Raw genomic sequence first — 144179 nt, 5'->3', positions numbered from 1 at the left:
GAAATTTTCAAATATATAATTTGGTACTATTAACTATAGTCACCATGTTATATCCAGCATTTATTCATCTTATCACTGGAAGTTTGCACAATTTGACCAACATCTTCCCATTTTTCCTCTCCCCAGCCTCTGGCAACCACCATTCTATATTTCTGAGTTCAGCTTTTTTAGAGTCCACATATAAGTGAAATCTTACAGTGTTTGTCTTCCTTTCTCTGACTTATTTCAGTTGGCATAACGTCCTCAAGGTACACCCACATTATTGCAAAGGGCTGATTTCCTTCCTTTTTTTGGCTAAATAGCATTCCATTTTATTTATATAGATAGACATATATTATAATAATATACATATTTTTATGATGATATAAATTCATTATATATTCATTGTATACATTCATTGTATATACATTGACATTTATCTGTCAATAGACACTTAGGTTGTTTCCATGTCTTAGCTATTGCAAGTAATGGGAACATGGGGGGCATATATCTATTTGAATTATTTCAATTAATTCAGGTATGTATCCAAAAGTGGGATGCTGGATCATATGGTAGTTTAATTTTTAACTTTTGGTGGAACCTTGATACTGTTTTCCATAGTAGCTATACCAATTAACATTCTCACCAATAGTGCACAAAGGTTTTCTTTTTTGCACATCCTTACCATCAGCTGTTACTCTTGTCTTTTCAGTGATAGCCATTCTACCAGGTGTGAATATCAATGTAGTTTTGATTGCATTGATTTGCATTTTTCTGATCATTAGTGATGTTGGGCATCTTTTCATGTACCTATTAGCCATCTGTATATCTTCTTAGGAAAAATGACTATTCAGTTCCTCTGCCCATTTTAGTTTTAATTTAATTTATTTTATCTAAGTTGTAAGTATTAACATACAGTGCAATATTGGTTTCCGGAGTAGAATTCACTGTTTCACCACTTACATACAACACCCAGAATTCAGTTTACAACACTTACTTACATCACTTACATACAACACCAACTTACCTTCAACACCCATACAACACTTACTTATAGCATCATCATAACATGTGTCCTCCTTAATGCTCATTACCCAACTAGCCCATACCCCTACAATCTCCCTCCATCAACTCTCAGTTTGTTCTCTATCATTAAGAGTCTCTTATGGCTTGTTTGCCTCTCTCTCTTTTTTTTTTCCCTCCCTTCCCTTATGTTCATCTGTTTTCTTTCTTAAATCCCACATACAAGTGAGATCATATGGTATTTGTCTTACTCTGACTTATTTCACTTAGCATAATATACTCTAGACCCATCCATGTCATTACAAATAGGAAGATTTCATTCTTTTGATGGCTGAGTAATACTCCATTGCGTGCACGCACGTGTGTGTGTGTGTGTGTGTATGACACATCTTCACATCTTCTTTATACATTCATCAGTTGATGGACAGTTGGGCTCTCTCCGTAGTTTGGCTATTGTTGATAATGCTGTTATTAACACTGGGGTGAGTGTGTCCCTTAGAACCTGTATTTTTGTAAATACCTAGTAATACAATTGCTGGATCAGAGAGTAGTTCTATTTTTAACATTTTGAGGAACATCCATATTCTTTTCCAGAGTGGCTGCACTAGTTTGCATTCCCACTAACAGTGCAAGAGGGTTCCCCTTTTTCAACATCCCTGCCAACACCTGTCATTTCTTGTGTTGTTAATTTTAGCCATCCTGACAGGTGTGGCATGGTATTTCCTTGTGGTGTATTTTCCTGATGTTGAATGATGTTGAGCATCTTTTCATGTGTCTACTAGCCATCTGGACATCTTTTTTCCTTTGCCCATTTTTAAACTGGATTATTTGGGGGGGTTCTATTAAGTTGTATAAGTTCCTTATGTATTTTGAATATCAACTCTTTATCAAATAGTTTGCAAAATATTTTCTCCCATTCCATAAGAATCTTTTCATTTCACTTATTGTTTTTTATCTTTTTTTTTTTTAAGTAAGCTCTAGGTCCAAAGTGGGGCTTGAACTTATGACCCTGAGAGTCACATGCTCTACTGACTGAGCCATGCAGGAGCCTCTGTTGGCTGTTTTTTTCAGCTGTGACAAAGCTTTTAGTTTGATGTAGTCCCACTTGTCTAGTTTTGCTTTTGTTGCTTGTGCTTTTGGTGTCATATCCAAAAAATGTTACGAAGGCTCATGTTAAGGATATTTTCCCCAAAATTGCACTATTGGGTATTTACCCCAAAGATACAAATGTGATCCCAAGGGGCACCTGGACCCCAATGTTTCTAGCAGCAATGTCCACAATAGCCAAACTATGGAAAGAGCCTAGATGCCTATCAACAAATGAATGGATAAAGAAGATGTGGTATATACACACAATGGAATACTATTCAGCCATCAAAAAAAAAGAAACCTTGCCATTTGCTATGACATGGATGGAACTAGGGGGTATTATGTTAAATGAAATAAGTCAACCAGAGAAAGATGGTCATCATATGATCACACTGATATGTGGAACTTGAGAAACAAGGCAGATCATAGGGGAAGACAGGAAAAAATAAAACAAGATGTAATCAGAGAGAGAGAGACAAATTGCAAGAGTCTCCTAAACATAAGAAACAAACAGCGTTGCTGGAGGAGAGAAGGGTAGGGGGATGGGGTAATTGGGTGATGGACATTAAAGAAAGCACGTGATGAAATGACCACTGGGTATTATAAAAGACTGACGAATCACTGACATCTACCTCTGAAACCAATAATACATTATATGTTAGCTGAATTTAAATAAAAATAAGTACATCAAAAAAAAAAAAGAATGTTTTCCCCTAGGAGTTTTTCAGTTCTTATATTTAACTATAATTCATTTTGAGTTAATTTTTTTGAATGACATAAGATAAGGGTCCAATTTCATTATTTTGCATGTGATTATCCAGTTTTTCCAGCATCCCAGCATTATTTATTATTGAATAGAAACACAGCTGATTTCCAAAAAGTTACTGGATCTGTTTATTCTAATAGTTTTTTGGTGGAATCATTAGGATTTTATCTATCTAAAATCATGTCATCTGCAAAAAGACAATCTTCCTTCTTCCTTTCTAATTCGGATGCCCTTTATTTCTTTTATTTCTTTTTCTTATCCAATTGTTCTGGCTTGGCCTTCCAGTACTGTTAAATAGGAGTGGTGCTAGTTGGCACCCTTGTATTGCTCCAGATCTTAGAGGAAAAGTTTTCAACCTTTCACCACTGAGCATGTTAGCCATGGGTTTGTCATACATGGCCTTTATAATGTTGTGTTCCTTCTATATCCAATTTTTTTGGTAGCTTTTAACAAAAAAAAATCATCAAAGGATATAGAATTTTGCCAAATGCTATTTCTGTACCTACTGAATTGATTATATGATTTTTATATTTCGTTCTATTAAAATGGTACATTCCATTTATTGGTTTGCATATGGTGATTCCATCCTTGATTCCCAGAGATAATTTCCACTTGATTGAAAGGGTGTATGATTCTTATAATGTACTACTAAACTTAGTTTCCAGCATTTTGATGAGAAATTTGCATTTATATTTATCAGGGATATTGGCCAGTAGTTTTTCCTTGTAGTGTCCTTATCTGATTTGGTATGAAAGTAATGCTGCCCTTATAAAATGAGTTTGAGTGTGTTCTCTCCTCTGAAATTTTTGGAACTTTGAGGACTGGCATTAAATTTAAGTGTTTGGTAGAAGTCTTCAACTGGTCCTGGGCTTTTCTCTGTTGGGAGGTTTTTGATTACCAAACAAATCTCCTTACTCATTATTGGTCAATTCAGATTTTCTATTACTTCATGGTCCAGTCTTGGTAGCTTGTATGGTTGTAATAATTTATCAATTTTATTCTAGGTTATTCAATTTTTTGGAGTATAATTACTCATATAAGTCTAATAATCTTTTGTATATCTGTGTTATCATTGCAATGTCTCTTTCATTTCTGATTTTTTAAGAATTCTCTTTTCTTTTTAGTCTAGCTAAATATCTGTCAATTTTGCTTGTCTCTTTAAAAAAACCAGCTCTTAGTTTCAGTGATATTACTATTCTTTTCCTGGCCTCTATTTCATCCCATTCTGCTCTGATCTTCCTTATTTCCTTCCTTCTGTTAGCTTTGGACTTAGTTTCGTCTTCTTTTTCCAGTTCTTTAAGATATAAAATTAGGTTGTTTATTTGAAGTATTTCCTTTTGTCTTCACAGAGGCATTTATCACAACTGGACTGCCTGGGTGGTTCAGTCGGTTAAAGATACAACTCTTGGATTTTAGCTCAGATTATAATCTCATGGGCTGTGGGATTTAGTCCCACAATGTGCTCTACACTCAGTGGGGAATCTGCTTCTCTTCCTCCCCCCTCTCCCTCTGCCCTTCCATGTGTGCATTCTCTCTCTCTCAAATAAATAAATCTTTAAAAAATTTAGTGCATTTATTACTATAAACTGCACCCATTTGGTATGTCATGTTCCATTTTCACTTGTTTCAAGATATTTTTTGGCTTCTCTTTTGATTTCATCTTGACCCACTGGTGTTAAGGAGTGTGTTGTTTAATTTCCATATAGTTATGAATTTTCTGTGTTTCTCCTGTTATTGATTTCTAGTTTCATACCATTGTGGTTGGAAAAGACGCTTGGTAGGAATTCATTCTCCTTAAATTTACTAAGACTTGTTTTGTTGAACTAACAAATGATTGATTTTGGAGAATGTTCCATGTGGTCTTGAGAAGAATATGTATTCTGTTGCTGTTGAATGGAAAATTCTGTATATGTCTGTTAAGTACATCTAGCCTAAAGTATAGTTCAAATCCAATGTTTCCTTACCAATTTTGGATGATCTATCCACTGTTGAAAGTGGGGTCTTCAATACTAATACAATACTATTATTGTATTATTTATTTCTCCCTTCATATTTGTTAACATTTGTTAACATTTGTTTAATATAACTCATCAAAAGCTCACAGCATTACTTCTCTCAGAGTACATGCGTGCTTTAGTCTTTAGAAGAGCTATCATTACTAAAAATGCTTAATCTTTCTGGAGCTAAGTTTTCTCATCAGTCAGTTAGGAACAACAGAGCCTGTGCTGATCTTCTTTGGGGGTTGTAAAGGTCAAATGAAATGATAGCTGTGCATACTGACCTCTGTGCTGTTCCCAGGTCCCTCTCTAGGCAGGCTCAACCTTCCTGAGATTAAGGGGTGCAGGCTACTGAAATTGCTATGATCCTAAAATTCTGCTTGTTGTTCCAACGTGTGGGTTTCTCCCCACACCACCAACCACCATGTCTAATGGTTCAACTCAATTCTGACCCTATCCACCCGAAGATAGCATCAGATCTCACAGGTTCAAGGCTCAGCCTCACCAGTACCCTTCACTTCAGATGCCAATCATCAAGTCAGCTTGTCACCTTGGGCTTCCGGCCAGCAGACTGTATATACATCAGAGCTTCCTACTATTCCCTCCTTAGGTTTAATTTGCTAAAGAAGCTTTCAGAATTCAGTAAAGCAGTTTACTTACTAAATTACTGGTTTATTACAAAGAACATGAAAGGATATGGATCCACAGCCAGATGAAGAAATACATATGGCAAGGTATGGGGTTGGAGGGAGAGCTTCCTTACTCTTCCAGCGTCCCCCTCTCCCCAAATCTCCATTCTTTTTGTTTCTATGGAGGTTTTACTACATAGGCAAGGCAGACTAAATCTTGGGCCTTTGGCAACTGAACTCCTGGGGCACCCCGTCTCTTCCAGGTCAGGGTGGGGCTGGGGGGTGGGGAGGACTGAAAGTGCCAACACTCTAATCACATGGTGAGTTTCCCTGGCAACCAGCCCCCAGCCTTAGGTGACCTAAAGGGTTTTAAGGAGTCATTCATTTATGTAGCAAAAGATGCTTAGGAAATCCCAAGGGTTTTAGGAGCTCTGCTCCTGGAGTGGAGGACTAAGACTAAATGAATAAGTATTTTATATTATACACACATCCTAGATCCTAAGCCAGGCTTCTCAGGAGGGAGGAATAAGCCTGTCATTTCTCAGCTTACAGTTCCTTGCATGTAGCAATGCCAGTAGGAAAACAGTCAAAACTATATGGATATAACATCACGTGATTTATTACAGACTGACATTGACCAAGGTCAAAAAGGAAAATATCACAGGGGCCCAGAATCTCTCAAATAGGTTTAATTTAGCCTCTTTATAAATAAGAAGAGTGTTTTCCTCTTCTCCTTCATCCTCTGTCACCTAAAACCCAAGGGGAGAGCTACGGAAGCTATTGGTATCTCCACCTCTAGTTGAAACCACAACAGAAATGCAAAGATGGATGGAAACTAAGACACACTAATGCTTCCACAAGGCTTGACTTTATTTCTTTTTTTTTTTTTTTTTTTTTTTTTTTTTTAAGATCTTGTTTATTTATTTGACACAGAGAGAGAGAGCACCAGCAGGGGAACAGGGGAGCGAGAAGCAGGCTCCCTGGGAGCCCGATGCAGGACTCTATTCCAGGACCCTGGAATCATGACCTGAGCAGAAGGCAGACACTTAGCTGACTGAGAGAGCCACCCAGGCACCCCCCACCCCTGACTTTTTTTAAAGCTTAACATTAAACTGAACACATTTTTCTCTTCCTCATTCCTTTTTTTTTTTTTTTTTAAGATTTTATTTATTTATTTGACAGACAGAGATCACAAGTAGGCAGAGAGGCAGGCGGGGGGAGAGGGGAGTGAAGCAGGCTCCCTGAGGAGCAGAGAGCCTGATGCAGGGCTCGATCCCAGGACCCTGAGATCATGACCTGAGCAGATGGCAGAGGCTTAATCCACTGAGCCACCCAGGCGCCCCTCTCTTCCTCATTCTTGAAGCCTCTCATTCCCTTGACTTGTATTTCTGTAGAGTTCTTTGTTCTAGGAACTCAATATTGATACTTAGTAATGAGGCTCAGACAGCCCGTGTCAGTGCTGGTCATGGGAATCGCCTGGAAGACATGATGAAGGCAGCTGGCAGAACTGACTGGATTCCAGAGCCAGTCTTTTACCCCAGGGGCAGATCTGCAGTGTTTTTTGTTTTGAACTAAGATCCACATCCAGAGTGGGGCTTGAACTCAGGACCCTGAAATGAAGGGCCACACACTTTCCCGGCAGAGCCAGCCAGGCACCCCTTAGGTCTGGAGTTTTGAAGGTACTGGCCTGCTGCAGCCTCCTTGCCTGGCACAGCAATCAACTGTCCTCCTTCTTTATACCCAAACTCTGTCTTTGAGTTACGTGTTTCAGTTCTGGAGCATAGAGGTTAGCTTTTGACACCACAATTACTATTAACTTCATTTAGGTTATTTTTTTTCTCATTAGCAGATGGGGGGAAGGCAGGTCCTCACCAAGAAACCCCAAGTGGGGGTGTGTTCAGGCTCCATGGCCTCTCTTTCCCATTAGGTTACATTCCCATTGGCTCAATGCACTTTTGTGATTTCAAGAATATAAATAATTCACACTTTTCTCCTCATTTTTACTTCTCCATAAAGTCTTGGTGACCTGACTACATTCCCTTGAATTCACTGACTTCATACATTCCATTTCTACAACTGACTTCAATAGATTTCCCTCTTGGATAAAATAAACTCCCTGACAGATCTACACAGACTCCTCCTAGTGAAAAGTTCATGAATAGACATGAGACCCTTTATAAGCCTGATATTGCTGTTGTTAGATTTGTGTTGCTTGTTTCAAACCCAAAACACCGGTAAGGGTATGCTAATTGCCCGAACAATAGTTAGGACTACATTTCATCTTTCTTGTCTCTAGGATTTTGCTATTGCTCTTCTGCCTCTTTCCATGCCCTCCTAGCATCTTACCCCAAAAGGCTGAAATTCTACCAACCCTGGTATTGAAACTTACTTGTAAACAGTTCTTCAATCTCCTAAACCTGGAATCATTATTCACTGGCATTTGTTAGTGAAACACAGTTAGCGATCTGCTCAAGAACTACTCTGCAATATTACTTTGCTTGCTCTCTTTACTGTGTACCTATCTTCCAGTTCAATTTCATGTTAATGTCACTTCTCCCCACCTAGAATTTTAACTCCTTACAGCAAGCACCTGTTAACTTCTAGGTAATCCCACGCTATTCTATCTGATGTCTTCGTTTAGGAGGCCCAACCGAGAATGATTGGTTATATTTGTTGCCTTAAACATATGATTCCTACATTTTGCCAAAGGAAATTAAATTAAGCTGCTGGTTCTTTAACTATTACCACCTCTTTTACCCTGAAAATTTTTTTTAGATTTACTTTATCTGAAAAGCTAATAGAGCAGAGTTTTGTTGTTGTTGTTCAACACAGAGAGAGAACACAAGTAGGCAAAGAAGCAGACAGAGAAAGAAGGGGAAGCAGGCTCCCCGCTGAGCAGAGAGCCCAATGCGGGACTTGATCCCAGGGCCCTGAGACCATGATCTGAGCTGAAGGCAGAGGCCTATCCCACGGAGCCACCCAGGTGCCCCCAGAGCAGAGTTTTTATGGGGGATTAGACAGCTTCAGGGTGAGGGCCTGGTGGCCTGAAAAACCAACCATGTGATTGGACGGTTGAAACTTTCAGCCTCACCCCCCAACCACTGAGGCCAGGAGAGGGGCTAGAGACCAAGTTCAATCCCCTGGCCTACTGACTTAATCAACCATACATACAAAATGAAACCTCAGTAAGAACTCTGAAGAACTAGGCTCAGGAAGCTTCCTGTGAGGGAACATGATGTACTGGGAGTAGGGGAATCTGAGTCCATGGGAACAAAAGCTCCTGTGCTCAGAATGCCTCCACATCTCACATCCTATGTATCTCTTCACCTGGCTTTTCATTCGTATCCTTTCTCATAAAATGGCAATGTATATATAGTGTTTTCCTGAGTTCTGGGAGTTGTTCTAGTGAATGAATCAACTTGCAGGAATGGGAGAGGCCCTGAATTTGTCGCTTGCCAGGCAGAAGTGGGTGGCTTGCATTCACCCAGGACTTGTCGCTGGCATTGGAAGTGAGGGGCAGTCCTGTGGGACTAAGCAGTTAACCTTGGAGTCTGTGCTAACTCCAGGAATTAGTGTCAGAATTGAGTCGAACCAGTTCTGGTTCTGGTGTCAGAAGACTGGTATCAGAATGTACACCGACCGGGCCATGCACTTTCTATATATTATCTCATCTTGGCCTCACAGTAAGCCCTAAAGGTCAGAGTGGCTATCATTATCCTTTGTGCAGCTCAGAAGGTTGAAGCACACAGAGAGTGATTTCTCCAAGATCAGAAGCATGGTATTTTGATGTCAAAATCCAATGTTGTAACTTATTAAGTTATACCGCCCCCAAGTCTGCCAGGTCTCATAAGCTAAAGAGAACTCCCTTGGCAGTGGGGGAGTGAAAATATACTGGGCACCTTTTTTGCTCATCTACTAATCTTTCTGGACCCTCCTCTTACTGCACCTACTTACTGTGGTAACTGGTTCAGGACATGCCTTGACCAGCTTTATGGGGCTACATCTCATTCAGACTAGCCATGCTCCTTTTGTGCAAACACCCTTGGCTTCCCTCAGCCTCTGCACATGTGCTCCCAGATGAGCGGCAGTGCAGACCACTGACCAATGGGCAAAGGAAGCCAACAGGTGGGTAAACACTTTCCTCTTTTGTCTCTGAGACATGTATTATAAAACTCTTCAAACAACAGTTGTCACACAGTGGAGGCTCACTTGGCAGCGTAATCCTGTACTGTTTCTCTCTCGCGCCCTGATGTCCTCCCCCTGTCCTACAACTTCTGCTTCCTCACATTATTTCCTAAATAAACTATCAACATTTTTGTAGGCTTGCTTTCTGTGGAAACAGATGAAGACAAAATATGGTTAACTTCAGCCAAAGGTATGTTGATGATACCCTAATGACAAAATGACACAAAGAAATGGCCTCTCCCTGAATTGAAAGCCGCTGCACAACTCTGGTTTGTGGCAAGACAAAATATGTTGAAACTAATTAAAAGTGTTTCACATCATGGAATTTTTTGAACGGGTTGACTGAACTAATAACATCTGAAATGATGAATAGTATGGTAAATGAAAAACTAACATCAATGAAGAGTGTTCATTAGAATTTATGGAAAAATTAACATGAAGAGATTTCAGAGTAGATATCTGTTTACATGAGTTTAAAATTTATTTTTTAAAAAAATTTCAATTTTGTTTTGAATCTGAGGGATTTAGAATAAAAATTTTTATAAGTTACTATCTGCCTCAGAAACTCAGGGGTCATAGCATACTGTTTGTATCCTCACTGTTTAGTGTCAGCACATAATCAAGACTTAGTAAACATGTGTTGGATGGATAGAATCTGGAAACAGAATCAGAGATTGTAGTGGGTTGAACTGTCGCCACTAAGGAGATGTGTCTTCATTCTAACCTTGGTACCCATGAATGTTAACTTACTTGGAAATAGGGTCTTCATGGATATGATTAAGTGAAGGATCTTGAGATGAGCTCATCTGGGATTGACAGGGTAGGCCTTAAGTCCGGGGATAAATGTCCTTAGAAGAGAAGAAGAAACAGACACAGGGGGAAGGCCATGTGACTACAGAGGCAGAAATTGGACTGATGCTGCCAGAAACCAAGGAAGACTTGGAGCCATCAGAAACTAAAAGAGGCAAAAAGGGTTTCTCTCCTAAAGGCTTTGGAGTGATAGCCAACATAGAATTTTGTCCTCAAGTATTATTTTTATGATTGGAATAAAACATACTTCATCATATTCTGCAAAATGTACTTTGATTTCCAAGTGCTCTAATATTTAACAATTCTGAGTCCTGCTGGGTTAGCATCAGTCAACAAGCAGAGCAAAGTTCTGAAATGCTAGAAGGATAAAGCATAAGGTGAGCAATCAAATCCTATAAAACAAATAATTTGGTGCTTACAGATGAACTGGAAAACTTCTTTACATTTCAATGTCAGTACTAAACTTAAATGTATTGAACTTAAACAAATTCCATTTGGCAACACACACACACACAAGGCACCCGAGGTCTCAGGAAGCTAGCTGAGGAACAAAGATTCTCATCTCAGACTGACCATGACACTCACCCTCAGTCAGCGGAATGGCAGGCACCAATATATTTTTGTTCCCTTGACTTCCTAAATTCTAGAATGCCTTGTGTCTATGTGAGTTTCTATAATTCTTGTGTTTAAAGGTATGTAACTTTTCATTCAGTATGTCCTCTGATTCTAAGCCAATTAATGTTAATAGCCATTAACCAGACCTTTGATTTCATTACATTTCTCGTAAGCGATACAGACATTAGAGGTAATTTGAAGGGTTTTTCAAAAGTAATTTTATCTCATATAGAACCTAAACTCAAAAAAAAAAAAAAAGTGACAAAGAGAGAAAGAGAATCTGTTAAACATTATATTGAACAAAGACAACAATATGAGAAATGGATGGCTGTAGCCCCAGCAAACAGCTTGACTCCAATCTCATGAGAGATCCTGAGCTAGAACCACGCAGGCTATGCCACTTCTGGAGCAATCTGAGAAAATAAATATTAGTTGTTGTAAGCTGCCTAATTTCAGGATAACTTGTTATGCAAAGCAACAGATTACTAATACATCTAGGCATCATAGATTTGAAGAAGAAAAGGTAGGGCTGTTGTTTTTGACTATTTTGAATCGGAGAGGGGAGAGATATGTGCAAAAAGCAACTATGTTTTTAAAACAATGTGAGAAATGCCTTAATTGGAGAAGGTCATTAGTGAGCTAAATAATTTCCAGCAACAAAAATGGGACATTGCATTCCAGATTACTAGGGGACTAGTATTAGATCAAGAATCATCCACCACCCCCCCAAATTTCCCTACTTGAAGTCCAAGGCAACAAAAGGAAGAATGGGGGGGTTGGGGTAGGGAGGGAAGCACAAAGGAGAGCTGCTTTTATTAATGACCTACTATGCCTTGTGTACTTTATATAAATGATCTTACTCAGTCTTCACACCAATTGCATGAGGTAGGTATAATTCTCTTCATCTTATAGGTGGACACCTGTTATGCCCCAATAGTGGGTCCATGATTAAAGGAGCGAGACTGATATAAAGCGAAGGTCAAGCAAAGCTTTATTTCCTGCCAAGCATCAAGAATCTAACCGAATGTTCGGGGACGCATCTCTTACAAGAGAGGGCGACCCTTCTGTTTCACAGACTAGCTTTTAAGGGCAAAGGCCATGGGTCGGGCTGGCCATGCACAGGTGACTGATGAGATTGTAACACACACAGGAAACTGCACAATGGTGCTAGGTGACCAAATGAATTACAATTTACCCTAGTAGACATTTGAACCAGCCTATTACACCTTGATTAGGACTGGCACCAAAAAGGCTCCCAAAGGGTGGGGGCCCATACTCCTTGGTAGCTAGGGAGACAGTATGCAACCCCCCAGTGATCATGTCTCCACCTGGCCTGACCCACCCTTGTATCCGGGCTTTGTTACCTGGAGCTGGTTTCTGGGACTTGTTTTTAAGTGAATCCCCTGGGGGAAGGGGAGCAGGGACAGTTTAAGGGTTAAACAACAAGGTTTTTGTTTAACCTCAATGAAAGCCTCTTGCTAAAATATAAAAATATAAAATAGGTCCTTACACACCTAAGGCCCAGTAAGTGGTAGAGCTGAAATGTGAACGCATGCGCTGCTGGCTCCCAAAGCTTATTTTTGTTCTATTGCATCAGATTGTTCTCCCTTCCCCCTCAAGCTCTTGTGATGCCCCAGGGAATATCAAAGCATATAAAGCCTTTCTTTTTGGAATATTCCACAGCATTTGGCAAAGTTGAACACGAAGGCTATGCTGAAAGTCAGACTCTCTGGCCTATCATAGACGGTGACCTAGATCTCCTTATTAGTCAACTGCCATCAGACCTCTGTTAAAATTTCATAGGGTTTGGCAGACAGTTCAGGAAAGGGGAGAATTAAACAGTAAGTAAAAGTAACCTAACCTAAGATAGATCGTCTTCTCCTCAGTTCCCTAACTTTATAGACAACTACTATTTTCTAATCTTTTTTTTAAAGATTTTATTTATTTGAGAGAAAGAGAGCACATGAGTGGGGGAGGGGCACTCTGCTCTGCTGAGCAGAGAGCCCAACGTGGGGCTTGCTCCCAGGACCCTGAGATCATAACCAGGGCCAAAGGCAAATGCTTAACCGACTGATCCACCCAGGCACCCCACTACTTTCTAATCTTATTTAACTTTCCCAAAACACTTCAAGTAGAAATGTTCACCAAATGTCATCTTTACCTTGAGAGTTATGATTATGCCTAAATTTTTAAAATCTTTTGAATAATCAAGAATAAGCACAAGACATTTATCTCCCAAGAAATCTATACTGATGGCTGAAATTTCTTTGAGAATATAAACTTCAGCATCACTCTTACTGCTAATGATCTATAATTCTGTGAAATCAGATTTATAAAACTGAGCAGGATTGAAAATCGTGATTACTAAATGAGACATGGTTAGAAGCTGGCCCAGATAATTATCTAGCCAAAGTGGAGAGCCATCTACCTCTGTATTTGGAGAGGTGATGAAAAGGTGACCCTGCCAGTGATTAGTTAATTGTTTTGTTAAAACACCTACAATTCCTGTGGTTAGCTTCACTCCTTTTGTGTTCTGCAAAGCTTAATAAATGTGCATGGATAAGAGTTACAGGATCAACAAAACAACAATAAAACAGGGGCCTTCAATATAAACAAACCTTTATAAATCAGCCTTCCTTCTTCAATCCTCAAAACTATGCCAAATCTTCAAGGAAAATGAAAAAGCACCTTCTCGCAGATTTCATCTATGTGAAAGGAGGCGGCAAATATGATCCATAAACTGTAAAATAAATAAAGCAGTGGAGCGGAGCAGCAGAAAGGGAAGGAAAAGAAAGGGAAGGAAAAAAGCAAGAGATTCGTAGAAGAATCCAGGAGAAAAACAGAGCTAAGAAAGCACTGTAAGAAGGCACTTGCTGAAGGTTACAGGCTGGCCTTGAAGTGACCAGGGACAATATAGAAATGTTACAACTTACGCACTGGAGTGAAGAAGGTAAGTTAGAAAAGATATGTTGATTATCTCATCTACAATAACTCTGATATAAATGACATCATTAACTAACGACTAATCAAGGAACAGACATGTACATAATTCTTAACAGAATAAAAACATTAATAAAGGCGCTATTAATGATTTAAATTGGGTGGTGGAGAAAAAGGGAATGGGGAAGAAAGAGGAAATGTTATTTTTATTATTTCTCACAGCAGAGGACTATAATGCACTGACTGAATGCATTAATTAAGGTAATAACCAGGACAGAACTACAAAGCTTCCTAAAACTCAGAGCAAAATATAGAAAACAAACCAAATGAAATAGACCACATAGAAAAAGGACTTAAAATATATAGACAGAAAATGTGCAACAATATGACAGAACCAAGATCAAACATATATATCATTTTAGTAAATACAAATGAGTTTAACCTCCATATTTAAAGGATTTTGGATTAGACAGGAATATAAAGAAAATGAAAACTATGCCATATCTAAGGATCACACTGAAGTAATTGAGGATAGTCAAAAATAGAAAGATGGGCAAAGTCTACTAGGAAAAAATATATTTTGAAAAAAATTCTTTTTTAGATTATTTTTTTTAAGTGATCTCTACTTGCAATGTGGGGCTCAAATTTACAATCCTGAGATCAAGAGTTGCACGCTCCACCAACTGAGCCATCCGGGCGCCGTGGAAAAGGTACATTTTTAAACAACCAGGAATTATTAACATAATATCCACAAAGGAATAATTCAGCCCAAAGAGCAGTAGGCATTTCATGTTTTTTAAAGGTGCAATGCATGCAGAAATATATCCCTTACCATTATCTATGCATCGAATTACATAGCAACAACAACCAGAAAGCAGAAATTACAGAAGATAAAAAGAGAAAGAGAAGCACTCTGGTAATAGAGGACTTCAAATCAACTCTTTCAGTCTGTGATAGTTTGAGCGAATGAATAGTCAGAAAGCATATGAAAGGTCTATATGACATAATTTAAAAGCAGAACTGATCAATATACACCCGGCTCCACCCTGAAAACAGTATATGCATTCTTCCCAACTGCCCATGAAATACTCATGAAAATTGGCCATATTGAAAAAATTAGGGTGCACAAAAAAGCCTCAATAAATTTCAAAAAGTAGACATATTTAAAAGCTTAGATGAGTGAAAGAATGTTTCTGGAACACCTACTGTGTTTTGGGGTGTACTCCTAGGAAACAGATCCCAAGACAATGATTTGACTATAATTTGGGAGGTGCAGGAAACATACGGGGCAGGGAGGGTGGTGGTGGGGATGATCTAAGTGAGACAGGGGAAGGGAGAGGAGCCAGGGATTATGTGCCTTATTGAGCCAGCTACTATTATGGATGACTGGAGCCCAATTTTGCTGGGAAACTCTGAAAGCTAATGTAGAATATGTCAGGCTTATCCTACCTGAGGATCAAAGGAACTGGGACATTTTACACCAAAGAGGGTAAAAAACCCTCAGGGAAAAAAATGTAGAGGCTGGCTGCTGAAGTTGAGCCCTTGTACACTGTACTATAAAGAGGAGTGAAAGGGTGCATATGGGACACCAGCAGGATCTGATCTTCAGTGTGAGAGCATAGCTTTTAATAATCGGGGAGAGCTAAAACCAGAAGGGATGAGTTTTTCTGGGCACACAAGTTGGACAGAGCAGAAGTATGAAATCAGAGCTTTTCCTAAAGCTCCCTTGTGTTTTCTATTGTCTTTGTTCTTTCCTACAAGATCCACCTGCCAATGGGTGTATAAATGCCCCAGTTCTTTCCCCTGGGCTAGGCTGTACAGTTCTTCCATACTGTCTTGTCTTGATTATGCCTAGAGCCCACTGTTAGAATGGTTTGCACAACCTTTCCTCATTCAGGTAACAGTGATGTCCCATTCTAGGTTTGTTCCTCCTGTTTTTCCTTCTAGTTTGCCCCTGCTGCTTTTAAAGAGATTTGCATTGATTTTGTGTGGTGGCTGGTGGGTGTTGGTAGAAACTGGAAAGGGACTGTAAACAATTTGGTAAGATGGAAAACATTACATGGGGTGTGAAATGTAAAATGTTTAGCATACAACATGGTGAGGACACCAGCCAACTGTCCTGAACTCTTGACTGAATGTTGGCTCTCCACTCTGTGCTAGAGTTAACCCTTCAGTAGCTGGTTGATTCTAGGACTTTAAGGGGGAGATGCTGGGGATGACTGAGATAACCAGGGGATTCCCTAAGGGTACTGGCTAAAATTCAGCCCTAAATGCAATCTAGGTTAAATTTTTGTCAATATTTACTTTTTTTTGAGTTAGATTTAAGATGGCATTTTTCCCTCACCTGCTTTGCAGATGGGGACCAGAGAGTCTATAAAATCTCCCAGATTTCTGTAATTCACAATGGTTGTGGTCTAATGATATAGGAAGACCTCTAAAGAGGCCACATAAACTTGATTAGTCTAGACACATATCTTAAAATCCTTGCTCCAGTACCATTTCCAAACAACAATCAATTATGTGAGTGTATTTATTTTTAAAATAAGGTTACCAAGGTGAAATCAGAAGCTACTTTTTTTTGAAAGGGCAGTCCCCTTATGTGGGCCACATATAACAAATTCCTGAAGGAAAACCAGGATATGGATGAGTTGGCTAGAAAGATCTGGGTTGATTTTTTTTTAATCAAAGAGAAGTGAGTAATTTGAAACACTGAGGACTTACATGGGTCATGGCTTTCTTCTTAGAAATAAAAAACGCAGTATTTCTCTGCTTTCGATGTGTGTAATTGATTCTGAAGGAGTTTTTGAGAATCTATAATGCTGTCAAGCAGAATTCATTGTGCAGTGTAGCTGCAAAGCATGCAATTTTCAGGCATATGTCCATGATCAGAAGGCACATACTTTTCTGATGTGATTTTGCCCTGAAGAAGGTTTTCTGATTTCACTCTCATGCTTCCTTTTTTTTTTTTTTTTTAAGATGTTATTTATTTATTTGACAGAGAGAGAGATTACAAGGAGGTAGGCAGGCAGGCAGAGAGAGAGGTGGAAGTAGGCTCCCCGCTGAGCAGAGAGCCCAATGCGGGGCTTGATTCCAGGACCCTGAGATCATGACCCAAGCTGAAGGCAGAGGCTTAATCCACTGAGCCACCCAAGTGCTGCTTGCTCTCATGCTTTTTTATTAACACGATTGCAATGAAAAAAAAATCCAAAACCTAAAGGGGGAATAAAATGATTGTGCCACTCTTGTTTCTGTTGTTAGAAAATGCCTTGTTCCTCGTGTTCCTAAATGAAAGTTTAGCAAGTTGTTTTGTTTTGTTTTCTGCAAAGGGCTTGATGGTAAATATTTTAGATTGTCCGACTATCTAGTGTCTGTTGCAACTATTCAACTCTGCTTGTAGAGAGACCATCTAATACATAAGCAAATGGCTGTGGCAGTGTTCCTATAAAACTTTATTTACAAAAACATGTGGTAAGCTAGGCCTAGCTATAATTTGTTGACTCCTGCTTTAGAGTCACATGATATACAAATTTGTTTGATTTACCATTACTGTTGATTAGGGCTCATACAATTGTCAACTCTGTAAAGCTGGATGTTCCTTCATTATTAACTGATAAGATCTAAATTATTTTTGCCCAATATTATGCAAATAATTTTGTCCAGGAACAGTGAAAATTATTTTTGTCTGATAGTAATACAGTGATTTTCCTTGTGTCAAAAAGTTAACTCCAAAGGCTATGGTCATATTATTGATACAACAATAGGACAATAACCAGTTTTGCATCTAACCTTGTGACTTATTGCTGCATTCTTCCTTTCTTTCACTGACAATATAATCATTAATTACATGTATTCTTTCTTGAACTAACTTCCTTCATGGATGAGTTTAATAAAACTTCAGAGCAACCATTCAATCTAAATGCCAGGATGTAGCTACAGGCTTCACAACAGAAAGTGCAGGAGACCAGAATGTACCACCCCCCAAAAAATGCCTTTTTGGTATAAGTACTATTTAGAGCTGGTTGTTATGTTGTTATTTAGAGCTGATTATTTTAAGAAACAGCAGATGCAGAAAAAGTTCTGCAGACAGAGTAGAAGTTACTCTTTTGTAAGAGAAATTTGCATTTATAAAGGAAATCTTCATTTGTAAAGGTGTCTCTCTCTTTGTACCAAAAGTGAAGTATGACTCCAAATCCCAAGAGTCTCTTATCAGCAGAGAAGGCACAGACTCAGATCTGCATAACAGACCTTACCCTTCTTTCCTGTACTTTTTCTGTTCACCTTCCCATCCTTCTTCATTTGTTTTAGCTAAAAAGACAGTGTTTAGGCTCAAGTTCTAACCACCTCTTTGAGTTACTCATCCCTGAGTTCTTCCCATGTGATGGAAGATATACCTTTTAATAAACATCTGTTTCCCTTGTTATTCTCTGTTGTTACAGGGGCCCCAGTGGAGAACCTGGAAGAGTAGAAGGAATTGTATTCCTCCCCTCTGAAAATATGGCATGTGCTTCTAATTCTGACAGGTTAAGGTGCACAGGGTAGACCTCTTGCATCATTTTCTATTTTCCAGTAACATTTGTCTCAGTTGGCAGATACTTTACCCACTGGAAGTTGTCAGCACACTTTTCTAATACTATTTTTACTTTCATACATAAAAATGAAGCAAAACTGAAGTAACGTTTCAGTGTAAGCTAAAACCATTTGCCAAATATATTCTCCCCCAGCAACCCAAAAACAATCCCCAGGGGAATCTGAGAATTTTAATTCTTGTTCTCCCTTTGGCTCACAGCAATGACTGAATCTGTGTACAAGAGGATGAAACTTTGAAGGACAGCTGAGTTCATGCCAATCAGCAGGCAGTGGCAAAATGAAATGGATTTTCTTTCACATTAGACTAGATGGTATAGTGGAAAGCTGAAAACTATTCTGTTTCATTTGGGATTCAGGGTTTTGCTTTTTGTTTTTTTCCCTACTCTGTGATACTTGAAAGTCAAACTGAATGTCAGAAATAAAAATGTCATGCAGATCATGGCTCAGTTCCCCTGGGTTCACTGGAGATGTATGCAATCGAGACTTTTGACAGAGGTATAGAGAGGCCAGTTCAGCTACACTGCTTCCCAGCCATCCCCTGCTATTCCTCACTCCAAAAGAGTAATTCAGTATTGTGTCCAGTTGAAACTCAGGTAAGACTAATATTCAGCTGGGCTTCTAGAGGCTGAAAGACAGTCAATTTATGAAATTATTAAAGAATAATTTCTTTAGAAAAGATAAATCCACATCTCTCATACATATATAAAATGTCATGTCAAAGATTTTACTTAACTCAGAAAACACATATTAGAAATTTTGCAATGAATTTGAATTTGCTTAATTTGTGCCATAATGGCTTCTTCCACAGAGAGGGAGGTAAATTAATCAGACCTCCTCCAAATTCATTTGCAGATTTTTAGACAAGAATCATTTGTATCTCTTTCAGTTATTTACAACTCACAGATTTGTGAAAAACAACAATATAATGAAAACTGCAAAGATGCCATAGAACCAGGTAACCTGAAGAGGGATATTAGACAATGTCTAGCTTTCCTTTGAAAGCATCCAGTAATTTTTTTTTTTCTGATGTATTTCAGTACTTTTCAATTTTTCCCTACAAAAGAAAACCTGACTAACGTTTTGTTTTTATCGCTAGGGTTATATAAAACACAAAAATGCAATAGTGTTCTCCTCCTGCATCTGTTTGCCAAAAACAATCAAAATAGGACAACAGATGGGCTGAGTAGCAAATACTTGAAAGCTGGAGAAATCAAGTGGAAAGAAAAGTAAACTTTAAAATATCCTTTGCTTAATCATGTCTTTATAGCACATTACTTTGTGTTTCACAAAGGGGAAAATTTTAAGAGAAACATACTAAATGGATGAGCTATCTTTTAAGTTACCCTGTTTTCATTTCACAATTTTTTCAACATTTTGGAATGTTAGGAAAAGCCCCATGAATTTTGGGGCCTTGAATCAAAAGCCCTGGAGAATAATGTGAAAGTCTTATGACAATTGTTCTTTGAAGAACAAGGAGACACAGCTCTTCTCCCACCCAAATCTCCTCTTTCTTGCTTGTTCTTCCAGAGTGCCCACTTGTGCTAGGTTTCCTCCCTATCTCCCCTATCTTCTCTTTTTAGTTTTCATGAAAAATAATTTCATCATCTCAACTCTTCAGGTCTTCTTTCCTTCCACTTCTCAGCATAAAGTTCTGAAAACCTAAGCAAATACTATGTCCTTTATTCTTTGAATGGAGTGGAGAGAGCTATCACAAAAGCATAATTTGATACATTCCTCCATGCCACAGTTTATTTTAAACTTAAAAGGAAAATATTGGGGGCGCCTGGGTGGCTCAGTGGGTTAAAGCCTCTGCCTTCGGCTCAGGTTATGATCCCAGGATCCTGGGATCGAGCTCCGCATCGGGCTCCCTGCTCAGTGGTGAGCCTTCTTCCCCCCTACCCTGCCTGCCTCTATGCCTACTTGTGATCTCTGTCTGTCAAATAAATAAATAAATAAAATCTTTAAAAAAAAAAAAGGAAAATATTGTTGCTATATATCTTGGAATATAAGTAGCTGCCATGTCATAATTTTAAGTATAGGTACACCATGAATGATAATAATTTTATCAGATCTTTGTAAAAAAAGATTTCAAAGCTTTTTTTACATGTCATTCAGTTCCTTCCAACACCTGAAATTCAGACAGGCAAAAAGACTGTATTTGTTTGCTAGGGCTGCCATAATAGAGTACTCTAGATTGGATAGTTTAAACAACAGAAATTTATTTTCTCACAATTCTGGAGTCTGGTGTCCAAGGTCAAAGTGTCAGTAGGGTTGGTTTCTTCTAAAGTTTCTCTCTTTGACTTGCAGGTGGCCATCTTCTCCCCATGACTCACATGGTCTTCCCTTTGTTTATGTTTATGTCCTAGTCTCTCTCCCTCTCTCTCTCTCTCTTTATATTTTATTTATTTATTTGACACAGAGAGAGAGATCACAAGTAGGCAGAGAGGCAGGCAGAGAGAGAGGTGGAAGCAGGCTCCCTATTGAGCAGAGAGCCTGAGGTGGGGCTCCATCCCAGGACCCTGAGACCACGACCCGAGCCGAAGGCAGAGTCTTAACCCACTGAGCCACGCAGGTGCCCCTCTTTTTTTTTTTTTTTTTTTTTTTTAAATAAGGATACCAATCACATTGGTTTAGGGCCCACTCTAATGACCTCATTTTAAGTTAATTACCTCGTTAAAGACCCTATCTCTAAATAACAGTCACATTCTAAGGTCCTGAGGGTTAAGATTTCAACATGTAAATTCAGGGAGGGGCAGATATAATTCGTTTCATAATAAGGGCCATTCTTTTCATTTTAGTAGCAGAAAAATGTCAGGTGTTCAGGGATAAAGTGATCTCTGAAAAATCCATCAAGGAACAGAGCCAGCACCTATAATTGATAGCCTATACTATTGATTTCTTTAAGTCATTCTTAGAAGAAAGAATTGTTAGAATGCAGATCTTGGGATGTCTGAGTGGCTCAGTGGATTAAGTGTCTGCCTTTATCCCAGGTGGTGATCTCAGGGTTCTGAGATCGAGCCCTCATCAGGCTCCTTGCTCAGCAGGAAGCCTGCATCTCCCTCTGCCTGCTTTTCTCTATCTCTTTCTCTCTGACAAAAAAAAAAAAAAAAAAAAAAAAAAAAGAATGCAGATCTTCTTGGAATTTCAGTTGGCATTATGGAACAAGCTTGAAGAAAGTAAAGCTTTCTTTTTATTTTTTCTTTTTCTAAAGATTTTATTTATTTATTTGAGAGAGAGCGCACATGAGAGCAGGGTGAGGGACAGAGGGAGTAGCCCATGGATCCTGTCCCTGTGCTTTAATAAAACCACCTTTTTTTGCACCAGAAATAAATAAAAATTTTAAAAAATAGAGTGCACAATTATCATAAGTATCTAAGTGTGTAATTACGTGGCAAACTACTCTGCACTCTTTATGTAGATTAATTATAATCTCTATAACTCTACGAAGTTGACATGATTGGCACTTACAGATAAAGACATAAGGCTTAGAAATGTAAATGACTTTCTCAAATTCACCCATCAAATAAGTAGAAGTGCTAGTAATTCACACCCCGGTCGATGTGCATCTAACACCCAGGTCTATAGAGCATACCACTTTAATCTCTCCTTCTCCATTTTCCCACAGGTAATATGTTCTCATTGCATGGAAATTAAAGAGCACAGGTAAATAAAAAGAAAATAAGAATCACTTATAATCCCATCACTCAGAATTCACCACCTGTCCTTATTTTGGCATGTATTCTTTAGTTGTTTTCCATTTATATGTATCAAAAATATGTATGACTTTCTACACATAAACTCAGTTTTCTAAGGAATGTCACACTTCTACATTTTCTTCAAATCAAATTAAATTTGTCTCTGACCTTCGTCCCCCCAGGTTACCAGAAGTCTCTTATAAGTACTGGGGCTTCTGATCTTTCTTGGGGTCAAAGAGAAAAATGGGAGGCTTATACACTGCTAGTAAAGTGGGGCGATGCCTTTGATTTTCAACCCAACGTGGCAGGCTTTATCACTATCTAATGTCCAGCAGTTTGGGAGGGAAAGGACTCCACAGCTTCAGGGCCCAGAAGAGCCGAATCTTGCTCTGGATCGGAGGCTAAGTAGCAGACCGAGATTCCCTCTCAGGACTCACCACCACCTACAGGTACTAAGAGGCATGAGTCCTGGGACCTCCAGCTCTTGTGCACCTCCCCACAACCCCTGGAACCTTAAGGAATGCTTCCTTCTATCTGCCTGTCCATCTCTCCTGCAATTCCTTCTCCCACTATATGTATAATCCCTTTTGTTCAGTTAACAAAACTAAGAGCTGAAAAAGGAAATGTTTATATTTAACAACTCCCTTTCCAAAAAAGGGAGAATAAAATATGTGACTATTGAGGAATTATTTATTCATTCATTTATTATGATTACTGCTTACCAAATCAAAGTCACATTCTACCTGCTGTTTTTTTAATCTAATTTGACAATCTTTACCATTTTTTTTAGCTCATTTTTGTCTTACTATTGAGTTTTAAGAATTCTTTGTATATTTTGGATACAAGTCCTTTATCAAATACATGTTTTGCAATTAGTTCCTCCTGTTCTCTCATTTTCTTAACTGTCTTTTGCAGGGAAGATGTTTGAAATTTTAACAAAACCCAATATAACAATTTTTCCTTCTTTAGACTGTGTTTTTGGTATCGTATCTAAAAATTCATCTCTCAATCCAAGGTTATATTGATTTTCTCCTATATTTTCTTCTACAGCTTTTATAGTTTTACACTTTACATTTAGGTCTATGATTCATTTTGGGTTAATTTTTGTGAAAAGTATACGGTATGTATCCCAAGGTCCAGGACCATTTATTAAAAAAATTGTCTTTTCTCCACTGAATTGCCTTTGAGTCTTTGTCAAAGATAAATTGACTATATTTGTGTGGGTCTATTTCTAGGTTCTCTATTCTGTTCCACTGTTCTTCTCCACTTCCCTCCCCATTCTATGCGGTCTTGATCATTGCTGCTTTATAATAAAACTTGACATTGGGTAGTATAAGTCTCCCAACTCCATTCTTTATTTTAATATTGTGCTAGTTTTCTAGGTCTTCTGCTTTTCAATATACACATTAGAATCAGTTTGTTGGTATCTACAAAATGACTGCTGGGATTTTGGTTGGGATTGCACTGAGTCTGTAGGGGAAGCTGGAAAGAAATGACATCTCTCCTCAGGACTGTCAAGCAATGACAGATGAGAGGGAGTTGGTTGATAATACCCAAGTTTTCCCAACTTTCAGGTAGACATGTCTGTGCACGTTCTGCAGCATTTCCCAGAGTCCTCAGTAGGATCAAGCACCAGTTGCCCACCATGGCAACTTCTCATTAAAACACCTTTTATGGGCTTTTTCTCTCCTCTGCTGACTTCCACATCCTCTCAATGTCACCAGCTAGACCCTAAGACCCAACCTTTACTTCTGTCTTGCTTGTACTCACTAACCTTTGCCTTATATTCTTCCTTAAGCTCTTCTTTCCAGGGTTTACCTTTTAACTCAGGCAACTGAAACCCGAAACTACCCCTCAGTGGTGGCAACAGCCCTGACAAGACCTTCCACTGGCCCAGACCTCCCAGAGCATCTAAAAATCTCACCCCTACACAGGTGGACCATGGTGTGACCTCCTGGAAGGCCTGGTAATTGTCTGTACCTCATTATAACACTAAAACCCAAAGAGAAGCCTCAGCCTCATTTACATAACATACAACTTATGTAGAGGAGGTTTCCCTAAGGCACACGGGCGAGATTATGTCCACCTCTACATATGATGACATGGTTCCCTATCTGAATAGTCATCATAAACCTAAACAAAAGGAACCCATTAACCCTCTCTTGGGGAGTCCTGGCTTTGGAAGCCATTTTTCCGCGATCTCCTTATTTGCTACAAATACAGTTTTCTTTGTGTGACTCACCTGGTGCAGTTTTCGAGACTAACCAGGGGACGAACTCACACTGGTTCAGTTACATGACCAGTGGTTCCTGGAATCACTTACCGGGGAAACTATGTTCCCTCAAAACCTCATCTGAGGGTTTGCTTCTGGAGAGATCCAAACTAACAGCTGTGACAACACAGGATACTAAACGGCAGGCTCAAGTAGGACAACTCCCATTTCCTAAATGCATGCAGGTTCCAAAGTAGTACCAGCTTTATCCGATCTAGACAGAAAATGCACAGATTTAGGTAACTTAATACCTAACTCCGGTTATTCAAATTTAGTCTTTAATTTAAGATGCAGAAAGCAAGCGCCTCTCAAGCCTGCTATCTCTGCAGAAGGAAAAAAAGATACAAATGAAACACATTTAATTTCAACAAGCATGCCCGTGCATGAAAATCTACCTTAAAATAGCTAAAATGGTAAAAGATGTGTTGCTATTTTAAAGCCAGATTTGGATTTGCCTCAGGCAGCTTTTAGCTTCTAGAGTTTTATGGCTCGCTACTTTCAGGTTAGAAAAGTGGAGTTGCAAAGGCCTGCTGTGGTTTGTCTCCGCCATTCTTTCACAATGTCGTGGCACAAGGGTTTTTCCAGGGAAGGAGAGAAGGATGGGGTGGAGAGGTACCAAGAGAATGGATCCAACTATTTCTCTTTATTTTTAACAGTCTTCAAAGCAAGTCATGCACGATGAGCACTGCAGAAGCACCAGACATTTGTTGGGGGGAAAAAAAAAATCCTCTGCGGATGCACTCCTTGATGGGAGAAAATGGCTTCATAAAGAAAGGATACAAACCCTGGGCTCTCTTTATTTGCAATTGCAGAAGGAAATAGCCACTATACCAAATCCTCTGTCAGCTGCAAAAACAATGTGTTGTAATCGGATATTTATTTTTGCTGAAATGGAGCTGCAGCTCTGCCATTCTCTATCCTGCAGCCTTGCAGAGCCCCCAGAGAGCCTTTGTGGACCTTGGGGAGTGAAGAGAATGAAACATCCTCACTTCTGCAATGTGATTTTTCTTTTCCCTCAAGAACCCAAGGCAGAGTTAGATGAGTTTCTCTACAGCTTCTGGAGTGAAAAACAAAAATGAATTAATTAAGCTTATCAGACGGTCTTTAGCAAATGTAGTATCAGCCCACTATTATGATACACTATCTGCCAATATTTGCTTCATTTTTCCTGGGAGGAACTGGATTGGGGCTGGTGATCATGAAAGAAGCCCTTCATTGTCTCAGTCCACATACTCGAGCGATTTCAATCTGGTCTCCAGGAGACTTGACATCATAAAGGGAAATTGTGTTCAGACCTTCAAATCTATGAAACATTACCTCAACGCTGCTTGATTTCTGTCACTACCACTGTTTCTCCCCCCATATCTCCAAACTTCATGGGAGAGAAATCATTGCCCTATTACTTCACCATCTATTACTTCCTTAACTCTAAGATCTGTTGCCATAGAACCCTTGAATGATGCTATTCTTTTAAAGGTCACCAAGGACTTTACCTTCTCCAATCCCATAAGCGTGTTTCAGTCTTCATGGCTGTACCATTGGACACTGCCCACCCACTTCTCCTTCCATTCCAAGCCTTGTGTTTCCTTGCCTTTTGTTGACATGGTCCTTCCCTCTTCCCTATGCCTCCTCCGGGCCCTTCCTTGTGGTCTTTCTCCAAGTTTCTTTCTTGCAGCCTCCTATTCTTTACATTTACTCTCTCAAAAAGCATCCATTCCCATACTTTCAAACATCACCTCCTTGATGGCTGGAGCTTCAGCAGAAATCTTGAATGATGAAGTACCCGGAAGAAGGAATTCCCCAGGGGAGGATGCTAAAGCAGGACATTAGAAGGAATCTGGTCCCCTGATGATTTTGCTGAAACCACCATATTTATCCTGCCCTGCCTACTTCCTGATTCCTTCTACATGCTAGAATAAATCCTGTGTGTTTAAGCCATTGTTATTTTGTATTTTCTATTATATGCAACAGAATATAATTTTTTTTTAAGTTTTTTTTTTTTTTTTTTTTTCTTTTGGACAGAGGGAGACATCACAAGTAGGCACAGAGGCAGGCAGAGAGATTAGGGGAAGCAGGCTTCCTGATGAGCAGAGAGCCTGATGTGGGGCTTGATCCCAGGACCCTGACATCATGACCACAGCTGAAGGCAAAGCCACCCAGGCACCCAACAGAATCTAATTTAAATAATAAAAATGGGTATAACGATGCCATCTCATAAAGGTAGTGTAAACTTTACATGATATAAGGCATGTGCATAGCTCATGTCCCTAGCCAGGCATGGCCTCTGTGGTCAAATATTATAGATATTGTTATAAACTCTATGCTTGTGTTCCCAACTTCATGGTGCATCATATCACAGAATGTCAACTATGCGGAAAACAAATCCCTCCCCAAGCCAACTCTTCCTCTGATTGTCTTATTCTTTGGTTTATGACATGACTAATGTCTTATTAATCAAAGTTTTGATTCTTTTATTTTTTTTGCTCCAAATATTGAGTCAGTCACTGAATGCTATTGATCTATTCCTTCAAATTTTCTCCAAATAATTCCCTGTAAACTCCCTAGCTGAAACTTTCATTACCTACTCAAACTACTGTAGTCACCGACTCAATTGATTCCCCACTTCCTGTATATCTTCCTACTCCAAGTTATCCTACTGAAACACTGAGATAGTCTTCCAAAAGCACGGCTCTAATTTCCTTATTCCTCTGATTAAAAACCTTAGTGGCTTGTTGCTGCCCACAGAGTTAGACAACATGCTCTTCAACTTGGTGCCTGAGACCCCAGTCTGTATCTTCTGATCCTCATCTCTTATCTCCTTCCATGTCCATCAGTCTAGACTCTTTGATTTGCCCTCTGCTTTCTTAATTCTGCTGCCTGGCTCACACTTCACTCACCTAGAGTGTCCTCTTATTACTCCGCTCCCTACATTTCAATATTTCAGCTAACATTCAAAGCTTCGTGGAAAAACTATCACTCCTAGAAGGAAATTCAACTTTCCAAAAAAATGTGATTTTCCCTTTACACAAAGCACTTTGTATCTCTCCCATGGTGCTTGTGCTCAATTGCTTTAGCACAGTGGTGTTCAAATTTTAGGGAGAATCTTAATTATCTGGAAGAACTGTGAAAATACAGATTGCTGACTCCTAGAGACCTTGGTTCAGAGAGTCTGGGGAGGGGTCTGATATCTGCATTTCTTCCTTCCTTCCTTTTCTTTTTCTTTCTTTTCTTCAGATTTTTGTTTATTTATTTGACAGTGAGAGAGCATAAGCAGGGAGAGCAGAAGAGAGGGAGAGGGAGAAGCAGGCTCCCCATTGAGCAGGGAGCCCGATGTGGGTGTCTGTCCAAGGACCCCAGACTCATGACCTGAGCTGAAGGCAGACACCTAACTGACCTCCCAGAGGTCAGGCAGGCACCTCCCAGAGATCTGCATTTCTAACAAAGCCCCCGGTGATGTTGATGCTGCTGGTCTGGGAATCACATATTGAACACTGCTTTCTAGTTATCTGGATCTCATTCTCTCATTTATAGTATAAACTTCTTGAGATCAGACAACATGGCTCATTCCAATCTTTGTATTTCCTGATGCTCCCAGCACACAGTAGATACTTAATAAGTATGTATTATAATGGAACTGGGGCACCTGAGTGGCTCAGTGGGTTAAAGCTTCTGCCTTCAGCTCAGGTCATGATCCCAGGTCCTGGGATTGTGCTCTCTGCTCAGCCGGGAGCCTGCTTCCTCCCCTCTCTCTCTGCCTGCCTCTCTGCCTACTTGTGATCTCTGTCTGTCAAATAAATAAATAAAATCTTTAAAATGAAATAAAATGGAACTGAATAGAACAAGAGGCCAAACAAAGTGGGCAAGGACCCTTTGAAGCTATGTTCAGTTGTTGATTTCCATCATATAGAAAGAAAGCATTTAAGTGCTTTTGCTAAGAGCATAACCAAATTCTTCCTGGTCTTAGTTGTTGTTCTTGGTCCGGGGAAGTGAGCTCACAGCATGTGCTTAGAGGAATGTTATATATTAAAGGCAAGAACACGACATGAATTCAGGGAAAGCAGGAGCCGAAGGGCTCCCCCAAGGAATAGGACAACAAAAGTTCAACATTTGGGAAATTAAGTATGAAGGTTGCCATGGTAAGGTGACAACAGATTTCAAATTTGTAATTGTACCTGGCGAGAGGCATGTAAGAGTCCCTTCCATATACCTTTGTTTCCTTCTTATGCTTTTAATGCTTCAGAAACAAGTCACTCTGAATTCAAGTTGTGCTCCTAATTGCCCTTATTATTATTCTCAGAATGTTCTTCAGAACCAACGTGATTTTTGGAAAAGCGAATTAATTGCAGCTTTTCTTGATTTGGAAATGTGGGCAACTGGGTATTCTGGTGGCTCCGTGTCCTGTTTTCCTTCTGTGTGTAGATAACAGACTGATACTCACCTTCTGCCTGTCTATCCAGTTCTCACCTCGCGGCTTTTTTTCCACGGGGGTGAGAGGATATTTTGCATATGGAAAGTGTTTTTGAAATGACGAGAAAATGAAGAACAAGTCAGCCAAGGAAATAAAACGCGCCGTAGTCATCCCCCAAAGACCTTTGTTCTTAGCTTTTTTTGTATTTCATGTCATACCTCTCACGAAATAAATCCTACAGAAATAATAAAAGATAGATGGAGACCATTACAAGAAAGGATGTATATCCAGTATAGATATTTTTTATTTTAAAGAGGCAATTCAATTAGACCCAGATGGAACATTAAAAAAGTCACATCTATGCATCATCGTCTCTCAGCAGCGGCACAGATGGTCCCTCTCCATTTGCACCACATGCCAACACAGTCCGTGTGTTCAGCTGTCTGCCCCACCCCCATCGCGATTCCAAGTTTATATGTAAGAGGACATGTTGCTTGAGTTAACTCAGAGACCCTTGGGAAACTGCCTTGCCTGGAGCCCTGACATTACTATTTTATAATATTTCCTTCTTCAAGGAAGCAGATGGGATTGCCAGACCGTGACTTTTATCTACTGTTCTTGAGTAAGGCGCCCTAAGGCTTCCTGCCCCTTCCCAGAGACAGGCCACAGATCTCCAGTGATGAAGAGAAGCAGGCAACATCTGCGGACCTTCTGTTAAAAGCCCTTATTTGTTTAAACATCCTGTTTCCTCGCTGTTTATGTTTCTAGAAATTAGGGAGATGCTTATCCCTTCTTGTCCCAATACCGTTAAAAATTACAACCAGTGTCATCAAGGGCCCACAGTTTCTATCCTGGGTGAAGACACAAAACAAAACAAAAAACCAGAAAAACAAAAACAGAGTGAAAATACACCACCACTCTCACCTCCACCATCATCACCCCCATCTGAGTGCTGGAATGGTTTGCCTGGGGACGGTAGCAGATTTCTGCCTTCTCTCGGGAAATGACTATGGTGTTCTAGGGGAATATACCAGCTCAGGGCTTCTAGGAGAAACCCACTCAGGGAAGATCCTGCATCACTAATGGCTGAGAAGAACTTAAAATTAAACTAACAGGAGAGTGAAATTGTCTGTCAGTCTATCTCAAGCTGTCCCACAATGTCAGCTTCACTGCGATAAAACAGAACCGGCCAGAGAGCAGAGAACCCCTCATCTGGGCATATATTGAGGCCCTAGCACATTTCACAGTCTAGCATTTATTTATCACTTGAATTCTTAGCTTTCTGAGCTCACTGATTTCACAGACAGTGAAAGGCATTTCTCATTTTCAACATTTCACAACTGTGTTAACTTCTGCTGTCTCCAGTCCCCTGTTGGCAATGGAGAGCTGCCCGTCCTTCTGCAAAGTCCTGTCTTCCCGTTCTTCAGCCCCTCCTGTATCTGTGCCCTTTGCCACGTGGCCTTAGAGTGTTCCGTTGTCCTGGGTAAAGACAGTCTGGATCAACCAACAGTCAACTGACTCCTGTACCAGTCCTCTAACATTCAATTCACTGTTGAATTCTGGTTTTATGTTTTCTCATATCTCTCCACCTCCACTGTCATTGCCCTAGTCCGTATACACCTGTACCATATTTCACCAGGATTCTGTAACATCCTCTTAGATGGGGCCCCGGCGTTCCCTCTCGTTCACCTGGAAGCTTATTCCCACACAGCAGTCAAGGGACCTTTTAAATCGGATGGTGTTAGTCTTATGCATAAACCTTTCGATGGGTTCTCTTTGCTCTTGGAATAAAATCCAGTATGTCCGGGGCACCTGGGTGGCTCAGTGGGTTAAAGCCTCTGCCTTCGGCTCGGGTCATGATCTCAGGTCCTGGGATCGAGCCCCGCTTCAGGCTCTCTGCTCAGAGGGAGCCTTTAAAAAAGAAAAAAAAAAAAAATCCAGTATGTCCGCACAGTTCTCAAGGTTCGCATACCGGGCTTCCTCACTGGAACTGATACAAGTCTTCCTAGTCTCCTACTGCACCGGTCTGCTCCTTTGTCTCCTCAGATAAGCCAAGCCCACTCCTGTCTTAGAGCTTTCATCCCAGTTACTCCCTCTGCTTGGGGACCCCCTTTCCCCAGTGATGTGAATCATCAGCTCTATGTCCTCTGTCAGTGGTTGCTTCAGTTTCACCTCCTCCTGGAGCTCCTTTCAGAGCTCCTCCCTGTCCTCTGCCAACAGGTCTCTTCCAAGTTGCAATCAGAGCAGCTAGATGGTTTCTTCCCTAACATTAATCACGATCTGTAATTATCCTATTTATTTCCTTTTTTGTTGGCGGCCTTCCTAGTTAGAATATAAGTTTCCCATAGACGAGATCTTATTTTCTTATTTTCACCGATCTTTCTAGTACCTCACCCATAGTCAGTGCCCTGTGTATGTGTATAAGAGATTAAAACCAGAGGACTCTTACATACACACACACACATATATGTATATATACTATAATATATATACACATATTTGTTTCCTATGGGAAACTCATATGTTATACATACATATGTAATGACTACTTGCACATTTATGTTAATGGGCCCTTTATCTATAAGTTCACAGACATACTAATGCATATGTGAAACACATGTGTTTACAATCTATGTATACGTATAATGTACACATATATGTAATGAGTCCTTTATTTTTAACCTGACACACAAATCTATGCAATTTACTCTTTAGAGTCCTGCATTACAGACAAAACTGGAACATTTTTTATAACAGCAGATACAAGCCTACCTCATTAAATTTTCAGAGTATTCCTTTGTATGAATGTACCATAATTTATTTAGTCAATATGAGCTAGTGCTAAGACTGTTCCCATTCTAGGGATGATGAAACAAAGGCTGAGGGAGAGAAATCCTTGGCCCAAGCCAGCCAGGGCTGGACCTGGTGGCTGAGTCCCAGTGGTGGGATGGGGTAGTATGGGCCTGACCTTGCACTTGCAAGGCACATGCATGAATGGAGGCAAGTCTGTGGGGGTTCGGTTTCTGTTGATGTTGCATTTCGTCTGTGGCTTTCTGTCAACCATCCTCCCTCCCGTGAATCCTTCTTCCAACAAGATGAATGAGATGACATACATTAGTGGTTTTCAAATATTAGTGCCCATAAAATCACCCAGGTATCTTGTTAAAACACAGATTTCTGGGCCCTGCCCCCAGAGATTCTCACTCAGCAGATCTGGGCTGGGGGCTGAAATTCTGCATTTCTAACAAATTCTTAAATGATGCATCTCAGTCCACTGAGCCCGCTGTAAGTAGGCGAGGTGCTCCATAAACAGTGAAGCCCATGCAAACTCCGGACAACATGAATTTTAAGTTTTTAGTAAGCCCCTACTGAATGCCAGCTATGGTGACAGACATTTTGGCGAAAAACCCCGTAACGCGAGGCCTCGTCCGTGAAGATTTAAGAATTCAGTTGGTGAAAACAAAATATGTGTCACAAAAACATAAACTTTCAGTGCCTTAAAGAGTGAGATAAGTGACAAAGGAATGGTCTTTAATTAGAAACCAGCTCTCGGCGTACAAAACACTCAGCGCTGACCACTGGGTTTGGCCATGTACTTATCAGCCATTCTGCTGATAAGCCTTCTTCCCTCATTTTAGCTGTGTGCCAAATTAGCTTCCTCACAGAACTCATCGATTACTGGTTTGAACCTCTGCTTGCTGCCCCCTAGCTTAGCTAAGCCGGTCCTAAGAGCTGCAGCATCAGAAAGGGCAACTGTGTTCGGTTGGGTTCCCTAGAGCAGAGCCTGAGATGAGGGTTCTTGTGCACGTGAGTTATTTACGGAGAACTCTGGGGACGACCCTGTGACCAGTTGAGCTGGGTAGGGCAGGGTGGAAAAGGGATGTGGTCTCGCCTGCAGCCTCACCAGATTCCACAGGGCACCCGACTCCAAGGCACCAAGAACTGTCTCACCTTAGGGGGCTGGCCTTTGTACCCCAGTATTAGTCACTGTCAGTGGGTGGCCTGGGGCTCTGTGGCATCATCTCCCATGTGCTGTGCCTCCCATCAGCACTGGCACGTTCAGTAAGCCTTTGCAGGCCAAGGGCTCCTTCTCCGGGGGTTCATAGAACCCCAGCCTTTCCCCCATTTCCACACAGATGCCCATAATCTTTGTAGAAATTCACTTTTCTTATTTTATTTAACAAGCATGCATGGCCCACGTATTCTAGGCACCAGGTGTTTGTAAGGTCAGGGCCTTCACAGGTAGGGCCTGTGAGTGATGCCCACAGTGATGTCATTTAATACCGAAATCTGACCTTATGGCTGCAGAGAGAGCTCAGGCGCACTCTCACTCGGGGCTGCACTTAGTAACTCACCCGGCAGAAAAGGGAATGGCCTGCCTTTAATGTAGTCCTCTTCTACCCTGCTTCCTACTGCAGCCCGGGGAGCTTCCAGGAAAGCCAGTCTGTTACTGCCCTCTCACAGAAAATCTTGAACGGGTGCCCTATTGCCCTCAGAGTAAAATCCAGACTCCCTGTTCTGGTCTGCAAGGTCCTCCATGCTCTCGTAACTGCCAACCTCACCTCTCATCGCTCAGTTAAACCTGAGGCATGCTGAAATACCTGCTCACCAGGATGTCCACCATCCAGGTCTTAGGCTGTGGTAATACAAAGAGTATCCCAAAGATATCAGTTCCTAATCCCTGGAAACTATTGATCTTACTTTATATGGAGGGGCGCCTGGGTGGCTCAATCGGGTGAGCATCTGCCTTTGCCTCAGGTCATGGTCCCGGCGTCCTGGGATCGAGTCCCGCATTAGGCTCCCTGCTCAGGGGGGAGATCCGTGCTCATGCTCTGTCTTTCATGGTCTCCCTCTCTTTCTTGCTCAAATAAATAAATATATAAAATCTTTGAAAAAAAAATCTTACTTTATACAAAAAAATCTTTGCAGATCGGATTAAGAATCTTGAGAAGGAGAGATTATTCTAGACTATCTAAATGGGCCTTAAATGCAATCACAAGTGCCTTATAAGACAAAAGCAGAGGAAAATCTGACAGGGCAGTAGGTGATATGAAGACAGAGGCAGAGACGGAGTGATGTAGCCGCACCAAAGCATGCCAGCGGACCCCAGAAGCTGGAAGAGGCAAGAACAGATGCTCCCCTTGAGTCTCCACAGGGAGAATGGCTCAGTCGGCACCTTGATTTCAGACTTCTAACCCCCAGAGCCGCGAGAGAATAAAACTCTGCTGTTTTAAGACACCCAGTTGTGGTAATTTGTGGGAGTGGCCCTAGAAAACAAGTACAATTATGACATTACCCTTTTCTGGAATTACCTGGGCACCCTACTCTCTCCCACAAGACATACTTCATCACGGTGACTATTTCTGCAGCTCACGGGTTGCCTCTCCAGGCAGCCTGCTAGGTCTTTCCTCCTACCACCTCCAGGCTCTGGTCTGAGTAGACACCCCTCCTCTGTCTCCCACGTTCCAGTGAACAATCCTCTCTCCTTGCTTTTGCCTCATTCTTTTATATGACCTTCCAGGGTCAATCTCCCTGTGAAATGCTAAATCCCTGGGAACTTATTCCTTTTTATAGTTCCTAGACCTGACACAGTGCTGAGGGCAAAGTGGCTTTTTGGTATTTGTTTCTTTGACAGGAAGAGGGGGTGGATGCTGCTGTTCAGTGGCTGAAGGGGGAGACTCAGGGGTCCTCCAGGTCTCACATCACTGGCTAAATCTCACTGGATATGGGTAGATGGTGGCTCCATGCACAGGCTTCTCCCTTGTGAAGCCCTGTCACTGCAGCCTTCCAGGTTCCCCACCCCCCCCAACGCGGAAGCTTTCTGAGGCCTCAGGCCTGGGTGCTCCCTTCAGCTTTGCAGCTGCAGAGCTCTTGTTTACTTTCTGCTTGGCTCTTCCCTTGTTCTTTTCCTCTCTCTGCTCTCACTCTCCTGGCTCCCAGCCGTGACTCACCACCTCAGACACTGCTCCCTTTTGTCATTATTTTGAGGAGTAGCAAGATTTCGCTCATTATCGCCTTTGGGCTAGAACAGGAGCTGGCCTGTAGTGTTTTAATTCCCAGGGCCAAGCTGGGGGGCGTAAAGCAACTGACAAGTTCAATAAGCTGGGGGTCACGTCAGTGTTCTAGCAATCTAGTTGCTCCAAGGAGGTGGCGGCTAAACCTGGACTCAGAAAATCAGCGACTGGGCTTCAGTCAAGGGGACGATGTTAGAGTCTTTTGAATCCTTCATCTATAAGTTTGCTTTCCAACTCAGACTTCCTGGACAACATTTATAGTCGAATTTTAGTCTCTCCCAAAACCTGACAGTTTTCTCTCTATTAGCCTCCAAGGAAGATAGATAATGATTTTGTCTTTTTTTTTTTTTTTTTTAAACATTAGGTAAGGGGACTCCCAAATACGGGGGTGGTGTGTGTGTGGTTTTATTCTCTCTTTTTTATGCTGTTGAGAAGCTACTATGGTGTTGTAACTAAGGAACCTGGGCTCTGGGGGAGGTCTTAATAACTTATTCAAAAAATGGCTCAATTATTTATTTATTGCTGCCTAACAAAATATCCCAAAACTTAGATGCTTAACACAACAAGCATGTGTTAATTCACAGAGTTTCTGAGAATTAGGATAAAGCAGCAGCATATTCTGGCTCAGGGTGTCTCATGAAGTTGTAGTCACAATGTTGGTTGAGGCTCCTACAATTTTCAGAAGGGCCTGGAGTAGTGGCTTCCAGAAAGCCTTATTCATACACCAGTTGGCTGGAGACCTCAGTTCCTTGTCACACAGACCTCTCTACAGGGTTGTTTGAGTGCCTTTATGATAGCATAGCTCGTTTCTCCTAGAGCAAGTGATCCCAGAGAAAGAAAGGAAGAAGGCAGAAGGCCTTTGATTACCTTGTCTCAGAAGTTACACACTGTCTTTCTACCTTATTCTATTCCTTAGAAGTGAGTCACTGTGCCCACACTTAAGAGGAAGAGAATTAGGCTTCACCTGTTGGAGGAAGTGTTAAAGAATCTGCAGATATGTTTTAAACCACTTGGAGTGCCTTTCCTTCGAATAGCTCCAGAGAATGCAAACAAATCATTGTTACCACCTGGTATTTGAATGTTTTGCTGGGGAGGTTGCAAGAAAGATAATCATCTTACATTATAATCATTAGAATAGGGAAAAAATAATAGCATATAATAGTGAAAAAATAATGCTTATTAGGATCTGTGAGAGGATACTGTACTATCTTATCTTAGATCTGGATAGGTGATAGGATTTGAGAAGAATAGTGGATTCCACTGGCTTCGATCTCAAACTTTCTGTTTAATATATACAATATTAACTACCTATCTCATTGTGTTCTTTGATTCAATAATTCAATACCAAGTACCATGATAAATGAGCCAAAATCCTTGCTTTCAAGGCTGAGAGATGGAAGAGAACTATCCTAGAAACAGCCAAGCCCAGCACCGATAGAGAACCCCACCTGACCACAGATGAGCCTAGCAGAGACCAGGAGAACCACCAGGCTCAGATATGTTGAACTCTACAGAAACACGAGACATTGATATTTATTGTTGTATACCTCTGAGCTTATGTGACTATTTGTTACACAGCAGTAGTAACCGATACAAGTTCTCTGTCTAGTGGAAAAGACAAACAGAAAGGCAGATTTTATAATGTAATATGATATATCTCATACTCTAAGACTGGATAGGGTCTTCTGACAAGAGTGAGAGGGGAGGGCCTATATCTACCTCAGTGTGATCAGGGAAGCTGAAGACTTCTGGTGTGCCTGAATGAAGTCCTAAGGATGATTGCCAGCGTGGGCTAGAAGACTAAGGCTGGAGTGTGGGCCCCATCCTTTTCAGGTAAGTGCAAGGTCTTAGTAAGCTAGTGAGTAGTTGTGAAGGATGGGTCCGAACTTCTGGCAGCCACTGGATCATGAATCACTTCATATGTCCTGCTGAAGAGTTTGCCCTTCATCCCAAAGGTAACCACTGAAGGACTAAAGAGGCATAACATAATCAGACTGATGGTTTATTAAGCCCACCCTGGGAGTTGTGTGGACCCAGGCGGGAACTGGGGTGGCTGGTCTTGAATCTGTTCTCCTCCAGATATGGCCATGGGAAAGAAGGGGGCAGAGGAGGGAAATATTAGGAGGTAGTTCAGACAAGGCTTGGCAACCGGCAGAGTGAGGGGGTGGTACTTGGCTTCAGCTCCAAGGCAGAGAAGTTTGGAAGGGGGCGGTGGTAAGCATTTCCATGTGGGTCATGATGTGTTTGAAATGCCTGTGGGTGAGCTGAAAGGAGGTGTTTCGTAGGCAGGGGAAAAGCAGTTCTGTGCCTCGGAAGAGGTGCCTGCACCAGGCAGCAGGCATAGACTCTGGAGCATCAGCCACAGGGAGGCAGTAACTGAAGCTATTATAGGCAAGGTTGGGTTTACATAGCATGAGAAGCAAACCAAATTTAATACCTTAGGGAAACACCGACACCTAAATGATGGGCAGAGGAAGAGAAACCAAAGGAGACTGAGAAAGAGAAGCCAGAGAGTGCGAGAAAACACAGAGGAAAGTGGTTGCACATAAGACAAAGGGCTTCAAAGTTGGAGGTTAACAGTATTACATATCACCATATCATGGGGAGGTAGGAGCATGGAGGACTGAAAAGTGTTTTGTTTGTTTGTTTTGTACCCAGAAACTATGATGAGTTTCATGGAGACTTGAGCAAGGAGTGAATCAAAGGTCAAGAGGGATGAGAGATGTATCGCCACAAGTACACAAGGACATGCAGACAACAATGGATATTAACTACTGCTCAATAGGAAAACCATCCGTGGTCTCTTGGCTGCAGCTCTAACTTCAGCCATGGATAGGGAGAGAGTTCTGTGCAGGCAGGCTTTGACTCACTTCGAGCAGACAACATCTTGCCTCTGGTATGTCCTCTCAATTTTCCTTTCTGTCCAGGGCTTTTCCAATATCATGGGCACTAGTGAGAGCTGGCTCAGCCCCATATATCTAAGCTTGGAAGTATGGGGGAATTAACACTTCTGTGGGAGAATTAATACTTACCAACCCATGGGGATGCAAGCTAGGGAATAAACTCTTCTACCTTGCATTTATTGACAACAGTCAGATATGGAAATAACCTAAATGTCCACTGACGGACAAAAGGATAAAGAAAATGTGGTATATGTATGCAATGAAATATTATTCAGCCACAAAAAAGGAAATTCTGCCCATTTGTGACAACAGGCAAGGAGCTTGAGAACATTATGTCAAATGAAATAAATCAGACAGAGGAAAACAAATACTGTATGATTTCATTTATACGTAGAATCTGAAAAAAGCCAAATTCAGAGTAATAGGGAGGAGTAAAATGATGGTTGCCAGGGGGTGGGGGAAATGGGGAGATCTGGTCAAGGGTACAAATTTCCAGTTATAAGATGGATAAGTTCTGTGGATCTAACATTCAGCCTATAGTTAATGATTCCTCATTTTCTATCTGAAAGTTGCTAAAGAAGCAAATCCTAAACGTTCTTACTGTAACAGCACTCCAACCGGTCTTAAGGGTTAACTTGCTTTAAGCTATGGACTCCTTGCATTAAGTCACTAAGACTGAAATTCCTTGATCTATGTCAGAACTGACCTTCTTTCCTCAAAGCTTCATTCCCTGAAGGCTAGAGGAGTGAAGAACCAAGTTTCCCAGAAGATGAGGTCTGACCATATTCAGAAACAGCTGCCCCAGAGGCCAGCAGGTCTGTGTGGAGTCTGATCAACATACGACTAATGACCTGGGCACCTGTTTCTCTTACATGTAGCTCCCCTCTCTTTTCCTGTGCCTTCCCCCTTTAAAATCCTTGGTCTTTTGAGATGTTGGTCCACCGTCTTCCCAGGTGGCCACCTTCCTGAATCAAACAACCTCTCCTTTCCCACCCTCACTAGTCTTTCGAGTGCTGATTTTTAAGCATTGAGCAGCAGAACCTGAGTTCGAAGCCAGTTCTCTGGTAACATTACCACACACACAAAAACTGTATTTATGTGAGGGGACAATGTTAACTAACCTTATTGTGGTAATCATTCTGCAATATAAATATGCAGCAAATCATCTCTTTGTATGCTTTAACACAGTGTTTTATGTTAATTATGATTCAATAAAGCTGGGGGGAAAAATGCCTGCCTCTCATCTTTAGAGTGGACAGTTCTGAGAGGGATTCTGTAAACTTCTCACAGCTCACATAGAACTGAGCTCAATCACGAAGAGCAGTGCTGTTGACAACACATGCTCATATTGGCCTTTCTTCCTCAGGTCCCTCACTTGGGATCCCTGGGATCACCACTCAAATATACTACTTGAATCTAAGCTCATATCTCAGGCTCTGTTTGGGGGGCAATCTAAATTAAGAATAAAATTTTTTATACTAAAGATGTAAAATAAATACATAGGTATCAACAGGTACTCAGCCACTGCACTCCCTCTCCTTTGTTGCTTTAGGTGGCCATGTTTTGCATCACATGACCTTACTCTCCAAAAATAGCTAATTAAACCAGGAACACGTGACTCAGCCCAGCCAATCCAAACACACTCTGGTCAGTAACCTATGATGTTGCTGTTGTGAACACGGGGGAGGAGCTATTGACTAAAAAAAAAAAAAAAAAAAAATATCTCCAGCATGAAGATGTAAGCAATGAGAGCAGAAGCTGAAAGGTGGAGATGGTTAGAGGGAATGGAGGAAATACCATAGCCACGTTATGAGAGAACAAAAGCAGTGAGTTAGGGCTGCTTCAGTGGCTCAGTCGACTAAAGGTCCGTCTCCTGGTTTTGGCTCAGGTCATGAAATTAGGGTCATGTGGTGGAGCCCCGCTCTCTGGGGAGTTTGCTTGTCTCCGTCTCTCTCTGACCCTTCCCCACCTCCTTTTCAATGCTCACTCTATCTCTAAAATAAGTAAGTAAATAAATAAACCTATCTTAAAAAAAAAAAAAAGGCAGTGAGTGAGTTACCAAAAGAATGTAAAGAGACAGGGTGCCTGGTATATATATGCAATGAAATATTATTTCATTGACTGTGGCTCAGTCCCTAAGCCTCTGCTTTCAGTTCAGGTCATGATCTCAGGGTCCTGGGGTGGAGCCCCACATCAGGCTCACTGCTCTTTGGAGAGCCTGCTTCTCCCTTTCCCTCTGCTATTCCCCCTGCTCTGCTCTTTCTCACTGTCTCTATCAAAGAAATTAATTAATTAAATTTTTTAAAAAAAGAATATAAAGAGACAGAAGTGGAATTTCCATGGGGCTCATAAACAAGAAGAAGAGAGGAGTCCTGCATGCTCCTTGCCTTTTTTTTTTTTTAAGATTTATTTATTGATTTGAGACAGAGAGCAATAGTGAGTGCGTGTGCAAGTGCAAGGACAGAGGGAGAAGGAGAAGAGGACTCCCCACTGAGCAGACATGAGGCTTGATCCCAGGACCCCAAGACTGTGACCTAAGCTGAAGGTCGATGATTAACAGAGCCACCCAGGAACCCCTGTCTCCTTGACTTTTAATTCCATTTCCAGCCTTGTGACTCTTTCTGTGAGCCCCTTCCCCCCTGCTTTTTTCCACAGGACTGTTAATGAGACCATTCCTTGCCCCCACAACAGCCTCCATAGTCAGAGTGGCCAGAGGGAGGTGCCTGAGGGGAGAAAGGTGATGTCATCATTTCCCCCTCCAAACCAATGCCCTTCCTTTCTCCGCCCTGTCTGCATCTGGCAGGCCAACTTGTGTTTCATGGGGGCTTTTGGTACCGAAAGGGGGTTTTATTAAAGCACAGGGACAAGACCCCTGGACAGAAAGAGCTGTCTCGAAGGGCAGCTTGTGTGAACTTCACCTCCTCCCTTCCCCTGGCTTCTGGTGGGGTTCAGCATATGGGAAACATCAGAAAGGCCAGGGATCAGAAGGTGGGAGGGGAGGGAAACTGTGGTGTTTTATCTCCAGTTTCCTTCTACCACGTTGATGTAAGTTAGCGCCATCTTCACCCCGGCAGTCTTCTCTATGTAATCCAGCCACCCTTTCCAGATTCAGGGAACTGGTCCTTTCCCTCCTGTATTTGGAACTATGGTTGGGAAGGGCCCCTCACTGATGCTAGCCCCAGGGGGCTGCACGCTCCCTCCTCGTTTCCTTAAACCTGCTCACACCTTCATAAATAGTCCCTATTATTAATAGTCCCTCTAGGAGCCTGACTGTTGTGGGAAGACAGTACACCAGAAGAGAGGGACGATCTTGAACCTGGAACTGGAAGGACAGGAACTGCAAATTTGTGCCTGATAATTATAGACTGCCAAGCTGCACTACTGCCGGAAACATTTTTCACATCGGGATGGAATTGTGTGAACTATGCTCCCACTGACAACTGCACTTTTCCCCTTAAAATATAAGGTAAAGTCATGCTAAGAGAGAAGGAGATAAAAGGGTGGTGCAGGAGGGGTTCTTTTAGATCTGAAAGACCCAAGCAGTGAAAGGGAGAGCCTGAAATGAAGTTGGGGACTATAGCTGGTTGTTTTTACAACCATTTCAAAACTTCTTGTTGTGGTACAACGTATATGCCGTAAAGTGCACACATATCCTATTACATAGTTCAGTGAATTTTTGCAAACTGAACATACTCGTGTAGTCAGTACGCATGTCAAGAAACAGGATATTTCCCATGCCCCAGAAGCTTCCCTTGTGTCCTGGTTAACTCACTAACCCTTAACCCCAATGTTAAGGTAACCACTATCCTAAATTCCAACACTATGGATTAATTTATCCTGTCCTTAAATTTTATATTCATGGAATCAAATAATACGTTCTTCTTATTTCGCTTCTTGCATTCTACATTGAATTGGTAAGGTTTACACATGTCATTTCAGCATGTGGTTGTGGTTTCCTCTTTCTTTCTTTTTTTTTTTTTTTAAGGATTTTATTCATTTATTTGACAGAGAGACACAGCGAGAGAGGGGACAGAAGCAGGGGGAGTGGGAGAGGGATATGCATGCTTCCCTCCGAGCAGGAAGCCCGATGTGAGGCTCGATCCCAGGACCCTGGGATCATAACCTGAGCCGAAGGCAGATGCTTAATGACTGAGCCACCTGGGGGCCCCAGTTTCCTCCTGCTTGTTGCTGTATGTACTACATGTGTAAGCAACCATAATAGATTTCTCCATTCTATTGTTAATGGGGATTTACATAAATTTCAGTTTGGGACTATAATGAATATTTCCACTGTGAACATTCTAGTATGTATATGTCTTTTGGTGAACAAAAATGCACATTTCTGTTAGGTAGATACTTAGGAACAGAACTGTAAGTCTGTACACATTGAGTTTTGTAGATGCTGCCAAATGGTTTTCCAGAGTGGTAGTACCAATATACGTTGCCACCTGCTGGGCATGAGAGTTCCAATGGGACCATACGTTTTTATTGGTGACAGTCCAAGTAATTGTGTGATTTTTTTAAGCTGTGTTCCCAAGAATCCCAGGTACGGGGGTAATCAGGCAGAGTTTGGGGTTTGTAGTCCAAGGCTGAAAGGCAGAAAATTGAAGCTGCCAACATGAGAGTGGAAAGTGTTGTGCCCTGGGGCTCTTGCCAATCTTGGAAGCTGGAGTTATCTCTAGATAGCTTGGAAGAAGGAACTAGAAGTTTAGATGAGTTTGAAGGACACAGAGAGAGATGTAAGCCCGTGAGAGAAGAGAGGTGTGAAATATTCTGTTCAAAGAATGAGTTTAGAGAAATGTTGGATGAGTTGAGACTGAAGATGAACAGCTTGAAAGAGAGTAGCCTCAAGCTGGAGGAACTTGTAATCAAGGTCACCTTGATGCCAGCCATGAAAGAAGAGAGGAGGGCCAAGGAACACAGGTAGGGTTATTTCGAGAAGATGAAAGAGAAGGAGACTGCAAGTGGCTTGCCCCATGTTCTCCAGTCTTTTCAGTCACTATTTCTATTTAAAAGTTTCCTTTTATATTTCTTTCTTGTTCCCTTTTAACTAGTTATGTCAGTTCCGCCTGCATTTTCTTCTGTTATGGCTTTGCTGGAATTGTTCAACCTTATCTTCTTTGGTGTTCCTTTTTCCCTTTCTTCCTCCTCATGCCTCTGGGTCTTCAGGATTCAAAACGACAACAACAAAAAATAAAAACAAGTCTTCCTTATTACTTTTCTGCTATCATCTGAAACCTTGGCTCTACCACCAGTATTTAGAACTTTATCTTTGCCATCTATTCTACAGTTGGCCTTAGCTATTTGTCCTCCAAGTTATTCTGAAATGGTGGCTTTTAAAGGTTTTATTTTATTTTTTGTTGTTTTGTTTTGTATTTTCTTTTTTATCATTGGAAGGTCTTTCAAACAAAATCTCAGTTGAAACCCTATATAGGGAGCAGGAGAATGTGGAACTGTTGTAATGATGTGAATGATGCCCCCTAGGGTTGAGCAGTATGCAACCTGTACAACTGTATGCAGTGCATGTAAGACATTTCTTTCTTTCTTTCTTTTTTTTTAAAGATTTTATTTATTTATTTTTCAGACAGAGATCACAAGTAGGCACAGAGGCAAGCAGAGAGAGAGAGGAGGAAGCAGGCTCCCCACGGAGCAGAAAGCCTGATGTGGGGCTCGATCCCAGGACCCTGGGATCGTGACCCGAGCCAAAGGCAGAGGCTTTAACCCACTGAGCCACCCAGGTGCCCCTGTAAGACGTTTCTTAAATACACATTCAGATTCTCTTGTCCCTGTCTCTTATTCCTGCTATAGAAGTAGGAACCAGTTTTATGCAGACTTCAACCAACCTCATACAAGTGTGAACTGATGGTGCCTTACCTCAGCCCCACCTCTCACTTCTGCCCTAGAACTTCTTTTTCCTTGAGAAGAACCCCTTGATATATGTGTGCACAACCCAGAAATACAGGCCTGTCCCATGACTGAGCTTGACCAAAGGGAGATGAAAGTGGCTGGGTAAATCTCCCTTTCTTGCCCCAAGAAAATTGTCCTGATGTGCATTTCTCAAGATTTTTCAGTTGCTTCATGGGAATTAAACACCCAGGTGCCTATACCATTGGCTAACTCATGCATTCTTGCATTAGCTCTCCCTCTTTCGGCATTTCCCTCTCCCGCCACTCATTCCTGCTCCCTGAAATCACACTCTCAAATTAACTACTTTGACTTCTTCCTCTGACTGAGGCTTTGTTTTCTGAGGAACCAGCTGGTAACACCTCCTAACTCAACCTGCTGGGGGAGGAGAAAAGTACTTCCAAGGCACTCTGGTGATTCTTCTTCGTTTGAAATGAATGTTCTGGAAGAAAGTTATATTGAGACAGTTAGTAGGGATATCTTGACTGAAGAACTGCTCATTATTCTTGGAGCTGGACACATTATTTGTATTTAGGTGCATACATGAAAGTTCAGCAGGCAGAAATGGAAATGGGCCATTGTCATGGTCAGATCAATATGTGTGGAAAACAAAGTGGATTTTTAGTGGGGAGGTATAAAAGCTCTAGTCCCTTAGAGAATCTGCTTGGCCTAGATTGGAATTTTGCCTTTAATAACAGATGAGAATAAGGGTTTAGGTCTCTAGGGCTTTCTATCTGCACAGCCTCTGAAAGTTTAAAAACACACACCATTAGCACTTGCCTCATCTTTCCTAAACTGGCGGTTGTCACAGTTCCTTTAAAGAAGTAAGACAGTGCCTCAGAAGACAGCAGTCACCTCCCACACCCCCACTCCCCCAGACACCCAGGATACATCTTGTGTATACTTAAGCTGTCTCTGACACACATAATTTCTTTTTCATCCCTGAGTAATCAGTCTTCTTTATCCTCTTAGCAAAGAGAATGGTGTATTTTTGTACAGAAAAGATTGGGAGGAAAGGAAAATAAAAGAAAGCCCTCTCCCCCAAGAAATACCAGTATAAATTCCCACAAGGTAGCAACAAATAAAAGATGGCAAGGAAAAGCCACAGAAGCTTCTCGAATGAGGGTGTTTGTCAAGTGCTGGTTGAGGATCCAGTTCTATTTTGAACATTTTGAAATTGTTTTTTTTTCAAATTCTGTTGTTTAGGGGTTAATGACGGTACTGAAACCCTGCTGCTGTGAATAGGAAGGGATTAGTTTCTCTATTTTGGGATTAAGGTCAGTCTTATCATCCACAGGCTGCCACATCCTGTCAGCAATCCTCAGTCCTACGATCATTCTGCTCATAGTTCTCAAATCCTCCCTTGGGCTGCTGGCCTCGCAGAGCCCTAGACTTTTTCTTTTGAATATTACTAAAAAGGAAGATTATTGGCATGAGTCCACTCTAAGACACATGGAGGGCTCACCCTAACCTTTCATTTCCATGAGATTCTTTTTTTTTTTAATATTTATTTATTTATTTCAGAGAGAGTAAGAGAAAGAGAGCACACAAGCAGGAGGGGCAGAGGGAGAGGGAGTCTCCAGCAGACTCTGCACTGAGAGCAGAGGCTGATGTGGTGCTCGATCTCATGACCCTGAGATCACGACCTGAAAGGAAACCAAAAGTCTGATGTTTAACTGACAGCCCCACTCAGACGCCCCATTTCCATGAGATTCTAAAGACACAGAGGAGAGTAGAACTTCACAGGCCTCTTTGAGGTAGCGGTAGATTGACCGTGAAGATAGCCATATTATTCACCCTTCTCTTTGCACTAGGACTTTGAAGATTTCCCCAATAAGAAGTGGAGTATATTTCCCTATATCTTGAATTTGAACTGGTCCTGTCACCAGCTTTGGCCGATAGACTGTGGTAGAAGCAATAACCATTTCCACTCTTTCTGACTTTGTCATGAGAAAAAGTCCCAGCTGACCTCCTGGAGAACATGATACTACACCATCTGCCAACTTCCAGAGGCTAAGCTGCCCAGGTGACCTGTAGTTGACCGTAGTCATGTGTGGAACCCAGCCAAGACCAGAAGAACTCCCAGCCAAACCTAGCTCAAAATGCCAAAATGCAGAACTGCAAACTAAATAAATATTTCTTGTTCTAAGTCACCATGTTTTGGGGGCAGTCAGTTACAAAGCAGTAGAAAACTACTACGGAGGGGTCCACCATATTTTTTGGATCCTTTGTCCAGTTTGCCTTATTATCATTAAGGGTATTGGCAGCCATGAAAACAATACATAATATGAGGAGTAGAACTGTAGAGTGTACAACTCATTTGGGAATAATTCCCATTCTGGACATGAGCAATGGCAAAAGCAGTATTAATGTTCTTGACTTTAATGACCTACTAGATGTCAGAAAGACTGGTTGAACTTCAGTGATGAAAAATTTAAAGCACGTTTCTCTACAGCAGCATCTTGGGGGAGACACTCAGAAGCTGGCATGTATCTAATGAGAATATATTGCCTGAGGTAGGGCTTCCCCAGGAGCAGACCCAAGACAAGGATTTCAGGGGAAGTAGTTTATTTGAGAAGAGATTCCAGGAAACATAAATGGTGAGGTGGGAAAGAGAGAAGAAAAGACAGCCAATAAATAGTGATAAGTACCAGGCAAGATATCACATGAACTGGAGATTGATTCTGCTGGGGAACTCTGGCAGATAGGGTAGAACACACAGCTCAAGGCTACCCCAATCTGGGGCCAAGGAAACTGGGCATCTATCTATTCACCAATCATCATCCACCCTTGGTTAAGGACTGCTTCCCAGGGCATTAAAACTTTAGCAGTTCTGGTGTTCTCTGTCCCAAGACAGAGAATTTGCAGTGTTCTTCACTGCAAACAACCTTTTGTGAGTAGAAGTAAGTGCTCAAGAAGATATGGGCAAGGCACAAGCAGTGTCTAGTAGAAGGATGATGGGCCACATTTTTCTGAATTGCTTGTGGAGAGAGGATCATGAACTTAAGGCAGGAAGCCCACTGAACAGAGTGGTCTTGAAGCTGTGTTATGGCAAGAAGCTGCAGGAGCTAAGGACGGTGAGATGGTGAGATGGTGGGTGGGAAACATCAGCTGGGGGCTCCCCACCTGAGATTGGGACTCCTGAGTAGATAGCTGGAGCTTTGGCAACTCATCCTGGAAGTAGCTGTGGGCATTGGAGTTCATTGACTTGTTAATGGTTTACTTTTCTTTAGTTTCCTTGTTTCCCAAAGTCTCCTACATTCTAGGAGATGGATTTGAGTTTCCAAATCCTAGATGGACAACTTGAGATATATGACTAACTTGATTGAAGGTAAACTAGTATGTCAATTGTCAATGACTGTATGAAGAGCACCCAGAGCAAGGACCTTGAAGTCAACAATTTCTCCTCTCCTAAGAGAATTTAACGTGATGTTCATCCCTTGCACACTGTTTGCTACATCCTCTGGTTTGCATCCTTCCTCTCTGAGCCAAGGATTTTGCAAGTTTCTTCCAGACAGTGTGGGAAATAGTTAAAACTGGTGTTGAATGAGTTGCAGAGGAGGAACTCCAGGATTATTAAATGACAAGATATAGTTTTTATGTTTGTTTTCTCACTCCCAACCCCTGCCTCTCAAATGAGTTCACTCTGGACATATCGCTCTAGTTACTCCAAACCTTGAAGAATTCTCTACTTAAACTTCACTTCTCTGTGAGGTCTTCCCCAATCATTCTATCTTAAAATAACACCCTGTCCACCTTCTGCCCTCTTTTTACCCTTCACTGCTTAAATTTCTGTGTGACACCTACCATCTGATACACTTCATACTCGATTTGTTGGTTTATCTATCTCCCTCAGCTTGAATATAAATTCAATGAATGCTTGAGAATTTTCCCTGTTCCTTCTGCTGCCTCTTCCCCTCCCCCTGCCCTGTGTACTCCCAATACTCAGAACAGGATCTGGCCTAAAATCTCAATAAATATTACATGAATGAATGAAGGAATGAATCAAAGGTGTTCACTACGACTTTTGACAAAGAAATCCAGCACATTTGTCTTTGCTGCTCTTTGTGAAGCCAAATAACTCCTGAAGTTTCCTGGCTGGTTGAACTGAGAGAGGCACAATCCTGGATTTCTCTTCCAAGCTTCCCTATAGCTTTGGAAGTACACATCTGGTTCGAGTCACATCTACATCACTTATTAGCTGAAAGGTCTTGTTCAAATAAACTATTAATTTCTTCTTCCACACAATGGGCTAATAATCCCCACTTTGTAACATTTTTAGGAGTGTTTAATTAAATTGACACAAATAAGGCACTTAACACAGTACCTGGGATGTAGTAGATGACCACAAGTATGAATCTTTTTCATTTTCTCTTAATTTCAAGGGCAGTCATCAATTGGCTGCCCAATCAGTGACACAAAGATTGGTAAAGTTGGTCAAAGGAGAGGATGGGGGAGGGTGTGAAAGAAGGAAAACAAACTAGAAATGGAGAGGCTCCATCCTAGGCTGCTCCTAGGATCTGGGACCACTTTTCACCTTTCGGTTGTTTGTAGAAGGGCCATGGATGAGGAGGGCAGAAGATTTAGTCTTTCCCTAATCATTATGTTTCTAATGTACTTCCTGAGTTGGTTCCTACCCAGAGCTGATTCATTCCCAGGGAGTATGTCCTCTTTTAGCCAAAAGGAACTGACTGCATAAGAGTTGAGGCTAGACAAACACAATTATCCAAAGAAATGGTTTTCAGAATGAATTATGTGATGGGCCTTAAAGCAAAATGCTTATATCCCGACTTTCATGTATCCAGTATGGTGTTTTAATTACTCATACAATGTGGGAAGACACCTGAGAGGAGAAGAAATTTGGGACAGGATTTTCTAATATTACTCATACATTGACCCCTTAGCAGCTCTGACATATGTAAAGAATACTTATCTACTTTCTCTATCTTCTAGCAGCCTCTCTATGACTTTAATTTTCAACAAGAAATGTATTGTTATAGTCGTTCCTCAGAATAATTTCCCTGAGCATCTGGTTATGTCTAGAACTTCTTCTGAGGCTTGAGAAGAGGGTGAGGAACTGCAAACAGTTATTGAGAGTGATGAGTTTGTCATCACTGTTTTCACTAACTTTTCTAGCAATCCCCCAGAATTGCTTTCAGGGGTGAAATTATCTGGTGGCTGATCAAGGCAACCAGGACAAATTCATCTGTATCACTATTATGGGGGTAAAAGAGGAAGGCAGAGGAGGAGATGGAGGTGAGGGAGATGATGGTGGTGATGGTGAAGGTGGTGGAGAAGGCGGAGGTGAGGGCATTGGTGGTGGTGGCAGGTGACGATGCTGGTGACTGGGGAGATGGCAGTGATAAAGATGGAGATGCTGAAGATATTAGGTAAGATGAGGGAGAGGTGGTAGAGGAAGTGGAGAGGGGAAGGTGGTTGTAATCGAGGCAGTAGTGGCAGTGGTGTTGGTAGGGCTGGTACAGGCACTGGTGGCGATGATGGTGGGGGAAACAGTGACAGAGGCAGTGATGGAAAAAATGGTGATGTCAAAAGAATTGAAAACATGTCTGCACAAAAACTTGCACATGAATGTTCACAGCAGCATAACTCATAATAGCTAAAGAGTGGAAACCATCCAAATGTCCATCAGTGGATGAATAGATAAATAAAATATGGACATTATTTTGCCATAAAAGGGAATGAAGCTCTGTTACATGCTACAACATGGATGGACCTTGAAAACATGCTAAGTAAAAGAAGCCAGACACAAATCCATCACATACTGTATAATTCCATTTATATGAAGTGCTCAAGAAGACAAATCTATAGACAGACATAAATCAGTGGTTGCCTATGGCTGGAGGAAGTGGGATGGGAGTGACTGCTAATTGGTATGGGGTTTCTTCTGGGGATATTAGAAATATTCTAAAATTTGATCGCACAACTCTGCCAGTATACTAACAACCATTTAAGTGGGTGAATTGTATGGTACATCAATAAAGCTGTCAAACAAGTGGGGGCAGCAGTGGTGTTGTTGTGAAGGGTTCACTTTTGGTGCTGGGATTGGATTTTGGAGAGAAGAAGGAAGAGTTGATCAATACCTGATAAACCTAAATCTATGTAGGGTCAAGCCTGAGTACCACAGATTTTTTTCATAGATGTTTTCTTCTATCTTCTGGAAAACTATATTTTCTCCCATAGCCAACACTGAATCCACACACAGATATTTCTGAATAAAGCCAAGTGTCACCTGCCATTGGAATTGTGTCTAAAAGAGACATCTTTTGTTTTTTCCACACATGTTCTTAGTACACAGAACTGGCTTCTCAGGAGCAATGGGAGGGAGTGGCCAGACTTCCTCTTTTCACGTGAATGCAAAATCAGATGGAGTCCATGAAGAAATTAAAGCAGACATCTGGGGTCTATAATTTTTAATAATTTTAAACTAGCTACAAAATGTCAATCACTTCACAAACCGACAGAGGAGACAGGAGGAATTTAATATTACATGCTGTAATGATATTTATCTCACAGTTTATCTATATTTCATTCATTTATATTATTTTTTTAAAGATTTCTTTATCAGCTACTAAATATCTCAGCAATTTGGTGTGCATAGCTCTAGATTAAGCAACAGAGAATTGTACTGATAACAAACCACAGGGGGAAATGGTGATTAGTAAGAGTCAGCCTTATAAAATTTACATCTCCACACGGTTTCACAGCAAGATTGCTTTCTCCGAAACATAGCCATCAAAAGCAGCAAACAAACCCTATATTACATTCATTTGACATAGTTCAGCCAAACGTCTACTTTGCTGGAAATTATTAAATGGTGAGTGTGTCAAATCCATCTTTTTTTAAAATTCTTTTTTTTAAAAAAAGGATGATCATGATTAGTAAGTCTATATATTGACAGAAAGAAAGTGACACTACTTCAGTTTTGCTGGTAGAACTTAATCTTGACAGTGTCTCAATACTGAGCATGCTTTGTTGTTGTTTTGTTGTTTCTGTTGTTGTTGTTGTTGTTGTTGTGTGTGTGTGTATGTGTTTTCTCATCAGTATGCTACTGTCATGGAAAGATTTTGTTTAAGTAGGAATCTAAAAATCTATTTAGTTCTCATGCATAAATGCATAAATCACATCACTTTTAGTGCAATGCCTGTAATGTATTTCCACATTGTCTAATCATGAATTCATAAAGACAGATGACAGCCATGAGGAACCAAGGACAGCAAATTTTGGGAGTTTCAGAGCCTGACACCCAAAGAAAGGACAGTGGCAGTAGCTCTGTGGAATGTCACAGTTTTACAAGAAAAATACTGTGTATTGAAAGAATAACAGCACGTTGAGCATTCCTAAATTGTTGTCATTCAGCAAACACCACTGAGGAGAGAAAAGGAAAAATGAAACCCAAGACATCTTATGTAGGGAGTTAGAACCACCAAATGACTATTATATACAACCTTTGGAAAGAAAGAGACTCAGAAAGAACAAAAGACACATAATAGTTTGGGGAAGCTGATGAATGACACAAGACAACATTCACAATGGGGGTGAACTGATGTGTGTATGTGTGCAGACCTACTAGGTAATACGATGAGAAAAGCCTGAAGGTGCTATCTTGCCCAACAGCATTTGGAAGAGAACACAGGTGGACACATTTAACCACTCCCCAGCATCTTTGTTGCACGTTGGTTGGCCTCATCAATTCTGGTTTTGTTGGAATCAGCCTAGAAAAAAGGGAAGAAAACAGAACTCAGGTTACCTTTGGACATTCTGTTCTTCCTTCTGGGTCTGTTCTAATGCCCCCTTCTTGAGTGAAGGCATCTTTAAACTTCTGCCAGAATTGACCCTCTCTTCTTCTGTGATCCCAGAACATTGCTTGTGGTTCTATTTGGACATGGTCCTACATCTCAGTACTCATGACTGTTTCACCCTACCAGAGAGCACCCTTTTGAGGACAGGGTTATATCATTTATCCTTCTGTCCTGGAATGACACCCAGTGACATCTCTGGAAGGCATTCATATCTGTGGATTGAGTTGAATTACCACCATTTATGCAGTTGGGTTTGAATCATGGCTAACTTATTACCAGTGTCATGTTGGGTCATTTACATAACAAACATCTTGGGGCCTTGGCTTGCTTGTCTCATGGCTGGGACAAAAAAAGAATCCTGCTAACAAGCACGAATGTCTATTATATCCCATTCATTCAACCTTGACATCAAGATTGATACTAACTATGATGTGTATATTATTATTAATTCCTTTGTCCAAATGAGGAAACCAGGCAGCATGGAGTCAGAGTCCACCTAGTAATCACAATGTTAATTATTATAGTACTTAGGTCTGCTCTGAAAATGAAATGAGTCTGTACATATAATGTGCTTGGAATAATTTTTTGCAAAGATTAAGTGCTCAGTATATTTTAAGTTGCAATTACTGTTATTGAGTGAAAACTCGACTTGTTTTCAGGATGTTTAATAATTTTAAGCTCCATTTCTAAAGACTCACTCCCATGAGTTTGACAATTGGCTTGTTTACTTACTTACTTACTTGCTTATTTATTTTTAAGGAGGCTCCATAACCAACTGGGGGCTTGAACTCACAAATCCAAGATCAAGAGCCACATGCCCTACTGACAGAGCCAGCCAGGTATCACTTACCATTTGCTTGTTTAACAAGAGCACTTTTACCATAATTTTGTGCCTTGACTGATCTCACTCTTTCAGTCACCTTTTTCTGTATATGCAGCATGAAACCCAGAGCTGCTACCAGGATAGATTTTAAACCCCAGAAAATGAACTTTTCCCAACACCACTGAGAAAGGTATGAGTGAGCAAGCAAAGACAAAGATGAAGATTCTGTTTATGCTGTTGTTTTTGTCTTATCAAGACTCATAATGGTGTTTGCCCCTCTCTAGCCTGGAAAGAGGAACATGAAGCTGAGAGCCAGGATAGGGAAACTGAATTGCTTTTTTACCCACCTGCATTTGTTAATGATTACTGATTTTGCATTTACTAGGGTGCTTGGTGCTTTCCAATCTCCACCAAGCTGGATATACTTTATTTAGTTTAATTGTGAATTCCTAGCACATTTAGAGTTACCTATATTCAACTAGAAATTGCCAAGTTAAAATAGAAATATTGCTATATTATTCATTATTCTGAATTATCTGGCAATGGTTTCCTACCATCTGTTTGGGTAATCAAAAGTTGACTTTCAAAACAAGTTAAGATAGAGTATTAATTTTCCTTGATTGTTTTGATCTATGGATTCATATTTTGGACTCTAGGTTCCTGATTTGGAAAATAAGTATTCTCTCCAATTTTACGTGGTTCTTAAATCTTCCCTCTTTAGCTATAAATTCCATCAGAAATAATGATACTTTGGTGCAAAGGAAAATTCTAGGCTCAGACCAATGTGAAATATTTCTGCAGATTGAATTATGCTATTTTTCCAGGCTGAATACTAAGGAAAGTTCAAATGGGGGGAAATCATTAATTTTAAAATGGATGGCACATCTAGAAATGAGAATTCTAGAAACTTCTGCATTAAGAATACACTGGTGAGCATTCACCTGGTGGCAGAAGGGGATATTTTGAAGTAGAGCATGAGATTATTCTCTGGACATCGTTAAAGGATCTAAAACAGACCTATGTTAACTGAAGATCTGTGATTTCCACCAAAATTTTCTCTGAAGCATATAAAAATTCAAGCCCATATACCTTATGCAATAGGTACTACATCTTTATTATGTAACAGAAATCACATCTTTTAGGAAAGAATCCTGAGGTAAGCTCCTTTTAGATGTCTCCCTGGTATTTGGAGAATGCCTCTGTGTTCTTTCTTTTTATATGCTTTCGGACTGTATTTATGGAATATACCCCACCCCAGTTTCCATATTTCTATTTGGAGAATCTTAAGCTCATTGGCATACCCAAGATATGCCACATGATTTGCCCTTGTGAGAAAGCAAGGATGATCCCCACAGAGCCACTAAGAGAGTTAGAAGGAGATCATTAGCCCATCCTTCTGAACACTCTGGAAATCTCAACTTCAGACCATGGCAGGTAGCTTTTAGGCCCCTGCTCAGAATTCCAGAACTGGCTGCTTGTTACCCTACATAGTAGCCCAGTTCTCATCTGAGGTTTGAATTGTTCCCTTATTGTCTTTCAGATGAAGAAATGAGGTCACGAAGCTGGTAAGCAGGAGGAAATGCCACTGGAACTGAAGACCTTAGTTTTCAGATGCTGGGTTTCCTCATTGACAGAATTCAAAGGAAGGCTAAATCATCAGCCTCACTGTATTTCAACATGTGTGTGGCATCTACCACTGACAACTTTAAATTGAAGTTTGAACATGACTACTTCCTGAACAACATAAAGCAGCTAATACAACTTTCCCCATTTTAGTTTTCTGAAATTATACCATTTCAACCTTAGAAGACTGTACATATATACACCTTAAAGCAGAAAGCAAGACTTTTAAATAGACAAAGTAATTTCTGGACAGTCCATGGGTATGTATTAAAAATTACATTGTTTTGGACTTACAAAACTTTACTATCAATCCAAGTGATGAGAGAGGACAATGATTGATGAGGTAGGTTGAAGATTATTATTGGGGGCCATGAGAGAATATGGGAGAAACATCAGAACATTTGCTTTCTTAGGTTTTGTTTTTTTAAGTTTTTCATCATGTATTTATTTTAGAGAGAGAGAGAGAGAGACAGAGACAGAGACAGAGAGCATGAGCAGGGGAAGGGGCGGAGAGAGAGAATCCCAAGCAGCCTCTGCACGGAGCATGGCGTCTGATGAGGGCTCAATCCCACAACCCTGAGATGATGGCCTGAGCTGAAACCAAGAGTTGGATACTCAACTGACTGAGCCACCCAGGTGCCCCAAGATTCTTTTTATTCTTAGACTGTGAGCCTAATTTACTGTTAGAGATGCAAGAGAAGTTTGATCACTGTTTCCTATTATCACAAGTGAGAACCTACATGAGAAGTTCGAAATCTATTAAAAACTGGGCAGCTTATAGGACATGTATCATTTGTGCCAATGCTGGGTTGAAATTGACTCTATCCAATCATGTTCAGATTCTGATTTTGGAGCTACGACAAAGGCTAGTTATTCAAAGGCAACTAGACCCCTCTCTCACTTCTTAAACAATTCAGCACTTAAAGAATGACACAAACCATAACGGCTATTTCCCATCCACTCGCCTGACTTCCAATTACACATCATAGCTGCATACGTTTTTACCCTTGTCATAAATTGAGCCCCCCTGAAAGTTCTCTTCCCCAGAGAAGAGAACTAGAAATGCGAAGTGGCAGAATTAAGATGCCACTTGCCTTTCCAGGAATACTTTTTTGTGCTGAAAGTCCTACTCTATCAATAAAGATTTGACCCCTCTCTCTTAGTAAAAGTACTCCTTCTGGAACTCTAATTGAGTTAGAGGTACATTATCTCCCTACATCTGTGAGTAAATTGGATCCATTGACAGAAAGTAAGTACTTCTTGTTTTTTCAGATCATTTTCCTGATGGAAGATGGTTCTCCAATTGTTTCTTAGCTGATTTTTTTGGGCCATAATGGGTTAGGTCAGCTTGTGTTGGCTCCAGCGCTTTTTGAAACTCTCAATATTGTCCTACAATCTATTGATTTGTGCAGCTTTAAAAGCTTTAGCATATCAAAGGCTCTTAACAATGATAAGTGTGTCATGACTTGTAAAAGTAGGCAAAGTACAAGCTTTTTGCCAGCAAACACTGACATTTGTGTAACTCAGTATCAATCAGGCAAAATATTATGCGATCAGATATTTTTAATAGGGAGCACATAGAATACAATAGGGCATCTATGTTTGCTCTTTCCTTTTTCAAGTCAGTGGAGGATTCTTGGGTACCAAGAAACTCAATGTTTACCCTTAGGATTCAAAGCATCCTTCTCTGCTCACTAAAGTGGAATGAATTGTTAAAAAGAAACTCAGGGTTTTAGGCTCAAAACTTCAGTATCTCCCAGGGCATAAACTTATACAATGTAAGATTAGCCAACTAGAATTGATTATAGATGCACAATTACCAATAAAGCTATAATGTATCTATTTCTTCCTGTTGACATTTTGACATCTTAGATTATAAGCAATATTCAGGACTCTACTGATTGGGGAGGCGGCAGAATACAAGATCATAGAAAGTATGTCAGATTTACGTAATGTGGAATATCAGGTTTTGGTGTCCCAAATCTTTTTATAAAGGCTATCCAGTGTTTCTTTCGGTTCCCTTCCAGTCTCAAGTCCCTAAACCCACCCCTTCCCATTCTATCCTCTTCACTTTTCCTTATGCCTCTTATTGACACCAGGGGGTTTTGTCTTAGAGCCACATCTGGTGTCCTTGTGTGAACTCAACTTCATCAGACTACACTTTCTATTTTGAGATCTGGACATGTGAACTGTTGAACTGGAAATGGAATCTGGGCCTTTTTGAACTATCATTAAAGCGCTGGCATTTATAAAATCAAAGCTTATATTCATCTTCTGGTTAAACTAAATAAGTATTCTTTCCCTTATTTCCTGATTCTATTCCTACATCATCTCTTGACAAGCTCCTAACTGATCTTCAAGACTGGATTTGATTTTTTTTTGGAGATTTTCCCATTGCTTAACTCTTGAAATCTTTCCTCCTCTAACCCTACTTAGCATTTTACGTGTGGCTCTCTTGGCAAATTATCTTTTGCGTGGTAGTGAATTCAGCTGGAGGCTCACTGCCTCCTGTAGGCTGTGAGTTTCTTAGCAGTGGGGATGATGTCTTTCTCATCTTCATGTCCTTTGGAGCCTAGCACAAATCCCGAAACAGAGGTGCCTCTGAAGAAAACCTGCTAGATTAAATTCTACCTTCTTATGTACTTATATATTGTGAATTTTTGTCTAGGAAAATTAAGGGGGAAATTTCCACCTATCAGGATGCCTGAATCCCATGTCACAGTTTGAGGGACTTACTATGCTGTTTATCCCGTTGGTATTTCAGAAGAAGTAAGGAACAATGGAAGCTTACTGACTGCCACAAGCTCACCTTCTCCATGATCCTGTCGATCTGGCGATTCTGTGTATCGATCTCATTGCCCATGTCCAGGGCCATGTGACGGAGGTTTCCAATGATACCGCTCACCTGCTCCAGGTTCTCATCCATTTCATTTTCTCGGGCATCATTTGTTACCCTGGTAGTCAAAATGCAATTTTTTAGCAGATAGAAAATGTGAAAAAAATTCAAATACTATGGACCCAAAGCTCAGGGAAACTCTGGAGACCCGTAGGTATCAATCCCATGCACCTTTAATTTCTGTTCAAAATGAGTACATTTTGGCTTTTATACATTAGAAAATAATTTTCATTTATTTAATCATTTATTTAGTAGGCTCTAACACAGGGCTTGAAGTCATGACCCTAAGATCAAGACCTGAACTGAGATCAAGTCAAACCCTTAACTGACTGAGCCAACTAGGTGCCAACTAGATTATAATTTTAATATCTATCTATCTATCCATTTATTAATTTATTTTTGGTGGGCAGCGAAGCAAAATTTATTGAGAGATAGCAAAACAATAGTACAGAGTTCCCAGGGAGGAATGGGGCCTGAAGGGGTTTGCCCTTGGAAAATAATTTTTAAATATCATTTCTGAACCCTTGACTTTCTATTTTTAAAGAAGGCACATTAAATAGATTAATTTATCTATTTCTCTCACTTGCACCATCATGTTGTTTCCTCTCTATGATCATATGTTTATCCCAATTTTCATTTTTTAAGAAAAAAATTATTTTAGTTGAGAGGATTGGGTCAGAGAATGAAGATAGAACTACTTAGAAACTGTATTTTTCTTTCTGAAATGTCAACCAAAGTCTCCAAGAGTTAAATTGAGACTCAAAGAAAAGGCTTGTGGTGTTAAGTCAGAGAATTTCTCTGCTCATCTTTTTTCCCATTTGAGACCAAAATCGCTGGGAAGAGTAAGGATAATTACAGTCTGCCCCTTAATCCTGCTTGCTCCCAAGAACCCCAAACGGAGCTATTTATTCAAGATGATTTCTACTTGCTCCAATTTCATTGCAGTGGGGGTGGGTTGGTGGCATTGTGAATAGGTGATTTTGTAGGAAAAAAAAGTGACAAAAGATTATTTTTCCAGTTTGGGAAGGAAGGGGTTGGCTTTCGAAGTGCCTTACCACCTTGCCATTTTTTTCACAGCTCAGCTTAAAAGTTAAGAAGGTAGTGACTCTTTATTGCAAATGGTAAGTACTCATTCTAGGATGTTCTGGCTAAGTAACATTTCCCACTGCAGATGGTGATAGGCTAAAAATGTTCAGAAGGGTTAAATCCCATCCCCCATGGTAACTCCCAGTGTAGACTGGCCCACAAAGGTTTTAAAGCAGCCTAAACCAGGAGGAATTAAACGGGAACTTCCTAGCTTTCTTACCTACAAAATAAGCTTATTTAAATGACTATCAACAGCTAAGGCATACTTCTGGTTCCATGATTCTCAATGCTGATTATATATTAGAATCACCTGAGAAGCTTAAAGAGCCCAGATGCTTGGGTCTCACTTTTTTTTTTTTAAGATTTTATTTTTTATTTAAGAGAGGGAGAGAGAGCGAGCAAGCGAGCATGTGAGTGGGAGGAGGAACAGAGGGAGAGGGAGAAGCAGACTCCCCACTGAGCAGGGAGTCCAATGCGGGATTGGGGGGCACGCCAGGATCCCCGGATCCCAGGATTATGACCTGAGCCAAAGGCAGACATTTAATTGACTGAGCCTCCCAGGTGTCCCTCAGTACTGATGTTTTTAAAAAACAGCCTCAGGTCATTCTAATGTGCATCCAGAATTGAGAACCCTTGGTCTAGTTTCCCTGGGAGCAGATAGAAACAAGAATAGAATTGTCATCTGTGAGGCTTTATGTAGCTATCTGGACTTAATACCTAAGTGACCATGACCTGTTACTTGAATCTGGGTTATTGGCTGGTAACATCAGCTACAATGGTCCAGGCATAGATAGATATACATCTCTGTACTACTCAAGCCACTAGGCACCTTAATCACTGCTGAGTCATAGTAGTAGCCTTGAAAAAAAGAGGTTTTTTTAAATTTTCTTTGTAACAGGAATATTTGTCATTATTTCCTCTGTTTTCTAGTTTCCCGAAAGCTGATTTCTGGATAGGCAGATTTGTGTAATTTGAGATTTTTAAATAGGTCCCTAAGTTGGCTTTTGCTTCCAGGTGCCACAGGAAATCAGAAGTCAGGGATGCTTGTTATTCTGTATTTGTCTTCCCAGGTCCATTCTCTGACCTGTTTTGCTCTCTGCCAAGAGATGCTGAACCTCTCTCAACTGCATCACCCAGATTCTCTTAATGCTCAGGCTTCCAGTAGGCTTTGGCAGATGTCCAGTGAGATATTGGAGGGCAAGAGGAAAGAGGAATGGGGGCATTTATTTCCCTTTCTCATTTCCTGCTATTTTGCAACAGCTGCATTTCTCTGTAGCCCCTCCCCCACAGTGGTAACTACTGTTGGGTTCTGATAACAGAAACTTCAAGAGTCTTCCTGCTATTGCTAGTCCCCCAATGATTTACCATCGCTTGTTATCAACCTGGCCCACACCTCTGTAAACAATGTCTTTAATAAGTTCTGTTCAATTCCATCTATGGAACGAGACACCTGTTTACTGCCACATCGATGCTGGTCACGGTCATGTGACTCCCTTTGTCTGATGAAACTGGCAAACCCGACAAGGCTTGATTAAGTGCTTGTACGTTGGAGCCTGCCCCTTTGGAAAGCTGCCACCAACATGGGAGAAGCCAGGGCTCTGCTGGAGGAACCACACCAGGGAGAGTGGAGGCGCCCTGCCCTAGCCAACCCTGAGACGAGTGCCTGAGACCATCTAGGGCCATTGTGCATCCACCTGCATGGAATGAGGGAGCCCAGGAGGGGCTCTTGGCAGAACTGCCCATCCAACATACACATGCATAAGTGGCCAGTAAAATGGTTGTTGCTTTAAGAACCACCCAGCTAGGGGTGATTTGTTACTTAACCATGGACAACGGCTACAGGGCTGGCTGCATGCGGCTCACCTCCGAATGAAGCCACCACTGATGGCCATCTGCTCCCGTTCATCCACCACACGAGCAGGCTGGCTGGCCACCACGCCGTCCTGATTATTGCCCCAGGCTTTTTTGTAAGCATCACTTGATTTAAGCCTATGCAAAAAAAGAGGGTGAGTGACAAGGCAAGGGAGTGGAGCATCAAGCTCACAACAATGGTCACCTCTTCAAGCGAAGAACTGAACCAAGCAAATGGGTTTTAATTCGAGGCATTAGAGAATACCGATATATCATAATCTGGACCCAAACAGTTGGCCACCACCATGCCTCAGCTACTCAGCATTTCATTTCCAATTGAGCCAATTGCAATTGTCAAGACTGCAACCTTTGCCCAAAGGTTGTTCTTGTTTTGGTCTGTTTTTGCAGTTTAGTTGGATTTAAGACAAGGATTAAGGTAGCTGGAGGACATTCAGTTCTATTTCAGTGACATGGTTATATTTTGAGACACAAAACACACAGAAAAACATACTGGCAGACAGACACATAACAAGACTGCCAAGTAGAGTGTGTACATCACACCACAGCAACACACTGTTACCAAGAAAAACATACTCGACCAAGTTTTGACACACCATCATGCAAAGATTCCCTGTTTTAATTTTTCCCCCAACGCATGTGCGGGACTAACTTCCAACTCTGCATGAAGGACATAAAGGATTGGCGGTTGGCCAAGGGTGGTGGTCTTTGAGTTGCCTCGAGAGTGATTTGAATTAGATAATATATCGGTACTTCCAAACAGTCACCATACATCTAGTTGATGTACAAACCTTTGTCCACAGAGACAAAAAGTAAAAGAGGCATAGTGAAATGAATGCAGGAAAATAGAAGAGAGAACAAGCCATCTAGCACCAGAAAAGGAAATCCCTCTACGTCTTCTTCATGCACCAGCTACAGGCATGAGTAGAAAGTGAAGCATTCTCATTTAAGCCAAACTACTCCAGAAGTTGGCCATTCTCGAGAAAGGCACTAGCAGGACAGTAATAGCCTTCATGTGGATTTGAAACGCAGTTCAATAGCTTCTTTGTCAGGCTGGGGGATGGGGTGGGAGTGTTTACCAACTCCTATTTCAAGCTATCCTGGGATGTGGCAGGGGAGAGTGGTCTGGAACTGCTGTGGTCTCCATGGGCCATATTTCACTGAGCTGCCTTGGAGACAAACTTAAAATCCAGGCATACCTGTTGTGCCCAATAGAAACATGTGCAGCATATTATGGTGGGTGTGTTGTAATTTAAGGCAATCAAAGATGTTTTTAGGTTCTTGGCATAGTAGAAACCACATGCTTTTCAGTCCAAAAACAAGAGAACTTCCTGTGGTCCCATTTTCCTATTTTCTCTTATAAGACACCAGAATTTATGCCCACCCCCCTTTTTTTTCTTACACTGGAGGATCACAGCCATCTATTATAAACTGGCTCTAATACTAATATTTGCAGATTGGGGACCAAGTAACCCTGGAATAAGCTGGAAAATTGTACAAATGGAATTTCAGCAACTCCCACAATCTAGTGTATAATGCCATAGCCCTCGGAGCTGTCAGAATTGACTGCTAAAGAGCCACAGGGCCACTCCGTGGGACAGGATCCCAAAACTAATTTAATAGAGCTTAGAGTCTGGCTTTGTTTTCTTTCCGACTCCCCATTCCCTCCCTTCTCACATTACAAGAAGTTATATGGACCTCGTGAGGTTTTCTGCTATGTAAGATATCTGGTATACCATCTTTGGCAAAGTCAAGGGGGTGGGAAAGTTTGCGTTTCTGAAAGAAGGCGAATCACTGCACCCACAATGCTGCACATAGACTCACAGAACTGCCGTACATCTACCATAATCCTTTGAAACATGCCGAGACAGGGCGAAGCCCTCACAGAGTCTGGGTCACCACCAGCCACTGCATTGTGACACATGGTTTTTAAAGCGTTATTTACACACAATAGGGAACACTTCACTCAAGCTTTGAAGCTCAGATAGGGTCTCTTGTGCCAACTACTATGTGGAATGCATCGGGGCCATGATTTCATCTGAACTTTAGAATCCATCCTGGGCGGGGCCTGCCTCCATGCCTTCTCCACACAGTAGATGAATGGGGAAATCGTGTCTGCGGGAATTCATCACAAGACAGGTGGAAATCTCACCTGGGGGGCAAGCGGCCATGGAAAAGGATATACAGTTAAGTCTTGACTAACTGGAATGCGTAGCCATGAGTCATTTTGGTGAATGGCACGACTTTCTTAACAGTGGGCCATGGAAGAAAATTAGGTTTCAGGGGTGATTGCTGAACATCTGTTAGATTCTCAAGACACTTTCCTGCCTTAGAGTCTTAGGGTAGTGAACATGACCGAATTTTTCCTTGGTTATGGTTTCACTTGATGTGCCCGATGGCCTTTCCTCTGAGGATCAACCCTTATTGTTTGGTCTCTGTAGGTGTGGAAGTTACAGGATGTAGACTGAGTGATAGCGAACTGCCTAGATTGCCCTTCAAGAGAAACCATTTTAAGTCCCCGACATGATCCCCCAGCCCTTTGTTCAACTGTCTCTTTTTACTAACAGTGGAAGGAAGCAAACGTATAAATACATTTGAGAGTTCCAGTCAGCTGGATTCCAGTTAATCAGGCTTTACTGTAGATCATTCTTTTAAAACAGTTTTAAATTTATTTGTACATCGAGCCCCTCCCCCTCCTAAACAGGAAGTGGGATATTTTAAATCAGCCTCAAAGTTTAAAGGATGTGAACGGTCGTATAATCAGCTAGAAATGACATCAGTTGCTGTTCTAAAAGCTAGGATCAGGAGAGCTTTTAGGAAAAAGGCTTCTGTTCAAAGGGAAGTGGGAGGGGTGAGGGAGCTGGGTAAAGGGTTTAATTTTCCAAATGCATGTTGGACAATCCACTCATGCATTTTTTTTTCCACTGCTAGTCAAATAAGACTATCTTCCAGAACCCTCATTTTCGGGTTCCTTCTGTTGTAAACCTTTATAACCACATGTCACATTTCTGCTACATTCCAAAAAAGCGTTGCAGAACCTTGAGAACAGTTGAATGTTTTGTGATGTTTGTGCATGCAAAATCTACACATTTCAACATTTTGGTCAGTGTACGGGTAGATCTTCCAAGAGGAAGAATTTCAGAGGGATGGGTCCAATTTGAGTAAGGCTTGAGCACCTCTTGCTGAAGGGCTCATGGGCCTCTGTGCTGGGTACAGCTGGGGCATCTACAGTCTAATTGCTGGGCAGATTTGGCAACTGGTGGGGCAATCTCTGTCATACTCTCTGTCTTATGGATGCTTGCTTAGGCCAAATTACCTCTTTTGCTTCTGGAAAAATCAAATCTTGAACATAGGTATTTCTCAACTTCCAAACTTACTCCCACAATCTTTTCTAGCTCTGCAATTTTGGCTTTTGGGGTGGTGGGAAAATAAAATTTCCTGGGTGCCTCTTTCTTGAGGCTCATCTCTGTCTCAAGGTACACTTTCTGGAAAATGTTGAAACGTTCGTCAATAAAAGTTGCTGACAGTGAAGCTTTCACTGTAGTATGCCTGATTTTTAATGCATCAACAGTAACTCCCACTAATATCATCTATGCTATGAGATGAATGCATTGGATACGGTATTGATCTGTTGTTCTGCATGCCACATGCTCATCCTGCCTTTGTGCTTGGCAGGAATGAGCTTGTCAAGGCTTGGAGATGGGCCTTGGGAAACCAAAGCTTCAGGCAGGCAGGCAGCACCTACTTGTTACAGGGACACACACAAAGCCCGCAGAATTTTCCTAGGTCCGTCAAATTCTTTTCTGCTTCTTTCATGTCCTTATTGATTTGGTCCATCCCTTCCTCAATGCGTTCCAGTTGTTCTGATTAAACACAAGTATTTTATCCCCACAGAATGAAGCAGATGGAAAAGGACAAAGAAAAAAAAGACAAAACTTCAGACATTCACTTTGACATTAAAAAAGAAAAAAATCAAAAGAAAGAAGAAAAGAAAGAAAACTGGACGCCACAGATTAGAGCTGGTACCCAGTACCTACTTGTTACAAGGACATATGAAAAGGCCACAGCATTTCCCTAAATCTTTTAAATTTTTCTCGGCCTCCTTCATGTCTTGGTTGATATGGTTCATGCCTTCTTCGACACGATCGAGTTGTTCTGGTTAGGACAAAGGGATGACAGTGTGGAATGAATTTTTTGGGGGTTTCCAACAGAACATGAGAAATGACTATGTGGAGCAGAATTTGAAAGAGAAAGATTTTACAATGCATGGTCCCAGAGGATGCATTGCTCGAACCTGCTGCCGCCCTACCAGGCACAGGTGGAAGGAAATGAACAAAAACAATGCTTGAAATAGTTTGTAATTCAGACATGATGGGATGGGGTACGTGGGCCTGTTGGATTCTGAGTGTCCAGGAAAGCAACACAACCTATTCACTTATTCAGACACCAGCGAAACCCAGGAGAAAGAAAAACATGGTGTTAATGTTTTAGGAATTCAAGATGTCATGTTACTAGAGAAGGTACCTGCTTCAACTTTAAATATCTCTATCTTTTGTTTTTAAGTATCCTCCACCAGGTCAGGGTAGCAAATAGATTCAATCTTCTTTGGGGAAAATAACAACAATTAAGGTGATAATTAGCAATGGGTACCAGATCTTTTTTTTTTTTTTTTTCCCTAGCAGTGGGCTGTTCCCTAGCCCAGGGACAGTTCTTGGTTTTGAATCCTTAACTCATAGACACTGTTTAAAAAAAAAAAAAAAAAAAAAAAGGCAACATCAGCAGAGTCATGTTACAAGCACTGGGATATTTAAATTCCTCTCTTCATCTTATGATTTACTTGCTATGAAAGTTCTGGAAGGCATTTCACTTCTCTGCTCCCTGGTTTCCCAGGCTCTACAGTGGAGGAGGGGGGCATCTTAGATCCCAACCCCAGGCAGACAGCAGGGAGAACAAACACATGGGTGTCTGGAGGAGGGGTGACAGGCTGGAACACAGAACAGTTACCGAGTCATCTCTTCCAGTAAAGCAGACCTGAGTGCATCTGAGACGTACATCGATTGCCATAAACCCAGCTCATGCTTCTACGTTGCTACGGTTACGTTCACTAACTTGATTAATTTTTCAAAAGTTATGGCATCACATTGAGTAAATTACAAGTTCAATGAAGGGATTTTTGGAATAGCTTTTAAGACCCTTAAAGGAAAGTAGCAATGTGATGTGTTGGCTGTCAAGTTACAGAACCTAATTACACTTCCATTCCTCTTTTCATCTACATTTCTATGCACACCTGCCTGTGCCTCCGGGAATAAAGTCTTGATTGGAATAAAACTGATAAATCCATTTCCAGTCTAAGGGCAGACATAATCACTTAGAAGAATTTCACATTAAATTGTCCATTGGAAATTATCATTACAAACTAAGATAGGTTCCTTATTGACCTAAACTGGGGAGACTGTCCATTTGGAAAACAAGAGCCCACTGTGTTTCTCTCTAATGGGGCTAAAGAATAGAATCCAGCTTAGAGAATCTGCTACCAGTGCTGTGCTCTTCAAATGATGGATGAAGGCAAGATTTAAGTGTCTCTCCAGCATTGGATAGCTGGGGAGAAAAACGGTGTTGCGCCGGTGAACTTCTGCTGGGTAAGCATAGGTCTAGTAATGTCTTTAAGAAAATCTTTAAAAGGACAAAATAAAATAAAATAGGAAGGATGGCAAGTCTTCACATTCCAGATTTTGTGCCTTTATGAAGACTTCTTTCCAGTTCCCTTTAAAGAATGTAATAAATTAGCCTGCAGATAAAATTAACTACTGACTAGGGGGACTGATAGAGAGAGAAGGAGCTCAACATCGTCAAAAGGAAGAACCATGTTAAGTACAGACCAAAATCCCAATGGAATAATTGCTAATAGCTTCCTGGAGTGCTGGGTGGAGCATCTGGACTCAGGGAAAACATGTCGCACTCCACTAATGACCACTGAAATACACAGAATATGGCATGGGGGTACATATTCAGGCCTCTGTCCTTCCTGAGGGATTTTTCTGACAACATTTCAGGAGCACCACCCACTGTAGGCCCAGGGATTAGGAGGTAATAAAAGTAAAATGTAATAAAATAAAAAAACGTAAATTGATCCACAAGTGCTGTGTTTCTGAACCAGTGAATTCAAATTAAAATATAAAAACAAACAAGCTGGTTGCAGTCGGAATTTCTGTGAGCTGGGTTCTATCACAGGTTGATAGACTATTAAGCAAAGGTCATAGCTAAGACAGGGATGCTGAAGCTCTTTCAGAAAACAATTTTATAGCTACCAATATTGGTTGAATTTATCACTTCAACACAATTATGAGCCAAGCCCTTAATTTAAAAACTATTGTGGTGCCATTTTGTCATTGGTATTCTCACTATTCATCTTTAGAGGATACCGTGTTAGGTTTGTGGGTGTTTGGTACATTGAGACTTCATGGCTTTTCAATGGAATTCTGTGAGGACATCTCTCAGGAAATGCTTGAAAATAACCAATATCTTCATTCCATCCTGATGTGACCAGCAGCATCTCACCGGCTGATGCAATGTACTGTCCATGGTTGACCGCTCCTTAACTCCCTAGGGTGGTTTCTGGCTGTTTTCTGTCTATTCTTGGAGACTCAGGAGGACAATAATATTTTGAGTTAGGAGAGGCATTCCAGTATGATGACACTATATGTTGAGGCAAGAGGTTGTACTTTCTTTTGCCGTGTTTGGATGACTGGTTATTTATGAGAGATCCACCAATGTGAGGATACTCAGGGATCTAAGTTTAGACATTTTTTTTTCTACTAATCTTACTTAAGCAAGGCAACATGAGGTCCTTAGAATCCCCAATCTGGTTAAAAAACCAACAGTAGAAGAGTAGCAAGATGTCAAAGTTATTGACCCAGTGTACAAGACTTCATGAGTATAGTCAGTTACCAGATGCCACCTATGTGATTGCCATTATACTTAGCATTGGTGAACATTTGGAAATTCATTACCTAAATTTAAATAGTCACATGTGGCTAGTGGCTATCACACTGGACAGTGCAGCTTTTGTCTTTCGTAACAAATATTAGTGTGTAGACTTTAGCAAGAAGAATGTTTTCTCAAATGCTACCTTGTAGTGCCATGAACCTTTTAAGAAAGTCAGCAGGCACTCTGGAAGAGGCCTTACTTTGCCCTTCCTCTGTCAGGTAGAGGTAAAAGATTTCACTGTTTAGCTTGGAGTAGATCCCATGGGATTTTCCCAAGGGCTGCATCTTCAGCATTGAAACAAACACATAACGCAGTAAAGACCAAAAGGAACAAGAGATATGGAGATGAAAGATTAAATCATCCCACATTAGTGATAAGGTGGTTTCGTGGTGATTTCACTTCGAAACAAATTTTCTAGAAGGAATAAAAGTCCCAGGACTCAGTACATTTCCAGGGCCATCTGTCATGCTCAGTGCTCCTTGGTGTCTCCTGATACCTGGGTATAAAACAAGAATCCCATAAAGAATTTCTGAATGCAACCATTTAGCTGGACAACCTGGAATGGTTCTTTGGAAGGATGTCTGTTTCTTGAAACTCCTGTGCAGCTGCAGGAGAGAAGCAATCAACATTTTTGGTGCTGAGGCATAGACAAAATTAGGAGAGCATAACTGGAGAGAAATTTTAAAGCATCTAAACACAGCATATGCAGAATGAAAATGCATTTGTCATGACAATGAAGACAGTTGTTGACCTAGGCTCATCCATCATTTTAAAAGGTCCTAATCACCTTATAGTATAAATGGAACATGTACCACTTACGACCAGGCAGAAGCCGCTCACTTTGTGGGGTTTTACAGTTGTGTGTTTTTTCTCAGTATCATTGGGATCACCATGAATCTGGTAAAACCAAGGCTAGCCTACGAAATACGTTTACTGAGGGATTCAGCATTTACCGTGGTGTGGCCACAAATGAAATGTTTTAGCTGAGAATATTAACTATCTTGTGGGGGAAATCTATTCTTCTGCTTCCTTTCCCAGAAAAATAATATATAGATGTTCCTGAGAATCATTTGTGCTTAAGAATATATTTTTGTATGGAGATTCTGGCAAATTTTATCTCGAGATTCTCTTCATCAAAGTGCAATGAAATTTGCAATTCAATTTAAGCATATTATACACTTTCTCTCTTTTTCATTCCAGATTTGTATATATTATTTTCCAAGTCTTTATGTCAACGTTTTATAGTATTGGGAAGAAAGCATTACTTTGAATCTTTCTCAGAACTTTCCTCCAATACCCTTCTCCCTTTTCTATCCCCTTCACATGCAAATTAATAGGGTGGAACTCCTAATTATTTGAGTGTATATGTATCAGTTTAACTCTGGAAATGAGGTACCACTCTTCCACACGGGCACCTGTGGGTTAATTTTTAAAAGTTATTTGCTATGTCCAGAGCTTCAAAATCTGGGACATTGTTACATGGATCAAACCAGCAACTATTACAACATAGCAAATTTATTTGGGGAGTTCTGAAGACTGTCACTGCTATTGTAATTCCTTCAAAACACAACTACGTCACTAGGCTCAGTTATTTGTGTCTAAATTGTTAACAATTTGTATTTTAAAAATTGTGGGGAAGTGTTGGGGTTGATGTTCAATTATTTAAAAAAAAACTTTTTTCTCTTGATTTTTTAATTGGTTGGCATATATTTATGGACAAAGCTCAATACAAATAAATAATACAGAAACAAAAGTCTATATATGACAGCCATGATGATGTGCCCCTCAGATCTCCCTTTAAGAGGGAATTTGTAGTTACCTCACATGTCCAGTTGCTACACCTAAGGGAGCCAACAAAGTATTTTCATGGAGACCATGTTGTCACTGGGTTGCTTCTAGCCATGAGCTCAGCCATAGCCATAAGCACAATGGCATCACTACATTCCTTCCTACGGTGGGGCTGCTCCATTGGGTTTTCTTAGCCCCTGGACTCCCCATCAGCCTGGCTGACATTTTCTCAGAGCAGGACTGGAGTCTGAGACTCTTCCTCCCAAATCATCTCTGCTCTGTTCCTCTTAACAAGTTGTCAGACCTGCATCAGTCAACAGCTTTCCCCACCTACTCCTACTCCTCTTCCCTTAACCCAACACGGGCATCCATAAGAGATCTCATACACTTCTGACTCAGCATTTACTCCCAGAGGACCCCAAATGATACCTTTTCCCAGTTCCTCCCTGCCCTGCCCTAACTCATCAGAAGGTGGTAAAGATTTATCTCATTTAGTGTAATGGTTGAAGAATATTTCTTTTATGGCTAGTCCATAATTCATTTGGTTGGTCTCCCCACTGACAGATATTTAGGCTGTTTCCAGTTTTACACTCTTAAACATAATAGCTGTCAATGTATTTCTGCAGCATATAATTCCAGGAGTAGAATGTCTTGGTTAAAGATGGGTGTACATCATAATTTGAAAATATTATCCAATCATTCTTCAAACATACATATCAGTCTAAAGTGCCTATCTGTACATTGAAGATCTCTGTTTTCCCAAAATACTCACAGCATTGGTGATTATCAATTTTAAAAATTTGTATCGGTCTGCTAAAGAGAGGCATCTCATTATTTTCAGTTGAAACATGGTTTCATATGTTTGTTTATAAACTGATGATTTATATCTTACATCAATCTGCTTGTAGATTGTTGCCCTTTTCTCTGATCACTTGCTCTCTCTGTATTTTAGGAAAATGCCTTATGTCTATTATCTGTATGGAAATTCCCATGCCCCCACTCCGTTTGAGGTGTCTTTATTTTTGAAGTTTGTTTGTGGTGTCCTATGTTGTGAATACATTTTACATTTTCATCTTTGACATTAAAAAATCTCTCATGACTTCTAAGAATTTTCTAATGTTTTCAACAACAGAAATAAAGAGAAAAAATTCTCAGCAATTTGCTTGTTATGATAAGAATTCAGAATAGAATCAGCTAGCTAACTTGTGGCTAGAATTAAATAAGCATCACCATACCACAAGATATACTGAGACAGAAAATATTATCCTTCTAGATTCCACTTTAGAGTACAAAGATGCTTTTCATGGGTTTTCTGATTTTTGTTGCTTTTAGCATTTCCATAATAATTACAAAACAATTTAAATATTTTAAATGGTTCAATTCCCCATTTTCCAATGATCTTTCCTCAGCTTATATCCTGTTGAAGACCTAAAAGGACCTAGTTTGGTTGCTTAAGGGATCCTCATGATGACTTAGAAATCAAAACTGTCAGATACTGAATTAGAATGGTCACAAGAAATGGAAGTGATATATTATTCTCTCATTCTATCTAGGGATTACTATAAGAAAACTAAGTTTATGGGGAAAATTGGGGAAAAGGAGGATCAGAGAATTCTCAAACTGTCCAAAATACTATCATTAAAAGAAAAAAAATGACTTTTGCCTTAAAAATTCTGTTACTCCAACATATTTAACAGGGAGAGTAGTGACATTCAATCAGTCATGAAGGCTTTAACATTCCCATACATCTACCAATCTTTTTCAACAGAGAAAGGGAAAAAGCAAGATGGTGAAAACTCTAGTACCCTTATACTCATACTCATATATGCATATAAATATATTCAAAGGACTACCTGTGTATACACAAATAATTTTTTTAAATGCACTTTATTCAGATGAGGAATTGTTCTTACTGAAGAAATCTCAACTTACCTCCTTGTTCATCCAACATAACCAAAGTCCTGATACCAGCATCTTTACTCTACATTCCAATAATGGTAGCAAAGTTGAATAAAGAGTTAGAGAGAGAAAAGAGAGAAAGAGAAATCAGTAAGGGGACAATTAGCCCTAGAAATGGAAAATGAAGAAGGACCAAAGGAAAAAGAGGGAGGAAATAGGGCAAGCGTACTAAGGGTGGAGGAGGGACTCAGAGGAAGTGGTCATCTGTGGACTTGCCCTATCAGTGAATCGTAGGATAGATGAGGGGGATGTAGCTCAATTTCCATGGGGGTAGGGCTGGGGTTGGGGCTTGGCATGGAATTGGAACACACAACTTAATATTATAGTGTGGTTTTATATTTGCAAAACAAAAATGCCCTGTAGTTTCTATAACACCAACTATAAAAAGCAAACCTTTCAAAATCTTCTAAACTAAATCTTTGCTGGCATGATGGATCAGGAAGTTTCCCTCAGTGAATTGGGACTGGATGCCCCACTGGTAAGTAAGAAACTTTGGGGGTGAGTTTTTTAGGTTCATCAAAAGAAATGACTGCCTCACAATGGTTGAGAAATACAGCCCCAAACAGAACTCACCCTCCTATTTTCCCTCTACGGGGAAAAGTTCTGTGAGATTTAGAAAACCCATGGACAGATGAGAACTAAAGGCTCTCTATTCTGAAATCTAAAATTCTGCACAATAATAGAGTATGAGAAAACAAGCTTTACTGCACTTCTTTTGTGCAGAAGTCTGGAAAAGGCAATCCTCATCTCACTCCACATGATCTAAACAAACCAAACACCACCTGAAATATTTGGTGATCGGAGTAGGATGCGGTGGGTAGGGGAAAAGATATTTGAATGGCTCAATCTTAAAAATCATCATTGCTGGGAGCTCAAACTGGTGAAGGAAAGACTTTTCATTTTATAGGGTGATTGTTAATAAGTATAAATTGGTATTGCTAACAGTTTGGATTAATTGGTTTTTCAAGGAATACTCATGGTGGTCCCTAGAATAAACTTGAATGGAAGACATTTCTCATGGCCCCATGTATTTTCCACTGACTTATTTTAAACTGAGAAAGAAAGAGAGAGATGTTAGTGGAAGTCCCCAGAAAGTTTTTGCTTTGTTTTGTTCTGTTTTGAAATAGTATTTTAACAACTCAATAGGGCTTCTAAAATACAGAACACTGAAAATGTTTTCTGTGAGTTTTATAAACTCACTATTTCAGAGAATGGTCCAGAAAGGAAAAGCCAAGTTTCCTCTGAACACATTTTGATAGGCTTCAGTTAGTGAAGTTAGGAAGTCATTTGGAGAGCTTATGTTGGCTTCCAGAGTCACCAACAGCACAAATTCTGGAGCCTGACTCTGCCCTGGGATCCTGGTGATTTCATTTCCTAGCTGTGGAACCCCAGGTAAATGTCTTAATTATTCTGTGCCTCAGTTCCCTCATTTGTAAAACAGCAATAATAATAGTTAATACCTCATGAGTTGTCATGGGAATTAAATGAATTAGTATGTGGCACATGCTAGAATGGTGCCTGGCCTAGAGTTAGAATGACATAAGGGTTTATAAAATAAATACCTTCAGAAAATGCATCTATTGCAGAATATTTGGCAAATGAAAAATATCGTCATTACCTACTATGGTCAGAAGCTTCCAGAACACTACCTCCCAAACCTTAATGTGCAGGCAAATCCCCTGCACAGGAAACATCTTGTTAAAATGTGGGTCCTGATTCAGTAGGATTGAGATAGAGCCCGAGATTTTGCTTTCTGAATAAGCTCTACCATCTAATGATATTGCTGGTGCCGGGATACCTCTGGAGCAGCAAGATTCCAGACCCCAGGACACATTTCAAAATCTTTTCTTTATGTGTGCTGTAAATGGACATCTGTCTACACTGGCCTGTGTTTTAACCATTTCTGTGCCCAGACAGGAACAGAAACAGCTCCCTTACTTCCCAGATTATGTACAAGAACAAAACAAGCTACAGAATGTGAAGACTTCTAAAAGTTCAACTCCAAGGGAAGCTGTGGTTCCAAAAAGCAATTAAGATAAAGAATTTAATTTGTATAAAATCTCGATCAGTTTGGAATGGGCTGCTGTGTTTGCTTTCTCAGATCCTTCTGCTTCTTGCAGAATTCTCAAAGTAAAAAGAAAATATGGTAGGAGTTGCTGGGGGAAGGGAAGTGTTACGCATAAGTTCACACTCTGGGATCAGGAACACCTGGGTTTTAATTTCATCTCTGCCATTTGTAGCTGGGAGTTTCAAGCAAGTTCCTTAATCACTGTGTACTTCAATTTCCTCCTTGGTAAGACGGAGATCAGAATAGTAGTAAAAGGTGGCTACCTACAAGGGTTAAGTTAGGTTATATATGTTTGATGAAGATAGCTCTGGGTATAGTAGCCAGCATATAGTAGGTTCTTGACAAATATTAGAACTTATATTCGATTCCACTGTGTTGCTGACAGTTTTTATCAAAATAACTGGATTGATCTTTGGGGAAACTAGAAATGTAAGGGAGGAGAAGGGTAGGGATGAGGATAGTATTTCAGGGAAGGCAGAATATTACTTTCTCTTATTCTTAAGTATTATGTTTTAATAGCTGGAAATGAGAGGAGGTGGTTCCATTTTTGTCTTAGCTTAATTGTTTGAGATATTTAATTCAGTTTGAGATTGCTGGGAAAACTGTCACCTAAAAACCAGAGGATTGGTTTCATTTCTTTCTGTTTTCTTTTCATTTCTCTCTTTTTATTTTTCCTTCCTTGCAGATGAATCAAGACCATGTCTAGAACATTTTTAAGTCTTTCTTTTGTCATTCTGAGATGCTTTCCCCAAAGTCCAACACATTTGAACTAAAACCGGGACTCTTCCAGCATTTCCTTAACTGAGAGAATCCCCAAAGACCCTACATCTACCTATATGAAAAGAACTACCCTGCTTCAATTTTCCAGTTTTAGTGTAAAGGTGGCATAACAAAGGCATGGCTTTAGAATGCTTATTCTCTTCTCATCACCAAGGTGTCTTGAAAGATAAGTTGGGATGAAAAGAAAATATGCTTAAAAAATCCATGCAATGTTGAAGAACCTCAGTAACTATTACTCTGTGAAAGCTCTAGGTGGTGCTTCTGCTCTGGCCTGCCCTCAAGCAGTGAGGCTTTCTGAGGTGACTTTTTATAGCCCAAGACTTTCATGTGTAGACTTCATTCCCAGTATGTAGTGTCCACAAAGTCAATTCTTTTGCCTGGACCAAATATTCCCTTCTTGAGGAAACATTCATGACTCTGTTACCAGAATTAATTACATGCTCCAAAGACAGGACTTAACTTTGGAGAGCTATTTTCATTCCTGTTTTCCCACATGATACCAATTTATATCTTCCCTCTTGCCCCCAAAGGGAGGCCTTCCATACACATTTGTTGAAGTGCAGCCATCAAAAGAGCCAATGGGCAACTCGAAACTGGGAACCAAGTACTATATGATTTCTAATCGTTTTGCCTATGTGTGGTATCCAGTTTTTCTGATCTTTCCCAACTAACTTCTGTAAAACTTTACATTATCCTTGAGATGCCAATAATGGCACCTATTAAAAAGCAAGTTTCTATACCTGCCACTCTGTTACACCCTCATGTCTGTGAGGACTGGCACAAAGTCCTATACTGAGCTGAAATTGGCGTTGTCTGCCTTAGGGAGACTCTACAAATTTAGTATACTTTCCCGTCTTTGAGACTAAATTTCAGTAAGAATTCAGCTCAATTCAAATTACATAGCACTGATACAGCACTTGGGATCCTGGGCAAGATCCTGGTATTTCAGTGCTCATATTTGCCAAATGATTTCTGCCCTTAATGAATATTTAATGCTGATTCCTTTAAAGAGAATTTCTTTTTTGATTGAAAAGCAGACTACCTTCTGAATAACCAATGCCCTAGACCTAAGGGGTATTTGACCATCAATATAAAATAACCCAGGAGGAAGTAAAAGCAATCAACCTATGCTAATAATGCCTTGCTCATAAGTTCCTAAGGCTACAAAGTCTAATAGTGTCTTCCCATTTATGAGAGGTAGGAACTAGCTTCCATCTGTTTCACCCCTTGTTCTAAGATGCGACCTCATGCTTGATCAAGAAATCCTTCAGGAGAAACAAAAATGTATGATTCAAGTATCCTACTTCAATCAATAGAGCTTTTGAGAGTTTCTCCTCCCACAGAATAGATTAGAACAAACACCGCTTACTCAAGACTGGTTGACACTGTCTGCCATTTAAGAAGAGGCAAAAAAGAAGTTCATTGGCCCAAAGACTCTGATGGATGAGGGACCAGTTCAAAGTAATGCATCCTAATGCATTTGCTCCACCACTTTCCACATTCTAAGCAGCGTTTCAACACTGCACGGGTGGACCTAATGGTGATAGTTCTGATATTTTAGAAATTTACTTCATGTGGGCACGCACGTAAATGAAAATGAAAAATGAGCCTGGAGTCTATGGTTGAAGGTCATAAAGAAATATAATTATGTCAGCTGACACATGGGTTCCCTTCAGGTCAATGTGAGAACTCATGTGGGAATGTTAAGAAGATTTGCTCCTTTTGTTTGCTCTCATTATGGGCTGAGGGACAATAAGCCAACTCTGAAAGCCTTGCCAGCACTCAGATTTTGAATACCTGCCTCCTTCTTGGGGGTCCTCAAGTATTTCTGCATGAGTGTTCCCGGAATAGAGCAACAACAACATTTCTCTTCATTTAGAGAAGGAAAGCTGCTTTCTGTGCTGCCAAGGGCTGCTGTGTTGGCCTGCCTTCCTGTGGGAGCCAATTTGTGATACATGGCAGGCTCAAATACTCATTTTTTGTGATAACAGGTTTCATTAAGTGTACCTCCCATCCTTCCCTTGTGTCCTGGGGAGCTCATGGTGCCCCCTTCTCCCCACTACTCTTATGGCAAGTCACGTTTAGCCAATATTTCATTTCTGGATATGAAGCTGAAGCTGCAGAAATAAAGGAAGATGTTGACTTCCCTCGCTTGAGGGACAGCCGAACTTCCAGTTAGCCTTATAACATTGATCTTTCTTTCCTTTCATGTCATTGCATAGCAATTTACAGTAGCATGAGGCAAGTAGGCTCATTTAATCATTCTGCTCGAGAACACGCAAGATCTCTAAAAATGATAACCACACATGAATTGATAAGCAGTTTTAAAGCATAGCTAAAATAGCATTTCACTGAATAAAAACTATTAGGCTTGTTTTATTCAGTTAAGATAAATATAGCCCATCCCATTCTTTTTCCACTTAATCTCTCCCAATGGGCAAGTTCAATTAATCCACTTATTCCTCCTGGTTGACTACTGCTCTCCCCAACTGGAATGAGCAAGGTTTATTGTAAATGCCCTTTTGATTCCATTATTGCTATCTGCCCTATTTTACCCATTTGAATGTAGTTTGGGATTCATTAACGATGCCTCGCAAATGGATGTTCAATCCAGAGTTGGGAATATAAAAGAGCTTCTATATTTGTGTTATGGCCTTGAAATTCCTCTTATCAAAGTATTTTCCTATTACCTCATGAATTTTAGTGCCTGACTCTCAATATTACAATTTCTGAAAACATTGTGTCTATGGGGATATATATTTTTAAAGTCATATGTGTGGCTAAGTCAAAACAGAATGTCAAGATTAGATGTGACTTAGAGGCATCAAAATCATTACAAATGAAGTTTTTATGTAAGTAATGACTTTATATTTGCTTAAAGTGATTCAATGTTCTATGATTTCTTAGGAGCATTTACTTGGAAATACCATCCTTCTCTACTTCCCAGACTATAAATGTAGCCAGGGATGGGAGGGAGAGAGGATCCTTTGATGGCTTCCTGACCTCTCCTTCATTAATGTGAATTCCAGGTAGGCTATAATGGAATCAATGGAATCAATGGGATGATGGCCTAGGAAAAGGCAGTAGGGTCTAGGAAAAGAATATGCCAGCAAAAGGGATTAGTTTATTTTGAAATATGGCCACTCCTTACCTCTTCAACCAGTTGCAGCATACGACGGGTGCTTTCCAGTGACTGAGATTAAAAAAAAAAATACATTATGAATGCAGGAATCAGAGGTCTTGGAAAATCTAAACTATTCTCTTCACTTGAGACACACACACAAAGGGTTACTATCACATATTCTTTTAAGTTTGTAACTGAACACATTTTCAATCTATTTCCTATCAGTCTTTCTACATAATAAGATTCCCTAAAGCAATTACATTAAAGCTGATCTTCTAAAATCAAAACCATATGATGAAGCTGATCTTGATATCAAAGACAAACTAATCTGGAAAAGATATTTTTGCATGTGCAGGATGCATGAAAAATTATCTCAAATACTCAGAGGATTAATTTGGTCTCCTTGGACCAGGAATATTGAATTTTAAACACAAACATAATTTCTCATGAATGGAGATGAATCTAACATCAAGTTTCTTATAAAGCTCCTAGAAACACAATTGGAAGTTCTTATCAATACAAATTAAGCTGTCGCCTTAGGGTGAAAAGAAAATCAAGCATGTTTGAAATAACCAGCCTATAGGAGACAGCTACAATAATTATCTTTAGCCTTAGATAAGACAAAGTGAGATGGAAAGTCTGAAGTAAGCACTGGTCCCTCAGGCACATCATTGTCACTTTTTTCTCAGTTCCTTTGAAACTAACTACTAGACTCCAGAACGAGTGTGATTTCTCAAGGCTTTGCTTTTAAGTGACAAACTTATTTTGGACAAGATTCTGCAGGAGCAGGAAGAATGTTAAGTTTCCTGGAAGAGCTGTCAGAAGGCTGCTTGTTGAAATAAAATGGCTATAAGCAGTGGTATGTTGGTAAATGCTAAAATATATGAATATGAATATGTGAATATGAAATAGACATGAATATACATATATGCATAGTTGTTATTTAAACTTATTATTTTCCTGATAGAAGGGATGGAGAGCATAAAATTTATAGATAATACAATACACAAAGCCCTTTATTATAAATTTCATGTAGCGAATTGATTTTCACAGAAAGCTTTTGTCAAGTTTTGCTGAACTCTTGTGTCCATTGCTAAGCATGCAAAGAACAAGTGTAGTTCTGACATGAATGTCGGTTGATATTTTCATTTGCATTAATGAGTAAGAGAAAAGTGAGACAATGAAGAAATGTTGGGACTTTGCTAGTTTGTCAATGATGCAAGTGACTTCTTTGCTGAAGAGAAAAAAATTTTCAAATACTGGATTTTCTCCATTTTTTTGAGTTAATTAAAGAATAATGGCTAGAGACATGCACACTTTGAAGTTCAATCTATGTTATTAATATTTTCTCCACTTAAGTCTAGACAGTCAACAAAACAGTTAATCAAATCCTGATTTGGAGCATTTGCAGATTCCTGTGCTATAAACATCCTTAACCTGATTTTTGACTACAGCATGGCATCCCTGAAGGTGAATTTGGGAAGATGTACAGTAACACACTGTTATATGGTATTCCTGCACTATAGGTCTAACACAAGTCAAGAACTTTGAGAACATAGGTAATAGGGAAATATTTAAAAACTGATTGAGTTTTGAGTATTTATGACCCTTGGTTTTTAATTTAATCTACTTAATTATCAATTTGTATAAGTCAATTTTAACATCAGCTTGAAAGATTCTGGAAAATGTAGCAATCAGCTCTCAGAATCAGGCCAGCTCCAGACAGCCAAAGACAGCTTTTCTTAGAGGATCTTGACTTCTCTAGATTTCTAGGAATTGGGAGTTTAGGCTAAGACATTAGTTATATGTAGGTTTATCCACCCATTCCTATCTGTAGAGGTGTCAGGTGTATAGAAAATCAAAGTCCTACTCCTCCGTTTTTAAAATTGAGATGTTAGTAGACATTTTCCACCTGAACCTGAATAAGACAAACTACTCAGCTCCCCATGTTTTGCTCCTTTCTCATGTCCCATTCCTTACCTCATCAGCCAGCTGGTCAGCCCGTCGCTGCATCTCCTCCAGCTCATTGCGCATGTCCGCGTCTTCGGCCATGGTAGTGGTGGGGGGTGGCTGGGTCCTTGGCCTGGGGGTCAGTGATGGCTCTGGACACAGGAACTAGAAAAAGCAGATTTGAACATGTGAGAGTTCATGTAAGTGCATGTAGTATGTGCAAATAGGAGAGCTAAATAGCCTACACTGTCTCCATGACTCAGTCATCTTCTGAAAGACAGAAGCCATACTCAGGGTTCAATAGAATCTTGCTATTTCTCTAAAAGGTGCATTATAAATGCATACTTGCCAGCTTTACAATGGAGACAGATACCTGTCTACATATGAAGCATTTTTAAGATACACCACCCAAGAGTTTGGAATGGTGGTGTTGAGGGATGTGGTTCTGGGTTAGTATACTTTTTTTTTTTTTTAAGATTTTATTTATTATTTGACAGAGAGAGACACAGTGAAAGAGGGAACACAAGCAGGAGGAGTGGGAGAGGAAGAAGCAGGCCCCCCGCCCAGCAGGGAGCCCGATGCGGGGCTCGATCCCAGGACCCTGGGATCATAACCTGAGCCAAAGGCAGATGCCTAATGACTGAGCCACCCAGGCGCCCCTGGGTTAGTATACTTTTAACCTCACATTTATTTTCTATTTTTATTTTATTTTTAAGACCTTTATTGAGGTATGATTGACATATAATAAATCCCACATATTTGAAGTGTATAGTTTGAAAAATTTTGACATATGTACACACACAAGAAACCATGACCACAATTAGGAAAACATATTCATCACCCCCAAAGTTTTTACATACTCTTTGTAATCCTACACACCCACTCATCCCATCTCATCTTACCCCTGTGTTGAGACTACTGCTTATCTGCTTTCTGTTACTATAAATTAGTTTGCATTTCCTAGAATTTTATATAACTGGACGATACAGTCTCTACTATTTTTTTGTCTCTTTTTTTACTTAGCATAATGATTTTGAGATTTATTGTGTTGTAGCATGTATTAATAGTTTGTTCCTTTTTGATGTTGAGTCGTACTTCATCGCATTTAGAAGCACTTAGATTGTAGAGGCTAAGGGCAGGCCCTGAGTGCCTACAAGAATTTAGATAGAGAATGCCCTCCAGGAAAGGAGCAAGCACCATAGATAACTACAGTATGACGAGAATTTGGGATGGTAGACACAGAAGGATTTAGCAAAGTCTGATTATTACAATTCCTCCCTATGTCGCATTGTTTCTCTATAGCCCAGCAAACATTTGTTTACCAACCATTTTCTCTTTTTTAATCTTCCTGTGAATTTTTTTCTGTCCTTTGAAGTTCCAGACTCCTACCCTCTTCTCCTTAGTTCAGGATGACATATATACCTCATTTTGCCTGACTGCCTTTGGCACTCATATCTATGTGGATTCCCCATTTACATATAATTAAATTTGATTTTTCTCCTGTTAATCTGTCTCATGTCAGTTTAAGTCTAAGACCAGCTAAAAGAATCTTGAAGAATAGAGGTAAATTTTCCCTCCCCAGCAAGGGAGCTAAAGGCAGAAAATTTTTAGTCTCCTTCAGTTTTTATCAGAGGTTGCCAAGAAGGCTTATGTGAGTATGCATAGCTATTTTTCCAGAAAGGGATGGATTCTTGTCCCTGAAATGTGACCGGCCCTTTCCTGGTTATACACCTGAAATCCCATATGTTGCAAATTACAGGTAGCTCCCTCCGGAGCCAACCAGCACCGTTCCCCTCTTCCTTTTTCCTTTCTTTCTTTCTCCTGTCTTCCCTTCTTTCTCAAATATTTATTGAGTATTTTTAAGATGCCAGGGCAGTGTTAGGCACTAAGGATACAGTGATGAATGAGACAGGTAATTTCACTGTTGTCATGGAGCAACAGCTTAATTAGGAATTTGGGAGTCAAATAAGGAAATTAAATTATTCAGTGTGAAACTAATTTTTTGGGTCACACTATACCTGCCTATGGGTCACAGCAGGCCTCCCTGAGGAAGTCATGTCCCCAGGAAAGGCCATCAGAGGTAACAAGATAAAGAGCCCAAGGAAGGGTTTGAGATGATAAATATTTGATACACTAAAACCTTCTCTGTGAGTAGCACAACTGTAGAAGGCCTGGGCTCTTGCTTTGTGGCTGAGATGGTCAAGTGGGCACTGGAAATTTCCCTCCCTCTTCCATGGTAGTGTATGGTGACAGGGAAATGGCTGCCCAGTTGGGAATTACATTTCCAGTTCTCCCTGCATGGAGGTGGTGTAGTTGGTAGAGATGGCTCATGAGTTACAGTGGAAATGATGTGTATCCCTACTAGGCTAAGGCCGTTCAGAAGCAGGCATTCTTTCTGTGTCCTCTCTTTCCCTCTCTGCCAAAAAAGCCAGAGCCCTAGAGGATGGCCAGGCCATGAGACAGCAAGAACTTGGGCCCTTGGAAGCCCTGTAAGGAGGCAAGTTGAGAGTTAACCACGAAGACCTGAACCTTCATATGAAAGCACAGTGCACTTCTACTGCACTGCACTACTGAAAAGGTGAGCACTTTGTTTTGTTATAGCAGTGGGTGTTACAATAACAAAGGCAGGCCAGAAGAAACGTAGAATGGAATAAAAATACTGTGCAGGAGCATGAATTCCCAACTGAAAAACATATCTGTGTTTGTTCTTCTATTGAAAATTGAAGATGGGAAAGGAACTTAGATTGAGGGCTTTGGAGCAATACAATATTTAATTATTATTCATTTTTTAAAGACTATTTATTTATTTGAGAGAAAGAGAGAGCACGAGAGAGAGCATGGGCAGGGGAGAGGAGCAGAGGGAGGAGAAGCAGACTCCCCACGGGAGCAGGGAGCCTGATGTAGGGCTTGATCCCAGGATCTCCAGATCATGACCTGACCAGAAGGCAGATGCTTAACTGACTGAGCCCCCCAAGTGCCCCCATGTTTAGTTATTATTCTAATAATTATTGTTATCATTACTTGTAGGAGAAGGTTTTTTTTTTTTTTTTTCAAAAATAAAATGAAAAGTCTTCATCAAAAATAATCAGGTTCTCAGAGTCAGGCCCTCAGTGAACTCATCTCCTAGGTCCACTGCTATACTGCTTTCTCAACAGTTAAGGTTAAAAGTCCTCTGGGATTTTAATTTCGCACATATTATTAGACTCTTTCACATGTATTACTCTTATGAAGTAACTCAGACTATTCAGGGTTCCTCAATAGGAGGAGTCCTAGAGTGAACCTTCTTTGGAGATAATAGATTTCACAGTTCTTTTATACCCAGTGGTTCTTGGGCAAAGTGACAAATGTGGAATCACAGTAAAAAAAAAAAAAAAAAAAAGAAGAAGAAGGAAAAAGCTTCAGAACTACCTTCTACTTACCAGCATTTTTTATAAAAAATGTAGTAAGCTTATATTAGGTTAGTTCTGTATGCAGCCATTTAAAATGTCGGTAGAGCATCATACCATGAGCCACTGATTTTTATTTTTTTAAAGATTTTTATTTATTTATTTGACAGAGAGAGAGAGAGAGAGACAGTGAGAGATGGAATACAAGCAAGGGGAGCTGGAGAGGGAGAAGCAGGCTTCCCGCTGAGTAGGGAGTCCCATTTGGGGCTCCATCCCAGGTCCCTGGGAACATGACCTGAGCTGAAGGCATACACTTAATGACTGAGCCACCTAGGTGCCTTAAGCCTGCTGATTTTTTAAAAAAATATTAAATTATTTGAGAGAAAGAGGGAGAAAGCATGAGTGGGGGAGGGAGAGAGGGAGAGAGCATGAGTGGGGGAAGGGGGAGACGGAGGGAGAGAATCTCAAGCAGACTTCCCTCTGAGTATGGAGCCCAACATGGGGCTCAATCCCATGACCCTGAGATCATGACCTGAGCTGAAATAAAGAGTGCCATGCTTAACCAACTGAACCACCCAGGTGTCCTGAGCCAGGTAATTTTTGAACACCAGTTCTGGCCACCATAATATGTACTTATGATATAGAGCTTTATATGCTTTGTGTTTTACTTAAATACAGGTCTGCACTTTGAAAATTAGGGATCTAGAAAGCAGAAACTGGAAGGAATTTATATTAAACCATTTCTGAACCTTGAACTAGGCAGAAACAAAATTCCTGTGTTCTTCTGGGTGGCTGGGATCTACCCCTCAGAATGGTGCATCCATGGAAATGCGGAGTAGATTGTGAGCCCTAGATTAGTGGAGTGGACAAGAGCTTGCATAGATGGTTGACTCTGGCACTAGGTTGCTGGCTCACTCTGGGCAAGTTTATCACCATCTCTGAGCCTCAGTTTTTTTCAACAGGGCACAAAATCCTAGTGTCATAGGCTTTCCGAGAGGAATATAGTATATATTTTTAACTTTTATTAAAATTTTTTTCCCTTGGGGAGAGACTTTTATTTTTTAATTTTTATTTTTTATTAACATATCATGTATTATTTGCTTCAGGGGCACAGATCTGTGAATCGTCAGACTTACACAATTCACAAAACTTACCATAGCACATCCCCTCCCCAATGTCTATAACCCAGCCACCCTATCCCTCCCACCCCATTTACCTCCAGCAACCCTCGTTTTGTTTCCTGAGATTTAGAGTCTCTTATTGTTTGCCTCCCTCCCCGGTCCCATCTTGTTCCATTTTTTCCCTCCCTTCCCCCCACAACCCCCTGCCCTGACTCTCAAATCCTTCATATCAGAGAGATCATATGATAATTGTCTTTGATTGACTTATTTTGCTTAGCATAATACCCTTTAGTTCCATCCATGTCATTGTAAATGGCAAGATTTTGGTTTTTTTGATGGCTGCATAGGATTCCATTGTATGTATATATATATATACACACCACATCTTATTATCCATTTATCTGTTGATGGACATCTGTTGACTATTGTGGACATTGCCGCTATAAACATATGGGTGCACGTGACCCTTCAGATCACTACACTTGTATCTTTAGGGTAAATACCCAGCAGTGTGATTGCTGGGTTGTAGGGTAGCTCCATTTTCAGCTTTTGGAGGAACCTCCACACTGTTTTCCAGAGTGGCTGCACCAGCTTGCATTCCTACCAACAGTGTAGGAGAGATGAGGGGAATGTATCATAGAAAGTTCTGATCAACCTTGTTCGTAACGACCTGGGGGCTTCATATTCGGAAAGCCTTGCTTGTTTGGGATAAGCCTGTACCCTTTTGCAAAGAGTGGAGGAAATCCAGTATTTGTTAACTAGCTTTCCTTTCTAACGGCTGGCCAGGAGGAATGTTGCTGTGGTGCTGAGCCCTGTAGCAGCCTGAAACCAGGGAAACCAGCAGAGTGCTCGAGCCTGCAGTCCTGAAGCAACACCTCTCACAGGATTGCCATGTGGAGACAAATAAAAGCATCTTCTCTCCCTGTTCTCTATCTTTGTATTTTGCTGCTGGGTTCCTTGGGGGATCATCTTCATTCACTCTAAGCAAGCAACTGACCTTTCCTCCTAATAAGTTAGTTTATTAGAAGGCGGGTCCTGCTTTTTCCAAACTAGAGTATGATTGCTAGTTCTCTCTTCCAGGTCTATTTCCTGATGGTGCTCTCTCTTACTCTCCCTTTGTCTCTCTCTGTCTCTGTCTCTGTCTCTCTCTCTCTCTCTCTCTCTCTCTCACACACACACACACTCAGGTCATGGGTTTCCTTGGCAATTTCCTCCCAAAGTTGCTATTCTCAACCCCTGAAAAACAGCTATAGGGCCCTCCCCGCCCCCCACCCTGCCCCAGCTTCAAGTTGACAGCAGCTGACAAGGATCTGGCTGATGGGCTGTTGGTGTGATGGCAGAGAAGCCATGTGGTGGATATCTTTGTTTTCAGCCCTTCCATGGTCTCCCCAGGAGCTCCCGCACCTTAGTCCTGCTCTAAGATATGAGGGATGTCTGATCTGGGAGGAGGGCCAATGCACATAATGATCTCAAGTGCACAGCATTTTTCAAGCTGAAAAAGCAGCGTCCACACCCCTGAAAAGACTAGAGGGAGAGCAGGCATGGGGTATGTCTCCAGATCCTCTGTTGGGATACGTAATGCTAGTGTTTGATAAATTTGCCCCACAAGCCCCAAACCCAGGCACACTAACCTAAGAGATAGCACCTGAAGAGGCCTACTGATGTTGATGAACCCCAAACAGATCAGCTGAAAGGATGGTCCTAGTGAAATGGCTTTTAGTGTCCAGGTGGCATAGCACAGTCACTCACATTATTAGCACACTGAACCTTCATCTTGCATGTCACTTGGGCTAATGGTACGGTCCAGGCCAACAAAGCCTGCTGCTCAGTTAAATGAATTAGGAACAGAGCCACTCCAAACTATTCCCTGGGCCTCTGCTATAAGATAATCTCCCATTCTATTAAGGGTCCAACAGTATCCTATTATCTCAAAGCACCGGTGTTTAGTAAAGGATCTGGCCCCTAGTAGGTGTTTAATTCATGTTAATTGATTTGTTGAGTGAAGGAACGCACTGTTCTGATGCACCCCCCACCCCACACAGGTGGCATTTAATGTTCCCAAGTCAGCAGTTTTCCAGGTGTGGTCTAGGGCAGTGCTTCTAAAACTTCAGCAGACTTCAGAGTCTCTTGAAACCTGGTTAAAACGGACTGCTAGGTTCCATGCTCAGAAATTTTGAATCAGTTGGTCCGAGATGGGTTCCCAGACTCTGCATTCCCAACAAGTCCCAGGTGATGCTGCTGTCACTGGCCCACAGATAGCACTTTTGCACAGCTCTGATACCTAGGACCCTATCTCCTGGAGTGTTAGTGAGTGTCACTGGGTGAGCGGGGAGCGGGCAGGTTCTCCAGGTACCCAGACTCTGGGGGAGACCAGACGCTCAACCAGGGGCTTCAGGGAATTATGGCCAAATCCAGTTCATTGCCTATTTTTGTACTGGCTGTATGCAAGGACGATTTTATATTTTAAATGGTTAAAAAGACTCAAAGAAGCGTAACTTATACATGTAAAAAGAGTATGAAATTCAAGTTTTAGGGCACCTGGGTGGCTCAAATGGTTAAGCATCTGCCTTTGGCTCAGGTCGTGATCCTGGGGTCCTGTGATGGAGTCTCGCATCGGGTTGCCTGCTCAGTGGGGAGCCTGCTTCTCCCTCTGCCTCTCTCTCTCTCCCATAAATAAATAAAATCTTTTAATTTTTTAAAAGATTTTATTTATTTATTGGAAAGAGAGAAACAGTGAGAGAAGGAACACAAGTAGAGGAAGCAAGAGAGGGAGAAGCAGGCTTCCAGCTGAGGAGGGAGCCCAACTCGGGGATCGATCACAGGACCCTAGGATCATGACCTGAGCCGAAGGCAGACCCTTAACCACGGGGCCACCCAGGTTCCCCGTTAAATAAAATCTTTTTTTTTTAAATTTCAAGTTTTAGGGTTTATAAATACAGTTTTATGGACACACCCATGCCCATTGGGTTCCCTGATGTCAATGGTCCTTTCAGGCTACAAAGGCAGAGCTGGGTGGTGGCAAGAGACCATGTGTCTCTCAGTGTTGAAAATATTTACTCTCTGGTGCTATACAGAAAACATGATCCCTGGGTTAAATCAAGTTAAACAAAAAATCCTTAAAGCATTCCCTCTCAGTCTTTATACCCACAGAGCACTGTACATTTCTCGTAGAAAGACACATTGTCTATATTTGTCTGAAGAAGCCCCTTCTCGTGCAATGGGTTTGTATTTCCTGGGCCATTTTTAAATTTTTTGTTTCTTTCTTTATTTTTTAAAGATTTATTTATTTATTTGAGAGACACAGAGAGAGACAAAGAGAGCATATAGGGGCAGAGGGAGAGAGAGTTCTAAACAGACTGCACCAAGCACAAAGCCCAATGTGGGGCTCAATCCCAGGACCCCGAGATCATGACCTGAGCTAAAGCCAAAAGTCGGACGCTTAACCAACTGGCGCCCCAGGACCATTTTTTAATTTAACATGTAACATGAATTTGCTTTTGACTGATGATTTCTACAGGGTTTCAGGACTACAAATTAGATTTAATCCATGTAATTCACCACAAGGTCCTGGGATGCCTGTGCAGACCTCACAGAGATTCCTAACTCCCATGACCAACTCCAGGCCAAGATTCCCAGCCCCAGCAACAGCACTGGACTGCATTAGAGACAGAAACACCTGAGAAGCTGTTGCTGTCACTGTACATGGTACAAAATAAGCAGGGTGCTGCTATTCCTTGATGTCAAGTAAAATTTGGGAAGTTCTGTTTTCTCATGTGGCACATAAGTCTATTTGAGACTAGCATTAGACATGGGGCAAGTAAAAGGCAGAGAAAACCCTTACTTCCTTGTCAAGAGGATTACTTATTTTCATGCACTAGGCTAAAGCTGTTCTCTCCATGCAGAGTCTGGGGCTCAAATATGGGATTAGGACCCAGGAAAAGAGATGAGCATGGAAATAAGGGATGTGTGTTTTTAGCAGACAAGGATGGCTATTAGAGATATGGATAGCTATTATTCTGGGGACACTGGCCATTAACCTAAGCATGATAGGGCAGGAACATATTGGAAAAAAATGTAAGGAGAGTATGCCATGAGCTGACATCTATTTCTCTTCATGCTTTATCTTTTAATTAATACAACAAATCAACAAACCCACACACATCAACACCTACTGGCTGAAATCATCCCCAAGCTGAAACCTACAACTTGGTATCTTCTCACACTGCTGATAATTGGGGTCATCTCTTTCTCCTCCTGCAGAACCTGCCTGCTTTCTGGTGGAAATACACTTTAAAATTCAACAAAAGTTTATCAAAGACTCACTGTATTCAACCAAGCCCAGAGAAGAACAAAGGGACTTTATAAATTAAATTGGACAACTCTCCTTAATTATTGATAAAATTGCACTAACCTGCACTGAGGGCTCTTTGCTGGACCCTGTTTCAAGTACTTTTCATATAATTTACATGATCCTTCAATGCCATATGGTACACATACTATTACTATCCCCACTTTGCAGATTAGAAAACACGTTTAGAGGTAATTCTCTATTAACACACAGCTAATTTTCATATCAGAAATCTGGATCATTTTCAAAAGTATAATTTCAAAGCATATTTATTCTGAAAGCACTTTGTGTGGTTATTTTTGTCTTCTAATCAAAAACTAAAAACTATTTTATTTTTAGTTTCATTTATATGCTGAAAAATAACATAGAGTGGTTTGACAGGTACATCTCAGGATACCCCAGCTTTTGAAATCATTTGTCATCTCTACCTATGCTTTTACTCTCCAGTTCTTCCCCTCCCCGTTTTTAGCTTATTTTAATTCTCTTTTCCTCCTAGGATGTGACTGTGTTCTCCTTATATCTTCTTGAATTGACAACAGATTAATTTATTTCACATTTTTTTGGTACAGCATACTTATTGCTGTAAGATTGTTCTCTATGTGTTATTGTGGCTCTATCCTAAAAATTTGGGAATATAGTACAGTCTTTGTTATTTATTTCTAAATAGCTTTAAATTTGAATGTTAATTTCCTCTATTCTCATTTCTTCTGTTTCAAGTTTAATTTGAAATAACTCAAGAGTTATTTGAAAGTATAGTTTTAAAATTTAAATAATAGAAAAAAATTAAATAATAGAGGTTTTTTGCTTGTCATTTCTAATTTTATTTTCATCATGGTCATTGAAGGTGGCCCATATGATTTGGTTTTTGAAATCAGGTGAAATTTCCTCTGTACCCCAGTGCATGGTCAATTTCTGGTAATGTTAGATTTGTGTTTAAAAAGAAAGTCTAGGGATGCCTGGGAGGCTCAGTCAGTTAAGCGTCTGTCTTGGTCTCAGGTCATGATTCAGGGGTCCTGGGATTAAGCCCCATGTCGGACTCCCTGCTCAGTGGGGAGCCTGCTTCTTCCTCACCCTCTAATCTCTGCTGCTCCCCCTGCTTGTGTTCTCTCTCTCTGTCAGGTAAATGGATAAAACCTTAAAAATAAATAAATAAATAAATAAATAAGTAAATAAGTAAAAAGAAAGTCTGTTCTATCTCTGACTCTCTCTTGCTACCTCTCTACGTCAAATCAAGCTGAAAAGGCAGGTCTGTTATTCAAACGCCCTGAAATCTTCAGTCAACTTGATCTACTGACTTCCATGTATTTAAGTCCCTGGCATTACTGTAGCTTTATCAATTTCTTCTTCCATTTCAGCCCATTTCTTGCTTTTTGTATTTTGCAGCTGCATAGTCACATAATAGTCCCATGATCACTACTGTTTCATAATAAATTGTAGCTTTTATGAATATTAAGTAATAGAATTGCACCCATCTACCATTTCACTACATTATTGATTGATTGATTGAAGTACAGTTGACACATATGTTATATGAGTTTCAGGTGTACGGCATAGCAATTTGGCAAGTCTGTAAGTTACACAGTGCTGACCACAAGTATAACTACCCTCTGTAACCACACGGCACTACAATCATACTCCCGACTACCCATGCCGTACCTTTCATCCCCGTGACTTATTCATTCCATGACAGGAAGCCTGTGTCTCCTATTCCCCTTCACTATATTATTTATGATGCACAACCTTGGTCAAACTCAAGGGTCAGGAATAAATGAACTGGCCCTACTCCTTTCATCTTCTAAAACAAACCCAAACAATAGCAATAACAAAGCGGCATCACCCATCTAAGTTGGGGGATCTCTCATATGGCTCATGACTCAGAATCCAACAGTAGAGCAGTCACCTGTTTTCTTTGGGTTTTTGTCCTCACTCGAGAAGAACTTTGTACTTGGATATGTTTGGAGGCAAGATCTCTTTCCCCAACTACAACAATAGGAGAATGCAATCAAGGATAAGCCTACTGCCATTATTTTAACTGGATGGAATTTCTTCCTGAAGATAATGGAACCACAAGACCCAAAGTGCCCATTCTATGGGAACAGTGAAGTGCAGTTATGGCTGCTAAGACAAGTCCCCAAGATTCCTCAAGTGCATCAGGAGCATCATTTACTCTGAACAATCAGAATTTGACCCAGGTTCGAACCAGCCTTTCTCAAATAAGAAAAATCAGCTGCATTTATTCCAACATTCTATATCATTATAACTCTTGTTGTCTATTATACATAACAATCATCATTTACTGAGAACTTGCTATGTGCTAAGAAATCTATATAAAGCTGGGGGGGGGTTATATAGGAATCCCCAAACCTTTGCTACTCCAACGGCAGTCCCCAGACAAACTGCATCAGCTTCACGTGGGAGCTTGTTAGAAATGCAGAATCATAGTGGTGCCTGGGTGGTTCAGTCTGTTAGTGTCTGCCTTTGGCTGAGGTCATGATCCCCGGGTCCTGAGATGGAGCCCCGCATTGGCTCCCTGTTTTGCGGGGAGTTGGCTTCTCCCTCTGTCCCTCTTCCCCTCCCCCCACCTGCTTATGCACTCTCTCAAATAAGTAAATAAAATCTTAAGAAGGAAAAAAAAAGAAATGCAGGATCATAGTCTCCACTCCAGACCTCCTGAATGAGATCACCTTCTGAACAAGGTCATCAAGTAGCAGAAGTTTGAGAAGTGCTGCCCCAAACCATGTTATCTACATATTAAACAAGAAAAGATGAAGTACAAGTTGACTCAATAACCAGCCAATATCAGAAGGTCAGTAGGAGAGGCTGAGAAGTCCCCAGAGCGGGAGCCAGACTTTGGGGGAGCCAGACTCTGGGCCTGTCTGCGATTCCACTGCTGCACCAAATCCCATGATTCCAATTTGCCCCCATTCTACATGACCTGCAGACTTTCAGCAGCATTTGCTTCCCAGCAGATGGAAAGCTCCATGGGCCATGGGTTCCAAATGTCCCCCAACAGTGTCCTGTACTCAAAGGATGGCCACATTGGCTAATTTCCATGAGACAGTCTTTCCTTCAGATAACAAAGGGTAGATGCTTATCAGAAAAGCACATGGAGACTTTCCTTCAAATAAGAGTCCATGGGGGCGCCTGGGTGGCTCAGTGGGTTGGGCCTCTACCTTCGGCTCGGGTCATGATCTCAGGGTCCTGGGGTTGAGCCCCGCATTGGGCTCTCTGCTCAGCAGGGAGCCTGCTTCCCCCTGGCTCCGCCTGCTTGTGATCTGTCTTCCAAATAAATAAATAAAATCTTAAAAAAAAGAAAGAAAGAAAGAGTCCATGAAGGCTAAGACTCATTTAAGATGATTAGAGCTGGACGGTCCTGATAAATGCTTCCTCTGAAAATGATAATAATTAAATTATGTGTCTTAATGCCAAACTAAGGATCAGAGGAAATCACAATTTTTAGCAAGGTTCTATTTATATTTCTGTAATTAAAAATGGCCAGTTCTTAAATCTGTGTTCATGGTTATATAAGTTCTTCAAAGTGTGGACTGGACTCAGTTCCCTGTCCTTCTATGTTGGATATTCTTGTGCAAGAAATTCAACTTCCTTCTCTCTTCATAGTGGGCACTACTGATTTTAACAAATTGCTTAGTTGAATAAAAAAAAAAATCTTTCAAATAAATAGATTTACCACCTTCTTTCCATTTTACGACCATGATCCGGCTCACTGATAAATCATAGTGCTCACGACAGCACTTTTCTGTAGCATGGTCTAAGGTCTCCTTGCATCTAAACCTTTTTGGTTGCTTGTAAAAATGCTGACTGCCATTCATACCACCTATGGAAGGACACAGATGAAGATGGGGCTATAATTCGCATCATCTACCACAATAGGTCCTTCTTATGTCCAACAGAATGGGAGGATTCATGTATAGCTTTGTGTAGCACTAAAGGGCTTTGCAAGTGTCCAGTGGGAAACTCTGATAATTCTACAATAAAACCATCTAGAAAGGCAAATATGTGGCTATTGTGATCTGAGAAAAGGCGGCCTCCTTTTCTCCCTACCAAGTTCTTTCAATATCTGATGGCACAGAACGGGCTAGGTTAAACACTCTGAATCCATTCCTCCCAGGAAAATTTGCCTTAAGAACCATCTCATGTGAACAGCTCACAGATATGTCGCTGTTTCCCCAGTCTCTCCAGGGGAAGCCAATGACCACCATTACCACACGGTGCCTTTCAAATTCAGCTTCCTTATTTTCCAAACCACTGCACCCTGCCCCATTTCTACATGGGATTCTGTGTCTGTACATCTTGTTATATAAAGAAATACAGTCCCGATCTGGTTTCTTTGCAAAAGAAAAGTCTGACTTCCCCGATGAGACCCTTCCCTGAGCTATTCTGGGCATAAGGACAGCATGGTGGGTAGGCGGCATCAGCTTGGTTTTTGTTTTCTAGGGTCCTGGTCTAGGACCCTAAAGCAGCCAGCTCCCATGCAAACAGCTTTTGGCATCTCTTAATTGCAACAGGGCTGCCAGCCACAACCAACATTGACTATGCCTAAATCTCTCTTTTTCAAAAGTGCCAATGTTTCCTTTGTTTTGCAAACGCAGCCAAATGGGTATTTAGCACGGAGGTTTGTATTATGCTACAGTTCCGGATTGTTTACTTGGGAGCCAAGCATAGAGGACTCACTGACAGGGAGAGAGGGAAGGGCAGAATGGGATTTCATCTCACTCTGATCCTACTCAAAGCAAACCACAGTAATCGGTTCAGCCATTTAACCAATGTTTACTAAGTGCAACCTCAGCACCCCACATTCAATTCAGTGTGCAGCTGGAGTGGAATGGCCACTTGGAAGGGTTGACTCTAGGAGCCTTACTAGAGGCCTTTTGCTTCCAGGTCTCCCTCCATCTTGCCTAGGAGGAAACTGAAGAAGATGTTTGTATTCCAAGGGACCTGGCTGGTTCCTGAGAGAACAGTGATATCTATGCAGGACTAAGCAGATCCAAAAGCACAAAGACCTTAATTCTAATCAAAACAAACTATTTCTCTGCCCACAGGACCAAATCAATAGTTGTTGGCTGCTGTTATGTTCCTGTTCACTGATAGTCTTGCCTTCAGTAAGGGACGTTAGTGCTCTGTTTGGCCCCCTGGCATCCCCCTCACTTGTTCCATATGGGCATCCCTTAATTTTGGTATATTTGACTCCTAACTCCCCGCTAGGACCCTTTTTGTAAGAACCCCACTAAGGCTGCTTCATCTGATCCATTGAGAACTATCAGTGCCTGGGTCTTGCCAGGGCAGACCCATAGCTGGTGACCCAAGGGCACAGCAGAACAGAAGCCCAGCTGTTTTGAGCTTAAGGTGAGGCATGAGGTATAATGGACCATCCAAAGTTTCTCTTGGAGGTTATGCCACATCTAAGACCTCTCCTGCAATTGTTCCATTGCCTGCTTCCTCTCCATCTTGCTGTCCTGCTTCCTTCTCTCCTTTCTTTTTTCTCCTGGTGCCACTTCCTTAATAAATCTTGTGCATAATCCTTGTCTAAGGGTCTGCTTCTGGGGAACCCAGCCTAAGACAGCTTCCATTGGCTTGAGAGTTATATTTCATGAAGTATGGATGACTGTAGACCAGGTACAGAAAAGAATGAACACATCATTGCATCAGGAAAGGAGAAAAGGCAGGAGCAGAACAGAAACTGCCTCTATTCCCAGCCATGCCAAAGAATACGGTAAGTTCCAGCTGGACTTACTTGGATTTGAAGACACCACAACCAAAACACCACAGAGTGGCTAGAACTTGAAGGTTACTAGACCATCATCATCACAGGAGCAAGGAAAGCTCAGAGAGATAGAGTAGTTTTTTGGCAGTCATATCATCATCTGGAACCCACATCTTTTTAACTCCCCTTCTAGGCCTCATCTTAAGGTACTACTGAAACCGCAAATATCAGGAAACTTGGAGGGAAGGGACTAGACTGATGTGGGCTCATTGAAGGTCTTCAGAATGTATAAAAATACCACGACTAATGCCCATGTTGCTTGTGCTCTTTTCTTCCTGTTAAGTTGAGGCAATTGCTCTATCTGCCATCATATCGTCTCTCTACTAACAAAACCAAAACTGTAGTTTCTTCTGGCTTAGATCTCTTCTGGTGGTACTGATCTTGGTATAGAATGTTTTCTCTACTGAAGTACAAGGAGACATATGAGCTCTATGGATTTTCTCTAAGAATCAGTAGTATTCGTGTTGTTAAACTAATTGAATTTTGGCACTTTCCTTTTGGGGACATAAACAGCTTGACAGATGAATGATGCTGATTACCCCCATCTGCTTTCCTAGGAAAGGTACTCATGGTGAAGACACCCAAAGCCGGGTCCTCCACATCCTAGACCTGTTATCCATGTGAATAGTTTGTTCAACTCCTGTGTTTTCCGCACAATTAAAGCATAAATGCACACCAGATTATTAATTTCATCCTTTTTAAAAGTTGGCTTTAATGGACTCATGTTTCAAACTTGACCTCATTCTAAGTAATAATACCTATACAACCAGATGTTTGATGTGTTAAGTATGTTTTCCTACTATATACTGAAATAGACACATCACTACTCAAATTTTTTAAAAGAAACTTTATCAGACTCTTTCAGAAGCCATTGTGTGTGTGTGTGTGTGTGTGTGTGTGTGTGTGAGAGAGAGAGAGAGAGAGAGAGAGAGAGAAAGATACCTGGGAGTTCATTGCTTTACATATGTGGGGAAGGGCCACCCACACATATTCTTGCCTACATTTGCACATGTTTGACCCATGTAGAGAGGACAAAGATAGGCAAAGGATCTTGGCAAACAGTGGCTCTAAGTTTGAGCAAAATCGAGGGTGTGGTGGCCGGGGCACAGTAGTGGAACATTAGTGTATGTGTGTGTGTGTGTGTGTGTGTGAGTGTGTGTGTGTGTGTGTGTGTGTGTGTAGTTGGTCTGGATCTATGCTATTGGCGTAAAGTTTAAAATTGGTCCTTTATTCTATTTTAATTAAGCAATTCTCTTGCTCACTGGCTCTCGCCCCTGAAGAGCTTGTTAAAGCTGAGATCACTCATGTAGTAAGTGGTTCTGTAATGGTGTCTGATAATTTGCACTTCTAAGAAATTCTCAGGTGATGTCACTGTGGATGGTACAGGGAACACACTTTAAGAACCATTTCTCCTTAAGTCAATCAGAGAAAGACAATTATCATATGATCTCTCTAATATGAGGAATTTGAGAGGCAATGTGGGGGGTTTGGAGGGTAGGAAAGGAAAAATGAAACAAGATGGGATCGGGAGGGAGACAAACCATAAGAGATTCTTAATCTCACAAAACAAACTGAGGGTTGCTGGGGGGGTGGGGGGTGTGGAGAGGGTGGTTGGGTCATGGACATTGGGGAGGGTATGTGCTATGGCAAGTGCTGTGAAGTGTGTAAACCTGGCAATTCACAGACCTGTACCCCTGGGGCTAATAATACATTATATGTTAATAAAAAATAAAAAATAAAATGCCAAAAAAAAAGGAACTATTTCTTTTGACTGATCTGACTACAATGTCACCTGAGCCCTGTTACTAGAATATCCTTGCATCACCCTGGATAAGCCTTTTAGGCAAGGTGTTTATTGGAGTGCCCAAAAAGAAAGCTGGGGTATCATGCAGGTAGAACAGGTTGTTCAACTAGGATTGTGTCTTCCTTTGCAATAAATATGTGCATGAAGTGAAGAATTCATCCTGAGGCTTGTTTTCCTTGAACATAATACCTAGTCTAAGAGTCATGGGAGAGGAGACTACAAACCTCACCTACTCTAACAACTAAAGGCTTCAGATATCTATTTAATAACTACAGACAAATACCAAATTGGCAGAGATCAATTTACTACCGACACTGAGGAAATAAATAATAATAATTTAAAAAATAAAAATAAATAGAAACATCAGCACTGGGAAGTAGTTATAGGCGAATAAAGTTTGTCTCAATAAAGAATACTGAAGAAATCTGTCCAAAGTTTAGGTTGGAAGCCTTCAATGAAGGGAATTTCTGCTTCTTGGAAATACATGAGGAAAGGCTAGTGGCCGGTGGTGGTCAAGATTAAGTTAAGAGGGCGCCTGGGTGGCTCAGTAGGTTAAGCTGCCTTCGGCTCAGGTCATGGCCTTAGGGTCCTGGGATTGAGCCACGCATAGGACTCCCTGCTCAGCAGGGAGCCTGCTTCCCTCTGTCTCTCTGCCTGCTGCTATGCCTACTTGTGATCTCTTTCTCTCTCTGTGTCAAATAAATAAATAAAATCTTTTAAAAAAAACTTAAAAATTAAAAACAAAAGATTCAGTTAAGAGAGAGACACTGGGTTTCCTTGCAAACCTGAGGTTGCTGGATCCATGAAAGAAGTTAAGGTGTAGTTATGATATTGATGCCACAAGCATGGATCCCCACAAAAGAGTAGGTTCTTCATAGCCAGAGGAATTGGGGTTCGTTGATTAGTCAGAGCAAAATCCTTTAACATGCCTCTCAGTATCTACTTCTTCCATAGGCAGTCTTGAAGAGGCAGACTTAGATGGACCTAATTCTATCCTCTTGTCCTTTTTGGGAAAGGTTTGCCATGCAGGAGTGGACACCATCCACTTCTTGGTATTAAGGAATCCACTGTGGTTGTAAACAAGAAGATGTTCCCTAAGTGGACAAATTCCAGGGAGGAGCTGGCTCACTTGCAAAGTGGCTTCACAGAGATGAGAGGACCAAAAAATGGTGATTTTTTTAGTCATTATTTCCCAGATGAATCTGACAATATCATATCCAAGAATATAGGCATTCACCCTGGAATTTATCATTTTGACCTTTGATGAAAATTATTATTATTATTATCATTGCCTTAAATAACTGTTCTGCTATGTCTCCCCTTGAAGCAACCAGGAGCTACAAGCACACTCCCACTCTAAAAAAACTCATCATGTACCAACCGATTAAGGGGTTAAACTAAGAGACTCATGGAAAATTATTTGGTCTAAAAATGAATTCACAGGGATGACTGGGTGGCTCAGTCAGTTAGGCGGCTGCCTTCAGCTCAGGTCATGATCCTGGGCTCCTTGCTCGATGGGGAGCCTGCTTCTCCCTCTGCTTCTGCCTGCCACTCTGCGTGCTTGTGCGCTCTCTCTCTCTCTCTGACAAATAAATAAAAATTTTAAAAAAATCTTTAAAAATTAATTCACAGTAAGATTTCTTTAAAATAGCAAAGCTCTGGGCTTGCATTCTAGTATGTTTCATACTGTTAAGTACTTGAGAGAAAGAACAGGACCAAAAAATAAAAAAGTCCTACCACAGTGTCAGGAGCCCCAGCTGACCTCAGAAGAGCTCCAAATGATGATAAAGTATTTCTGAAGTGATTGCGTTAAGTCACTGGGAACAGAAGACTGATTTATAAAATTAGATTTACCCAAATCTCCAGTTGCTTAAGATAGGTAACTAATATGACTATAACTACCCCAGTCTATAAATTTGGCTTCTTCAGTTACTCTATCTGGCACTCACTATCATTAATATGGAGTGGATTTAAGAAACACTTTAGATGAGACCTTGTGGGCAGAGGGCCTGGGGACTTTTTTTTTTTTTTTAATGAACCAAGAGTATCCAAGGGAAGGAATCTTTCTGTGGTCAAATGATAAGATTTTCATGCTGGATAAATCTCTACTCTATGAGTATCCCATGTTCACTTCCATCATTGAATGTGTGTTTGATTATTGCTAGTTTCAAGATACAATTTCAACAAGTTAAAAACACAATTCTTACAAAAAAATATACAATGAATATGTGTCAATGATTTACTTAACTCATTAATAAGGGAACCAATTGATGATAATTGGATTCAAGGATAACTCATATGCTGGAATGAGATTGCTAAATTAGATAGGAAGCCAGTTAACATCTTCTAGGACAATAAAACTAACTTTTATCTTTTCTACCAGACAGAAACATTTACATTTTTAGCACATAAAAAAATCTTCAAGTTAGGGAACATGTAACTTCACAGAGTAGGGAACCTGATCAAAAGTCAATATAGGTTAAACAAAGAGAGTTACATAATCTGTGAGTGGGTCCCTTAGACCTCCATCCTTTGCCTTATTCCCTAGTTTAGGATAACTTTTCTTAATAATAGAAATGGGTGAGTTTTTCCTTGGGCACAATGCCATTGTATGTGGTAGCAGTCACCAGATGAACTTCCTGCTTGGGGAGGCTCAGTGGTTAGTCATGCTTTTTCCCAGTGCACTTGGTGAAGAATCTTAAACATCTTATGCCGATGGTTCTCAAATCTGGTGGGGGAGGGGTGGGACACATCAAAATCTCTTGAGGAGCTTAAAAAACTCCACATGCCAAGCCAACACCCCAGACCAATTCAGTGTGAATCTCTTGAGAATGGGTCACAGGCAGCAGTATATTTTAAAGCTCTTCTGGTGATTCCTTTTTTTTTTTTTTTTTGCTTTTAAAAAAAAATTGATTGATTTTTTAATTAACAGATAATGTATTATTTATTTCAGGGGTACAGGTCTATAATTCAGTCTTATATAACACCCACTGTTCATCACATCACATGCCTCCCCAATGTCCATCACCCAGTTACTTCATCTCCCCAACCCCCTCCAGCAACCCTCAGTTTGTTTCCTAAGATTAAGAGTCTCTTAGGGTCTTCCAGTGATTCTAATATACACCAAGACTGAGAACCACTGTATTACTTAGAATCAATATGTGTGTGTACACGTGTATACATAAATTTATTTTAAAATTAGGATCATACTTACATTTATTTATACTGTTTTTAAACTAGTAATTATATTTTGAGAATTTTCATGAAAAACATTGCTCAAATACCATTTGATTATTTTTATTTATTTTTTCAAATGCCATTTTAAAAGACTGTATTGTGTTTCATCGTATAAATGTATTATGATTTATTTGGCTACCTCTTATTCCTGGATGTTTAAAGCAATTTTTTCCTTTTCTGTCTTTCTCTTCTTTTCTTTTTTTGCCATTATAAATTAGACTGCCATGAACATGTTTATATAAAAATTTTATCTACATCTTGGATTATTTCCTTACAATGGATTCTGGGAGTGGATTTACAGGCCAAAGAAAGTAAATGTTTAAAGACATCTGAGACATGTTACCAAAATGCTTTCTACAAAGGCTTATTAATGAATACTTTTTAAAATGGTGATTTCCTCCATAATTTATTTAGAAAATATTTGCGTATTCCAAGAAGAGTTAAAAATTCTTTTTTATTTTTTAGATTTTATTTATTTATTTATTTGACAGAAATCACAACTAGGCAAAGCGGCAGGCAGAGAGAGACGGGGGAAGCAGTCTCCCTGCTGAGCAGAGAGCCTGATGCGGGGCTGGATCCCAGGACCTTGGGATCGTGACCTGAGCTGAAGGCAGAGGCTTTAACTTACTGAGCCACCCAGGCACCCCCAAAATTCATTTTTAAAAGTATTTCTTAATGGACATTTTAAATTTAAGTTTAATTTAATTCAGCTAAAATTTATTTTAGTGTGTATATGGAAAGAGTTAAAACCCCAGTTTGATATTTTCTCCAAACAGCTCCTTTTCCCAATGCTATTTGTGGAATAATTCATTCTTTCTCCATTAGTTTATGTAACATACCATACGTAGGTTAGTACTCTTAACCACAGAGAACAAACTGACGGTTACCAGAGGGGAGGTGGGTGGGGGGATGGGAGAATAGGAGGTGGGGATTAAAGACTGCACTTATCATGATGAGCACCTAGTAAGGTACAGAACTATTGTATCACTATATTGTATACCTGAAACTAACACTCTATGTTAACTATACTGGAATTAAAATTTTAAAAAATATGTATGTTGGTGAACTGTACTTTGTAATAGTGGATAGACTCACAGATGCACATGAAAGAGACTGACACTAGTAACAAACTATTTTGAGTACATTCTTTTCTCAATTTTAACCATTAGTAATTTTTAGAGTGATCTAGTTGTGGTTTTAACTCTCACTCCCTTACAGAAGTCTTAGGTGTTGAAAAACAACTCGAAAGCTCATCCTCTCTAAGATGGCTTTAATCTGTCTACAAGCAGCTTGTCGCTTTGCCAATAACAGACCTGCCTAAATCCATCTGTTCTACTTTAAATATTCTCCCTCTGCAATATTGGTTATACCCCTGCATCATCTATGAAGAAAAGGTTTTTTCCATGGAATGTCCCAGATCGACGTATTATCAATTCTGAATTGAGTGGGATCCATTTTTATGTATTTTTGTTTGTATTTATTTATTTTTAAATATTATTTCTATAATCATCATAGTCTCATTATCCTATGCTTAGTAGCCCCATTGAAAATCAATAAAGGAAGCCTAAAGTCATCAAAGACAGATTACACAACAGAAAAGGAAGCCAGAATTACACTCAAGAAAGCAGGAAGAGTTTCAGTGAATTCAGGACACAAATCTTCTTCCTCACCCACAAGATTCCTCTGTTAGATCATAAGAAAGTAGACTTGTCTACTAAGTTGTTTTTTTTTTTAGATTATTTATTTGACAGACAGAAATCAGAAGTAGGCAGAGAGGCAGGCAGAGAGAGAGGAGGAAGCAGTCTCCCTGCTGAGCAGAGAGTCTGATGCGGGGCCCGATCCCAGGACCCTGGGATCATGACCTGAGCCGAAGGCAGAGGCTTTAACCCACTGAGCCACCCAGGTGCCCCTCTACTAAGTTTTTTAATGAGTGTACCTCATCAGCTATTGTTCTTTTTTAGCTTTGTGGTATCTAAATTCAAAGAAAATAAATTTATTTTATTGCATCTCTTCTACAGACAGGCAATATACAGACCAACAGTGATTGCCTATTACAAAGCAGAACAGCGGACTTCAGTAAATTTCCACCCACAAGCCTCTGAAGGCAGAGGAAGGCATAACATCACCCCTCTCTTCCAAAGAGAGCAAGGGGTCTGTGTGTTGCTGTTCCAGAAGCTGGGAAGAGCTTACGGGGACCAATTCACCTTCACCCACCCAAACTCTGCTGTCATCAAGAAATTATTTGCGCTTGGAAGGGTACACTCCCAGATGGTGGACAAGAATTAAGGGTGTCATCTGTGGTCCTTTAAGTGATCAAACTTTGAAGTGCTTTCCAGCGCCAGAGTCCTTGTCAGACCATCTTGACTTTTGGAACTCTGGAAAGTTGGCACCTATGGTCATTACATTCACGCAAGGGCCCACTGGGACTCCACAACCTGACCAACCCAAAAAGGCAAACTTTCAGGTTTTTCTCTTACCAAAGGCCTGGCTATGGGCTGCCCTGACACCTTCTAGGGAAGGGATCCCTCCATGTCTCTTCAAGTACTTCCGGCTAGCAGGGGGCTGTGCTACAGAGTTCCAAGGTGCCTCAGCAACCTTTTTACTTCAAGTGAGGAAACAGAAGCCTCAGACACCCTGATGTGGCTGAGCTGAAGGAGGAAGCTGAAGGAAGTTTCCTGAGGTCAGTGAGGCACAGAACAGGCTGATCTTTTTCAGAAGTTTCTGAGGTTCTGGGGCTGCCCAGAGCATGGGAACATCTTTCGGTAAGGCAGGCCTGACTAACCCTTGGGAACATGAGTTTTCTCTTTGGAGGATTCCGAATGGCTGCTTTCCCCCACCCTCTGAAAGCTCCATGCCTTCCTTTCCTGCTTCCCCTCCAGCCCTCAGAGTGCTTATAGAGTGAGCAGCTTAGGATGAGGCCAACGGTTCAAAGCAAGTCCTAGCTTTGTAGAAACTTCTTCAAGTTCTTGCAAAGATACTTCCCTACTGGCAGTGAGGGTAAGGGGAGGAGGTGGTCCTGGGCTGGCTTCTTCCAGGAGTCAACCTGAGCCAAGAATCTGTGTCTAAGAAGTTTACTAGGTAAGCCCCCTTACTGCTGTCCTGGGAGACCAGGGAGAGAGTGGAGGAAGTAAACCTAGAAAGGGATAGAAGCCAAGCAAGACAAGATCATCCTGTGGGAGCTCTGATGTGTAAAACATACCTTCAAGTATGTCCCACCTCAGGGCCAAGGTGCTGGGCTTTTGGAGTTGTTGGTGAAAGTCACTGAATGGGGCAGGGAGACGAAAATTCCCAGGCATTTCTGGAACTCTATAAGGATGAGGTAATCCTCTATGGGGTTATACACAGGCAATCCTTTGCATGGGGAAAGTCATAGGTTGCCTTTAGCAGCAAAACCAGCAGAAGCTCTTCAGTGGGGTGATAAGAAAGATCAAAGGTGAACTTATGTGGCGGGGGGCTACAATGTCCACTGTCAGAACCCTCTGGAGATAGATCTTGCAGCTCTGGGCTGAGCAGTACCCCAGAACTAGAGAGAAGCATCTTGCCAAAAGCAGGTGGTAAGCCATCTGTGGGCGCTGTGGGAACATGAGGGTACATCCTGCTTAGGGAATCTTGCCAGTCAGCAGGGTGGAAGGCCTGGCCAGGTCGCCCTGAAACCTCCTGGCCAGCCTCTTTGTGGGTGTCAACACCTTTTTGCCAATCCCAGGGTGTGAGTGATATATAGATCACAGAAGGTTTTTGTGTCATTCAACTGCATTTGCTTCTGCCAGACAACCCCAAATATTGGAGTTATTCTTGTATGAGCCCCCCCAAAGGAGAATTGCCCTGCATATGAGAATTACATTTCAACCCTCACCACGCTGAGAAATTCAACGACACTCTTTGGTCTTGCTTAGCATCCAGGACCCATAGCTACTCAGCCACTCATCCAAGGCCCTAATAAAAGGGAAGATCACTGAGTGCTTAGTGTCTGTCAAGCCCTGTTTAGATCCTTGGATATGAAAACTCAGTGTAAAAGTCCCAGTAACTCTGTATGCGATGGGGGCCTTTACTGTTTCCATTTTATAGATAAGAAACCAAGGCACAGAGGGGTTAAGCAGATGGCATGGGGTTCCACAGCTAGTGAATGGCAGAGGTAGGATTTGAAGCTAGAGGGCCTGAATCCAGAGTCTTTGCCACTGACCACTGAGTTACAGTATGGTGAACATACAGCCCTAACCTAAGTGCTTATGAATAGATTCTGGATGTGAAGAAGCCAGAATTCCATCAGGATTCAGTTCAAGGCCTGGTGAGTGAATTCCAATTCAAAAGTTAGATCCTACTCTGACCCTTGTTTACTCTTTTTTTTTTTAAAGATTTTATTTATTTATTTGACAGAGAGAGATCACAACTAGGCAGTGGGGCAGGCAGAGAGCGGGGGAAGGCAGACTCCCCGCCAAGCAGGGAGCCTGATGTGGGGCTCGATCCTAGAACCCTGAGATCATGACCTGAGCCGAAGGCAGAGGCTTAACCCACTGAGCCACCCAGGTGCCCCTTGTTTACTCTTCTTATAGTTCAATTGGTGTGAAATGAGAGATAAGAGGAAGGGAAAGGACTTGGTCAAGATCATGCAGTTCTTAGTATCCACAGAGCCTTATTCTTGGTCTATGGTCTTTCTAACCAGCATATTGTCTTATTCCGACTCTTCATTGAGCTACCTCCTTCCTTTGAAACAATGACTAAGAACAGTTAACATTTACTAAGTCCTTAATGTAATATATACCAGGTGCTTTGCTAAGTACTCCACATGTGTCATTTGATTTAGTCCTAGTTATATGCCTATGACATAGGCATGTATTAATATATTCATTTTTTCAGATGGAAAAATCTGGGCCTTACGTGGGTTTAAATATTTTGCCCAAGGTTATACAATTAGCAAGTAACCAAACCCTAAATTACTTTTATTATAGAATCAATTGCTTTAATAGTGTCAAGAGAAATTATCCAAAACTTGGAAATAAAGCAAAAGGATGATAGCATCTTTTTAAGTCATACTGAGACCCTGTCTAACAGACTCACCCAAACGATCATCTATTTTCCTAAGGGAATGTGCTTTTGTTTTTGCTTACTACTTTTCTCTCTCTCTCTTTTAACTGCTTTATTGGGATATAATTGATGAATAATAAATGCACATATTTAAAGCCTATAATGTGATATATTTTGTCATATCTACATTGCCATGAAACCATCACCATGATCAAGGTAATAAATAAATCCATTGCTCCCAAAAGTTTTTACTACTGGTCTCAAACCAGACTATCAAGTTCCATGTTCCTTTACAGAAGACTGGGCAAATGACTTTCATCCAGTAAAGATACAAATGATTTCTCTTTGGTAGTAAAGATAATCCCAAGTGTTACAGTTTTACTGCCCTATAGGACATTAATCAGTCTCCTACTTAGCTAAGAAATTTATTTCAACACACCTTTCCTGACTGTCTATATAAATCTTTGTTCCTCAAATGCTCTGTGAATAGACTTACAGCCTCCTGTAACGTTAATGATGTGAAGGAACCTGTGACATACATCCACTGTACGTTGGTAGGAAAGTCATGTTTTAACTCTGGAAATTGTATTTTGCCACTACTGAGTTTGCGAGTGTGCATCTCAAAAGGAGTTGTATCCTTGTTTCTACAGGCCCTTCCAGAGAGCAAATCCGAGCACATCTTTTCTTAGCCACCTAACGATGGTAGAGCTCTACGTGGTTTTAGAAGATCATGTCTGCCATGTTAGAGAGCAAGTTTGCAGTTCTCACTCATTCTTATTCGGTATATACTGGTGGAGTGACTTGGCAAACACGGTGTCCACAGAATTCGTGCCTTGAGTCTGTCTGAGTTTCCGTTCTTTCCATTCCACCAGATTTGAGACTTCTTTTTTCTGTAGCTACACAAATATCTAAAATCTCCATAAATTTGCTTTCCAGGAGGCAGGTATCACAGGCAGACAGGCTTTCTGGAGCCTGCAATCCCCATAGCTAGAACCTCAGGGGGATGTGAAGAAAATAGAAGATTTCATGAATAACAAAATGTTAAGACGAAAGCCACCAGGAAAGGTTAGTCTGCTTTAATCACAAGTGCAAACACTGCTTCCTTCAAATAGATTTATGTGTTGCTTTTTGGAGGTAGCAGCAGGCTTGTTTAACGTTTTCTCAGGAATCAGATCTCATGCTTATTAATCATTTGCTCCCTCAGGAGCAGAACTGATGAAAATGCTTACCGATTTCACTTTGACAGTAATTCTCCAAACCCCTGTCATTTTGTTTGCCATAACATCACCCCTCAACCTTGCCCTGCCTCTTTTAGCTGTCCGGCTTCCTTCCCACTTTCAAAATTCAGCACAAAGGGCATCTCCTGGAGGAGGCTGGTAGCCTTAAGGCCCCTCTGGTCTGACAGGCACTCTTAGGAGTCCTGTCCTGGTATGGTTGACCTTGTGCCACAGTGGTCGCTTCATGTCATCTCTATCTCCCACTATCCTAGGACAGGTTCTCAAAGGATATCCTTTTAGTGCCAGTGGCTAGCAGACAGAAATCATTGAGTGAGCATTTTTGAGGACAACAATCATAGCTCACACTACTTTTTAACATTTTTGACACTATGATGCGTCTCAAACTTAAGTAGGCACTCACATATATGTTGCTTAATTCTTTCGTGAAGCTTTCCAGCACCAATCTCTCTTTGACCATTTAAGGCAAGATGTTCTCAACTATTTTGAACATGTTAATATTTATGAGAGAGTCCAATAAGCAACTTAAGAAATTATACACACACACCCAAGCACACTCATTCACCAGCTTCAGTATCATAGAAGGGGAAGTACTGAGGGCCTAGCAGAGATCCAGGTATTAGAAAAAGACATTCAGGTTTCTTTCCCAGAGAATTTCGAGACCATTCTTGGCCATTTGGATGTTATTTTTGTGGACCCTGATTAACGCACCCAGAAAAATGTAGCCCCATGCAATGTTTATCAGAGGCTCTGGGTCTAAGCAGATCAAGGTTTATCAAAGTCTCCCACACATGGAGTCATGAAGCTCTGTCTTGCCCTCTTCCACTTACTTAGACTTGACTGGCTCCTTCAGAAATGCCTGGGACACCAGACTCGGCACTTTCAAACACAGTTTGTGGGCTTTGGTTGAAAAATAAATTTTAGAAGTAAACAGTTTTCTGAAGAAAATGAATTCCCTAATTAAGAAAATAGCATTTTTACTTTATTTTTATTATTATTTTATTTAAAGTTTTTATTTATTAATTTGACAGCGAGAGAGAGTGCACAAGCAGAGGGAGTGGCAGACAGAAGGAGAGGGAGAAGCAGACTCCCTGCTGAGCAGAGAGCCTGATGTGGGGCTCGATCCCAGGACCCTGGGATCATATTCTGAGCTGAAGACAGATACGTAACCAACTGAACCATCAAGGTACCCCAAGAAAATATCATTTTTTAAATGTAAGTATAGAATCAGAGATCTTAAAAAGGTCTTAAAAGTTAAAGTCAGGTTATTTTTTTTTTTTCTTTATGAAGAGTGTTGGCTGAAGGAGTGCTAAGTTGCATATGGTTAAATTAAAAAAAAAAAAAGCTATATTCTATCTAGTTAGAACATCATGAAGGCTTGGTGATCACAAGTTTCCTTTTTTGTTTTTGTTTTTGTTTTGTTGTTGTTGCTGTTGTCATTGTTTTCTCCTCCTTGTAAGAAATCTGGCAAAATATTACCAGGCTCTTAGCTATTTAAAAATAGCACAGAAGCTTTTGGAGCAGGTTCCTTTCTATAGTTTCAAAAGGCAACATCTTTGTGCATTTTTTCTCCCTTTCAGATCTTTTTTGATCAGAACAGTCCATTAGATGCCCGTACATGGAGGATGCTGGGGGCAGAGCTCATAGCACTACCCATCCCAGGACTTCCCAGTGGGACCCCCTCACCAAGGAAATGAATAATAAAGAAGGAATGAGTGCAATCTCTGCATCTCACAGGAAAGCCTGGCTGCCACAGAGGCTGCATCTAAGTTCTGAACCATCTCTTTGAGTGCTAGCGCCACAATAGAAGAAAAGCATGAGCCATAAAATGCCGTGAAAATTGCCCATTCATTGTTTTCCATGAGAATAAACTAGACATAGGAAATAACATAGAGTTAACCAGCTGTGTGTCCATGGGTTGTTTACTGAACCTCTCTGAACTTCTACCTTTCCAGCTGCGAAGCAGAATTAACAGGACATACCTAACTGCTGCTGCGAACAAAACTATACAGTGTGGTTCATGGACCAGTAGCCTCAGCATCACCAGGGAGTCTGTTAGAAATGCAGGATCTGGAAACCTGGGTGGCTGAGTGGGTTAAGCACCTGCCTTCAGCTCAGGTCATGAGCTGGGGGTCCTAGGATTGAGTCCAGCATCGGGCCCCTTGCTCAGTGAGGAGGCTACTTTTCCCTCTGTCTGCCACTCCCCCTGCTTGTGCTCTCCCTCTCTCTGACAAATAAATAAAATCTTAAAAAAAAAAAAAAAAGAAAAGAAATGCAGCATCTCAGGCCCCACCCCAGACCACCTGAGTCATAACATCTGGGGGTGGGGCTTAGTAATCTGTTTTAACAAGCCCTCTAGGGGATTCTGATGCACACTGCAGTTTGAGTAACAGTGAATATGACTGACAGTAGATTCTAATGGTTAAGAATGGTTTAAGGCATAAACAATGAAACTTGGAATACTGAAAAAAATACAATACAATACAATACAATACAATACAATACTGGTTTAAGGAGTGAAGTTGCAGTGTTTCAAATGTTGACTCTACTACTTACTTTCTGTGTGAGCTCAGGCAAGATGTTTAGGCTCTCTGAGCCTTATTTTCCTCATGACAGAAATTATTGTTATTGTAAGAATTAAATGAGATAATACAGGTAAAACAGCAGAAAGCCTGAAACACAGGGCTCAACAAATGGTATCATAGATACTTAAATACAGAAAAGAACAAAGCCAGTGTTATACCACTGAACCATGGGATCATGAGTGAATATTTTTTTTCTTTTTTTCTTAAACTTCTCTTACACGTTTGTTTTCTGCAATTGCCATGAATTGCTTTCATAAGCAGAAGAAAAACCATAAAATGATTTGTGTTGAAGGAGGACAAACATTAACAACTGAAGTAGATGAGGTATTGGGTTTGGCTAAGGAATATTTCATGGGTTGTCATGTACCCATACCCATACCCTTATCTGTACAGCCAAGCATAACTTTTACTGGCTTCTGAACATACATGTGAGAGTTTGATCATTCCCATGCAATCAGTCAGGAAGAACATCTTAGGCCTCATTACCCATAGGCATGGGCTCAAGATAGATTACAGTGAGGTGTCCTCCATCCCTCTTTGTATGCATGCAACCATTAGGTAAACAAACCAGGCTAGCCCAGCAAATCACAACATAGACCATCATGTGATAAGCCAACTTAGCTAAGGCCACTCTAGACAAAGAAGTTCCCAGCTGACCCACCCGCTGAGCACAGAATGAGCTCAACCAAGACTGAAAAAAGGAGCCCCACTGAACTCAGCCCAAACTGCTGTCTTGTAGAATCAAGAGCTAAATAAACAAATGATGTCTGAAGCTACTATATTTGGGGATTATTTGTTACCCAGGGAAAGCTAACCAAAATTCTGGGTTTGCTACACTGTCATCATCCATACTCAGCAGTCAAAGTTCTTTCCACTCTTTTATGTTAGGAGTTTTACAAGCAGTTGAACTATCAGTATGAGTAAGTAGCAGGCGGCAAGTAGAGCAGAAATAAAGCATGCTTGGAAGGCAAGTCAGTAATGGAAGGTGCTGTCTTCACGTCCTTTAATAAAAAAAAAAAAATAGGCCAAGAGGAAAGAAAAAGAAGACTGACTTAATATAAAATTTTCATATGGCATATCAGGAACAACCGGTAATTCTATTCTTAGCCTTTTTCTCTATTGAAGCTGAAATTTATTTTCAGGGTAATGTCTATCTTGGTCTGAAAAAGAATACTGAAGTCGTGGCCAGGACAGGAAGAATGTAGTTGGCAAAATAAAATGTTGTCATCCCATTTCATCGCAGGAAGCTAAAATTAAAAAGTCAATGCAGGGCTGGACCCAGATGTCACCACCAATGTGCCCAAGTGATTCTTGGTGACACATCTTTACTGATCTGCTGATGGCTGTCAATTAATGAATCCTCAGGAGCAGCAATCTGGGCAGAAGTAGGGTGTTCTCTGAAGCTTTAGGGAGAAAGAAAATCCTTGCCTTAGCCGTTGAGATACTGCCTAGTGTTTTCTAGCTTTTGGGTCACAAATTTTAATTAGACGAATTAATCCATCTTGAGTACCTAGAAGCACCACAGTTGACACACAGTTGACTCACTGTGTGCCAGGCAGTGTCTAACCTCTCTGTGTGTGCTAATCCTTACAAGAACCCTATTATCCTCACTCCTATTTTACACATAAAGAAACAGGAACAGAGAGATTAATTAGATTCCCCCTTCAACCAAGGCCAGAGTGCCCACCATTAACCAGATCACGACCAGATAGCAGCACAGTGCAGGAACAATGCAGAGGTTTGATAAACACTGTGTTTGACTTAGCACAGAAGCCCTAACAGGGATGCTGTGCCTGGGGGGCTGGTGAACACTCATAGCACATCCATTCTTTCTGGATTTCAAAGGGACACTGAAACTCTTTACAGTTGAAAAGGTGGCAATTTAGTAGACTTGTCTGGAAAGTGGCTTATCCCCCACAAGCAAGCAGTTTTCACTTGGGTTCTGTGTGTAGATGATGACAGAAGTATCCCCTACACACACCCATCATGGTCAAGGTAGCTTGCCTCTATTCTTTCTTCTCTGTAAAATGTTTTAACCAAACGTCAGCATTTCCTGGGCTCAGCATCTTTCAGTCTTTATTGATAAGGAGAATCTCGCAAGTGCAGTTTTCCCTCCTTCTCAATAAATAGGTCAGCCCCCTTTAACTCTTTCCTCCCATCTTCTACTCCCAGCCCACATACCCTTACAGACGTGCACAGAACATGCATGCCTATCACTCTTTCTTTTGCTCCAAACCAGGAAAATTCAATGTGAGACTATTCTTTAAAATATAATGGCCAAGAATCAGTTCAGAATCAATATGGCCCCAGCAAAACCACCAGAATTCTGAGTTTTCCCAGCAGGCTTCAGACAGAAATGGAACGAACATATTCAAGCATAAAATGAATTCCAAATAGCTCCACTAAATAACACCAGAGCAGGAGAGTGCTTTTTACCTGGGCTGAAGGACACGCTGCTTTGAAGTCTTAGATGTCAGTAAAGATACGTTTAAAATTTCAACCATGATGTCAATGAACGTACTTTTATTCCTTGCCAATTTTGGAAGCAGGAAGTCGATTTTATATGGGGATAAGATGGAACAAAGGAAGAGACATAGCTTGTGATTTACATGTACTCCTGAGATTTCAAATATAGATACAGCTTCAAATATGGAAAATATAAGCAAGTCACAGCACCTTCTCATAAGTTTAGTTATAAATCCATTTAAAAGCACATATTGAGGGGCACCTGGGTGGCTCAGTGGGTTAAAGCCTCTGCCTTCAGATCAGGTCATGATCCCAGGTTCCTGGGTTTGAGCCCTGAATCAGGCTCTCTGCTTAGCAGGGAGCCTACTTCCCTTCCTCTCTCTCTGCCTGCCCCTCTGCCCACTTGTGATCTCTGTCTATCAAATAAATAAATAAAATCTTTAAAAAAATAAAAAATAAATAAAAGCACATATTGAGGGACACTTGGGTGGCTTTATTGGTTAAGTGTCTCTCTGACTCTGGTCACTTCAGTTCAGGTCATGATCTCAGGCTCTTGAGGTCAAGCCCCATGTGGGGCTCTGTGCGCAGTAGGGAGTCTGCTTGAGATTCTCTCTCTCCACCTCTCTGCTCCCTCTGCCCACTCCAACCCCACGCTCAGGATGCACACTTTTTGTCTCTTCAAAAAAAAAAAAAAGACCAAAACATTAATGTGTGGAATTTTTTGTGTGTGTATATGTAAAAGATAGATAAGATGGCATTCTTGTCACCATTTCGGGTGTAAGAATATGGGTCTGGGACATACCCAGGGTGAGGACTTAAATGCAATACTTTGAAATCCAGAGAAATAGCATTTTTTTTTTAGACTCAAAGATTCAAATGAATATTCGTTTTCCCGGAACACATTTTGATAGCTAATCTAAGTTCTCCCAATCAGGAATTTCCTTTGCATTACTAAACTCTCGACATAAAAATGAAGGAGGGTGGGTTGATTTCCTTAAGTGTAGAAGACAAAGCATGAAGGGATGTGGTTTGAATGGTCCAGATTCTTTGACGCCAACCATCAGTTCCAGGTACTGAAAGAGATGTCCTGCGCACTCTGATCTCCCTAAAATCAAAGACATGCTGGATTTCCCCATTAAAGAAGAAATCAACAGAGGTGAGAGAGAGGAGACTTCTTAGGGAAAGGATGTCTAACAACAGCTGGTTTTGGGGGAGAATCAGAATGTTCCTTAATCTTTCCAAACACCTCCACTCTCCTTTCCTTACCCCACCCCCACTTGCCTGGTATGTCCTGACTGAAGATTTCACAGATATTTTCCCTGACTGGGCTCCCTTCCCTAATGCAGCCAACCCCCCCCCCCACCCTTTTAAACAGCATCACTACACTCACTCATACACTACACTCAACATACTTATTGTAGCATCTGGTTGTGGTTACCAACATGGACCTGAGAGTGAGACTGCCTCAATTCAAATCCTGGCTCTGCCACTCACTCTCCGTGTGTCTCAGATAGCCAAGCTCCTTCACCTCATTGAACCTCAGTTTCCTTCTCAGTAAAATGGGGATAATAATAGTTGTTACCTCATAGGATTTTTATGAAGAAGAAGTGAGGCAATATTTATGAAAATGATCAGTGTGGTGCCTGGTGTATGGTAAATGCTAAAGAAGTGTTCATTTAAGAGGTAAACATTCCGGAATGAGTTTTTAATATATCCCTCTCACATGTAAGTTTCAACTTAGTGTTTCATGTCACTGAGGTGCACTAGATATCTGATTCACAAGGTTGGAGTAGGGAAGGTATTACTAGTATTATTACTACTGTCAATAGTTAACACTTACCAAATGCTTGCTCTATAGTCAGAACTATATGGATTATCTAATTCATCTTTGCAGTAACTCTTAGAAATAGATACTCCATTGACACCTATTTGTCAGATGAGAAAACTGAGGCTCAGCAGGGACTAAGCACCTGCCCAAGGTAATACGGCCAGGAACTACTGGCTCATTCATAGGGGGTTGGAGGAGTATGCCAAGTCCTGGATCATTTGAGAAAGTTTGCACAGTAATGATTGGGAACCAAGCGAAGAGATCAGGACAGTATGGTGGCCATGAAAACACGCCCTTTGGATTTTTGCCTGGAGGTAGGGCTTGATTACTACCTCCTCCCCTCCCCCCACGCACGTAAACACATAAACCTTGATGTTGGACAAGACTCAGTGACAGGTTTCCAAAGATTAGAATAAGAGAAGGGAAAAAAGAGTAACTTCACAGTGGAGTCACCTGGCAAACGCTATCCTGGGTGAACAGTGAAGTTTAACGTCACCATTGACATCATATGGATTTGCTAGATGTGAGATGATGGGTGGGGCACTTCACTTCTGCCATATTCTTTCCCTAGTCTAATAATGAGAAGAAGAGACAAACCCAGATTGGATGACATTCCGTGGGTACCTGGCCAATTCTTCTCAAGACTATCAAGGTCATGAAGAACAAAGAAAGATGGAGAAACTATCACAGGAAGGAAACGGGGAGACACAACAACTAAATGCAGTGTGGTACCTGGAATTGCAACAGCCATCTTAGAATTCCGCCCCCCACGCCAGGGAAAGCCCGGTTCTTCTTCCATCAGTCGGCCACGTGCTCCTACTCCAGAGGGCACCTGAATGCACGTCACACAGTCAGGGGCCTCCCAAACGACCGTTTCTCAGCGGCTGGGCTTCGTTCTGAACCGGGTAATTTTGATGTTTGCAGACCTGCCTGCTGGCCTGAGTTAGGGCCTGCGTGCATTTTCCTGACCTTGATTGCCTCAATCCACAATCATCGCTCCAGAAGAGGCGAGGCTCGCAGAACCCTGGAAAAGCAGGCAGGGGGCTCTAGAGGATTTGACTTTGTGTTCGCTGTCAGCGTCCTGGAAAGTGATGCCAATGGCTCGGATCGCTCTGTGGAGCCAGCAATCACCGCAGGCTTGCGGTGGGGGGTGTCCCCAGCATGAGCTGTGGAAACGCCTGTGGGAAGCAGCTGCTGGGGGTACTAGGGATGTCCTGCAGCCTTGCTGAGCTTCCACAGGGCCAAACAAGAGGTCTGGGGCTGCCCACCCCATTCACGGGAGGTCAGCGTTCCTGTGGGGTCCTCGGCATTCTGAACCCTGCCGAAGCTGGGCTGCTTTGAGCCAGAAAGAGCAGTAGAGGCCTTGACCAGAAAGTCAGGGACTGGGACGTGTCTCCAGGGGCACGCTGGCGTGGGGAGGGGGCCTACAATCAGGGCCAGGGTGATCTCTCTGTTCGGTGACCTCCAGGCGGCCTGGCAATGCCTCTAGAACCCGAATGGGCATCTGGTGGGTTGAACCAGATGGCTTCTCTTTAGCAGCCATCCGTCCTCCCTTCCGCTGTCATCTACCACGTGTTTATCACATGCTAGACAGGAGGTTAAAATCGGGTAAGGCCATAACAAGGGAGGAAGGGAAGGCCCTTCTGAGGAGATGGCAGCTAAGCTGCAGACAAGGAGGGACCCATGATGGTGGGGACAGTATTTCCAAAGGTTGGTGCAAAGCTCTGAGGCAGGAGCCAGGCAGGTGTTTGCACGTCTTGTGGGCTGGTGCCCCTGCAGATAGGGAGTAACAAGGATCTGGGCAGGCATCTCTGGCAGCCATGACTTTCCCCCAGCGGACCGGGGGAGGGGAGGGGGAGATAACCAGGCCATGAAGCATTCGCTGCAAGAAAACTTTAGAGCCCAAATTTTCCAAAATAAATGAATTGAGCTAACATGGGAGACCTGTTACAGAAGGAAGCTCTTGTTACCCACAAGTTCTCTTCAAAAACCCTTTAAACAGTCAGCTCCCACTATGCATTTAAAATAAGAATTGATTTACTGGTGTTCCATTCACCCAGCTTCTCAGGAATAAATTCAGCCCATGCTGGAAAGTGTCAAAAACCAAGCTGCATACGGAATAAAACCAAGCACAGAGATGAGCGAATCGCAAAGGCTTGTGACCTGCAAGCCCGGAGACCCAAGGCTGTGGGAACAGTGAGTTCCAAGTTCCCCACACACTGAGGGATTTGTATGGGATAAATACAGAAGCTGTTTGGCTTTTTCAGCTGATTGGTTGCCTCATGGTCTGTCTAGTTTACCTGGGGAGCTGAGTCAGGGGAACAATGAATCCAGAGATGGCATGAACAGACTCGGAGTTTGGGGGATTGGCTGGGTCCTCTGCTGATTTCTGAGAAGAACTGTAAATTCCTGTAAGGTCAGGTTAAGTTTCCTTAACTCACCTGTGTTAAACAGCTCCATTTTGTCCTTGACCTAAGTAACTCCATTTTAGTTTGGTTCTACAAAGGTTACACCTAAATATCCATTTAGCTAATGTAGAAGAAGATTAGGAGTAGGCCCACCTACCCAGTACCCTCAGTACCCCCAGAGTCTCCCACCAGAGAGATCTAAATCTGCTTCTGAGAGTAGATGTGGCCTGTTCACAAGGAGTACAGGTCTAGGAGGAACCCCTGCACTATGATCACAGGAAAGTGCCAGTAGCTCAGGAGTGGGACCACCTTAACACAGCATTACTTAAAAACTGCCTTCACTGCTCAACTGTGTAGCTCTTAAGAATGTAGACCAGGGGTTTCCAAAACTTGTCTGCACATCAGAATTGCTTAAGATCTTATAAAAGTTCCAAAGCCAGGCCATATCCTAAACCGATCAAATCACAACTTCTGGGGGGCAGTTTTAAACAAACTTTTTGCTTTGGAATCGTTTTAGATTTGCAGGAAAGTTGTGAAGATGGCATACCTCCCCCCTGATGAAGGTATACTCTTCATCCAATTTCTCCCACTGTTAACACCTGCCACACAGGCTCCGCGTGGAAACTCCTCCCATTGAGTGTGGGTGGCTTCTGTGAATAAGACGGGATGTCACTCTGTAATCAGGTAATATGGAGAAGGTAAAGGGATTCTGCATGTGTGATCAAGGTACCCCAAACAGATGGCTTTGAGATCACTGGTGGGCCTGGCCTGATCAGGTGAAAGCCCTCCCAAGAGGGCTGGGCGGGCCTTCTAACGAAATTTTTCTAAGCATATCCTGCCGCTGACCTGGAAAAGGTAAACTGCAATGCGGTGAGAGGTCCTGCGGGGGGACCAGGTGATGAGGACCTGAGAAGGATTCCAGCCTGACAGCCAGCCAGGAAACTGGACCCTGGGTCCTACCAGGCAAGGAACTGAATTCCACCAACAACCTGAATGAGCTTGGAAGTGGACCTCAGGCTCCTGATGAGAACGCAGCTCTGGCAGCTTGTGAGACTCTGAGCAGAGAGCCCATCCATGTCGTGCCCACAATCATGACCAGTGGAAACTGTGAGATAATAAATGCTGCTTGAAGCCTCTGGGTTTGCTGTCCTGACACAGCAGGAAATAAATGCTTCTGGGTTCCAGAAAGGCCTCTGTGCATTCCTGGTGTAGCCTCCTGAAATCAGAGGGCTTCTACCCCCTATCTGCCTCTGTTGCTCCACTTAGGAAAGCCTTGTGGGTGTTGTGGTATAGGGTGGGGGATCTAGTTAACAGGTGTTAATTTAACAAAGTCACAAGAGTATCTTTACTTGTTAGTGAGGGTTTTGGGGTTGAAGGCTTCCCAACATTTCTTCCAGCTTGACGTTCCCTGATTCTGTGATGTAACCCCCACACGGGGGCACAGAGTTGGCACAGCACACCATGCATTCTAAAGGGCCTAGAGAGTTGTGGCCCAAGATGGGGTTCAAAACTACCCTAAATGCCAAAGGCCCCTACTCTTCCTTCTCTGCTAAAACACTTTGGATTTTAAAATGGTCATTTAAAAATGGTCTATTTGGGGGCAACTGGGTGGCTCAGTCCATTATACATCTGCCTCTTGATTTCGGCTCAGGTCATGATCTCAGGGTGGTGAGATTGAGCCCCATATCAGGCTCTGTGCTGAGCATGGAGCCTGCATGGGATTCTCTCTCCCTCTCCCCCTGTCCCCCCAACCAACCTGCTCATGCTCTCTCTCTCAAAAAATAAAAAAATTAAAATTAAAAATAAAAATGGTCTATTTGGATCCATGGTATACAATTTGCACTCACAGGTCTATAACAAGCCGTTTTCCATCACAGACCTCAGCCCCATTCTTTCACTTCTTGTAGTTCCAACTTTATCTTCTGGTTGGTTCTGGGAGAGGTGGACAGAATGGGCTGCTCCCCGGTACTGGCCCCTGAGCACCAGCGGTAATATTGGCACTGATGCTCTAGGATATTGTTTTTCGAAAGGATCGTATGTGTTTCATGAAGTCAGACATACTCTCTCTGAAATGGTGCCGTGCAGCATTGTTTTGCACCCCACCTGCCCCCTTTATGTTCCTTTGCCACCCGGAGGCTGAAGCTCTGTGTTTACTGCAGGGTGTCCTCCCCAAGACAGCGAGAGCTGCTGCCTTCCTCCCACTCCCCTGCTGGCAGGCTGGAATTAATTATTCCCTCTCCTGGTCCTCACCTCATGCCATTCTATTTTTAAAATATTAATAACAGTAAATTGGGACTTGCATTTTGGCCCGATGCTCAAAAACAAGCCACTTGCTGCCTGTTTGCATGGAGTCCCTGGGGTGAAAACTGAAATCAGCCCTCAAGTCACGAGATGTCACAGAGAGATGGTTCCCTGATTCCTTTGGCAGGATATCGGAAACAGCAGGACCTGCCAAAGTGCCGACACATGCTGGTTGAAGGAGGACAGATCACGGGTGGATGTGAGTTGAGGGTTGTTTAAAGACCTAGAGAGTCAAAGACGTAATGAGGTTGGAGAAAGAGGTCACCATGGCCAGGGTCGGGGGTCTGGAGGATGGGAGGGACAGCCCCCCTGCCCTGAGAGAGGGTTTGCAATACCAAAGAGGCTGTAGGTAATTCCCTGGAACCAGCTTGAGAACTAGAGATGAAAGAACAGGACAGACAAAGAAGAGAGAAGAGATTCTGGAAGATGGTGGCACAGGGGCTGGACGGGGCTGAGGCTTCTCTCAAATGAGGAGAATCGTACCCTGACCTAATTGGGTGGTGGTTTACCGTGGAATGGAGTTGAGACTTGAAGGTGGACCAGGATGGGAATCTTGGCTCTGCCATTTTCAGGCCGAGGGACTAGAGGTAATTTATTAACCTCACTGAACCTCACTTTCTCATCTGTAGAATGAAACCAATAATCCCTCCTTGCAGTTTGTCGTGGCAAGCAAATGAGATGATGTGCCCCCAAACCTTAGCTTACTGCCTAGCCTATGGGTGCTGAGTGAATGGTACCCAGTAGGAGCCCAGTGAATATGTGTTAAATAAACACAGGACTAAATCATCAATGCACCAAAGCTCGAGACAGGTATTGTGATGCTTGGGGTGTCTGGAGGTGATAGCTGATACAGTGGTACCAGCCATTCTTAATGCCCCACCTGTATCTCCTTGGCCCCCACCTTTCCTGTACATTCTGAGAGCTACTCAAGCTATGACTTCCTACTGTGGGGATTTCTCCAGTCTCAGGAGTAGGCTGGGCTTCCCACAGGGCTGGAGGCAAGTTTATACCCCTGGGAACAGCCCTTAGCCAATGAAGGATGGGAGAGCTTCGCAAATACTCCAGATTCCTTGCCTTTTGGATGAAGCATTCTGGGACTGAGGCCCAGCAGGTGGTAACCTGCCCATACCCACCTCTGTGCTCCCTCCTCATTCTCTTACTTCCCTGCTCACCTACCAGCCTTCCCATATGATATGCGTACTAACATCCCTCTTCAGAGTCTGCTTCTGGAAGGACCCAACGTGAGCTAGCACTCTGACTCAAGAATTTAGAAACCTTTAAGTTGTGTGTGTGTGGTGGGAGAGCTCAGTAAAGACGAGGGTGCAGGATCTAAAAGAGAACAATTCTTCTGCTCAGGGTCTGAGCTTCAGGAGTCTGCCATCTGATATGTGAAGTGAGCTGAGAAAATGTACAGCAGGACTCAGAATACTCTTTGAAGTGTGGGACTAGACAGCTGGGTGAGTCAGACATCCCCTGTTCATCTACGGAATAACTAAGACGAGGGCTCCGGTGGGACCTGCTGGGAGGCCCAGCGCAGGTGCCTGGCTGGTTTTCCATGACGCAGCAGCACAGTTGAAAAGCCTTCAGGGTTTTTTCCACTGCCTCCTCCCTTGGGTTCCCATTTCCAAAGTGCTCATTGGGCAGAGGATGGGCTGAGAATTGTTTCTACCATTATGGGGAGCTCTTGCAATTAGAGCAGAAAGAAGAGTTTGCTTAAACAGGGAAGGCTTCTGGAAGGAAAGGAAAAAACAAAAACAAAAACAAAACAAAAACACTTCAAATACAACTGCCCTCACCAAGGCCAGCCCAGGCAAAATTTCAGGTAAAGAAATGTTGGGCACCTGGGTGGCTCAGTTGTTAAGCGTCTGCCTTTGGCTCAGGTCATGATCCCAGGGTTCTGGGATGGAGCCCTGCATCGGGCTCCCTGCTCTGCAGGGAGTCTGCTTCTCCCTCTCCTACTCACCCTGCTTGTGTTTCCTCCCTCGCTGTGTCTCTCTCTGTCAAATAAATAAATAAAATCTTTAAAAAAGAAAGAAAGAAAGAAAGATCATCACCAAACAATAAGAAGGTGATTTTTTTTTTTTTCAGTCTGAATCCAGAAAGGCTTACTCATCCTTAATGCTCAGAGGAGAAAATTTTCCTTTTGCCTACCCCGTGAATTTACCAGACATCTGGGGCTGTGGTTGTTTGGTCAACTTGGAGAGATATAGCAAGATGTTCCAGGTGCCTCCTTGACCCAAGGAGTCAAAAACTTACGCCCAGGGGCTCTAAGTTTGGCAGGTTAATAATAAACCATGCCTAAATTCCCTGATTTTAGTGGCATTTGGTGGGAGTTGTCTAGCCCCAGGATGGACAGGCAGAGCCTGATGCCTAACCTGTGGTAGATGGAAGGGCTTTCTCTGTCTAATGCTCCCAAGTTTGCCGGGAGCTGTGGTAGATAATTTTGCAAAAATGGTTGGAAGAACTCCCCTCTCGGTGTCTCTAGTTTCTCCCATACTGACTCTGTGCTTGGCCATGAGACTTACTTTGGCTAATGGGACAATAGCAAATGTGACCTAAACAGACTTGAAAAGTGCTTCCATAGTGGTGTTCACCCTTTCTGTTTTCGGATGATGACAGATATGTGATCTAGTTACCTGCCACTCTAGCCCACACCCAGTACCAATCACCATTCATGGAAGTGAGGATGTTACAGACCGACAAGACCCCAGAAGTCTACCAGCTGACTGGTAGTCAACTGGTAGTCAACATTGCTAGACCCCAGAAGTCTACCAGCTGACTGGTAGTCAACTGGGAGTCAACTGGCAGTCAACCTAGCTAACCCAGAGGCCCAAGAACAATAAGAAATTGCTGTTTTAGGTTTGGGGATAATTTGTTACGCAGCAAAAAATAACTGCTTTGGGGAACCCCAGGTATTGCCTGTGCCCACATGACATGTAGATCAATCCTTTCTTCCTCTCCATTGGCTTACTCCCACCCCCACACTGGGAGCACTGGAGGGGGTCCTGAACCCTGATGTGGTTCTTGAACCCAGTAGAAACCTCAGATGTCTTCTAGGATTATGCCATGGTTGTTACAGATATCTCAAAATATATATTCTCATCACCACTTGAAATTGTGGTTGTTGTTAGACTCTCCACCAAATATTGCTATTTTATGCTGTACTTTTTAAAAGATCATGTATTACTATATCATAAATTATAAAAAATTTTGATAATTGTATTTCAATACAACTTGTTTCTTATGAGAGCTTACATATTCTATTTTATACATTAAAACAATGTCACTCTGCAAAGGGATTCATAGCTGTCACCAGATTGCCAGCAGGGTCAGTGGGAAAAGCAAAAAGCTAATTGTATTCAGATTTTTAAAAAGTAAAAAAATTGGTTGGTCTATTTAGTGCAATTTATTTGCCCCATCTTAGCTCTCAAAATATTGATTTAACTTATGAAGACATCTCAAGGGAAGAATTGTGGCAAAATAACCCAAGAAACTTCTTGTATTTGATTCTGGCAGGTCACAGAACCACCACAAATGCCATAATTTTGGCAGGCCGCAGAAGATACTCAAATATCTCTAGGATAGAGGAAGATAACAGAACCAAATGGACTGAACCAGGTATAAAAAGTTTTGTAGTGTTAGGCTCTATGGCAAATTGAAGGGGACATATGCTGCCTTAAGGCATTCGTATTTAAGATATCTGCAAATCCAGCACTGGCCAAATAAAGTAAGTTTTGGGGTCATCTTAGGCCGAAGGCCACTAGTTCGCCATCCATGAATTAGGAACAGAACTGGACATCTGGCCAACCTTCATCCTTGAGCTGGCCCTGCCTTTGACTAATTTGACTGCCTTTTTCAGGGCAGTCTGATTCTTTTTTTTTTTTTTTTTAAGATTTTATTTATTTATTTTACAGAGATCACAAGTAGTCAGAGAGGCAGGCAGAGAGAGAGAGAGGGAAGCAGGCTCCCTGCTGAGCAGAAAGCCCGATGCGGGACTTGATCCCAAGACCCTGAGATCATGACCTGAGCCAAAGGCAGAGGCTTAACCACTGAGCCACCCAGGTGCCCCCATGGCAGTCAGATTCTTAGGCCCCAGTCTTTAGATCTGAAAAATGGTTATTTTTTGTTTTCTTTTGCCATCTTTCCTGCCAGAGCTGCCATGACGTTTTAAAAATTAGGTCATAGCAGGAGAAACAATTTGGAAAAAAGAAGCAAGTATCACTAAACACTTACAGGGTGAATTAAGACAAGTGTTTGGTAAGTGACCTGATAAAAATTATGTCTGTGTATATAGGACACATAATATGACTTACTATGTCTGCCAAGAAACTGGTTCTTCCCCCAATCGAATCATGTGGTTCCAGCCTCCAAGTCCTACTCTCCCTAACACTTCACATTCACAGCTGAGGGGCGTAGGTGAGTACTTGCCCAGAGCTAGATCAACCAGGGTCTTTCCCCAAGATTTCTGAACGTGGGGTACAGGAAACAAATGGCAGTGCCTTTTCCATAGTGGATGTGTAGGAAGAACAAATTGGGTGCCACGTTTCTGGTACGTGGAAGGAGGAACTGGGTTTTTCAAAGAGAAAGCAGAGTCAGTGTTCAGAAGGAATCAAGGACAGGAGGGAAAGCGTGAACCTCCATAGTAAACTTCTGCTTTTCCCATGGTTTGGCTGTTCAACATTTACTTGCATTCTCTGAGCCAGTCAATCCCCATTTTTGCCAAAACCACTTATATTTGGGTTTTTGTTATGTGCAAAACCTAAAAGACATAAGCCATACAGCCAACCTTTTCGGGAAGCTCTGCCTGGCAGCTGAGAATCATAAGAATGTTCCTTCCTTGCTTTTACAGACGTTGGGTCACCATCCGAGGCCAAAGGCCTCGGAGGGTAACAACAGACTGAGAGATTTCCGGCCTGGAGTGCGGCCCCATGCTGGGGAGAAAAGTGAAAGAGGTGAAGGCAGAAGTGGCAAGGCAGACCAGGGCAGCGGAAGCAGCACTCAACTGTGAGCCAACAGCCCTGGCTGCAAACACTTAAGCTGCGGTCTGGTAAGTCATTTATCTCTGGGCCTGGTCATGTGTCATTTTTAAAAATGCCATTTGTGAAGTCTGCCCCAGCAACCCAAATGCGTGATTCTACACAGAAAAGAAGGGCAATGTGAGCCAGCAGAATCCTTTCTTTCCTCAAGGGCAGTTGGTGCTGGGGTCCAGAGCAGAAAATAAGAAACTGCAGGGATGTGTGAAAAGCGGTCATGTCCCCTCCTTGTACCTGTGACAGTTTATGGAGGAGACCAAAAGAGGAGTCATGGGAATGGCTGTATCGTTTGCACAGTGGGTACATTTTCCTCTCTGGTATCCTTCAGGCTGGCTCAGCAGAAAGAAGAAAGGGGCTTCCTAGTCATCTGGTGCAATTTTACATTTTGAGAGGTTTTGGAGTGCAGATTCTAGGAGCAAGAGATTGAGCCATTGTTGCAGGGGGAGAAAAGTATAAAAAGGAGCCCTGCATCCCCCACCTAAGACTCCTGTCCTCAGTGAGTAGAGACTTCTAGCCAGTGGCCCAGGATAGCGCCTCTCTCTCTAAGTTCCTGGTCACAGCTTTTGTGAGGCAGAGACAGTGAAAATACCTCATCCTCATCAGACCCTGTTTAAGATGAATGTGAACACTTGAGGAGCTCCTAAGATCGCTAGCACGTTAGTTCTGAAACTTGAGCCTGCCTCAGAATCACCTGGAGGGGATGAAAACAGACTCCACCCCTCCCCACTGCACTGGAGTTTCAGATTGTGTAGGTGTGGAGTGGGGCCTCAGAACAGCATTTCTAACAACCCCTCCGGTGATGATGATGATGATGATGCTGGTCCAAAGACCCTCGCCTAAGAATCAGTGTCCTAATGTAATGGGTCACTGATTGTGGAGGGTCAGTAATACTGCACTTAGGATCTTAAGTTCAAACTCAAGTTTTCTCTCGTATGAGCCATGTGGAAGAAGGAGGAACTTTTCTGATGTTCAAAGACTCATCAATTCCTACCTTGTCCCTTAAAATGGGAACCTCCACTCTTTGGGAAGACCAGTACTGGGAAGAGACCTTCCACCATCCTCTCCAACTCTTTCTTTATTTGCCCCAGCTCAAGTACTCTGTGAGATAGGAAATCGGCAGTGAGCAATCAGAGCTCATGGTGGCTCCCAACTTTCTCTCTCCCATCTTGGTTTTTTCTCTCAGATTTGTCTGCTCCAAGCTGCAAACCTCCTGAGAAAGATTCTGTGCTTTGGGAAGGATGGATGGAGAAGGAAGGTAGGACCTTAGGTTTCTAGATGTTCTGATTACACATATCTCTGCAGCCCTTTCTCCCTTGGTGGGTCCCAATGTAGACTTGGAGCAGAACTCATCTGACTCCGGCTGCTGGTCCTAACCATTTTTTCCCTAGTCAGGCTAAAACAGAAAGCCTGATATTTGGATCACTAACCCCAGTTAATGTATCCACTGGTTCATGGAGAGGGGACAGGCAGCACTTAGCACCTTGAAAGGACCTTTATCAAACAGTATCCTCTCTAAGTATAGAAAATAACACCCACCACTTAGAAGGTTGCTGTACAAATTAAGTATAATACTAGCTACAGTAGGGAGTGCCTGGGTGGCTCATTTGGTTAACTGTCAGACCCTTGATTGCGGCTCAGGTTGTGATCTGAGGGTCCCAGGATCTAGCCTCTTGTGAGGCTCTGTGTTCAACGCTGAGTGTGCTTGAGATTCTCTCTCTTTCCGCCCCTCCCCCTACTTGCCCACATGCTCTCTCTCTCTCAAATAAATGCATAAAATGTTAAAAAAAAAAAAATACTAGCTACTAGTATACTAGACCATCCTATACTTGTAGTGTACTAGTTCTATACCAGTATAATAGACTAAAATATAGTAACTAGTACATAGTAGATGCTCAAAAGACAATGTGAGTTTCAAAAATTTTCCCAAAAAGCTCTCCTATCCTCAAGGCCTAGATGCACAGGACTTTTCCCAAAAGCAGAATCTGAGGTCATGGCCATAGGCAGGGTTGCTTTGGGGGATCTGGAACTTGGAAGAGAAATCATTCTGTGAATGCGACATAGCAGCATCCATTTTGCAGCTCATGTAACTCACCTATGCAGGTTTTATATTTATTGGCTTATGAATAAAACTAAAGCTTTTGACAATGAGGTGAGATGGGCCGGAATCTTGTGCCCAAGGCCGCCTCCAAGAAAACATCTGTGTTTGCACCTCTCTGCTTGCATATTGTGTGCACATACAAAACACACACGCACGCACACAATATTTAGTAAGGAATCCAACCCTCCCCGACAAAAAACCTCACACAAAGCTGAATACAAAATGAGGCCAACAGATGTAGCTTCGGTAACGATTCACAAAATAGCTTACAGCAAATTTCTTTTTCTTAAGCTAAAGAAGAGCAGGAAATTTTGCATACCATCTCTTTTTAACTCATTAAGGGCCTTAAGTCCCCAGGCACCAAGCAAAAGGGGACCAGTGTTTAAACCATAACTGAGCCTCTTGTGTCTCCAAACGCTATCCGGAGACTCACGGGGCCACTCCGTAAGCAGAGATGCTTTTAAAAATCCTCCCCCAAGTAGAAAAACCAGACTGTTGACACATTTTCCCATTTTAACATGCATGCTGCGCAAACTAAGATATAATGATACCAAGACCTATGTCTTTAAGCAAACTCAACATTATAAAGAGGAAAAGAAGCATACGGCCTTCACATCATCTGCAGTAAAAATCTGGCATGGTAAATGATGGCTACTAGAGCATGGTAACAACAGTTTCCTCCTGGATTGCAGAGTGATGGAAGGAATAGACCTTGACAAGCATTAGCTCCTTTAAGTCTCATGACAACCACGTGACATACGTAAGGCAGCTATTGCTTGCTTTTTATAGACGTGAAAATTGAGGCTCAATTCAGGTTACATAAGTTGGTCTGGGTCCTATAATTGCAGTGGCAGAAATGGGCCAAGTATGCAACCATTTCTCTCAATGCAGTGCTCAAGGAGCTTGCTGGATACTTTGTTTCTCCTGGTTCCCCATACTACCATATCTCACCTGACTTTCTAGCCCAGAGGACTGAGTTTTTTTGGATTTTGCTGACTCATGTTCTACATGTCCAGAGCATGCTTTCTGTTAGAGCTCAATGGACTGTATGCAACTGATGGAAAAATTCATAGGGCGATGGGAAAAAACACAGGCTTTGCAGTCAGAGATGAGAATTTTAAGCTCTTTTAAGGTTGCCATAGAGATTCAATGAGATAATGTATGCGAATGGTCTAGTGTACCATACCACAGTCATTCCATAAGTTAGTTAGCTTTTTCTTGTGTTCATCAAGTGGTAGCCTTGTTTGCAGCTGGCAAAAGTAGGGTGCAGGGTAACTGACCCATGGTTTTAGACTTGTTTCATGAGAAGGGCTGGGGAAAAAGAAATGCAAAATTCAGTCCTTAGCTGGTAACAGCATTCTTTTTTTTTTTTTTTTTTTCTAAAGATAAATGGGAGTGATTTACCACATCATGCCTCAGTTTATTTTTCTCTCCTAGGCAAGAGAACACTGGATGTTTGAAAGGAAAAGTTAGCATTTTCTGGGACGCCAACTCAACCATGCCATCATTCTAACAGAGAAGAAGCAAATACATAACCCAGAAAATGAAAGTTGGCTGAAGAACCACGCTATCCCCCAGTGACTATGATATGTGTGGACAGCGGCATCAAAAACATCTTTTTCATCTTAGTAAAAAGTAAAGAATTTTAGCTGTGTATTTTATATAAGTCAAATAGCTTGGCTCTGTATGTAATTTGACTTAAATCACTCATAGGCAATGGCTTTTCATCCCTGAATACAAACCTGCTTTTGGCCACACTGTCCTTGAGAATCACCTGAGTCTTCATCAGCATTTTAACCCCTGACTCATAGGTGATAAAAGAGCAGGTCAGAAAGAAGAAACTATTTGCCAAATTTGGTAGCTAGCTGAGGTGAACACAAGGGCTTCGTTGGCATCAACTTCATTCCAACAGTTAGGGTGAATATGCGTTCCTGAGTTGTTCTGATCGTAACATTTGGTTAATAAAAGGAGGAATTACTTACAGTAGTAGAATTCTTTTTTCTGCAAAGGGGTGGTTGGTATTCCCATTCACTCACTCATGTCCTGTATACCTGGTGTGTGACAGGCATTGTTACCAAGGATTCAAAAATGGTTAACATATTGCCCTTGCTCTCAAAAATTTTATAGTCTGTTAAGGAAGAAAAATGCACATGCAATTACAAAGCTATGTGAGAAATCATATAAGGGAGATGGAAGCTCATTGGGAGGAAAGGGTACATTTCTAAAGGCAAGAGTTGGGAGCCTAATACATACTTCTACTTGATCCTGAATCTTTGAAACCTTGTTTCAAGACAGGAAGTTCCCAGAGGAGGTAAGTGGATTGGCTTGGGAAGTACTGTCATCAAAAAATGCTGCTCTTTCTCTCAGTCACCCTATTCTTGCGTTGTTCCATGACCTTTATAGTCAGGGCTAGGTTTTCTGACTGAGGAGGTACCATGTTCTTCAAAGCTTGATCTGTTTCCCCCATGACTGGTGGGAAGGATCTATAGAGAGAGAGGTCCCAATTGACTGGGATATATGTACTTAAAGGAAATGTTAGTGATATCTTAGTTGATTGCCATGTCCATAGAGACAAATTTACATAAGGGCATATCTTACACATTTACTGAATTCCTTGATGACTGAGGGTGTTAATACATATTCTGTTTAAGATGTAGCAATTCTTCTATGGATACTGACCACTCAGTAGAAACCTTCAATCAATTGCGCATATTGAATAGAGAGCCACATTCTTTTCTAAGTTGGGTTAATATCTTAGATTAAAAAAGGGATTCTATGTGAAACACGTCTTCTAAAATAATAACATGTCAAAAGGGGATGCCCAGAAAAATGCACTGAGGGCAGAAATGTGCATGCTTTATTTTCTGTTCTATCTTCGGTAATCAGTACAGTGTTTCCCTGGCACATGACAGATGCTCAATAAATATTTGTTGAATTAATTAATGAATGAAAAGTGCCATAATGACAGCTGATTTAAGTTTGAAGAATACTAGGGAGAGTCATCTTAGAATTGGAAAAATTGGATATGATCAGCAATTTCCCTGGCCCGGCCTAAATCAGGAATGTTATCTTGATTTCTAGTGTTACAGTGAGGTTACAATAGGATTTCCCAATAAAATAAAAAATTCACTTGACAGGACTATTGCATAGTCTTCCTAGCAGACACATGGGCATGTATGTCCCTCTACTTTCTGTTTATCAATGGATAAGTCACGGTCTGATTTACTTAGAGCTGTCAGATGGATCTTGGACTAACTGCAGAGAAATTCAAGAAATGCATGGCTTAGCAATTTGTCAGTCATTATTTTTTTGAAACTGTACAAAGGATGAATATGAAGAAAGGAAATCAGCAATTTGGCCTGAGAGTCCCCATCGCAAAGGAATTCTGTCCAACTTGCAGAATTCTCAGAACTATACAAAGGGATTTGTCTGAAATAGGAGCAGGGCCAGAGTGCAGTGCAAATCTGGCCTCAGGGGGGCACCTCTGAGGCTTTCATTTTCAGAAGTGCTGCCCTCAGTAAAGAAGAGAAGCCACTGGCTCAAGCCTGCAGACCTGAAGAGTCATCTCCCAAGTTCAAAACCTGTGACAGGTGGGATTTGGTTATAGGAAATGGTGGGGAAGTGATGAGACCAGAACCTACCATTTTAGTGGGAATAGAATCTTGCTCTTCAAGTATAAAATGGACCGTTTTGGAGGATGGAGGAGATAAGGGAGCCGAAAGCACAAAACAGTCTCAATTTAAGACACGAGAGCATTAGCCATCTCTGGGTACTAGGAACCAAATCAGGTCAACAACAACAACAACAAAAACCCCAAAGCAGAAGAAAAGATTAGTGAGTTTAGTTCCCCCTTCACAGGAAACACAATTTGGCTTCCTTTACTAGCTATGAGGATCATGTGTATTTTTCCACGACCACAGAAAGCCCATCCATAAAGCTAGTGCTGCTGTCATGCAGCATCAAGCTGGTGATGACACTGTCATTTACTTTCAATTTCTCTAGAGTGATCACTGAGCATTTAAAAGGAAACACGAACCCTTCCACAGGATTGTCCCCCATCTCTTCTAGGGGATACAGATTTGTTCTTATCATCGGTTAAATCACTACCAAGGCTAACCTCTGAGAGTCAGCAGTGAAGAAGTCAGTTAGGATCTCCTCTTGTAATGCCATGCTTTACTCTGGTAAAATGCTGCTCAAACATTGCAGGAGGAACGGGATTTTAGCAACAAGGAGAACATGGCTTTTCTGGAGCATGGGACTTCAATTCACATGTGACTCTGAGTTTAATTAATAAACATTGTACTGCCAGCTGCTAGCCTCTGAACTGTAAGTCTCAGAGGCTTTGAGGCTTCACCTTCTCTTTGTCCCTTGACCTTTAAGGCTTTTTTTTTTTAATAAAGATTTTATTTATTTATTTGACAGACAGAGATGACCAATAGGCAGAGAGGCAGGCAGAGAGAGAGGAGGAAGCAGGCTCCCTGCCCAGCAGAGAGCCCGATGCAGGGGCTTGATCCCAGGACCCTGAGATCATGACTGGAGCCAAAGGCAGAGGCTTTAACCCACTGAGCCACCCAGGCACCCCCTTAAGGCTTTTTTAAATGTTATTTTCCCTCCCCACCCTTAACCCATCCATCAAACTTGATTAGTTTTTGAGCTAGCTAATAATATTACGTGATTCAAATCACATGAAATTGTTATGTTTTAAGTACTTAAGAGCTCACAGATTCTACGAAAGTGTTTTCCTTTTTTTCCAAGTGGCAGAGGAAGAAAGAGGAGAAATGAAGAAATAGTAGCTAATAAACTGCTTTAGGTCTAGAAAGGGATAAAAAAATTAATTAGGCTGGGAAAAGAATTATAAGAAGTTTAGGCAGGTTGTAGGAAACAGTCTGTGCCAGAGAACAATAAATCTGATTGAGAAGGATGAAAGGTCCCCAAAACACTGATGGCTCAGATCAGGGCTTTGAGGAAAAAGCCAGGATTTCTGAAGTCTGACCATAAAGACTTCAGAAAGATGATGTGAAAGAAATTACTGGGAGAGGGGGAAAGAGAAAGAGAGAGAGGGAATGAGAAATTGAAGAGGAGGGAGACTGTGGATGTAAATTAATCTCATAATGGGGGTGGGAATCAGGTCGGGTACTGAAGCAATGTTAAGGCAGAGCCTGCTGAGATCAACAGGTCACTGGACCCAGACCTACTATCCAGAGTTTTCAGCACCAATTTCATTAACTTCTGAATAGTACAGATATTGGAAAATATTAGTCCAGATCTGCCATTCTATAGATAAACTGAGTTCAGTGGTGGTTGAGTGACTTATGTAAAGATAGGGGGACTCCACTCCCAAACAGGAAATTACAAGCAGATGCTTCAGGGCTAGAACTGGGTCTCCTGGCTCCTGATCAGCATCTTAGCCATCGTGCCCTGCAGCCCAACCTAGGGGGAAAAGATACTGGAAAAGAAATCATGTACATTCTCTGGGCCCGATTTGGCCGATATGAAAAATGTGGATGATGCAAGAGGTCGTGTAGTAGACAGTTAATGGCTTAGTCTCTGGACTCAGAGTGATCACACTTAAATCCTAGCTCTGCTCTGTGATCTTAAGCAAGTTTCTTAGCCTTCCGTTGCCTCAGTTTGCTCATCTGTAAAATGGAAATAGTAACGATACCCTGAATACAGGGTTGTTATGCAGATTTACTGAACTGGTACAGGTAAAAGCTTTTAGAATTAGTGGCTCACTCTTCTCCCCCATAGGCCTATTCTGATTAATCGTGGCTTTGGGTATCTGTTCTTCTACATGAGAGCTATGGCTTACTAAATGTTATCTAATATCATATATGAACGCATCCTATAACTGTGGTTTGCAGTATTCATTTAGAAATCAGAAACTGGTGGTACATTTATATTGGGTGAAATGCTTTGAAATCCTTGTGAGGAAAATTATGTAGCAGTGAGTACCTATTATCATTAGAGCAGTGACAGTAATTCTGACACTGCAGCTAGAGTTCTCTGGAAATTTCCCTGAAATGTCTTGCCCCTTTTACAACTAATTATACTTTAAAACCCTTTCTGCACTCACCATGTCCTGCTTCCTCAGTGCTATACGGTGTCTCTTCCCTCCCTCTTGATAGGCCCTCTACATTCAGTTTAAAAACCTCCAGTTTGACCTCCTCTGAAACGTCACTATTTCCAAATTCCCCCCAGGGAATCGTCTTGGAAATCAACATGTTATCCTAAGGATGTCTCACCTGCCAGTGTTTCGGTGAAGAACAGATGAGCATAGTCCCTCGACACTTCCGCGTGAGAATTGAAATAGCAACAAGATCTATGTCTGCAACTGCCACTTATTCCTCCGCATGGAGTCTCTGACTATTTCAGTACAGCAGTTCTGACAGCATTTGTAATTCTGAAGCTCTGCTGTGAGAGTGGTAGCCATAAGATTAAAAACGAAATAGGTATAGTTCAGATCTTGAGCTAGTCCTGGAGTAACGGGGACTCAGCAGAGTCAGCTAGGATGGTAGGGAAAGAAATAGGCTATCTGTCCACCTCACCTCAGTTTTCCAAAAATTTACTATAGTTTTTTTTTTTTCTTCCAGTTTTAGCTACGTGGGACTGGTTGTATATGTCAGGCTGCCTGAAACATGCACAGAAAAAGTGGCGTCTATTTTCATTCAGCCAGCTAGTGTATGTTACAAAGGAGAATGCTCCAAGGATTCAAGAGTGCTCTGCAAGTTTACTGTGCATGTGTACCTTCTGGGTACTTCTCATTCCTGGTTTCTTTTTTTTTTTTTTTTTTGCATTATATTCTTTTTTTTTTTTTTTTTTTAGATTTTTATTTATTTATTTATTTGACACACAGAGAAAGAAATCACAAGTAGTCAGAGAGGCAGGCAGAGAGAGAGGGGGAAGCAGGCTCTCCGCAGAGCAGAGAGCCCGATGCGGGACTTGATCCCAGGACCCTGAGATCATGACCTGAGCTGAAGGCAGAGGCTTAACCCACTGAGCCACCCAGGCGCCCTCATTCCTGGTTTCTTGACTTGGTTTGCAATCTTTCTGATAGGTGCTCATCTTGAATAATTTGTTCTAGTTAATAATGAAAATTTGAACCTTATCATTAACTTCTAGGCAGACTCATAAGTCCATGTATATCCTGAGAAGGGATCTTAAAGGATGCCTAAATGAGAACTGATTTTTTTTTCTTCTAATTAATCATCCTTTATACCAATTTACTCCCCTCTATTTCTGGAGGAAGGCAAATGTAATCCATTCTGGAAACAGCAGTTCCCAGATGTTAAGAAGGACCTGGTTACTTTATTATATCAGCTTCTGCTCTGAAATTAACTTTAGAAAATAAAGCACTAAATCATCAACTTGGTATTCAAAGCCTTCCATAGAAGGCTTCAAGTCTCTGTTCCAGCATATTCCCCAACATAAGCTACTCACTACCCAAATGGATGGATATTTGCTGTCCATAACTTGGGCCTGCCTTATGTGTAGTTCTGCCTATGCTATAACTTTTACTCAGCAGATTTCCCCCACTTCTCCAACCTCCAAAAATCAGCTGATGTACTGCCTTCTTGCTCAGATCATTCTAGTCCAATGCAATATTGTCCTCCTTAGAATTTACCTTCTTTATTTCTGGTCACACTCAGTGGGCAAATCATTATATATTCCCTTCATGATTTTTCTTCCACTGTTTTATTGTATTTCATTCTGGTATTATTTATTAATTTTTGTTGTTCATTATTTTTACTAAGATTATTACATGCTAAACTTACTGAGGTCAAAGACCATATAAGCATGAGACTTTATATCCTCCATGGGGTTCATTTATGTATCTGGTGCTCATTGATTGGTCAATATCTTCCTATCACGTCAGTCCTTGCTGACAAGGGATGACACTGCAGAAATGTATCTACGCTGAGGCTGACAACACCAATTTTCTTACCTTTATAGAATTGAAAAGCAGCTCCATAATGTGAGAAAAATGGTTTTTTCATAGTACATCATACAAAAGAGCAGATTTATCTATTTTTATCCTTCATGTCTCCACTCTCAATCTCTTTCTCAAGTTATCTTTTATTTCTACTAATCATCAAAACCTACACGTTCTGCTGAAGGCTGGCTGCTATAGGAAGAGGTGCCACTGGCAGAAATATTAGTCTTCTGGTTGATAAACACCACTCTGGGGCTAACACTTAAGAGTTTAGGAATGCCATTAGACAAGCTAATTAAGGGGCGGTTTATTGTGTTTGTGCATGTGTGGTTGTGCATGTTTAACAAAATAGGAATAAAACTGAAATTCTTGGGAGATTTTTACCATGGAGAGGTTAAGAAGATTATAAACTGTTTCACATTCTGAATGCCAAGGTGATAATGCAGAAAATGCCAATGAACAAACAAGCAGGTACCATCAGAGGGTCTGCATGAATGTTTCCTGGCACATCCTGATGTCCATCTGCTCCGGCCTCTTCTTGCCGTATTGCCCTGGATGTTTAAAATTTAAAACAGAAAATCTCTTCATTTTTTTTCCTGAAGCTTATCAATAATATAAATGTTAAATTCATGCTTCAATTATGTTTTTCTTTAATTTCTCAGTACGCTGTTCTAGAATTAGCTCCATAATTGTGCACATCGCCACTTCTTTCCAGATCTTTGCCCTTTGCCAGCTCCACTGCGGTCTTCTACCTCCACCCCCCATCCCCCCAGTCTTCCACTAGCAAACAAACCCAGCAGTAATTACTAATGTCCAAGCACGTAATTCCGGCAGCGTTAGGCTTTTTCATTTGACGCAACTACGCAGAGCTGTCTGGACATGCAGCATGAAGTCAAAGCATTTTTAAAGACTCCTACCCATCTTTTCTCCCCTCCTCGCATCACTAAAACACAGTTGTTTATTTCGCTTGCAGATTGCAGAGTTATAAAATTTTTCCATGCACTTACGTACCCCTGAATATTAATTTTACAACTATATACAGTAATAGATCAGTATATACTCATATGGAAACACATGGTTATCCATGAAATAGAAAAACATTAAGAAATAAATAGCCGGCAGTGAAAGTACCTCCTCTATATTGACAGGGCATTTTAGGAGCTCTAGTATAGAAATGATTGGAGTTATGACTTACAAAAACAATCCAAGATCTTACTGTGAGGCTTTTCAAAGATTCATGACAGTGTTTCTTTTAATGCGCTGCATAGATTCCCACCTATGACGCTGTTACTCTTATTTAACAGCTGTTCAAATAGTACAGTTTTGCTCCTGGTCATTTTATGCCAATTTTAGTTATATCAAACAGCAGGAAATATCCCAGTGGTAATTTTTTTCACTCAGAGGCCCCAAGCCTCAGAATAGAAAATGGTTAAAGTACTTATCACTGTCTCAGCAAAATCCTGCAGTGCTGTAATAGAAATTGCAGTAGATCTTTAGGTCAGAGTCTGGTTTCAATCTAACACCTGCATTACCCTGAAGGACACAGTTGGATTTTCCTGAGGAAAACCAGTCTTAATGATGTTCAAATCAGAAACTATCAGCTTGAGATAACTAAGGTCCATAGGAAACACTTCCACTCACTCTGAAACCATGGCCAAAGAGATTAAATCTATACCCTGTAGGACCTGTAATATTTCTCAGAGATGTATTTTTGTGAGTGTGTGCTTATGTTCATGCCTAATTACTAGCATGGGGGAGAAGGAAGGGGAAGAAGGATTTGTTCTTAAAGTTGATTCTGCTTAGTTCAACTACCCCCTCTTTTCTTAATCAAATAAAAATATATATGGAAATATCATGTTGGTATCTACATATATACCTCATTCATACCCACTGAAGATCTGCAGACAAACTCTGTGTTAAAAACAAAACCCTTGATATCCAATTGGAGGATGAGTGCAGATTTTTTTTTAATTTAAGAAATGTGTTTATTTTCGATCTAAAAGGGGGGAAGGGGGTAACATGAAAATTTCCACAAGTAGACTTATTTTTTTGAAGCTATGAAGGAGCTGAGGATGGGAGAGGTAATTAATTGCCTGCAAAGGAGTCCTGTGAGCAGGATTTATTTTTTTCTTTTTTAAAATTGTTAACCTACTATGCCTTCTCTATTAGGGAGTCTCTGTGAGAGCGGGGTCTCAGAGAGGCAATTTGGTCTCCAGCCCTAAACACCCAGCTCTGGCCAGGCATCTCTGCCGCGGGTAGATGCGGCGCTGCTGCCGGACCGCTGTCCGCGGTGCTGAAAGGTCGCGGGCGCCCTCGAGAGCCCTCGGTATTGCTGTCCAGGGTGCTGACTGCGGGCCGCCGCAGTCCCCAAGGCGAGCCCACCCCCGCCAGCCCTCCGCAGAGCCCTCCCACACAGCACGACCCGCCCGCCTTCCGCCAGCCTGCAGTTGACGTGAAGCAGGCGGCATAAATCAAGTCCGCGGGGCATGGAGGCTGCAGCTCGGCTTGCCCGGGGCGGGAACTCCCCCTTCTGCTTTCGCCTCCCCAGCGCCCACAACCTGCCTGTTCCCTAATTCTTCCCTGGATAATAGCGCCTTAACGACAACAGTCAAAATAACAGGGTCAGAACGACAGGGTTTGTTTGTTTTGGTCTACAGAAAACAAAATAAAAAACCTAGCAGCCTAAACATCTCTGAAAACTGCATCGCAAAATGGAAGAGAGAGAGTCCCACTACTGTTTCGAAAGAGTAAGTTATTATTCGGTACGTATCCTTGCGCTTCCTTCCCATCGCTCCATCTGCAATGTCCCCATTCCTCTCTTCCCCAAGCAGCTCACCTAGAAAATACTTTATAAAGCCCCAGACCGGAGCTATCCCAACGCGCACACACGGAATACCGCACCCTAGGTGCACAAATACTTGTATTTGCCCAAGCTCACTTGGTCTCCCTGGCTGTGGCACCCTCTGGGTATGCAGCCATCCAAAACCAGAACCACGACCCGAGGTGGAGGCTCCTTACCTTGGCTTCTTCAGAGGGTGGTGTTCGCCCGGCCCCTTGCAGGTTGCAAGTGTGGAGGAGCGGCCAAGCAGGGAGGGAAGGAGAGACAGCGCCTGACCTCCCCGAGGTTTCGTCTTCAATGCAACGTGAGCTCTGCCCTCATCAAAGATGGCCGTCCCTTTTGACGTCAGCAGCTTTTAATAGCCCTCTCTCGGAGGGGCGGGGAGGAAGTGTGTCGAGGGGAGGGCGGAGGGAGGATGGAGGCTGGCGGTGGGAGGGGAGGAGCCGAGTTGTGCGGAGCACTTGACTCAGCTCCCCGTGCGCTTTACTGCAAACCTTCGTATTTCAGGGTTTATTATAAACACCTGAACGGGACGATTCTTAAATGACTCCATTTTCACACCCCGTGTCAGGCAAATACATTTATCTCGCGACTGGTTTTCTGATATTCTTTGTGTGTGTATGTATATGTATATGTATATATGTATCTGTCTGTGTATATATTGTGTTATATATGCGACATATATGCGATTATATATAATCCCCCCACCCCCCCGCTGAATTGTCTTTGGTTGAGTCATAGAAGGGGAGGGGAAGGCAGAGGAGTAGAAAGGGGAGGGGAGGGGGGAGCCGAGGAGACTTCAGCTGAAATGTGTTTTTTTCTAAAGAAGTGGCTCCGAAGGGGCATCCCTGTCAACCCTCACCAGCTCCATATATGGCCAGGCTACGTGGGCTGCTATTTTTATGAGTGATTTCTTCATTTTATCAAAGCAGTATCGAGCGCTTGGAGTTTGCATTAATGTGGTCAGTTGGGGAGACAGACTCGTACACGTTATTTTAAAGTACGTCAGAGCAATTATCTCTGAGAGATACAAAATGAATTGGGCGAAGGGGGAGGGAAGGGTAGTTAACCCGACCAGCGTGGGTTTCCTGGAGTTCACGGCTTGGAGTTGAGAGTTGTTTGCTGAAGGTAAAATAGATGACGCTGTTTTCGGTTGAATATGCAACCGGAGCCTGGGGTTTTATGTTGGGTTTCTTAGGAATAGTTCGCGGAAGCGCGTACACACCTTTTAGAGCAGTCCAGACTTCCAAGGGGAGTGTGGAGGGCTGAGGATTCAAGGATCTCTGGGACGCTACAAAAATTCTGGTGGTTCATTCAGTGCGCAAACCTAGGTACCAGTCGAGGCGGGGGGTGGGTTGGGGTGGGGTGCTGACGCTCGAAACAGCGTGGGCGAGAAAGGCTACTTGGCGCTGGTCATATGAGAGATTAAAAATAATAATCATAAAGAAATAATCCTGTCCTCCTTTGTTGTGCTTTAGGCACCGAGGGAGGGCGGGTGGTGGGGTATGCAAATGGTTTCGCGGTGGCAGCCTCTTGGATGATTCATAGGTGTTGGGGAGGCTGTCGCGGGGCTCTCCGCGGGGAGGGCGAGCTGGAGAGTGCGTGGGAGGTGGGGGACCTCGGCTGAGGAACTGTTTGTACTTTTCCGGGAAGGATGCGATTAGAAGTCGTGCCTTGCAATGTTAAAACTTGATGGCCTCTTTCAGGCGATGGAAAATCCTTGTCTCGGATTCGGAAAAACAACACACAATCCCCCACCCTGCCATCACATCCACACACCCACCTCGCGCTCTGGCCTCAGGGCCAAGCTCAAGTTTTTAATGGCAAGCTATTGGAGAGAGAATCCCAGGAAAGGAGGAAAGCAGAGTTGTAAAGGGGGCATTCATAGCTAGCAGAGCTGTAAGAATTTAATAAAGGTTGCTTTTAGTTGAAATTAAGTACAAGTCATTGTTTCTTAACGATTCCCTGACCCAAAGGGTATTTTGAAATATTAATGTTTTTAATAATAAACAAATAGTGCTCTGATTTTTATTAAAGCAGGATTCCCAAAACAAGACATGTTGCTGAAATTTGTCTACTTAAATATTCATTAAACATTTAAGATTCTTATACAATAAAGAAGATCTGCATGGTCCTTAGACTCTTAGTTGCCAATAAAACTGCTAGTTATGGTTCTCACTTTCATTATAAAGCAAGCTGGAATGGACTGGGAGAAAGTGGTGACAAAGACAAAGTCACTACAAAATCCTTTATAGTCAGGATTCTCCTCGCCCCCTAAAATATGACACTAATTTAGCATGTGGAAGTTTCTTGGAGAAAAGCCTACAGTGGAGAGAAAGGAAATATATATATATGGCCCTCAGACTGAAAGTCATTCATGCAGAAAGTTTTGTGAAAGAATGGAGGAGGTGGGGGATTTTCCAGATTTAATAAATAAATAGAGGAAGTTTGGCAACATGTAGACTCATACGCAGGCAAAAGTTATGTGACAGTCACAGGGGAGGACTGGCTTTGTATTCTGAATTTTCAACTGCTGATGCCCCACACTGACATCTTTAAATATTACACATATGAGGAGAGAGTCAGACTGATTCAGAGCTTCACAGAAAATTCACAGGCCCACGGGATTAACTTGTGGTGGTGGTAGCATTTTCCACTCTCTTGTGCTTATGCTGAGAATGTTACTGTTTAGGATTTTCTTCATCTTGCTCTGGGAAAGGTAACAGTCTAATTTGAGAAACAAACACTGGATAACTTTAAGTCTATTAAGAATGACTAGATAGCCCTAAATGTATTTTTAATATAATAATGAGATTTTTCCCCTAGGATTTACTCATTGCTTGATTAAAAAAAAAAAAAAAATCCGTTGTCCTCCTTGCCAGTAGGGAACCAGCAGATTCAAATTATTATTCAGGGTCTATAAAGGCCTAAACCACACAGAGAAGGAAGGTGATGGAAAATTTGCTTTGAAATGATTCAGCTGCCTGTGAGTTATTTCCACAAAGAACCAATAGGTAGAGTAACTAATGCTTAGGAACTCATTTGATGAGTAATGAGAAAATTACCTGCTCTGCTGGATGGATATTTACACACTATGCTAATTCACTCTCTGAAAGCTTTTTCTGGTACATCATGCCCCCAAAGTATTCTAGTTTGTAATAGCTCTACAGCCAGGTAGCTAGCTTATATTTGTCAGGTAAGGAGCAAGATGCATGACTGACTAAAAAATGACTTCAAAAAGTATCATAATAAAAGTTTCTTTTTAAAGACTTATTTTTATTTATTTGAAGTGGGGAGGGGCAGAGGGAGAGGGAGAGAGAAACCCAGGCAGATCCTGAGCTCCACGAGAAGCCCCACATGAGGGCTTCATCTCAAAACCCTGAAATCATGACTTAAGCCAAAACCAAGAGTCAGATGCTTAACCGACTGTGCCACCCAGATGCCCTAATAATAAAAGTTTTAATAAAACTTCTTATCATATGATCTTTCCGAAGTCAATTCACAAGTAGGTTAGCTACTTGCTCAGCTCAGAAACCCCCTCTCCAAGGTCTACCTTTGGGATATGTCTATCACCCCATGATAATATTTGAAAATACCACAAGGGCACAAGGCTTGGGCACAGGAATATACAATTTGACAGATCAACTGTTTTGATTCCTTGATTTGTTTTCCACATGGCTTATTTACCACTTTTTCTCCATATGTCCTTCCAGCCCTTACCCCAGCCCCCACCCCATTTACAGGTAGTGAATGAATAGTACCTAGTGAAATTTCTCAATCTAAACTCCCCAGGATTTTCTTGTTCCCTGAAGCCACTGAGGTAGGGACAGATCTTATGAGAGGTACAAAAAGACCCAGGAATATTGGTTTCTGTTTCTGGCTTGCCATGTAGAGAAGGAATAAGACTGTACACCCAGAGTTTTAAATCACATTTTGGTTTTTACTAAGAACAACATTGTAGGAAAGGAGGAGAGTGCTCATTAGCCAGAGGCTAGGTGCTTCCACACTCCTATCCCTTAATGCATCAAAATTATAGGCTCTCTTTTGTACATGAAGGCATCCTAGAACCCTCTCCAATGCCAACACATGCCTGTGGTCAAGTAGGAAGGAAGAACCTTGTATCAGTTCGGGACAGAAGAAAGCAGAACATAGTCAAAGTGATGAAACCTTAAAAAGGCTCTTTGAAAGGGATCACAGTATTCCTTCTGTGAATCTTTTAAGAATATTGTTCTGTCAGCTGTCTGTACCTCAGTTATCTCATAGGTAAAATGGGGACAATAATTATAGCCAACTCACAAGGAAATTGTGAAGCACTTAGACTCATCACATAAGACGCCATGGAGCATTGGTTAAATAAAATAAATTGATCAATTTGATGAGACTTTTAAGTTTCTCTAAGTAATGACACATACCTCAGCTGCTTTAATATGGAGGGTTTGTTTTCTTTTCATTAGCTGCTAATTAGATATGTATAATCCTCTGGGCCTTGGTTTCCTCATCTGTATTCATTCATTCATTTACTCAACATCTAAAACCATCCACATGATTGGCACTGGAACATACTCAGGTTTAGGTAAAACAGAGGAAGGAATCAAGGATTAGAGAGGGTGAATAACCTAAGGGCACAGTTAATGAATGGTACAGCTGGAATTTGAACCTCATGGCCCAAGTTCATAATCATCATGTTTAGTACAAACTCTTTCAGCTCCATCAGATTCATTCCCTCTGTATTAGGGTTCTCTGGAGAAAGAGAAACAGAACCAATAGAATGTATACACACATGCTTACACAGAGGTATTCTCTCTCCCCTGCCCCTCTCTGTATATATGAAGAAAAAGACTTACTATAAGCTCGTATGATTATGGAGGCTGATAAGCCTCAAGATTTGCAGGATGAGTCACAGACTGGAGATCCAATAGAGCCAATGGTGTGGTACCTGTCCAAAGCCCAGCAAGCTTGAGACTCAGCAAGAGCTGTTGTTTCAGTTTGAATCTGAAGGCAAGAAAAAGCCAATGTCCCAGTTTAAGGGCATTCAGGCAGAAGAAACTCTGTTACTCAGGGGCAATTCAGACTTTTTATTCAATTTAGGCTTTTAGCTGATTGGATGAGGCCCACCACATTAGGGAGGGTAATCTGCTTTAGTCAGTCTACTGATACAAATGTTAATCTCATCCAAAGATACTCTCACAGAAACACCCAGAATAATGTTTGAACAAATATCTAGGCACCTTGTGGCTCAGCTGACCCATAAAATTAACTATCACATTCTCCCTTTATAGCTAACCTCTCTGCCTCAACATACTGAGGCTTGTGTATGACATTTTTCATTAGCAGCCTCAGGGGTCCATTTGCAGATGGAATGAGTCTATGGATCACTGGCCACAGGGTTTGGTTGGGGTGAATTCCAAGAAAGGGATCTAGGCTGGCAAGATGATTACTTGGAGTAAACAGAGACAATATAGTCAAAGGAAGAGTGCCAAGTACAATCAAGGAATAAATTCAGAGATCAATACCAAATAAGGAGTATAAATAAGAATTGGGTCAAGATGATGCATTCAAAATATAATTGAAAGAGTCAGCAAGGGAGATCAGAACAGAAGAGCCAGGTTTGATCACTGGTTTTCAGGGAATGATAAAAGATCTTAAATAGGAACTTATTCCAGGAGCCAGGAACTCTGGTAGTAAAAATCAGGTTGAGATGGGTTGAGGTGAATAATTCAGGATATGTTTGGGAAGGGACAAATGATATCTGGAACTATTCTGTCAGTCTTGGCATGAAAGGCAGTGACATTCTGCCAGTTAACACACACCAGAGCATTTTTTCACTCTAATATCTCAGCAGGTAGCATCAGTGATCTCCTGGTCATATCTAATGGACTTCCCATGTTTCTTAACCTCTGCCTTCACCTGGTACTCTCTAACACTCATTCCATTTCTGAAAGTGTTTATGAAGTGGCTTCACCTCTGGTCCTCTCCCTTGTCCTCATTTTCCATAGCAGATGGGTTGAAGTAGCAAAATTGTGATGCCCAGCAGGTTAAGCTGTATATTTCCCTGAGCTCTACACAAGCCCTTTGGGAGCTCCAGTTGTCATGGAATGTGTCCTGACTCTCCACTATGAAAACTTCTGTACTCTAAACCAAAGAGTAGAAGACTCAACAGCTCACATTTGTATACCCTGGTACAAATTATAAAGCACTATCACACACATGATCTCATTTTATTCTCACAATTCTCTGAGATATTTATAAAAGCAATCATTATTTCATTTCTAAATGAATATATGAGAATTCTTATTGATTTTTTTCCAGACTCCTGGAAAGTACAGACTTCTGTACTTTCCGTGGCACATCAAGAGAACCCAATGTCCTATTCCTTCCTTCACATCTTATCTTAAAAGAATATGATTCATACCCCTGATTTTAACCATTGTTTATATGTGTATGACTGTTAATTTTATATTACCAGTCCCATCTTCTCTCATGAACTTCAGAGTCATATTCCTAGCTTCTTACTGAATACTCTCATCTGCAGGATCATGAACATATATATTCATCAGTTGATTTCCTCCACTCTTCCTCATCTCTTACATTCTTAATTAACAATCTCAGCAGGTGTCCTGTTTGCTAAATTAGCACTCAGAAGCATCTTCATTTCATTCTCCTTTTCTGGATGAAAATCTTGTCTTATTTCACTGATCTGTTTCCTATGCACATCTCACCTATGAGAAATGTTGCTCTATTTTCAAAACATTTTCTAAATCCAACCACTTCTCAACTTCCACAGTTGAAGCCACCATCATCTTTCATTTGGGCTACTACAGTAGCCTTCTGATTTGCTTTCTTGTCCTGATTTCTTCACATAGCTACCACAATGGCACTTTCAAAAAATAAATCTTTCTAAAAAAGATTAAATGGCTCCTATCACATTTAGACGTCCTTCTCCTAACCTACAAGATCAGGCTCCTGGCCACCTCTCCAAATTCATTTCCCAACACTCTCCCTTTACTTATTCTATTACAATCACATTAGCCTTCTTGTTCATCATACAATCAAACACAGTTCCACCTCAGGACCTTTGCATTTACTATTACTGTTACCTGAAACACTCTTCCCTGAATCTTCTCATATCTAATTTCCTCAAATGCTACTTTTTCAAAGGAATTTTCTCTGACAATGCAAACTAGATAACCTTGTTAACCTCCAATTCACTATCATTATTTCTCTTACCTTGAATTATTTTTTTCATAGCACTTCTCTCCCCTTGACATTACATATTTGTAACAATTTTCAATGGCATTAGCTTTTCCTTTGAGTAAAGTATTTTTGTTTCTAAATAGTATGCAGACATTATTAATTCTTTATTCATAAAATAGACTATCATTTTACTTCTACTTATTGTTATGACCAATGATAATCAAGTTCTCTTACATTGCTTTTTTCCTTCTCCCCATCCTCTCAATACCATGACTTTTTATTAAATAATCACTCAGTTATTAAAATGAATAGGTTAGCATTGTTCACTGATAAATTAATCCCACACAATGAATATGATTCTTCTTTTGCATAATTTCCCACTTACTTGGAGAAGATTTTAAGAACTTCTATAGAGGACAAAAAGATGGTTGCTTACAAAGAATCATGACTCACATCGACATCCAACCTCTCATCAGCAAATGTAAATGGTAGGGGACAATGGGATAAATCTTGAAGTGTTAGAAACAATAATAAGTTGCAATCTATACACCTGTATTAAGCCAAAATGTTGATAAAGAATTAAGGTCAAAATGAAGACATTTCCAGACATATATGGAATCAGGAAGTTTACTTCCAATGTACTCTGTCTACAAATGAAAATATTTTATGAGGATTGCACCCCAGCAAAACAACAATCCACAAAAATAAATAAATAAATAAAAATCCACAAAACTCAGGAAGCCTAGGGATTTAGTAAATGTTAGAACTAATGTAGGATTTCTTTCCTAGGATCAAAGCTAGGAAGCAAGTATAGAAATAAATCATTAAAAATTAGATCATTTAACAAATAGTGTAATTTAAAAGGTGTATTAGTCTGACATCAATCTCTTTGAACAGCAATAAAAATAAAAGTGTCATGGAGGACATGGGGAGTTAGGAGAAGGGAGTTGGGGGAAATTGGAAGGGGAGGTGAACAATGAGAGACTATGGACTCTGAAAAACAATCTGAAGGGTTTGAAGAGGTGGGGGGGTAGGAGGTTGGGGGAACCAGGTGGTGGGTATTAGAGAGGGCACGGATTGCATGGAGCACTGGGTGTGGTACAAAAACAATGTATACTGTTATGTTGAAAATAAATTTAAAAAAAAGATTAAAAAAATAAATAAATAAAAGTGTCTTATACATGCCGAGAAAAACAAGCTATCCCAAATATTTTTTGTCCAAATGTGACATAATTTTGAGCAATTTTTGATGGGGCTTAAGAAAGGAGCTTCCATCTATCTCTTTTGTTTGATTATTTTCTTTGTGTGAGGATTTGGTGTCATAGGACTATTTAAAGACTCACTACTTGGTTCTGCAGTGAATAGTATTCATTTAATCATGATGCCATGAATGCTATTTATTGATTTTTAAAGTTTATAATCAAGCTGTAGATCAAGCACAAGAGACTTCACTATGTTTTCCTAACAGAATATAAATATTATGAGCTCTGGCCTATAAAAATGTTGGTAGAACTGTCAGAATGTGGTAGTTAAAGGAGAGAGCTGAGGAAGAGACAAGGTAAAGAGGTGTCACTTAATATATAAGCTCCAACTTACTCATTTTCTGTGGTAAAGGGTTAAGAGAATTACTATAAAGTTGATAGAAGAAAGAAATAAAGTCTAATATATTATGTGATTATATATAAAGTTATATATAAAATTATAAAATTAATCAACAGAAAACCAAACTTTAATAAAAGAAACAAGGTTTGAGTGTTTGAATAAGAGAAAGAGCCAATTAGATCTAATCTTTAGATCTTATCTTTAATAAAAGAGAATTAATACATATTATTCAAAGTTCATAAATCAAGTAATAGAAGTACATAATTTAAAATTAAAGTTATAAACATGAAGAAAATTTTAAACTGAAATATTTAAAGATGATTACTTTGGGGAAGAATAAAAACTAAGATGTGTGATTTTATTTATTTTTTTAAATTTTTCATTTTTTAAAATGTGACTATTACTCTTCTTAAGAAGAATAGAGATGGCAAATTATAAAATTCTTTCGAAATGCTTTTTTTAAAGATTTTATTTATTTGAGAGAGAGAACATGAGTTGGGGGAGGGGCAAGAGGGGAGGGAGAAACAAGCTCCCCACTGAGCAGGAAACCAGACAGATGTGGGGCCTGATAACTGGACCATGACCTAAGCTGAAGGAAGGTGCTTAACCAGCTGAGCAACCCAGGTGCCCCTTTCACAATGGTTTTAAGGAGGCACTTGGTTTGGGTGGGCTGCAATGTTCTACCTACAGTGACTATCTTATAATGCCTTGGAAGTTCTAAAAACTTTTTTGCTCAGTCTGTTAAAATGCTATCCACTTTTGTAGTGGAGAACAAAAAAGAATACTGAAATATATTTTTAACCCTTTTGTTTTTCTGGGTAATGCTAAAGAAAGAGTCTGGATTAAAATTGAAAAGCAAGATGAAAGAGCTAACATCTGGGCAAGAGACCTGTTTGAGTCAACATCTCAATAATGTAATTGTGTTTATGGGAGAGACACTTTTGTGATGGTGGAGTAAGATCTCCAAAATCTGTTCCTCTATAAAAGCAATGAACTCACTGGCAAAAACAGTCAAAACCATTTTTTTTTTTTTAAACTGGAAATTAACTAAAGGTTTACAACAACTTGAGAGCATTTATTTGAGAAAAATGGCTAGATTTACATAAGAACAGCAAATTTTGTACCACTTAACTTCCTTTATTCCCACTTCTCTTTCTTCAGTTCTGTGGTAGCCTTGAAAACCTAGAGGCCTAGAAGAAAATGGAGGGGGCTATAATTGGTTTGGAGCTTCCCAGAAGCCCTATCCAAAGAGAACTGTCACTATTTTACCTGTGCAAAATTTCCCTGGAATTTACCACTCTCAATGCTTGTCTTTGATATGACTAAGAACTCAGTGTGAACAGTGTTTTCCCCATGGCACTTGTCAAAAAC

General features: G+C 41.3%; 1 protein-coding gene across 2 annotated transcripts; it reads right to left on the bottom strand.

Annotated features, from left to right (window-relative positions):
* Nucleotides 1-50230: 50230 nt before the first annotated feature.
* SNAP25 (synaptosome associated protein 25) lies at nucleotides 50231-134366 on the bottom strand. 2 transcript variants are annotated; one of them, XM_032859181.1, is made up of 8 exons: nucleotides 134192-134366; nucleotides 78620-78754; nucleotides 76667-76708; nucleotides 70641-70689; nucleotides 63971-64088; nucleotides 59928-60053; nucleotides 56892-57036; nucleotides 50231-51549 (listed from the first exon to the last, which is right to left on the bottom strand). In XM_032859181.1, exons 2-8 carry the CDS (start codon nucleotides 78689-78691, stop codon nucleotides 51481-51483), a joined length of 621 nt encoding a protein of 206 aa, XP_032715072.1. In that variant the 5' UTR covers nucleotides 78692-78754; nucleotides 134192-134366; the 3' UTR covers nucleotides 50231-51480. The 2 variants fall into 2 exon arrangements, with proteins under 2 accessions (XP_032715072.1, XP_032715071.1); XM_032859180.1 differs by lacking the exon at nucleotides 63971-64088 and adding an exon at nucleotides 63679-63796 and having other exon boundaries at nucleotides 134192-134365.
* Between the last annotated feature and the right edge of the window lie 9813 nt (nucleotides 134367-144179).

The sequence above is a fragment of the Lontra canadensis genome, unplaced genomic scaffold, assembly GCF_010015895.1.
Source record: "Lontra canadensis isolate GAN:19392208 unplaced genomic scaffold, GSC_riverotter_1.0 scaffold16, whole genome shotgun sequence".
Taxonomy (NCBI): domain Eukaryota; kingdom Metazoa; phylum Chordata; class Mammalia; order Carnivora; family Mustelidae; genus Lontra; species Lontra canadensis.
This window is presented reverse-complemented; position numbering and strand designations above follow the sequence as displayed.

Excerpts from the sequence above, each read along its gene's own strand:
- SNAP25 (XM_032859181.1), bottom strand. The coding sequence starts at position 78,691 with ATGGCCGAAGACGCGGACATGCGCAATGAGCTGGAGGAGATGCAGCGA. Across the intron at positions 76,709-78,619 it reads CTGACCAGCTGGCTGATGAG|TCACTGGAAAGCACCCGTCG; the intron begins GTAAGGAATGGG and ends TTTTAATCTCAG. Across the intron at positions 57,037-59,927 it reads AGTGGTGGCTTCATTCGGAG|GGTAACAAATGATGCCCGAG; the intron begins GTGAGCCGCATG and ends TTTGACTACCAG.